The following is a 143270-nucleotide window of genomic DNA, read 5'->3' as shown; positions in this document are numbered from 1 at the left end:
GGGGGCATAGGTTTAAGGTGAGAGGGGCAAGGTTTAGAGTAGATGTACGAGGCAAGTTTTTTACGCAGAGGGTAGTGGGTGCCTGGAACTCACTACCGGAGGAGGTAGTGGAAGCAGGGACAATAGGGACATTTAAGGGGCATCTTGACAAATACATGAATAGGATGGGAATAGAGGGATACGGACCCAGGAAGTGTAGAAGATTGTAGTTTAGTCGGGCAGTATGGTCGGCACGGGCTTGGAGGGCCGAAGGGCCTGTTCCTGTGCTGTACATTTCTTTGTTCTTTGTACTGAGAGAAACTGTGAGAGAGAGAGAACCCAGTCAGTGTACTGAGAGAAACTGTGAGAGAGAGAGAACCCAGTCAGTGTACTGAGAGAAACTGTGAGAGAGAGAGAACCCAGTCAGTGTACTGCGAGAAACTGTGAGAGAGAGAGAACCCAGTCAGTGTACTGAGAGAAACTGTGAGAGAGAGAGAGCCCAGTCAGTGTACTGAGAGAAACTGTGAGAGAGAGAGAACCCAGCCAGTGTACTGAGAGAAACTGTGAGAGAGAGAGAACCCAGTCAGTGTACTGAGAGAAACTGTGAGAGAGAGAGACCCCAGTCAGTGTACTGAGAGAAACTGTGAGAGAGAGAGACCCCAGTCAGTGTACTGAGAGAAACTGTGAGAGAGAGAGACCCCAGTCAGTGTACTGAGAGAAACAGTGAGAGAGAGAGACCCCAGTCAGTGTACTGACAGAAACTGAGAGAGAACCCAGTCAGTGTACTGAAACTGGGTGAGAGAGAACCCAGTCAGTAACAAAAATAAGTAATGAAATTGAGTCCAGACATAGATCTGCATGAACTGACACCACTTTATTCACAGATTAACAGAGCAAACATTGTACTTGAATCAATGTTATTAATTGCTAGAATTTAATGAATAAAGGGTCAGATTAACTATATCACCTCCAGTATCAGATAGGTCTGTTTAATACAGAACAGGGTTAAACCCAGTGTACAATATCAGAGGTTTCCGTGGCTGTTGGACGCCTGGTTTCACTGTACAGCTGACAAGCCCACAGCTTCAATGAACTTGTCTACCCAGGGTCTGTTTCTAAACCCTCATCACAACATATTACCTGGTTCGCTATTTATATATGGTCATCATGGTCAGACAGCTCACACAAAGCTCAACCAGAAACTATGGTTCTTCTTTCTACTGATTCCAGCTCCTATTCCAGCACCATCACCCCCCGATTAGTTGGAGGCCCGTTTCCCAGTCAGTCCTCCAGAACCTAGCTGTCTCTCTGTTTGTGTGATGTCCATGGCAGATTCCCAACAGGGTATTCACAGCTAACTTCAGCCCTCAGCTCCGTTGCCTGGCTGACATTGACACGAGAATTGAGAGACAGAAAGGTGCTGGAGGCTCAAATGGGAAATTGAAACTTGTGGCTCTGAATCACCTGTTAGGATCTCTGTAAAGACCGGGATTTATTTTTGATCTACCTGTAGTGGAGGAAAAACACTATTTTCTATCCCAGTTAAAATCTCACAGTAACTTCAGTGCAGTGTTAATGTAAGCCCACTTGTGACAATAAAGATTTTTTTTTTTTTTAATGTTCCTCAACCCTTTTGTGGATCATTTTAGTGGAAATGTGCTCTCCCAGGCTCAAAGCGTATCAGCACACTGGAAGCAAAGTCATGAGACCAGCCAGTCCAGCAGAAAGAAAGCCTCCGACCCTCTCACTTCAACAAGTGTCAGAATGAACATGGTTCAGTCCTGGATGTGATTAACAACAGCAAAAACAGCAGAATCCAACCCCTGTTATCACTTGTGAACCTGCTGGTGTATCAGCAGGGATGTGGACCGAGTGAATCCCTTCCCACACACCGAGCAGGTAAAGGGCCTCTCCCCTGTGTGAACTCGCTGGTGTCTCTGCAGGCTGGATAACTGAGTGAATTCCTTCTCACACTCCGAGCAGGTGAATGGCCTCTCCCCAGTGTGAATTCGCTTGTGTGTCTGCAGATTGATTAACTGAGTAAATCTCTTCCCACACTGAGAGCAGATGAACGGCCTCTCCCCAGTGTAAACTCGCTGGTGTGTCTGCAGATTGATTAACTGAGTAAATCTCTTCCCACACTGAGAGCAGATGAACGGCCTCTCCCCAGTGTGAACTCGCTGGTGTGTCTGTAGGTGGGTTGACCGAAAGAATCCCATCCCACAGTCAGAGCAGGTGAATGGCCTCTCCCCAGTGTGAACCAGCTGGTGTCTCCGCAGTACAGATGACTTTCTAAACCTCTTTGTGCATTCAGAGCAGCTGAACGGTCTCTCCTCAGTGTGAACGCGCTGGTGAGTCATCAGGTCCTGAGAGCTTTTGAAGCCGCTCCCGCAGTCAGAGCATTTAAAGGGTCTCTCCTGGGTATGAGTGATATTGTGTCTCAGCAGGTTGCATAACCGAGTGAATCCCTTTCCACACTCCGAGCAGGTGAATGGCCTCTCCCCATTGTGAACTGTCTGATGTGTCAGCAGTTGGGATGAACGACTGAATCCCACCCCACAGTCAGAGCAAGTGAATGGCCTCTCCCCTGTGTGAACTCGCTGGTGTGCCAGCAGGTTGGATGAATCACTGAATCCCTTCCCACACACAGAGCAGGTGAACGGCCTCTCCCCAGTGTGACTCCGTTGATGAGTTTCCAGCTCAGATGGGGCTCTGAATCCCTGTCCACAGTCCCCACATTTCCACTGTTTCTCCATGATGTGGGTGTCCTTGTGTCTCTCCAGGTTGGACAATCAATGATTTGAGATTCCTGTCTGTAAATTCTCACCTTTTAACATCCTGTAAAAGGAGTTTACAAAAGACATCGCGGTCAGCACAGGATAGAAATTCAGAACAGACAATTGTAGTTTCTGGAGAACATTTTTTCCCCTCTCATTCCCCAAAAGCTGTAAATCTCCATCCCACACACTCTCCCTCCATTCTCACTCTACTGTGTCTAATATTCACCCTCCCAATTCTCCTGAAGGTGCCGATTCAGGCTGATTGACAGGTCCCTGCTCACTGCTTCCTGTCCTGGACACAGGGACCTGAAAATCTTCATGTAGGCTGCCAGAGAGACTATGTCACTGGACTAAAAATATGTATAATATAAAGACTGCATTCACTTCCTTCCCCTCCCAATTCTCATGGTGGTGCTGATTGATGCTGATCAACAAATCTAAACTCGAGAATTCCGGTGGCAGCCATGGGAGCGTAGGTCGCGAATACGGCAGCTCCTGCCGCAAACGGACTTACGGGCCCTTTTTAGGAGCTTTAGCGGCTCTCCCTCAGTGAAATTCGAAGGGGCAAGCAACGCTGGAAAGGTTCCCCACATCGGTGCATGGAGGGGACCAGAAGTAGGGCTGCCAAGCAAGCGAGTGCGGAGAAGCGGGTGGAACGGGCGCAGGAGCACAAAATGGCGGCCGGCTCAGGTCAGGCAGCGTGGGCCCAGTGGTCGCGGGAACAGCAGGACTTCCTCAGAAGCTGCTTTGCAGAATTAAAAATGGAGATTCTGGCCCCGATGAAGGCCTCAATGGAGAAGATGGTTCAGACCCAGAAGATGCAGGAAAAGGCAATTAAGGAGATCGAGAAAAAGGTCTCTGATAACGAGGAGGAGATACTTGTTCTGGCCGTCAGGGTGGAGGCGCATGATGCCTTGCATAAGAGATGGCAGGAGAGATTGGAAGACCTTGAAAACAGGTCCAGGAGACAAAACCTGCAAATTTTGGGTCTCCCCGAGGGTGCGGAGGGGTCGGACGCGAGTGCATTTGTGATCACGCTGCTGGGGACTCTGCTGGGGATGGGGGCATTCCCTCAGCCTCTGGAACTGGACGGGGCGCACAGAGTCCTCGCAAGGAAGCCCAAGACTAACGAACCGCCGAGGGCTATGGTGGTGCAATTTCACCGCTTCTCAGACAAGGAACGTGTCTTGCGATGGGCTGGTAAGGAGCGGAGCAGCAAGTGGGAGAACAGTGTAATTCGCATATACCAGGACCTGGGAGCAGAACTGGCCAAGAGGCGCGCTGGATTGAACCGTGCTAAGACGGCCGTCCACAACAAAAGGGTGAAGTTCGGGCTGCTGCATCCGGCGAGGCTTTGGGTCACGTATCAAGACCGGCATCACTACTTCAATACACCGGACGAGGCGTGGAGAAGTTCAACTCAAGCTAAAGGACAGCTACACTTTGATGAAACGCTCTTTTGGGGATGTGTAACATGATGTTGTCCTAACATAAGATTGTGAGTAATGTTAAATGTTTGAGGGGGCTGGGGAGGTGGCTGGAGGGAGATATGTTATGTTGTTTCCCTTTTTGTTGCCTGTTTCTCTGGCCATGCTCTCTGCGTTTGCGGAGCGCAGCCACAGAGGGGGGAGAGGGGCCCTATACTTAGGGCTGCTCTTCAGGCATCTGGAGCTGTTTCTTTTATGGGGCTGGGTTAACCTCTGGGGTTTGTTTCGTGTTGGGGGCTGTAAAGGCAGTTAAATTGAGGCTTTCTATGGGATGAGAGGGTCCCGAATAACGAGAAAACAGGATGATTGGAGACAGAAGCGGGAGCATCCGGGGTCAGCATGGGTCAGCTGACTCATGGAAGCGTAATGGGGGGAGAATTAGTGTTAAGCTGGTGCTTGACTTGAGGGATTGGGATCGTGGGGCTGCTGATTGGGGGGGGGGGGGGGGGGGGGGGGGGGGGGCGTAGACCCATGGAGATTTGCTCGGCCGAGGGCGAAGAAGTTCTCTTTTTTATCCCATGTTCACAAAGTTTATTCTCATAAAGATTTTTTTGTTGTGAGCAGGGCGTTGATCCCGAGGGTGGAGGGGACTGAGTACTCGGCCATTGCAGTCTCTGACCATGCTCCGCACTGGGTGGACTTGCGACTTGGTGAAGTGAGAGGGCAGCACCCACTCTGGAGACTAGATGTGGGACTGCTAGCGGACGAATTTGTGGGCGGATAAATAGGAACATCCAAAACTACTTGGAAACAAACGATATGAGAGAGGTAACAGCGACTATGGTTTGGGAGGCTCTGAAAGGCAGTTATCAGAGGGGAGTTAATCTCTATCAGATCCCATAGGGAGAAGAAAGAAAGAGCGGAGAAAGAGAGAGAGGCTAGTAGAGGAGATACTCAGAGTAGTCAGGAGTTACGCGGAGACCCCCCGAGACGGGGCTACTCAAGGAGCGCCGGAGACTGCAGGCGGAGTTTGATCTGCTGACCACAGGGAAAGCGGCAGCACAGCCGAGGAGGGTAAAAGGGGCAGTCTATGAGGATGGGGAGAAAGCGAGTAGAATGCTGGCGCACCAACTTCGTAGGAGAGAGGCGGCCAGGGAAATTGGGGGAGTTAGGGATAAGGAAGGTAACACGGTCTTGGACACAGAGGAGGTGAACAAAGTCTTTCAGGAGTTTTATGGTAAACTGTACGAGTCAGAACCCCCGGCGGGAGGGGAAGGGGTGAAGTAATTCATGGACCAATTGCGGTTTCCAAAGGTGGAAGAGGATCTGGTGGAGGGACTGGGGCCCCGATTTAGTTGGAGGAGATTGTTAAGAACCGAGAGAGTATGTAGTCGGGCAAGGCCCTGGGGCCAGGTGGCTATCCTGTAGAATTCTACAAGAAATCTTCGGAACTGTTGAGTCCACTCCTGCTAAGGACCTTTAACGAGGCTAAAGAGAGAGGAACCCTCCCCCCAACAATGTCACAGGCCTCGATCTCACTCATTCTCAAACGGGAGAAAGATCCGCTACAATGTGGGTCCAACAGACCGATATCGCTTTTGAACGCAGATGCCAAATTGCTGGCCAAGATTGATTAGAATAGAGGACTGTGTCCCAGGGGTGATAGGGGAGGATCAGACAAGCTTCGTGAAGGGCAGGCAACTGAACACCAATGTACGGAGGCTCCTAAACATTATTATGATGCCCTCAGAAGGAGGGGAGGCAGAAGTAGCGGCTGCGATGGATGCAGAGAAAGCCTTTGACCGGGTGGAATGGGAGTACCTGTGGGAAACACTAACAACGTTTGGATTCGGTGAGGGATTCATAGGATGGGTCAAATACTTTATCAGGCCCCCGATGCAAGTGTGTGCACGAACTGGATGAGGTCGGAGTATTTTAGGCTTCACCGAGGGACGAGGCAGGGGTGCCCCCTCTCCGTTATTATTTGCCCTTGCAATAGAGCCGTTGGCCATAGCGCTGAGAGCTCCAAAGAACTGGCAGGGGTTGGTTTGGGGGGGTGGGGGGAAGAGGAGCATCGGGTCTCGTTCTACGCGGATGATCTGCTCCTTTATATTTCGGACCCACTAGAGGGGATGGGGGAGGTCATGCAGATACTGAGGCACTTCGGAAACTTTTCAGGGTACAAATTAAACAAGGGGAAAAGTGAGATGTTCGTGATCCAAGCTAAAGGGCAAGAGAAGAGACTGGGAGAGCTTTCACGTAAGATGGTAGGGAAGACCTTTCGGTACCTAGGTATACAGGTGGCTCGAAACTGGGATGCCCTGCACAAGCTTAACTTATCCCGGCTGGTAGAGCCGGGATAAATGAAAAAATGAAATGAAAATCACTTATTGTCACAAGTAGGCTTCAATGAAGTTACTGTGAAAAGCCCCTAGTCACCACATTCCGGCTCCTGTTCGGGGAGGCTGGTACGGGAATTGAACCGTGCTGCTGGGCTGCTTGGTCTGCTTTAAAAGCCAGCGATTTAACCCAGTGTGCTAAACCATCCCCTGGATGGAGGGGACTTTAAAAGGTGGGACATGCTCCCGCTTTCTCTAGCGGGGAAGGTGCAGACCGTTAAGATGACGGTCCTCCCCAGATTTTTGTTTGTCTTCCAGTGCCTTCCCATCTTCATCCCGAAGACCTTCTTTAAGCGGGTGAACAAGATCATCTCGGGATTTGTCTGGGCAAATAGGACCCCGCAAGTAAAGAGACTGTTTTTAGCGCGAAGTATAGGAAATGGGTATTGGGGAAGGGTCGGCGTGGGAGCGGTTAGAGGCGGCGTCATGCAAAGGCACCAGCTTAGGGGCACTGGTAACGGCACCTCTGCCGTTCTCGCCGGCGCACTACTCCTCAGGTCCGGTGGTGGCGGCAGCACTGAGGATCTGGGGGTAAGTGAAGAAGGCACAGGAAGGTGGAAGGAGCCTCAGTTTGGACCCCGATATGCAACAATCACAGATTTGTTCCAGGCAAGATAAACGGAGGGGTCCAAAGCTGGCATAGGGCAGGTTTTAAAAGGATGGGGGACCTGTTCATAGATGGGACTTTTCCCAGCTTGAAGGTGCTGGAGGAGAAATTTAATCTGCCCCCTGGAAATGCCTTCAGATACCTTCAGGTCCGCTCCTTTCTAAAAAAAAAAAGGTGGTGGCATTTCCGTTGCTACCCCCACATAGGATACACAATAGGGTGGTCTCTGCCACCTGGGTAAGGGTGGTGTCTGGCACCTGGGTAGGGGAGGTGAAGGTGTCGGACATCTACCAAGAACAACAGGAGGCGGAGGAAGCCCCAGGGTGGAACTTAAGGGCAAGTGGGAGGAGGAGCTAGGTGGGGAGCTGGATGCGGGCCTGTGGGCTGATGCCCGAAGCAGGGTTAATTCCTCTTCATCATGTGCCAGGCTTGGCTTAATTCAGTTTAAGGTGGTCCATCGGGCACACATGACGGCAGCGAGAATGAGCAAGTTCTTTGGGGTTGAGAATAGGTGTGCAGGAAGCCCAGCGAACCATGTCCATATGTTCTGGGTATGTCCGGCTCTCAAAGGATTCTGGCAGGGATTCGCTAAGGCAATGTCCAAGATCCTAAACACGCGGGTGGTGCCGAGTCCAGGGATCGCGATCTTTGGTGTGTCAGACGATCCGGGAGTTCAGGAAGCGAAAGAGGTCGAGGTTTTGGCCTTTGCCTCCCTGGTAGGCCGGAGACGGATCCTTTTAATGTGGAGACTAGAAAGCCCCGATTGTGGAGACCTGGGTTAGTGACAGAGCTGGGTTTCTCAGTCTTGAGAAAATAAATTTGCCTTGAGAGGGTCCATGATGGGGTTCTCTCGGAGGTGGCAGCATTCCTCGACTTTCTAGGAGAGCGTTAAAATGTCAGCAGCAGCAATCTGGGAGGGGGAGGGGGGGGTTTGGTTAGGTGGGGAAATGTTTGCTTGCTGTATATTCTTTTTTTTTTGTATAATGTTAACGTGCACCTTCTTTTGTTAAATGTTGTTAATGGTTATGTAAAAATTTTGTTTCGATAAAAACCTTAATAAAAATAATTTTTTAAAAATAATTTCTAAATGAAATTGGATGGGTGCTGCAGGGTTACAAAACGGGACAGACTCGAGACTGACAGAAATGCTCAACAGAGAGTCAGCATCAACTCGAAATGTCCATTGGACTCCTGATGTTCTGTAATATATCCGACTGGAAATATATAACGTAGCGACAGTTCTACGTTACAAGACTGGAATAATCAATGTACTTTATTCCAAGGCCACCAATAATGTATCTAATCTGTGCAATGTAACAACACAAGATATATCGCTGTCCTCATAGAATCAGAGAGTTTCACAGCAGCGCAAGAGGCCCTTCGGCCCATCCTGTCTGTACTGGTTATCAGGCACCTATCTATTCTCATCCCATTTTCCAGCACTTGGTCTGTAGCCTTGTGTGCTTTGACCTGTCAAATACTCATCTAAATGCTTCTTCAATGTTGTGAGGTTTCCCACCTTTACCACAATTCAGGCAGTGAGTTCCATATCCCACCATCCTCTGGTGAAAATGTTTTTCTTCAAATACCCTCTAAATCTCCTGCCCCTCATCTTAAATTTATGCCCGCTGTTTATCGACATGTCTATTAAGGGGAAAGGTTTCTTCCAATCTACTCTTGCAATGTCTTTTATAAATTTGTCGACCTCAATCACTTACCCCTCAGCTTCCTCAGCTGTAAGGGGAACAACTCCTAACCAGCCTTTCTTCATAGCTGAAACGTCCAAGCAACATCCTGGTGAATCTCCTCTGCACCCTTTCTAGTCTAATCATATCCTTCCTCTAGAGTAGCAACCATAACTGCACAGTACTCCAGCTGTAGCCTAATGCGCATTTTATACAGCTCCATCATAACCACCCTGCTCCTATATTCAATACCTCAGCTGATAAAAGCAAGTATCCCATATCCCTTATTATCCACCTTATCTCCGTGTCTTTCTGACTTCAGGGATCTATGAACATGCACACCAAGGTCCCTCTGGTCCTCTATGCTTCCTAGGATCCTACCATTCATTGTATATTCCCTTGCCTGGTTAGTCCTCCCAACATGCATTACCTCACACTTTGCAGGGTTAAAATCATTTGCCACTGTTCTGACCATCTAACAAGACCATCTATAGCGTCCTGTAATACAAGGCTTTCCTCCTATTTACCACTCCACCAATGTTTTGTCATCTGCATACGCTCTTGCCACCTACATTCACGTCTACATCATTAATGTACACTACAAACAGCAAAGGACCCAGCAGCAATCCTATCGGAACACACTGGACACGGGGTTTCAGTCACAAAGACAACCTTCAACCATCACCATCTGCCTCCTGCCACAAAGCCAATTTTGGATCCAATTTGCCAAATTGCCCTGGATCAATTGGGCTCTTACCTTCTTGACCAGTCTCCCATGACAGACTGAAGCCACACTGAAGTCCATGTAGACCACATCTACAGCACGGTAGCACAGTGGTTAGCACAGTTGCTTCACAGCTCCAGGGTCCCAGGTTCGATTCCGGCTTTGCTCACAGTCTGTGCGCAGTTTGCACGTTCTCCCCGTGCCTGCATGAGTTTCCTCCAGGTGCTCCGGTTTCCTCCCACAGTTCAAAGATGTGCAGGTTAGGTGGATTGGCTTTGCAATGGCTATGCCCCTCATGTCCGAAAAGGGTTAGGTGGGGTTACTGGGATAGGGTGGAGATGTGGGCTTAGGTAGGGTGATCTTTCCAATAGCTGGCGCAGACTCGATGGGCTGAATGGCCTCCTTCTGCTCTGTAAATTCTACTGTGCGGAGTCTGCACATTCTCCCTGTGTGTGCGTGGGTTTCCTCCGGGTGCTCCGGTTTCCTCCCACAGTCCAAAGATGTGCGGGTTCGGTGGATTGGCCAAGATAAATTGCCCTTCGTGTCTAAAATTGCCCTTAGTGTTGGGTGGGGTTACTGGGTTATGGGGATAGGGTGGAGGTGTTGACCTTGGGTAGGGTATTCTTTCCAAGAGCCGGTGCAGACTCGATGGGCCGAATGGCCTCCTTCTGCACTGTAAATTCTATACTTCTATGAACACGATCTCCCCCTGACAAAACCATGCTGACTATCCTTCTTTAATCCTTACCTCCCCAAGTGGAGATGAATTCTGGCCCTCAGAATTGTTTCCAACAGTTTCTCCACCACTGAAGTTAAGCTCACTGGTCTGTAATTACATGTTTTTTCCCTACTTCCCTTTGTGAATAATGGCACCACATTATCTGTCTCCAGTCCTCTGGCACCGCTCCTGTGACCAGAGAAGATTTGAAAATTATTCTCAGAGCCTCTGCAATCTCCTCTCTTGCCTCCCACAGCAGCCTGGGAAACATCTCATCAGGATTTAAACAAGTCACCAATTGAAGGTCAGAATAAGAAATGGAAAGGGGGAGAAAAGAAAGTGTTTTACTCACAGATGTTGGAGACAGGAGGAGGTTTCAAAGACAAAGGAGCAGCAGCTTTGCTGAGCAGCCAGTGACGGGCCCGGAAGCCGTTCGCTGATCTTCCCCTCCCCCGGCCCGGAACTGCGCATGTCCAAACTGCACATTGGCCCCGCCCCCGACAATCCTGCTGAAAGGCTCTGCTTTTCCAGCCAATCAAGTGCGGGCTATGTGTGAATGCAAATAGAGCTTCACACAGACTGAAACCTCCTCCTGTCTCCAACATCTGGGAGTAAAACTCTTTTCTCCCCCTTTCCATTTATTTTCTCATTCTCACCTTCAATTGGTCACTTGCAGCAACTGAAGGGAAAGGAAGTGAATCCAGGGAGGGTGCAGACTCTGGAAAGCTTGGCCCAGGTCTCTCTCTCTCTTTTAAAGTACGAAGTCTTACAACACCAGGTTAAAGTCCAACAGGTTTGTTTCGATGTCACTAGCTTTCGGAGCGCTGCTCCTTCCTCAGGTGAATGAAGAGGTCTGTTCCAGAAACACATATATAGACAAATTCAAAGATGCCAAACAATGCTAGGAATGCGAGCATTAAAGACATTTAAAGACATGTGGAGATGCCGGCATTGGACTGGGATGAGCACAGTAAGAAGTCTTATAACACCAGGTTAAAGTACAACAGGTTTGTTTTAAACACTACCTTTCGGAGCACTGTTCCTTCCTCAGGTGAATTCCTTCCTCTTTTAAAGACATTGACATCCTTTGCTCCCTCAACTTGACATTTATTTGTCTGGCTAAATCGGTACCATATAACTCCAGACATATCTCTTTCCAAATGTTCACAATTAAAGGGCTGGTTTCCACAGAAGGGGCAGGAAATTAATATAGGACAGAGATATGTCTAGAGTTATCTGGTACCGATTAGATATGTTATTGATGGTTCAGTAATAAAGTATATTTATTATTATTTCTAGTTGTGTAATATTGTAAAACATAGAACATGGAACATATAGTGCAGAAGGAGGCCATTCAGCCCATCAATTCTGCACAGACCCACTTAAGTCCTCACTTCCACCCTATCCCCGTAACCCAATAACCCACCAAATCTTTTTGGTCACGAAAGGGCAATTTATCATGGCCAATCCACCTAACCTGCACATCTTAGATTGGATTGGATTTGTGTATTGTCACATGTACCGAGGTACAGTGAAAAGTATTTTTCTGCGAGCAACTCAACAGATCATGAAGTACATGGGAAGAAAAGGGAATAAAAGAAAATACACAATAGGGCAACACAAGGTAAGGTCTTTGGACTGTGGGAGGAAACCGGAACACCCAGAGGAAACCCACGCAGACACAGGGAGAACATGCAGACTCCGCACAGACAGTGACCCAGCGGGGAATCAAACCTAGGAACCTGGCGCTGTGAAGCCACAGTGCTATCCACCTGTGCTACCATGCTGCTACCGTACTGTAGCTACGTTATATAATCCAGTCATCTCTTCCCTCAGAGGGTTGTAAGTCTCTGGATTTCTCTTCCACAGGGATCAGTGGAGGCCGGGGTGGATGGTGGTGGGGGGGGGGGGGGGTTCACTGAATATATTCACAGAAGATTTAAAAAACATCTTTTTATTCGTTTTTTTTACCATATTTTAACAATAAACACATAGTGACAGATATAATTGGTGGAAAATGGGTAGAGAGCACAAGCGATATTGCCAGCGGAAATACAAGCAACACATCGCAGAATTAATTTGGAACAGGATATTTGAGGGACCAGAGCCTCGAGATGAAATGCTGGATCAATTCAACAACCAGTTAACATTGACTGGGGAGTAGAGGCAGCATCATGTAAGGGCACAGGTTTGGGGGCATTGGTAACGGCACCTCTGCCGTTCCCGCCGGCACAGTACTGCACCAGCCCCGTGGTGGTGGCGGCCCTGAGAGTCTGGGGGGCAATGGAGGAAACATGTGGGAGCAGAGGGAGCATCGGTCTGGACTCCAATCTGCAATAACCATCGGATTGTCCCGGGGAGGCTGGATGGAGGGTTTCGGAGTTTATCAAAGAGCAGGGATCGAGAGGGTGGGAGATCTGTTCACAACAGGAGCTTTCCCAACCTGAGGGAGGTAGAGAAGAAATTTGAATTGACGGGAGGGAATGAGTTTAGGTACCTGCAGACGCGAGACTTCCTACGCAGGCAGGTCTCAACCTTCCCGCTCCTACCACCAAGAGGGATACAGGACAGGGTAGTTTCCAGAATCTGGGTGGGAGAGGTGAAGGTTTGGGACATCTATAAAGACATCATGGAGTCAAAGGAAACGCAGACTGAGGAGTTGAAACACAAATGGGAAGAGGAGTTAGGAGGAGAGATAGAGGACGATCTCTGGGCGGATGCGTTAAGTAGAGTCAACTCGTCCACATCATGTGCCAGGCTCAGCCTGATACAATTTAAGGTCGTTCACCAGGCACACATGACATTGGCCCGGATGAGAAGTTCCTTTGAGATAGAAGACAGGTGTGCAAGGTATGCGGGAGGACCAACAAACCATGTCCATATGTTCTGGACATGCCCAAAGCATAGGGGATTCTGGCAGGAGTTTGCGGATGTAATGTCCAAGGTGTTAAAAACAAGGGTGGCACCAAGTCCAGAGGTGGCAATTTCCTTAGTGTCGGGAGATCCGGGAATCCAGGAGGAGAACGAGGCAGACGTTCTGACCTTTGCCTCCCTGGTAGCCCGGAGACGGATACTATTAACTTGGAGGGACTCGAAGCCCCCAAAGTCAGAGACCTGGCTCACTGACATGGCTAGCTTTCTCTGTCTGGAGAAAATCAAGTTCGCCGTGAGAGGGTCAATGTCAGGCATCGTCCGGAGGTGGCAGCCGTTCGTCGACTTCTTTAGAAAAAATTAACTGTCAGCAGATAGAGAGGGGGGGGGGGATAAATTTACATTTGTGTGCAAGGTGGGACCTGTGAGGGAGGAAGACGGTCTTTGCACTATGTTTATATTTGTATGTACACTGTTTCTTCTGTTATTGTTACAAAATCACAAATACCTCAATAAAATGTTTTTATAAAAAAAGAAGAAAGGGTAGTGCAGAAAGGGGAAAGAGGTATTAGATCGTCAGTTATATTTTTCTGACAGTTAAGTAAGAATACTGTACTTAATAAAAGGTTATCTGTGTTAAAGTTACAAACTTGGTGACTGCAGATTCAGCCAAGAACCTCCGGTATTTTAAAATGACATCTAATTTCACTTGTATTGCAACTCCGGGTAAAGTGGGGCTGGAATTGACCGCGCACCAGCACAGGGTGTTGTGACATAATTTTCCCACATGGAGATGTGGGAAAGGGAAGAAAAGAGAGAGAGAGAGGGAGAAGAGAATGAGAGGACAAAAGAGGGAGGGAGAAGAGAGAGAGAATCATGGTTGGAGTTAAAGGCAGAAGTAAGGAAATTAAAGGAGGAGGAATAACCCTTCCCAGTCCAAATCCTAGTGGGGATCTGTTTAAATTTATATAAGCCCTCCCAAGATTTGAGGGGAAAGATGTAGAAACATTCTTCATGGCATTTGAGAAAATAGCAACTCAAATAGAGTGGACGAAGGAAGAGAGAGCATGCAAACTAAACTGACGGGGCAAGTGCAGGAAGTTTATACTTTCCTGTCAGAGGGGTTGTCTAAGGGTTACGACAAGGTAAAAGACTATTCTGGATGTATATCAATTAGTTTTGGAGCCAATGAGGCAAACGTTTTGGAATTTAAGGAAACAACCAGGGCAGACTTATACTGAATTTGAAAGGACAATTTTAATCAGTGGTTATGAGCATGGGCGTTGAAACCAGCAATGGTGCTCTGAGAAAAATAATTTTCCCAGAAGAATTTAAGAATTCAATACCTTCTGTGATAAGAATCCACGTTGAAGACCAAAGGGGGATGACCGCTAGACAAGCAGCAATAATGGCTGACCATTATGAGCTGATCCGTAAATTTAAATCTTTGTTCCGTCACCCCCATTATTTTGTTAATGACAGGAAGTGGGAGAGTGAAAGGAAGAGAGGTAGCCAAGGTAAGGAATAGATAGCTGGGAATGCTCGGAGGTCGTCTCCTCAGACTAGGAAGGAAGGTACTGAGCATGGAGGTGAGACTCAAAGGTCTCAGTGTTACCATCCCAATAAAGTGGGAAGCATTCGTACAGCCTGTTGGAAGTTGCAAGGAAAGCCCATGGGACTTGTTGAGATTCATAAGGAGGATTCGGAAAAGGCATCAAAAGTGGAGAATACTGCAGAGCAGACAGTTGCCCTAAGTGGAATGAGGAGACCCGAGGTCAACTCTGCTGTGGAAGCAGGTGTGGTGAGTGAGGTAGGTGAGAGATATGCAGGGCTTTGATCTGAGAGGAAGATCATCCCATTTTCATCAAATGATGGAGCCAAACCCAAAATTATTTCAAGGGTCACAGATCCTACACAAACTCTCTTACTGGAGAGGGATTTGGTTTTTCCTCTGGAGAGTTCAATGAAAGCTAAGGGGCTGGATTCTCCGCTGTCGGGATTCTCCGTTTCACCGGCAGCCCGGGGAATTCCCGATGGCATGAGGCTGGCCACAATGGGAAACCCCATTGGCCGGCTGGCGAGACGAAGAATCCCGGGGGCCCGCCGCAGCAGATTTCTGGTGCGGTCGGAGGGAGAATCCCGCCCACGGTGTTGGTGAATGGGATAAGTGGAGATTATATCCCAGTTCCATTGTATAAAGTACAATTGGAATGTGATTTATTATCAGGTCCTGTAGTTGTCAGAGTGGTTAAGAAGTTACCTGTAGACAGAGTAGACTTACTTTTGGGGAATTATTTGGCAGTTGTGAAGGTTGTAGCTTCACCCATGATTACAGAGTGTCTGAGGGAAGATAAGGAGACAAAACAGTTACGGGAACAGTTTCCAGATATTTCTCCGTCGTGTGTGGTGACCTGGCCAATGGCTAAACAAAGTTCATCGCCAGAGATTAAAGTCACACGACAATCAGATGGTAGAGCAGCCAAAACTATCCTTGAGAATGAGGATAATTGTGAGGAAGTGTTTGCTAGGACTTCATTAACTGAGGCCCAGGAGGCAGAACCAGAGTTATAGAGATTAGCACATTTAGGTCTCATGGAAGTTGAGGCTGAAATGGTTCCAAACTGTTATTACATTAAGAACGGAGTTCTGAGGAGGAAGTGGAGACATCCTCATAGACCTGTGGATGAGGAGTGGATGTTTGTTCATCAGATATCCCAAACATTGTAGGGAAATACTACGGGTAGCACGAGATACCAATGGCAGGACTTGTGGAAATTTGGAAAACCCAGGCATCAGTCAACAGGCATTCTTCCTAGCCAGGACAGCAAAGAATGTAGTCGATTCTGTAGAATTGGTCATACCTGCCAGGAAATAGGTAAACCGCAACACAGGATTAAACCCGTGCCTTTAATACCCATACCAGTGTTTTAAGAACCGTTTATTCAGGCATTGGTGGATTGCAGAGGATCGTTGTGTAAAATGAAGGCAGGGCTGAGCGGCGTCTCCCCAGTGTGAACTCGCTGATGCTTCTGCAGGTTGGATAACTGAGTGAATCCCTTCCCACACTGAGAGCAGGTGAATGGCCTCTCCCCAGTGTGAACTCGCTGGTGTGTCTGCAGATTGGAAAACTGAGTGAATCCTTTCCCACACTGAGAGCAGGTGAAAGGCCTCTGGCCAGTATGTACTCGCTGGTGTCTCTGCAGGGTGGATGTTTGAGTGAATCCCTTCCCACATTGACAACAGGTGAACGGCCTCGCCCCAGTGTGAACCCGCTGATGTCTCTGCAGGGTGGATGAATGACTGAATCCCTTCCCACACTGAGGGCAGGTGAATGGTCTCTCCCCAGTGTGAACTCGCTGGTGTCTCTGCATGGTGGATGAATCACTGAATCTCTTCCCACAATGAGAGCAGGTAAGTGGCCTCTCCCTGGTGTGAACTCGCTGGTGTGTCTGCAGGGTGGAGGAATCACTGAATCCCTTCCCACACTGAGAGCAGGTGAATGGCCTCTCCCCAGTGTGAACTCGTTGATGTCTCTGCAGATTAGATGACTGAATAAATCGCTTCCCACACTGAGAGCAGGTGAACGGCTTCTCCCCAGTATGAACCCGCTGATGTGTCTGCAGGGTGGATGAATTACTGAATCCCTTCCCACATTGAACACAGGTGAACGGCTTCTCCCCAGTGTGAATTCGCTGGTGTGTCCGCAGGCTGGATAACCGTGTGAATCCCTTCCCACACTGAGAGCAGGTGAATGGCTTCTCCCCAGTGTGAACTCGCTGGTGTATCTGTAGGTTGGATGACTGAATAAATCCCTTCCCACACTGAGGGCAGGTGAACGGCTTCACCCCAGAGTGAACCCGCTGATGTCTCTGGAAGTTGGATGAATCACTGAATCCTTTCCCACACTGAGAGCAGGTGAATAGTGTTTCTCCTGTGTGAACTCGCTGGTGTGACTGCAGACAGATTAAATGAGTGAATCCCTTCCCACATACAGAGCAGGTGAACGGCCTCTCCCCGGTGTGAATGCGTCGATGAGTTTCCAGCGCAGATGGGACTCTGTATCCCTTCCCACAGTCCCCACATTTCCAAGGTTTCTCCATGTTTTGTTAATCCCTGTGTCTCTCCAGGTTTGCCGGTCAGTTGAAGCCTCGTCCACACACAGAACACATGCACGGTCTCTCCCCGCTGTGAATGGTGTGATATTTATTCAAGCTGTGTAACTGGTTAAAGCTCTTTCCACAGTCAGTGCTCTGGAACACTCTCACTCGGGTGTGTGTATCTTGGTGCATTTGCAGTCACACTGATGTTTAAAATCTTTTGAAGTCAACAGATCGGTAAACCATTCTCCCTCTAGATTCAAAGACCAATGACATTTAGGCCCTGATGAATTGAGTGAGTATGTGAGACCGAGACATGATGTTTGAGATATCTGTCTGTAATTCCTCCTCTTCTAATATCCTGTGAAAACAGTTTGGAAAAGACATTACAGTCAGCATAAGATCGAAATTCAGAACAGACAATTCTACTTACAATGGAACATTTTTTCCTCTCTCATTCACCAAAAGCTGTAAATCTCCGTCCCACACACTCTCCCTCCATTCTCACTCTGCTGTATCTAATATTCGCCCTCACAATTCTCCTGAAGGTGCTGATTCAGGCAGATTAACAGATCCATGCTCACTGCTTCCTGTCCTGGACACGGAAACCATAACAAATCGGAGTTGCAGTCGGCCATTCAGCCCATCGACCCTGCCCAACCATTCAATGAGATCATTGGCTGATCTACCTCAGCACCATTTTCCCACACTATCCCCCATATCCCTCAATATCTTCAATATCTAGTAACCTATCAATCTCTGTCTTGAAAATACTTGATGATTGAGGCTCCACAGTCCTCTGGGGCAGAGACTTCCAAAGCTTCACCACATCCTCGAGTGAAGAAATCCCTCCTCATCTCAGCCTTCTTTCCATTTTCCCACCTGTTCCCCATAACCTTCATTACTCAGAAATCTATCCAACTCATCCGTAAAACTATTCAATGACCCAGCCTCCACTGGTCCCTGTGGAAGAGAAATCCAGAGACTAACAACCATCTGATGGAAGAGATGATTGGAAATATATAACATAGTTACTATACTATATTACACAGCTAGAAATAATAATAAATGTGCTTTATTACAGAACCCTGAATAATATATCGAATGTATACCATAGAACAAAGAACAAAGAAATGTACAGCACAGGAACAGGCCCTTCGGCCCTCCAAGCCCGTGCCGACCATGCTGCCCAACTAAACTACAATCTTCTACACTTCCTGGGTCCGTATCCCTCTATTCCTATCCTATTCATGTATTTGGCAAGATGCCCCTTAAATGTCACTATCGTCCCTGCTTCCACCACCTCCTCCGGTAGCGAGTTCCAGGCACCCACTACCCTCTGCGTAAAAAACTTGCCTCGTACATCTACTCTAAACCTTGCCCCTCTCACCCTAAACCTATGCCCCCTAGTAATTGACCCCTTTACCCTGGGGAAAAGCCTCTGACTATCCACTCTGTCTATGCCCCTCATAATTTTGTAGACCTCTATCAGGTCTCCCCTCAACCTCCTTCGTTCCAGTGAGAACAAACCGAGTTTATTCAACCGCTCCTCATAGCTAATGCCCTCCATACCAGGCAACATTCTGGTAAATCTTTTCTGCACCCTCTCTAAAGCCTCCACATCCTTCTGATAGTGTGGCGACCAGAATTGAACACTATACTCCAAGTGTGGCCTAACTAAGGTTCTATACAGCTGCAACATGACTTGCCAATTCTTATACTCAATGCCCCGGCCAATGAAGGCAAGCATACCCTATGCCTTCTTGACTACCTTCTCCACCTGTGTTGCCCCTTTCAATGACCTGTGGACCTGTACTCCTAGATCTCTTTGACTTTCAATACTCTGGAGGGTTCTACCATTCACTGTATATTCCCTACCTGCATTAGACCTTCCAAAATGCATTACCTCACATTTGTCCGGATTAAACTCCATCTGCCATCTCTCTGCCCAAGTCTCCAAACAATCTAAATTCTGCTGTATCCTCTGACAGTCCTCATCGCTATCCGCAATTCCACCAACCTTTGTGTCGTCTGCAAACTTACTAATCAGACCAGTTACATTTTCCTCCAAATCATTTATATATACTACAAAGAGCAAAGGTCCCAGCACTGATCCCTGTGGAACACCACTGGTCACAGCCCTCCAATTAGAAAAGCATCCTTCCATTGCTACTCTCTGCCTTCTATGACCTAGCCAGTCCTGTATCCACCTTGCCAGCTCACCCCTGATCCCGTGTGACTTCACCTTTTGTACTAGTCTACCATGAGGGACCTTGTGAAAGGCCTTACTGAAGTCCATATAGACAACATCCACTGCCCTACCTGCATCAATCATCTTAGTGACCTCCTCGAAAAACTCTACCAAGTTAGTGAGACACGACCTCCCCTTCACAAAACCATGCTGCCTCTCACTAATACGTCCATTTGCTTCCAAATGGGAGTAGATCCTGTCTCGAAGAATTCTCTCCAGTAATTTCCCTACCACTGAAGTAAGGCTCACCGGCCTGCAGTTCCCTGGATTATCCTTGCTACCCTTCTTAAACAGAGGAACAACATTGGCTATTCTCCAGTCCTCCGGGACATCCCCTGAAGACAGTGAGGATCCAAAGATTTCTGTCAAGGCCTCAGCAATTTCCTCTCCAGCCTCCTTCAGTATTCTGGGGTAGATCCCATCAGGCCCTGGGGACTTATCTACCTTAATATTTTTTAAGACACCCAACACCTCGTCTTTTTGGATCTCAATGTGACCCAGGCTATCTACACACCCTTCTCCAGACTCAACATCTACCAATTTCTTTGCTTTGGTGAATACTGATGCAAAGTATTCATTTAGTACCTCGCCCATTTCCTCTGGCTCCACACATAGATTCCCTTGCCTATCCTTCAGTGGGCCAACCCTTTCCCTGGCTACCCTCTTGCTTTTTATGTACATGTAAAAAGTTTTGGGATTTTCCTTAACCCTATTTGCCAATGACTTTTCGTGACCCCTTCTAGCCCTCCTGACATACAACAACACCAGACATATCATGAAAAATTAAATGAAAATCGCTTATTGTGCTGCTGGCCTGCCTTGGTCTGCTTTAAAAGCCAGCGATTTAACCCAGTGTGCTAAACCGGGTGGCACAGTAGCATAGTGTTTAGCACTGTTGCTTCACAGCGCCAGGGTCACAGGTTCGATTTCCGGCTTGGGCCACTGACTGTGCGGAGTCTGCACTTTCTCCCCATGTCTGTGTGGGTTTCCTCCGGGTGCTCCGGTTTCCTCTCACAAATTCCGAAAGAGTTGCTTGTTAGGTGAATTGGACATTCTGAATTCTTCCTCTGTGTACCCGAACAGGCACCAGACTGTGACGACTAGGGGCTTTTCATAGTAACTTCATTGCAGTGATACTGTAAGCCTACTTGTGACAATAATAAAGATTATGATTATTATCTCTCTCCGATATTAATTTACTGTCACCTTAAATGACAGCCATGCTGGGGAAATCAGCACTTTAATTGTGAACATTAGGAAAGAGACCATCCTTTTAGCCAGACAAATAAATGTGTCAAGCTGAGGGAGCAAAGGTTGTCAATGTCTTTAAGAGAGAGACCTGGGCCAAGCTTTCCAGAGTCTGCACCCTCCCTGGATTCACTTCCTTTCCCTTCAGTTGCTGCAAGTGACCAATTGAAGGTGAGAATGAGAAAAGAAATGGAAAGGGGGAGAAAAGAAAGTGTTTTACTCACAGATGTTGGAGACAGGAGGAGGTGTGAAGCTCAATCTTCAATCACTCCCATTGGCTGCAGGACCAGAGTCCTTCCGGTCGTCCAACTCTTCCCATTGGTCAACACCAATGCTGAAAAGTCAGGAGGTGAGCTCTCCCCCGCACATGCTCAGTGCCCCCTCTCCCTTGGGCTTGCGCAGTCGCTGCCCCCCTGCCCCCCCCCCCCCCCCCCGGGGGTGTCACAGGTTCTGGTCGGAGACGTCAGCCGGTTGCCTGGAAACCTTGTCTCGAGGAGTGAGAACAATGAGTGGGCCCCGGCGGGGTTCCCGGGACCGTGCCTGCGCACTGGAATGCAGAGACGTCACCGCGGAGCAGAATGATTCCTATTGTCTCATTCACGCAGATCTCTCACACAATTAAAGGTTCTGGTTTCCCCAGGAGGTGGCTGATTTTTAAGGGGACAGTAAATTAATATCGGCCAGGAAGCACTGAGCAGGGACCTGTCAATCAGCCTGAATCAGCCCCTCAGGAGAATTGGGAGGGTGAATATTAGATACAGCAGAGTGAGAATGGAGGGAGAGTGTGTGGGACGGAGATTTACAGCTTTTGGGGAAACTACAATTGTCTGTTCTGAATTTCTATCCTGTACTGACAGTGATACATTTTTAAAACTCCTTTTACAGGATATCAGACGGAGAGGATTTGCAGACAGAAACCTCACACCAAACATCAGCTGCAGATCTGCTCTATTCATTAGCCTTCAATTGTTGGATAAACGTTTGTCGATTTTGTCTACTGCAGAAGATTTTATGAATCAATTTGACTGGAAAAGCACCGAGATACACACATATCCGAGTGATAGTGTTCCAGTGCACAGAATGTGGAAATAGCTTTAATCAGTTATATAGCTTGAAGAAAACATAAAGAATTGGTGCAGGTAAAGACCCAACACGTGTGTGGACAAGGCTTCAACAAATGAATTGAATGTTGAGACGCAGAAAGACACTTGCAAGGAGAAACAATGGAAATATGAGGAATGTGGGAAAGGATTCATATCCCCACTGAAGCTGGAAATTCACCAGTCCTGGTGGGTATTTTTCATCCTATATTAAATTATAAGTCGTTGTTTTATTTGTTCATGAATGTGGGCGTCGCTGGCTCGTCCAGCATTTATTGCCCATCCCTGAGGACATGTAAGAGTCAACCACATTGCTGTGGGGCTGGAATCACATGTAGGCCAGACCAGGTAAGAATGACAGATTTCCTTCCCTAAAGGACATTAGTGAACCAGATGGGTTTTTACAACAATTGACAATGGCTTCATGGTCATCACTGGACTTTAAACTCCAGATTTTTATTTAATTCCAATTCCACCATCTGCCCTGGTGGGATTCGAACCCAGGTCCCCGGAGCATCACCCTGGGTCTCTGGATTACTAGTACAGCAACAATACCACGACGTCACTATCTCCACATAATAGAGGTACGGACTTTGTTGATTTATTGTTTAAATATATGGTATTCATTTAAAATTTTAAATTTAAAGGGTTTACTCATGGCAGGAGAGCTCAAAGCCTTGGTTTGGTCCTCTTGCTCCATGTGGGAATCCAGGTGCATTTCCAGTTCCCGGGACCAGCATTGTGTGCAGGAAGTGTGCCCAGCTGCAGCTCCTGAAAGCTTGGGTTTCAGAGCTGGAACGGAGGCTGTGGGCATCCATGAGTCTGAGAGCATCGTGGATAGCATGTTTAGAGAGGTGGTCACATTGCAGCTGGAGGAACTTGAGGAAGGAAGGCAATGGGTGACCGCTATGCAATCCAAGAGAAAGAGGCAGGTAGTTCAGGAGTCTCCTGGGGCCCCGCTCGCAAATCAGTATTCCATTTTGGAGGTTGATGAGGCTGGTCCCTCCAGGGAGTATGAACAGAGGCAAGTTTCTGGCACCACAAGCAGCCTGTCTGTACAGGAGAGGGGAAAGAGAGGAAGAGCAATAACAATAGGGGAGCCTATTGTATCTGTAAAATCTCAGATATGTCAACCAGTATTTTAATCAAAGTTCTACCCAGGTGTCATTTACTAGTGAGGAGAACAAAGGACAAAATACAAGTTCAACAATCTTTATTGAACAAAGTTAATCCGTGAATTAACCCAAGTTTATATACAAGAATTACCCAGGATTCGGCTATACTACCCGCAAAGATCGCTGGATTGAACTGTAGATCCGATCCTCAAGCCTCTCTCGTCCATCATCACTAAATTTGTCTCACTGGCAATTCCTCCCTCCTTCCTTCTCTGGTCAGTCTGGGGTTAGTCAGGGTCATCTCCCACACCAGGTTTTCGCTGCTGGTGTGTCTTGGACATCTATTTTTATCCTCCTCCCTCCCTGCCTTTTCCAGAAACTTCTCTGGCTTCTGGCCATTGAGGTCTCGGGAGAGGGTCCCAATACCCAATGGGTTTCTTGATGTTTGCTTGACAGGAGACTGGGTCCCACCCCCAGGTATCCTTCTCTGTGGTATTTGCTTGCACAAAACCTGTTGTTCTGGGTGCCCAAGAGTCTGGCTCGATCTGGGATACTGACAATGGGCTTGTGCATATGAATAGAGTGCAATGATCTGTTGATGGCGAGTTGATAGGGCAGTTCCAGATATGCCCTAGCAGCCTGTCTGAGTCTATATATTCAAACTTGACCAAGTCCGAATTCCCAGCATGGAATAGAGCAGTTTCTCCAGCATGGGGGGATTGTGGGAGCGGCGGCCGCACATCTTTGGGTTGTGGTTATGAGACCCATGGAGACACGGGGAGAATGTGCATGTCTCAAACCAGGGGCTGGTTTAGCACACTGAGCTAAATCGCTGGCTTTTAAAGCAGACCAAGGCAGGCCAGCAGCACAGTTCAATTCCCGTACCAACCTCCCCGAACAGGTGCCAGAATGTGGCGACTAGGGGCTTTTCACAGTAACTTCATTTGAAGCCTACTTGTGACAAGCGATTTTCATTTTTCATTTCACTTTCAGACTCGTGACCCGGAGCCGGAATCGAACCTGGGTCCACAACGCCGTGAAGTTAGACAGATTTCCGATTGACAAGAGAGTTGAGTGTCATGGGGTACAGGTAGAAAAATCAAGTGAAAGTGAAGATGAGGAGTGAATTCTTCACTCGAGGATGCGGTGAAGCTTTGGAATTCTCTACTCCAGATGTCTGTCATCAAGTATTTTCCATTTTGAGATTAAGGTTTCGAGATGTTGAAGATATCAAGGGATATGGGAGATAGTGTGGGAAAATGGTGTTGAAGAGATCGGCAATTGAACTCAATAAAGGGTTCAGCAAGTTCAATGGGCCAAATGGCTGACTGCAGCTCCTATTTGTTATGATCTCTGTGTCCAGGACAGGAAGCAGTGAGCAGGGATCTGTCAATCAGCCTGAATCAGCACCTACAGGAGAATTGGGAGGGTGAATATTAGATACAGCAGAGTGAGAATGGAGGGAGAGTGTGTGGGATGGAGATTTACAGCTTTTGGGGAATAAGAGAAGGAAGAATGTTCCATAGGAAGCAGAATTGTCTGTTCTGACTTTCAGTCCTGTACTGACAGTGATGACTTTTGTAAATTGTTTTTCAGGATATTAGAAGAGGAGGAATTACAGACAGAAATCTCAAATGTTACGTCTCAATCTGACAGTCACTTGATTCCTTGGGACACACACAAGTGAGAGTGTTCCAGAGCACTGACTGTGGAAAGACCTTTTTCAAAAAATTTTTTTATTCTCCTCCTTTTTCACATTTTCTCCCACATTTACACCCATCAACAATAAACAATAATCAACAAGATATGTCAATCCCCATAATAACAACGATCCCATCTACCCACCAACCCCCAAACCTCAACCCGCATGTTTACATAAACAAATGACAAAAAGGAATCAGGGATTACCCATAGTCACCCTTAATCTACACAGCCACCCGCCCCCCCCCCCCCCCCCCCCCCGCAACGCTCACACACATCCTCTACTCCTTCAAAAAATCGGCTCATCCTCGCCCTCGTGAGGTGCGCTCTATATACCACCTTCAGCTGTATCAGCCCCAACCTCGCACATGAGGTGGAGGCATTTACTCTCCGGAGCACCTCACACCAGACCCCCTCCTCTATAACCTCTCCCAGCTCTTCCTCCCACTTTGCTTTGATCCCTTCCAGTGGAGCCTGATCCTCTTCCAGAATAGCTCCGTACACCGCTGACACTGCCCCCTTCTCCAGTCCTCTTGTCGTCAACAGCTCCTCCAGCAATGTGGAGGCCGGTTCCTCTGGGAAGCTCTGTATCTCCTTCCTGGCAAAATCCCGAACCTGCATGTACCTAAACCCTTCTCCCTGCTCTAGCCCATACTTCGCTTCCAGCTCCCTCAATCCTGCAAACCGACCCCGAAGAAACAAATCTTTTAGCGTCTTAATCCCCTGCTCTTCCCATTTCCGAAAACTTCCATCCCACCTCCCTGGCTCAAATCTGTGGTTCCCCCGAATTGGCATTTCCCTTGACCCTGAACCCAACCTTAAGTGTTAGCGAAACTGCCTCCAGATTTTCAATGAAGCCTGTGGAAAGACCTTTAACCAGTTACACAGCCTGAAAAATACATCACACCATTCACAGCGGGGAGGGACTGTACATCTGTTCTGCGTGTGGGTAAGGTTTCAATTGTCCAACTTGGAGAGTCACAAGGAGACGCAAAACATGAAGAAACCGTGGAAATGTGAAGATTGTGGGAAGGGATTCAAAGCCCCATCTGCACTGGAAGCTCATCGGCGCAGTCACACTGGGGAGAGGCCGTTCACCTGCTCTCAGTGTGAGAAGAGATACACTTGGTTATCCAGCCTGAACAAACACCAGCGAGTTCACACTGGGAGGTGGCAATTCAGCTGCTCTCAGTGTGGAAAGAGATTCAGTGATTCATCCACCCTGCAGACACATCAGCGAGTTCACACTGGGGAGAGGCCATTCACCTGCTCTCAGTGTGAAAAGAGATTCACTCAGTTAGCCCACCTGCAGACACACCAGCGAGTTCACACTGGGGAGAGGCCGTTCACCTGCTCTCACTGTGAGAAGAGATTCACTCAGTTATCCGCCCTGCAGACACACCAGCGAATTCATACTGGGAAGAATCCGTTCACCTGCTCTCAGTGTGGGAAGGGATTCACTGAATCAATCACACTGCGGAGACACCAGCGAGTTCACACTGGGGAGAGGCCATTCACCTGCTCTCAGTGTGGGAAAGGTTTCAGTTACTCATCCAACCTGCAGAGACACCAGCGAGTTCACTCTTGGAAGAGGCCATTCACCTGCTCTGTGTGTGGGAAGGAATTCTGTGTTTCCTCGCGCTTACTCAGACACAAACAACTTCACGAGTGATTCCAGGGATTGGATTCTGCTGTTACTGTTTCTGCTTCAGTTACATCCAGGACGGCATTTTGTTCATTATGACAGTTGGTGTTGGAGGGAATTAAAGTTGAGTCCTGGAGACTGTGTTGAACTTTCAGGAAAAGTCTTTGTTTCACATGCATGTGGGACATACAGAGGCTCGGGCCTGAATGCTGCAGGTCCCTATGAGTCTGTGTCTCTGCCCCATTGTACATTGCAATGACCAGTTATACTGTCCGATGTCGTATTGATATGTTAATTGTTTTTACAGACTACAGATCTTTGGATAAATGTAAAACTTAATATTAACATTGATTCGTTTCACTGAATACTGGATGGTTTGCATAATCACATTAAGGGACTTCCGGTTGCGCGATGCCCGGGTAGGTCGCATGGTCGGCAGCTCCCGCCAACAATGGACTTTGGGCCCTTGTACAGAGCTCCAGCGGCACTTGAACGATGATTCCCAGTGTGGGAAGGAAACAGTGAGGATCCCCCAGCGCTGTATGGAGTGGACCAGGAGTGGGGCGGTCAAAAAAGCGGCTTTGGAGAAGAGAGGAGAACGGGCGCGAAAAGGCAAGATGGCGGCCGGCGCGGATCAGGCAGCGTGGGCCCAGTGGTCACGGGAGCAGCAGGAGTTTCTTAGAAGCTGCCTCACTGAGTTAAAAGTGGAGATGCTGGTCTCTATGAAAGCTTCCATTGAAAGTTTGGTGGAGACCCAGAAGGCGCAGCGGGTGGCGATTAAGGAGCTGCAGAAAAAGGCCTCTGAAAACGAGGATGAGATTTAGGGCCTGGCGGTTAGAGTGGAGGCGCACGAGGTGCTGCACAAAAGAAGGCAGGAGAAGCTGGAAGACCTGGAGAATAGGTCAAGGAAGCAGAACCTGCAAATTCTGGGTCTCCCTGAAGGCGCGGAGGGGTCGGATGCAGGTGCATATGTGACCACGATGCTGGGAACACTGATGGGCACGGGGGCCTTCCCGCGGCCCCTGGAGCTCGACGGGGCGCAAGGAGTCCTGGCAAGGAAGCCTAAGGCGAACGAGCTGCCTAGAGCTATGGTGGTAAGGTTCCACTGCTTCACCGTCAAGGACTGTGTCCTGCGATGGGCAAAGAAGGAGCGAAGCAGTGAGTGGGAGAACAGCGAGATCCGCATCTACCAGGACTGGGGTGCAGAGCTGGCCAAGAGCCGTGCGGGATTCAACTGGGCCAAGGCGTTCTTTCACAGCAAAGGGGTGAAGTTTGGGTTGCTGCAACCGGTGAGGCTGTGGGTCACGTACGAAGACCGGCACCATATTTCGATACGCCGGATGAGGCGTGGACTTTTATTGAGAACGAGAAGCTGGACTTGAATTAATGGACTGCTGTATGTTGTTGGGGCACCCTGGTGGGGCGGGGGGGGCGGTGTTATGTTGGTTTTTTCCCGTGTTTTCTTTTTTAGCCCCTTTGTTCTGGGCCCTCGAGATTCTGGGTCTGTTTGCTGATTGTGTAGAGCTGCGTCACAGGCAGTGGGGACGGGCCGGACAGCGAGAGCAGTTTGCTGGGGGGATGGGGGGGGAGGAGTCGCTCAACGTTGGGGATAGCACCCAAAGTTTGTTTGTTTGTTTGAGCTTTTTTTCTCTTGACACACGGGAATAAGGGAGGGGATGCCCTCTCTCCCTCACTTGGTGGGTGTGGGGGGGGGTGGATGTTGGAGACCCGTAGAGGGAGCCAACAGTGGGATTGGAGGTAGAGGCGAGAGCGGCCAGGGTCAGCATGAGTCAGCTGACTTACGGAAGAGCAATGGGGGGGGAGAATTGGGGTTAAGCGGATGCTTGACTTGGGAGAGGGGGATCGGGGGGGGGGGGGCTGGGTTGCTGCTTTGCTGGCTGTAGGGGAAGCAACTTTCGGAGTCAAAGGGGGAGTCGGGACGGGGAGCCTCCGGCTGGGGGGCTGGAGTGTGCGGAAGGCGCAGACACGTGGCTGGCCTAAAAAAGGAGATGGCTAGTCAGCAGGGGGGGGGGGGGGTGTAATTAACCCTCCGACCAGGCTGATCACGTGGAACGTGAGGGGCCTGAATGGGCCGGTCAAGAGGGTCTGTGTGTTCTCGCATTTAAAGGGGTTAAAGGCAGACGTAGCCATGCGACAAGAAACGCATCTGAAGGTCACGGATCAAACCAGGCTGAGGAAGGGATGGGTGGGGCAGGTCTTTCACTCGGAGCTGGATGCGAAGACCGGGGGGGTCGCAATCTTAGTGAGCAAACGGGTGGCATTTGAGGCGGGGGGTATTGTGGCGGATAAACGGGGTAGATATATTATCGTGAGTGGCAGGCTGCAGAGGGCCCGGGTGGTGCTATGAACGCGAATGCCCCGAACTGGGATGATGCGAGTTTTATGAAGCGAATGTTGAGTAAAATTCTGGATCTGGAGTCATGCAGTCTGGTAATATGGGGGGGGGGGGGGGGGCCTTTAATACGGTCCTGGACCCGGCACTGGACCAGTCTAGGTCTAGATCGGGGAAGAGGCCAGCAGCAGCCAAGGTCCTGAGGGGGTTCATGGACCAGATGGGGGGAGTGGACCCGTGGAGATTTGCTCGGTCAAGGGCAAAGGAGGTTTCTTCTCCCATGTTCACAAAGTGTACTCGCGGATCAACTTTTTCATGGTGAGCAAGGCGCTAATCCGAGAGTGGAGGGGGTAGAGTACTCAGCCATTGCGCTCTCGGACCATGCTCCGCACTGGGTGGAGTTGAGGCTGGGGGCGGAGAGAGTCCAACGCCCTCTATGGAGACTGGGCATAGGACTATTGGCGGATGAGGAGGTCTGTGGGCGGATTAGGAGGAGCATCCAAAACTATGTGGCGACCAACGATACTGGGGAGGTTTCAGTGAGTGTGGTCTGGGAGGCGCTGAAGGCAGTTATCGGGGGGGAGCTAATTTCAATCAGGGCCCACAGAGAGAAGAAGGATAGGATGGAGAGGGAGAGGTTGGTGGGGGAGATGCTCAAGGTGGACAGGAGGTATGTGGAGTCCCCCGAGGAGGGGCTGCTAAAGGAGTGCCGGAGACAGCAGGCGGAGTTTGACTTGCTTACCACAGGGAAAGCAGAGGCTCAGTTGAGGAAGTTACAAGGAGCGGTGTACGAGCATGGGGAGAAGGCAAGTAGGATGCTGGCGCACCAACTATGGAAGAGAGAGGCGGCCAGGGAAATTCGGGTGTTAGGGACAGGGGGGGGGGGGGTAACACGGTCCTGAGTTCGGAAAGGATCAATGAGGTCTTCAAGGATTTTTATGGTAAATTGGATGAGTCAGAATCCCCGGAGGGGAGGGAAGGGATGAAGCAATTCTTGGACCAACTGAGGTTTCCGAAGGTGGAGGAGGATCTAGAAGAGGGATTAGGGGCCCCGATTGAGTTGGAGGAATTGGTTAAAGGTTTGGAGGGTATGCAGTCAGACAAGGCCCCGGGACCAGACGGATATCCTGTAGAATTCTATAGGAAATTCTCAGAGCTGTTGAGCCCGCTATTGCTGAGAACCTTCAGCGAAGCTAAGGAAAGGGGAACCCTTTCCCCGACGATGTCGCGGGCCTTGATCTCGCTCATCCTTCAGCGAGATAGGGACCCATTGCAATGTGGCTCCTACAGGCCGATATTGCTCCTTAATGTAGACGCCAAACTGTTGGACAAGATCCTGGCCACTAGAATTGAGGACTGTGTCCCAGGGGTGATTAATGAGGACCAGACGGGGTTTGTTAAGGGCAGGCAGCTGAACACTAATGTGCGGAGGCTCCTGAACGTGATCATGATGCCCTAGGAAGGAGGGGATGCAGAAGTCGTGGCTGCAATGGATGCGGAAAAAGCCTTTGATCGGGTGGAGTGGGAGTAACTGTGGGAAGTGTTAGGCAGATTTGGATTTGGCGAGGAATTCATAGGGTGGGTCTAATTACTGTATCAGGCCCCCGTAGCGAGTGTGTCCACGAACCGGCTGCGGTCGGAGTACTTTAGGCTGCATCGAGGAACCCCTGTCCCCCCTGCTGTTTGCCCTGGCAATCGAGCCGTTGGCCATGGCGCTGAGGAGGTCTAGAAACTGGAGGGGGCTGGTTCGGGGGGAGGAGGAGCATCGGGTTTCATTGTATGCGGATGACCTGCTCCTGTATATTTCAGATCCGGTGGAGGGGATGGGGGAAGTCATGTAGATCCTAAAAGATTTCGGGGATTTCTCGGGGTATAAGTTGAATGTCGGGAAAAGCAAGCTTTTTGTGTTCAATGCGAGGGGCCAGGAAAAGAGACTGGGAGAGCTTCCGCTCAAGATGGTGGAGAGGAGCTTTCGCTACTTGGGCATACGGGTGGCTAAGAGTTGGGATGCCCTGCACAAGCTCAACCTAACGGGGCTTGTGGATCAGATGGAGGAGGACTTTAAGAGGTGAGACATGTTACCGCTTTCCCTGGCGGGCAGGGTGCAGTCCGTGAAGATGACGGTCCTCCCCAGGTTCTTGTTCGTCTTCCAGTGCCTTCCCATCCTCATCCCCAAATCCCTCTTCAAGCGGGTGAACAGGATTATCACGGGATTTGTGTGGGCAAAAAAGACCCCGCGAGTTTAAAGGCTGTTCTTAGAGCGCAGTCGGGGTGGGGGGGTGGGGGTGGGGGGGGGATGCTGGCACTGCTAAACGTCTGCAGCTATTATTGGGCAGCGAACATATCCATGATTCGGAAGTGGGGGGGGGGGGTCGGCGTGGAAACGGCTGGAGGCGCAGTCTTGCAGGGATACGAGCTTGGGGGCACTGATAACGTCACGACTGCCACTCCCGCCGGCACAGTACACTACGAGCCCGGTGGTGAAGGTGGTACTGAGGATCTGGGGTCAGTGGAGAATACACAGGGGGGAGGTAGGGACCTCAGTCTGGACCCCGGTACGAAACAACCACAGGTTCGTCCCAGGTAGAATAGACGGAGGGTTTCTAAGCTGGCACAGAGCGGGTATCAAAAGGATGTGGGGGACTTGTTTATAGATGGGACTTTTGCTAGCCTGAGGGCACTGGGGGAGAAATTCAGGTTGCTCCCAGGGAATACCTTTAGATACCTGCAAGTCTGCGCTTTCTCGAAGAAGCAGGTGGTGGAATTTCTGCTGCTACCTGCCCGCAAGATACAGGACAGGGTGGTCTCGGGCATGTGGGTAGGAGACGGAAAGGTATCAGGCATATACCAGGAGCTGAAGGAGGCAGAGGAGGCCTCGGCGGAGGAGCTGAAAGGCAAGTGGGATGAGGAGCTGGATGAGGGCCTGTGGGCGGACGCCCTGGGCAGGGTCAATTCTTCCTCAACTTGTGCCAGGTTTAGCCTGATTCAGTTTAAGGTGGTACACCGGGCGCACATGACAGCGGCAAGAATGAACAAGTTCTTTGGGTGAAGGACAGGTGTGTGAGGTGTTCAGGGAGCCCAGCAAACCATGTCCATATGTTTTGAGCACGCCCGACACTTAAAGAATTCTGGAGAGGCTTTGCAAAGGCTATGTCCAAGATCTTGGACACTCGGGTAAAGCCGAGTTGGGGGATAGTGATATTTGGGGTGTCAGAAGATCCGGGAGTGCAGGAGCCGAAAGAGGCCGGAGTTCTGGCCTTTGCCTCCTTGGTAGCCCGGAGACGGCTCTTGTTAATGTGGAGGGACGCGAAACCCCCAAGTGTGGAGACTTGGGTCAGTGACATGGCTGGGTTTCTAGGTTTGGAGAGGATAAAGCTCGCCTTGAGACGGTCCTTGCTGGAGTTCTCCAGGTGGTGGAAACTGTTCCTTGACTTTCTCGCGGAACGTTGAGTGAGGAGGTCAGCAGCAGCAGCAAACTGGGATGGGGGCGGGGGGGGGGGGGGGGGGGGGGGGAGGTGGGGAACTGTATGAGTTGTGGATCGATTTCTCTTGTAAATGGTAGTTATCCCACCTTGTTTTGTTAAATTGTTAATTCTTTTTTTTTGTTGCCTTCTTTTAGTAGTGGTTTTGTAAAAATGTTGTAAAAATTTTGAATAAAAACAAGTTTAAAAAGAATGAGAATAGAAATGGAAAGGGGGAGAAAAATAATTGTTTTACTCACAGATGTTGGAGACAGGAAGACGTTTCAGTCTGTGTGAAGCTCAATTCTCATTTACATAAAGCCACGCTCTGATAAACTGGAGGACCAGAGTCCTTCCGTCCTCCAACTTTTCATATTGGTCAATATCGTAGCAGGAAGTTCAGGGATGGGCTCTATTTTGCACATGAGCAGCTTCCTCTCTCCCGTGGACAAGAGCAATTCCAGCCCTTGCCCGCACGTTGAATAGAACTGTTTCCCAGCGCTGGGGATTGTGGGCGATTCGGCCGCCATTAGTACTCCGGAGCCTTGTCTCCCAACTCCTGAGACAAGGATGAAAAATAGGGATGGGAGGGCAGTGACCCCACCCTGATACAAAGTACATTTGGGTAGTCACTAGATTTGATTGTGGGACCCCCCTCCCCTTAGCAAACAGTTTGTTAACTTCAGGTGTAAAGATTAAGACACATGATTAACATATTGGGGAGGGAAATAGTTGAGTGTGAAACTGAACCCGAGAGTCAGCACCTTCAGGGGAGGAGAATTGGAGATAAGCAGGACGAGAAATCCTGGTGGAGGATAGAAGACAGAATTGTCTGTTCTAAATTTCTATCCTGTACTGACAGTGATGATGTTTGTAAACTCATTTATCAGATGGGTGGATTTGAAGACAGAAATTGCAAGGCAAGCACCACTTTGCAATCTGACAGATTCACTTAATTTATCAGGATCTGAATATCATTAACCATTGAATCTAGCAACTGAGCATTGAACCTGAAGAGACAAGGACACACACCAACGGAGGAACAATCTTCAATTTTAATGTCGATTGGGAGAATCAGATTCACAAAAATAGCCTAAAAAATGGGCTCAGAGACTTTTTGGAACAATTTCTTAGAGCCGTACATTCTAGAGCCAACCAGGGAGCAGACTATCCTCGCCCTGGTAATGTGCAACAAGACAGGATTATTCAATAACCTCATAGTGATGGAGCCTCTAAGTCACAGTGATCATAATATAATAGAATTCCACGTTCAGTTTGGTGAGACGTGCTAGTCTAAGGGTGGCACAGTGGAGCAGTGGTTAGCACTGCTGCCTCATGGTCCTGAGGCCCTGGGTTCGATCCTGGCCCCGGGTCACTGTCCGTGTGGAGTTTACACATTCTCCCCATGTCTGTGTGTCTCACACCCACAACCCAAAGGTTTTCCAGTCTACGTAGATTGTCCATGCTAATTTGCCCTTTAATTGGAAAAAAAAGAATGGCGTACCCTAAAGACTGGCCTGAGACCAGTGTTTTAAAAACTAAATAAAGATAACTCTGAAGGGTAGGAAGGGAGAGATGGCTCAAGTGAACTTGGGAGACTAGGTTGAAAGTTGGGACATCAGTATGGAAGTGGATGACTTTGAATAACCCTCAGCAAAGATTTATCTCAGAGAGAAAGAAAGGCTCTTTGAGAAGAATGCATCATCCATGGTTAAATAAAGAAGTCCAGGATTGTATTAAATTGAAAGAAACACTGTCCAAATCTGCAAAGGTTAGTGTTTGTTTAAAGGTTGGCCAGATTTTAAGAATCAGCAAAGAATGACCAAAAATATAATAAAGAGGCAGAAATCTCAGACTATAAAAGTAGATAGTAAAGATTTCTGCAAGTATTTGAAGAGGGAAAGAATGACTAAATCCTTGGTCCTCTGGAGAGTGAGCCTGGGGAATTGACCATGGGAAACAAAGAAATGATAGAGGCTTTAAACAGATATTTTGTGTCTATCGTCATGGTTGCAGACTTGGAAAAATTCACAAAGATAATTGAAAATCGAGAGTAATAGAGACGGAGGAACACAGAACAATCACCAGAGAAAAGATGCCAGGGAAACTATTGGACCTAAAGGCTGACAGGTCCCCAGGACCGGGTGACCTGCAGCCTTGGGTAGTAAAAGAAGTGGTGGCAAAGAGAGTAGATGCATTGGTTATAATCCCACAAAATTCCTTAGATTCCGGAAAGGTCCCAGTGGATTGGAAAATAGAGAATGTAACACCTCTATTCCAGAAAGGAGTGAGGCAGAAAGCAGGAAATAATAGGCTAGTTAGCCTAATGTGTGACAGGGAAAGTGAGAGAATCCATTAATAAGGAGGGTACAGTAGGATACTTAGAAAATGTAAACATGATTACTGTTTATTTATAACAAGAACTATCAAAAAATATGCAGTAAATACAACTGTTTAATGACAAGTTAATACCTAATACCCACTTCAACCTTCCCCACCCGCTATACACACATCACACGCACACACACACAAGACAGACAAATACAGAGGGGTGGAAAGGGGTAAAAAATCAAAAGTGGAGGGAAGAAAGAGTCTTTATTCCAAATTATGGTTTTACCACACTTTTCTTCACAGCAAGCTTACAGATTAAAGTCTTTGGTTTATAGCCAGTAATGAGCTTCTTTGGAGATTCATTCATTCAGGTACTCTCTACTTTAAACATACAGTAGTCAAAACTTTCCTGGAGAGGCGCCTTAGTTCACATCAGACTTTGCTTTCAGTTTGTGGTTTGTCTTCAGGCCTCTGCGGTATCAGGAATACAGCACCCAGCTGGCCTTCTGGGGAGAGTTAGCTGGACCGTTTTGGAGCGAGTTAGCTGGATCAGCGTGCTGCCAGAATCAAAACTGAAACCAAACTGATATTTGGGGACTCGGAAAAGCATTCCAGTGGAATAATCTCCAATCTCCACCTGTTACTGGGCAGATCACAGCCTTTGGGGCGAATTCATTGGCAACCAGCCAAATCAATGAAACGGATGTTTCATTATGAGATATGTAAGTCATAAATCACAAACATCCAATCCATTCCCATTATACAAGTTCTCTTCCCAGTCTTTACATTGGTAACCAGTCAGCCCTGAAACCCACGACAAAGCATTTGCAGTCACATTATCCTTTCCAGGAATATGTGCAATTGTAACATTTAACTGTTGTAATAATAAACTCCAATGGAATAATCTTGTGTTCCAAGTTTTACATTTCTCTATAAATGCAAGTAGATTATGGCCTATGTAAACTATGCTTGGCTGATTGTCATGTTGGACATATACGACAAAGTGCTGAAGGGCTAGTAGCAAGGCTAAGGCTTCATCTTCAATGTTGGAATAATTTATTTGGCACAGACTGAATTTTTTTCTAAAAATACCTCCCAAGCCTGTTTATCTTTGCATTGTTGTCCTGTAGTAGCACTGCCCCTACTCCCAGGTCACTGGCATTTGTGGCCATTTTAAATGGTCTGAAAATGTCTGGGGTGGTCAGTATTGGTTCGCCCACCAACATGGTCATCAATCTGTCAAACTCTACTTGCCGTTCTGTGGATCACTGCATTTTTGGTTGTTTCCGCTACAGATCCAACATGTATTTTATTTCAGTTTCTAACTGAGGAGGATGTGGCTTTATTAGTTCAGAGTTTCTGATGTTTACTTCATGATTTGTTAACCGAGTGCCCCCCGGTGTTTCCCTATAACTCTATTCATACCCTTTCAACATCTTTATGACATATGCCCCTTTCTGTGTCTTGTGTAATGTAATGATGTGGAGATGCCGACATTGGACTGAAGTGGGCACAGTAAGAAGTCTTACAACACCAGGTTAGAGTCCAACAGGTTTCTTTTGAATCACTAGCTTTTGGAGCACAGTTCCTTCATCACCTGATGAAGGAGCTGTGCTCTGAAAGCTCGCGTTATGTAGTCAGTCTTTTCTGATTGTCCAATTAATGTTTATCCAAATTTCAAAGATTTCCCACAGTCAAACAACAAGCACTATTGTCAATGCTGAGGGAAATATTTAGTTCATTTTAAATCAATGTACACTCTTCAACCCCTCCAGCCTTACATCCCCTCTTTTCTTGCAAATGGTTACTTTCAGCAATAAGAACCATTCTTTGCTTTACAGCTTCTACCTCCTCTTTGGAGTTTTCATAATCACAACTCATCTCCATTTAGCAATACAGACTTTCAGAATCAGAGGATAACCCATTGTTGGACCCATGCACTTTCTGTTTTTTGTTAACAGATGTGGTTGCAGAATCACGACATAGGTCTCCATCCATCTTCCTCTTAGTTTTGAAAGGTACTGATGACTGATTATTTTGTCTCCTTTGCCATTTGCTCCCTTTAAGAAGCACTGTGGATCTCTGAAAACTTCTTGTAGAATTCCACCGGGTAGCCATCTGGCCCCAGGGCCTTGCCGACTGCATGCCATCCAGCCCCTCCATTATTTTCTCAATTTCAATTGGGGCTCCCAGCCCTTCCACCAGATCCTCATCCGCCCTCGGGAACCTCAACTGACCCAAAAACTGCCTCATCCCCTCCACTTTAGCCCGTGGTTCCGACTCATAATTTGCTGTAAAAGTCCTTAAACACCTCATTCACTCCCACTGGATCCAGGACCGCGACCCCATCTCTACTCTTTACCCTCCCTATCTCCCTGGCCACCTCCCTTTTTCTGAGCTGGTGTGCTAGCATTCTACTAGCCTTTTCCCCATACTCATAGATCGCCCCTCTTGCCTTCCTCAGCTGTTCCACAGCCCTTCCCTGTAGTCAACAGCCCGAACTCCGCCTGTAGCCTCCGCCGCTCCCTCAGTCCAGGGCCTCCGAGTATCTCCTGTCCACTTGGAATATCTCAACTAACCTATCCCTCTCAGCCCATTCCACCTTTTCTCTGTGGGCTCGTATCGAGATTAATTCCCCTCTGACCACTGCCTTCAAAGCTTCCCAGACCTTGCTGCAGAGACCTACCCCGTATCATTTGTTTCCAGGTATTTCTGGATAGACTTGTTCACCTGCCCACAGACCGTTTCGTCTGCTATCAACCCTATGTCCAGCCTCCATAGCGGGCATTGTCCTCTCTCCAAGCTAACCCGTAAATCCACCCAATGTGGGGCATGATCCGACACCGTGATTGCAGAGTACTCCGTATCCACCACCCCCAGTATTAGAGCCCTGCTCAGAACAAAAAAGTCGATCCAAGTGTACACCTTATGGACAGGTGAGAAAAAATAAAACTCCTTCGCCCTTGGTTGTGCAAACCTCCATGGGTCTACTCCCCTCATCTGTTCCATAAACTCCTTCAATTCCTTTGCCACGGCTGGCACCCTCCCTGGCCTGGATTTTGACCAGTCCAATTCCGGATCAATGACTTGTGTTAAAATCTCCCCACATGATCAAGTTATGTGACTCTAAGTCTGGGATCTTACCTAACACCCTCTTCATAAATTCCATATCGTCCCAATTCAGAGCATATACGTTCACGAGTACCACCTGCACCCCCTCCAGCATCCCACTCACCACAAGTCAAACTTTAATGGTGAGAAATAGTTTGGAAGGAGTTTTGCCAGAAAAGGTGGTAATATGTGGAATTCGTAGTGAGAATAGTAGTGTGTCACTATGTAAGGTAAGGGTAGAGAGTCTGGTGAAATGTGGTGAACTGGTAGTAGGAGCAAAAGAAAAATTACCTTTTTAGGGGTAAGATTTATCCTAGACAATATAGCTGGATCACAGGTGGGAATGCTGCCTATTACGGTTGAAAAGCCAGTGGAAAGTAAAACAACTGAGATGTTGCAAGAAATATATCCGGGATTGTTTCCTGATTGTGTGGTAACCAAATCACAAAGCCACGGGTTAAGACAGGAGGAAGAGAACTTGAGGAGTGCCAATAGGAAGGCTGAGGTTCAGTTGTCAGAAACCATGTTTGATCAGATGGGTTGGTAAAAACAAGAGCAAGTGGTGGATTAGCAGGTATTTTTTAGTTCAAGCAGGTTGAATTACAGCAGAAAGATTCAGAGATAATGCAGTTGTATCAGAAAGCATGATGTGGAGATGCCGGCGTTGGACTGGGGTGAGCACAGTAAGAAGTCTTACAACACCAGGTTAAAGTCCAACAGGTTTGTTTCGATGTCACTAGCTTTCGGAGCGCTGCTCCTTCCTCAGGTGAATGAAGAGGTATGTTCCAGAAACATTTATATATAGACAGATTCAAAGATGCCAGACAATGCTTGGAATACGAGCATTACCAGGTGATTAAATTTTTACAGATCAGAAAGTATACATGGAAACAGAATCTGAATGTATACCAGAGTGTTATTACATTAGAAATAATGCATTAATGAAAAAATTGAAACTGTTACATATGCAAGCAGATGAGAACTGGGCAGAAGTTCATCAAGTAGTATTACCAATGGGTTACAGAAAGGAGGCTTTGCAGATAGCATATGAGTTCCAGTAGGGGGCCATTTAGGAGCAAGGAAAACTCAAGTAAAAATACATAAATATTTTTATTGGCCTGGACTGCAGAAGGATGCAGTTGAATTTTGCCGTACATGTCATTTGATTTACCTCAGGAGGTAATCAAACTAGAATCTTTAATAACTATTCCAGAATTTGAGGACTATTTTACTATGTGCTAATTGGTTGTGTGGAACACTTGCCTAAAACCAAAAGTGTGAATCTGTACTTGTTGACTATCATGGATGTGCCTACTAGATTTCCAGAGGCAATTCCATTAGGAAACATTACATCTAAGAGGGTTGTAGAGGAGTTAACCATTTTTTACTCGATATGGACTACCAAAAGAAATGTAATCAGATCAGATATCCAAATTTATGTCTAAGTTATTCAAGGAAGTTCTGGATAGCTTAGGAATAAAGCAATTTAACACAACAGCGTAGCATATTGAATCACAAGGGGCATTAGAAACATAGCCGATTTAGCTCACTTGGCTAGATGGCTGGTTCATGCTGCAAAGCAAAGCCAGCAGCGTGAGTTCAATTCTCATACTGGCTGAGGTTATTCAAGAAGGCCTCACCTACTCAACCTTGCCCCTCGCCTGAAGTGTGGTCATCCTCAGGTTAAATCACCACCAATCAGCTCATCCCCTCAAAGGGGAAAGCAGCCTATTGTCATCTGGGACAACTGCAACTTTACCTTTACTTGGAAAGATGGCATCAAATTCTAAAGATGATATTTAGGCATGTAGTCAGGGTTATCCAGAGGATTGGGATAAAGGAATTCCATTTGTACTATCTTCAATTCAGGATGCACCAAATTAATCAACTAAATTCAGACCATTCGAATTGATTTTTGGTTAGGAGGTGAGAGGACCACTTAAATTGATCAAAGAGAAGTTGGTGAGTCAGCGTTTGGAGACTACATTGTTGGACTATGTGTCAAACATTAGGAAGCAATTAACTAGGACTGGTGAGTTGGCTCGGAAATATTTGGAAATTATCACAACATGTGATGAAAATAGAGGCAGATAAGAAATCAAAAATGTTAGTTTTGTTAGTGGCGAGAATTACTTGTATTGTTACCATTGGCAGGTGAACCATTAAAAGCAAGATTTAGTGGGCCTTATCAAATTGAAAGGTAATTGAGTGAGGTGAATTATTTGATAAGAATGCCAGACAGAAGGAACAGTGTCATATTAATATGCTCAAAAGGTATTTTGATAGAAAGGAAAAAAGGAGGAAGTGTGAGTTGTTGTAACGCAGACAAAAAGATAAATCCAGATGATTCTGAATTTGACATTCCTCAAATTAATATTGAATAATGTGGAAGTATTAAAAGATAGGAATAGATTATTGAGTTCCTTACAGAGGGAAATCAAAATGACCTAAAAGAGTGAAAACAGTCACGTGGAGCTGCATGTGGGAAGAAATCGGGAAGTACGAAAGTAATTATGCAAGATGTAGATATAGGAAATGCTATTCCCATTAAATATCATCCACTCAGGCTTAATCCACTGAAGTTAGCTGAGGTACAAAAGGAGATTGCTGCTTTATGTAAATACCAAACAGCACTCATTTTACAGAGTTAACGAAGAGCTGAAGGCTAGGGAGCAGCTAGCCTTGGAGCCTCATCAAGCAGAAGGTACCAGTAATGGCTACACAGAAGAGAAAACGAGCTTGGATAGGCAGATTTGGAAGAAAACTGAGATCGAGCTTCAAATCGAACAGGAACCCCAGCACACCAGCATGGTCTAGACGAGGAGTGACAACAACTTCAACAAGAGAGGGAATTAAAATTCATAACATGGTAATAATACTCTTCATTATTGTCACAAGTAGGCTTAGATTAACACTGCAGTGAAGGTACTGTGAAAAGCCTCTAGTTGCCATATCCCGGCACCTGTTCGGGTACACTGAGGGAGAATTCAAAATGTACAATTCACCTAACAAGCACATCTTTCGGAACTTTCGGGAGGAAATCGGAGCACCCGGAGGAAACCCACGTAGACACGGGGAGAATGTGCAGAATCCACACAGTGACCCAAACCGGGAATCAAACTCAGGTCCATAGCACTGTGATGCAACAGTGCTACTGTGCCGGCCTGGTAGTGACACAAGAGGTGATTATACTAGTATCTGGTCAGGAGGGACAGATGCAAGAATGGGGCTGTCTCACAGTTTACAGAGAGTATCGTCTGTGGTGGAATACTGGATCTGGAGGCTGAAGAGCTTGTACAAATGTAGCCAGAATATTCAGCAAACCTTTGCATACAATGACTGTTGTCTTACTGTCCAAATACACCAGCTGTTACCAATTATTTTTGGCTATCCTCAACAGACACAGAATACAAAGCAGCTGATAAATGTGAAGAACTGATGATGAACGCTGCAGCATCGATAGCAACCTATCTTGCCATCAAGAGAAGAATTCTGCCAGGCAACTACATATAACTGAATTGTTGATGAAGCTTTTCTTGTGTAATCTTGGAGGCCGCTTGGGTCTTTGGAAATCTCTCTCGCTCTAAGGAGTGGATACATTTATGCTCATGACTGTGACATGTGAGAAGACTAAAATGGAATGTAGTCGTGTATGTTTGCCTGTTGAAAAATGTAAAATTATATCAGAGTATAAGTTGCATGTAATCATAAGAAATGTTTAAAGTTAAAAAGTATAAAGTCACCTACGTATATTGCAGGTTCATTTCTTTTAAGGGGAGGTGTGACAATTGGGAGATTTTAGGAAAATTTGAATATAAATGTATTGGGCAATTTAAGGGTTAAAAGCGTGGGGTTAGAGTGTGATTCACTGCAGTGGTCCTGTATTTATTTTAAAGAAGGATCCTGTTTTGCAGGGCCTGGGTGTTTTTAGTAGCCAGAATGTGAAATTGACAAAGGAATGTGTTTTTCAGTCTGGGCTAATGGACTGTGGTTTAGCTGGGAAAGTACTTGTGGAATGAATGTACTTTGCAGCTGGCAGAGATCATTTGTTTTCCAGCTTGGGGAGATGAGGTCATTGATGGGTGGAACCGAGGAAGGCAGAAATGCATTTTAAAAATCTTTAGAGAGCAGTCTTTGGAGAAAGATTTTGGAGCTAAGAATTGAATTTTGGGCCCACAATTCTCCCACAGGAAGATGGATTGAGAGCTGTATCTTTCTTTCCCTGTTGTTTAATGGGAGATTGAGTAGTAATGTTTAAATGGGTAATTGTAAGCTGTTGTTTTTGGGTGTGAAGTTAAAAAGTTTAATATTGTAGCCATTATAAAGTTTTATTTTAAAAATAACCAAGCCCTATTTATTCATGCAATCACTCCTGGAGCGAATCATTCATTCTGCACAGTCACACAAATAAACTGAAATATTGGGGTTTTGGTCCAGTATCCTAGCCACTGTTGGGGTCTGGTCTGGGATCAGAATAGTGACCGATGTAACAATTGGTTGGAAGCCCATTTCCCAGTCAGCCCTCCAGCGCCTTCCTGTCTCCCTATTACTGCGACACCCATGACAGTTTCCCAACTGGGGACACAGACCCCATTATTCTCAGCTAAATTGAGCCTCAGCTCCATCGCCTGGCTGTCATTGACACGAGTTATGGACAGAAATGTGCCCGAGGAGCCAGTGGAAAGTCAAAACTTGTGACTCTAAATCAACACCTCAACATTCGTCAGTCAAATTCATGCTATTTATACTGGGTTTTTAATTATTAGATTTAGGCACTGGAGGTAAAGGATTGGATTGGATTTTGTTTATTATCACGTGTACCGAGGTACAGTGAAAAGCATTTTTCTGCGAGCAGCTCAACAGATCATTAAGTACATGAAAATAAAATAAAAGAAAATACATAATAGGGCAACAAGGTACACAATGTAACTACATAAACACCGGCATCAGGTGAAGCATACAGGGGTGCAGTGTTAATCAGATCAGTCCACAAGTGGGTAGTTTAGGAGTCTGGTAACAGCGGGGAAGCAGCTGTTTTTGAATCTGTTCTTGTGTGCTCTCAGACTTTTGTATCCCCTGCCCGATGGAAGAAGTTGGAAGAGTGAGTAAGGGTGGAGGGTTTTAAAGTATAACTTTTTCTTTCTAACTTGTGTCTGCCTTGGCTCAGTGGGCAGCACTATCACCTCTGAATCAGAAGGTCAAGACCCAGTTAGGGTCCTGTGGACAAAAGCCAGTTCCAACATTCATCGTCCCAGCACTGAGGGAGTGGTGCACTGCCTTTCAAACAAGATGTTAAACTGAGGCCCTGTCTGCACCTCTCAGGTGGGTGCAAAAGTTCTCACAGCCACTATTTTGAAGAAGAGCAGGGGAGTTATCCCCGGTGTCCTGGACAATATTTATCCCTCAATCAACATCACTAAAAACAGATCATCTGCTCATTATCACATTGCTGTGTGTGGGATCTTGCTGTGTGTAAATTGGCTGCTGTGTTTCCTACATTACAACAGTGACTACACTTCAAAAGTGCTTCTTTGGCTGTAAAGTACTTTGGGATCACCAGTGGAAAAGGCGCAATAGAAATGCAAATAGAAGATTTCTGTTATCTGATCTTGTTATGTGGAATTTAATTGATTTCAGCCATCCCCAACTTACCATTTAATAAATTCATTTTGGTTCAGACAAGTCTTTAACCAATTAAGGCAAATTCACAATCCTCTGGAGGGTAAATTTTAAAAGTTTAAGTGAAAAATATTTACTGAACAACTTTAAGACATTGACTTTTACAACTTCATGTGGGTGATCATTCTGTAGAAGCGTAACCCTCTCTGGCTCCTTCTTTGACAGTAATTCTTCTGGAATTCAGCCTCGGGAGTCTGGCTCCTTCTTTGACAGTAATTTCCTTGGAACTCGGCCTCAGGAGTCTTCAGTATTTGGCCAGCAAGGAAGACCTTCAGAACCTCTACTTTTATCCCCAAAGTGACCATTAACTCACGTCAGAATTGGGACTGTTGTAACATGATCATTTGTCAATTTGGTTACTAGATTAACTTAATTGGATCCCCAATTATTGACACCACCTTCTCTCCTTATCTTAGACAGGAATATAATAGAACTGTTTCACACTATCCCTTTGCCGGATTCTATACAATCCCTTATTCATACAGTTTCAAATGTTGAGGCTAATCTGAGTTAAAAGGCCTCTCTCACCAGAACATTTATCTTCATTTCACATTCTTTACATACACAGCTATTAAGCTTTTACATTATTACAGCAAATAAAACTTAGTCTTTCACTATAACTACTGATTCATGATGGATTCATTAGTTGCAATTCGATTAAGGCTCCCGAGATATTACTGCTACTGGCTGATAGCTAACTAATACAGTAATCTAATTCATACATTTGATTAATACAAGTTACACTGGTTTAAAAAGACAGTTTGTGGAAGACAGTCGCTTTCTTTTTTACTAATCTTGATCAGTTTGAATAATAAGCTTATTCTTGAGCCAGACTTGGGCAGAATATGATAGCCCGCTATTTATCAAAATATGATAAAACAATTTCTGCTAGCTCTGCAGTTTAGAAACATTTAGGTTTGTACAATCTTAATTTATAAAAGAACAAATCAGCCATTACAATACTATCTATTACATTGTTTCACAAATTATAACTTAATCAAAGTTCATTGTTGAATAATCAACTTTTTGGTGACTGGCTTCTAATATGAAATCAATATGTGATTAACAAAGAAATGTTACATAATCTGTGTAAGAAGCTCGATGTTATAGTTTAAAATGGCTTCCTTGACCTTGTTACTTATAACCATGAATATGGTGCAAAAGCGATGGAATTCTAAAATTAAATGGATTTCCCAGTCCTACCTACAGTTTTGTACATTATAACAATGACTACACTTAGCACTACACTCATTATGCTTCACCCGATGTCCATGTATTTACATTGTGTACTTATTGTATGTCCTATGCTTTTCTTGTATGGAACAAACTGCCTGACTGTACGCAGAACAATATTTTTCACTGTACCTCAGTACACCTAACAATATATCTAAATCTAAAATCTAAATCTTTTGGAGGGGCTGTGATACTATACAAAAGGATTTTAAAAATATTTTCATCAAACTTGGTGCCCTCATCAAAATGATTGATGAAGATTTAAATTTTGTTTTCCGATTAAGGGGCAATTTAGCATGGCCGACTCCACACATCTTTGGGTAGACATGGGTAGAATGTGCAAACTCCACATGGACAGTGACCCAGGGCTGGGATTCGAACCCGGGTCCTCAGCGGCGTAGTCCCAGTGCTAACCACTGCCCCACCGTGCTGCCCCGATTGAGCTTTAATTTTGAGTAAAATTTTGATTCTCTTCGAAATTCTCAATAAAAATCCAAACACACAATATCCTGATCACAGGCAAGTTGTTGTGATCAGGAGTGCTCAGAAAAGGGCGCAAGAAACAGATTCAACTATTTCTTTCAAAAGGGAATTGGACAGGTCCTTGAAAAGAAAAGAACATTTCTGGACAATGGGATTAATTGGTTGGCTCTTTCACAGATCTGGCATTAGCACAATCGGCCGAATGGTCTCCCTCTGTGCAACCTGAGCTTCATGTGCTGTTAACATGGGTGGGAATAGTGGTAAAGGGACCTGGGTGTGAATGGACCCGGGCGTCCTGTCAATAAGTCAGCGAAGGATAACCTGCAGGTGCAGCAAGTTATTAGGAAGGCTAATGGGATGTTGGCCTTTATCACAAGAGGATTTGAGTACAGGAGTAGTGAAGACTTGCTTCAATAGTGTAGAACCTAGGTTAGACCACAGCTGGAGCACTGTGTGCGGCTGTACTCCCCTTACCTTAGGAAAGGTATCATTGCCACAGAGGGACTGTAACGAAGATTCACCAGACTTGTTCTGAGCAAGATCGGACTGTCCTATGAAGAGATACTGAGGAACCTGGGCACCCTTTCTCCAGAATTTTGAAGAATGAGAGGGGATTTCATTGAAACTTACAAAATACATATAGGAATAGACAGGCTGGGTGCAGGTGAGATGTTTCCCCTGATTGGGGAGTCTGGAACCAGGGGACACAATTTCGAAATAAGGGGGCAGTCACTTAGGACGGGTCTCGGAGGAGACATTTCTTTACTCAGAGGGTTGTGAATCTTTGGAATTCTCGACCCCAGAGGGCTGTGGGAGCTCAGTCACTGAGTGTGTTTAAAGCAGAGACTGACAGATTTCTAAATCCCAATAACACAATGGGGATATGGGGATAGTGTGGGGGAAAAGCATTGAAGTGGATGATCAGCCATGATCGTATTGAATGGTGGAGCAGGCTCGATGGGCTGAATGGCCAACTCCAATGATACAAAGATAGGTGGGAAAGTAAATTGTGAAGAGGACAGAAGGAGACTACAAAGGGATATAGATAGGTTAAGTGAGTGGGAAAAGATCTGGCTAAATGGAGAATAATATGAAAAATGTAAAATTGTCCATTTTGGCAGGTAGAATAAAAAAGCTTATTATCTAAATGGTGAGAGATTGCAGAGCTCTGAGATTCAGAGGGATCTGGGTGTCCGAGAGTATGAATCACAAAAGGTGAGTATACAGGTGCAGCAAGTAATTAGGAAAGCTAATAGAATGTTATTGTTTATTGTGAGGGGAATTGAATACAAAAGTAGGGAGGTTGTGCTTCAGTTATACAGGACATTGGTGAGACCACATCTGGAGCACTGTGTACAGTATTGCTCTCATTTAAGGAATGATGTAAATGTTTTGGAAGCAGTTCAGAGAAGGTTTACTGGACTCATACCTGGAACTGGAGGCTGGTCTTATGAGGAATGATTGGACAGGCTGGGCTTGTGTCCGATGGGGTTTAGGTGACTTGATTGAACCGTATAAGATCCTGAGGGGCCTTGACAGGGTGGATGTGGAAAGGATGTTTCCTCTTGTGGGAGAATCTAGAAATTGGAGTCACTTTAAAAGTAATAACTTGTCCATTAAAGGCAGAGGAGAACTTTTTTCTCTCAGAGGGTTGGGAGTCTTTGGAACTCTCTTCCTGAAAGGGCAGTAAAAACAGAGTCTTTGAATATTTTGAAGGCAGAGCTGGATAGATTCTCGATAAGCAAGGGGGTGAAAGGTTATCGGGAGTCAGCAGGAATGTGGACTTGAGGTTACAGTCAGATCAGCTGTGAATGTATTGAATGGTGGAGCAGGCTCGAGGGGCCGAGTGGCCTACTCTTGCTCCTAATTCAGATGTTGTCACATCCTTTATAAAAGACTGTAGCATGGGACTTCCGGTGACGACAGGTGGGAAGCAGCCGCACACTGAAGGGCTCCCGCTCGGGAATAGGAATTTCGGAGTTTTAACGCTCGGTCCCGGGGACAACGGAGGTAGAAAAGGCTGTAAGAAGGCACAGGGAGGAGAAATGTCCAAGTGTGTGAGAAAAATGGCCGTGAAAAAGGGGGTTAACGGACGTCCGCCAGTGAGTGAAAAAGTCAGCGCAGGAACTGTAAGGAAAGCGGAGGCTGGAACACCAGAGGAGGCCGCATCACTCACAGCAGAAGAAATGACCACGGCGATGGCTGTGGAACTTGAAAAACAGTTCACAAAGCACATGGAAGCGATGAAGAAGGAGATGGGGGCGGTATTGAAAGTGCTGGTGGAGGAGGAAACTGCCCCGGTGAGGGCGATGGTATCAAGCGCAGTGGCGGAGGTGCGGGAGCAAGTTGAGACACTGAAGGAAGTGGAAGAGGCATTATCGCAGCACAGTGATCAGCTCACCTCGATGGGGAAGGAGTTGCGGAAGGTGATAGAGACCAACAAGGGTTTGCAAGCCAAAATGGAAGACCTGGAAAACAGATCCAGGCGACAGAATCTGAGGATCGTGGGTCTGCCCGAAGGGGTGGAAGGCCCGAGGCCGACAGAGTATTTTGCCACGATGTTGGCAAAGCTGTTGGGGGAAGGGGATGATCCCTCCCGATATGAACTGGATCGGGCTCATCGGTCGTGGAGGCCTATACCAAAGACAAGTGAGCCGCCAAGAGTAGTAATTATGTGTTTCTGTAGGTACAGTGTGAAGGAGAATTTCATGTGCTGGGCAAAGCAGAAGCGGGAGATGCAGTGGGCTGGAGCTGGTATACATGTATATCAGGACTTTACGGTGGAGCTGGCAAGGAGGCGGGCTGCTTTCAACCGGGTGAGAAAGGCACTGTACAACAGCACGGTGCAGTGCAGCATAGTATATCCAGCTAAGTTGAGGGTGACCTACAATTCAAGGACTTTTATTTTGGGACGGCAGAAGCAGCAGAGGAGTTTACGAAGGCAGAAGGACTGCGGCAGAATTGAGAATTGGTTGTGTACCGATGTAGCCTCATGTAACTTTAGTTTTTCACTGCGTGTTGGTGTATGTACTAATTGAGTCGACGCTGTATATATTAGGACAAGGGAAGAGATGGGACTTTAATCTGCAATGATGGTTCTTTGGGGCTTGGGTGTGTATACGGGGATGTGTGCTAAAGGGGATTTCTTGGTTTTCCTGGGACCGGGGAAGGGGGAAGGAAACCCGGGCGGGATCCTCCATGCTGGCCGGTTTAAGCCAGTGAACGGGAGTGAGGTGGAGGGAGGGGCTGTGGCCATCGGAGCCTGGTAGAACAGGTTCCGGTGAGTCTAGCTGGGGTGAAAAGGTGGGGGAAGGAGCCGAGGTTGGGGAGAGGAGTTTACAAGAGGAAGTGGAGGGGAGGAGTCTGGGAGGGGGGGGGGGGGGGGGGGCAGTGCCTACAATTCATGGGTGTCATTTACGGTACTCTTTCGGGGACTGGATGACATTGAATATTGGGGGGGGGGGGGAGGAGGTTGGGGGGTGGACTCTATATGTCAATGGTGACAATAGGCGATTCCTGATTCCTTTTTCTTTTTTCCTTTTCTTTATTTTCCCACCTTGGGAGGGTTTGTTGTATTTTATGCTTATATTGTCTGGTGGGCCATTGTTTGGGTGGTGGGAGAAGGGGATCGTTGTTGTTGATAAGGGGATGGACATTGTATTTGTTACCGTTTACTGTTTGTTGGTGGGGTGTAAATTCTGAAGAAAATGTGAAAATGGAGAATAAAAATATATTTTTTAAAAATAATAGATTGTAGCATTTTCCCTCCTACTGATGTCAGGCTAATGGGTCTGTGGTTCCCCGTTTTTTCTCTCCCTCCTTAAATATTGGGGTTACATTTACCCCCTTCCAATCTGCAGGAACCATTCCAGAATCTATAGAATTTTGAAAGATGATCACCAATGTATCCACTATCTCTACAGCCGCCTCTTTCAACACTCTGGGATGTAGAGCATCAGCTTTTGGGGATTTATTAACTTTCAACCACGTTAATTTCTCCAGTGCTACTTTTTCACTGATACTAATCTCTTTCAGTTTCCCGTGATCACTAGTCCCTTGGTTCTCTAATGTTTTGGGGATAGTTTCTGTATCGTCCTCTGTGAAGACAGACACACGTTGTTTAGTTTCTCTGCCATTTCCTTATTGCCCATTATAAACTCTCCTGTCTCTGCCTGGACTGGACCCACATTGGTCTTTGCTAATCTTTCCGTTTTCACATTCCTATCGGAACTTTTCCAGTTCTCCCCAGTTTGCTCTCATTCTATTTTCTCTTGATCAGTTTCTTGGTCCTCCTTTGCTGAATTCGAAAACAAGTTCCCAATCCTCAGGCTCAACTATTTGGGCCACTTTATGAGTCTCCTCCATTGATCTAATGGAATCTTTAACTTTTCTTGTTAGCCACGATAGCTTCACTTTTGCTTCGAAAAGGAATCTATACTTTATGTAAATAAAATGCGAGTGGTTGCCTGTCTATTGTCTATCGTCATACAAAGAACAACAAAGGACAGTACAGCACAGAAACAGGCCCTTCGGCCCACCAAGCCTGCTCGGATCATGATGTCTGTCTAAAGCAAAACCTTCTGTGCTTCCAGGGTCTGTATCCGTCTATTCCTATCCTATTCATGTATTCGTCAAGTTGCCTCTTAAACTTCGCTGTCGTACCTGCTTCCACGACCTCCTCCGGCAGCGAGTTCCAGGCACTCACCACCCTCTGTGTAAAAAATTCCCTCGCACATCTCCTCTAAACTTTTCCCCTCGCACCTTAAACCTATGTCACCTGGTAATTGACATTTCCAACCTGGAAAAAAGCTTCTGACTATCCACCCTGGCCATGCCACTCAGAATTTTGTAAACTTTTATCAGGTCGTCCTTTTATCACGTGTGGCCTAACTACGGTTCTGTACAGCTGCAGCATGACTTGCCAATTTTGTATACTCAATGCCCCGACCAATGAAGACAAGCATGCCGCCTGCCTTCTTAGCTCCTTATCCACCTGCGTTGCCACTTTCAGTGATATGTTTATTGTAATTTCCCAATCTACCACAGACAACTTGCCCCTCATACCATGACAGTTTCCTTCTGCGAGAAACACCCAGATAAATTAGGCAAAAGAACCCTGTAACCACCATAGCTCATCTTCATGGCAACATGGCTGCTTTGGGAACTAAATATCTTCCAACGTGCAAACACCTTTTCATTCTGAGCTCCTCGTCAAACTTGGAACCAGGTAATCGCAACGAGGCTCAAAAATGGTCAGCCCACCGGAGGCAGAGGTGTTAGACCGGCCAGTCCAGCAGAAAGAAACCCTCCAATCATCACCATTCACCAGATGTCAGAATGAACAAAATGCAGTCCTGGATGTCAGTGAGAGCAGAAACAATAACAACGGAGCCAACATCTCTAATTTATTGTGAACTTGTTGGAGTCACAACAGGTGTGATGAATCACAAAACCCCTCCCCACATTGAGAGCAGATGAATGGTCTCTCCCCAGAATTAACTCACTAGTGTCTCCGTAGTTGGGACGGATCATTGAATGTCTCCTCTGCTCAGAGCAGGTGAATGGCTTCTTCCAGGTGTGAACTCGCTCGTGTTCCTGCAGGGTGTATGGATATCTGAATCCCTTCTCTCACTAAGAGCAGGTTAACGCCTTCTCTCCTGTGTGAACTCGCTGGTGCCTCTGCAGGTGGGATGATTGAGTGAATCCCTTCTCACACTGAGAGCAGGTGAACGGCCTCTCCCCAGTGTGAACTCGCTGATGTATCCGCAGGTTGGATAACTGAGCGAATCCCTTCTCACACTGAGAGCAGGTGAACAGCCTCTCCCCAGTGTGAATTCGCTGGTGTTTCTGCAGGTCGGATGATTGAGTGAATCACTTATCACACACAGTGCAGGTGAACGGCTTCTCCCCAGTGTGCACTCGCTGGTGAATCCGCAGGCTCCTTAAAATAATGAATCCCTTCTCACACTGAGAGCAAGTGAACGGCCTCTCCCCAGTGTGAACTCGCTGGTGTGTCAGCAGGCTCGATGAAGTAGTGAAACTCTTCTCACACTGAGAGCAGGTGAACGGCCTCTCCCCAGTGTGAACTCGCTGGTGTTTCAGCAGGCTCGATGAAGTGCTGAATCCCTTCCCACACTGAGAGCAGGTGAACGGCCTCTCCCCCGTGTGAGTTCGCTGATGTATCCGCAGGTTGTCTAACTGAGTGAATCCCTTCTCACACTGTGAGCAGATGAATGGCCTCTCCCCAGTGTGAACTCGCTGGTGTTTCCGCAGGTCGGATGATTGAATGAATCCCTTCCCACACACAGAGCAGGTGAACGGCCTCTCCCCGGTGTGAACTCGCTGGTGTGTCTGCAGGGCGGATAACTGAATGAATCCCTTCCCACACACAGAGCAGGAGAACGGCCTCTCCCCAGTGTGAGTTTGCTGGTGTGACTGCAGGTTGGATAACCGAGTGAATCCCTTCCCACACACAGAGCAGGTGAAAGGCCTCTCCCCAGTGTGAACTCGCTGGTGTGTCTGCAGGGCGGATAACTGAATGAATCTCTTCTCACACTGCGGACAGGTGAATGGCCTCTCCCCAGTGTGACTGCGTCGATGAGCTTCCAACGCTGATGGAGTCCTGAATCCCTTACTACAGTCCCCACATTTCCACGGTTTCTCCAGGGTGGGGGTGTCCTCGTGTCTCTCCAGGTTGGACAATCTGTTGAAGCCTCGTTCACACAGAACACGTGTACGGTCTCTCCCCGCTGTGAATGGTGTGATGTGTTTTCAGGCTGTGTAACTGGTTAAAGCTCTTTCCACAGTCAGTGATCTGGAACACTCTCACTCGGGTATGTGTGTCTTGGTGCTTTTCCAGTCACACTGATGTTTAAATTTCTTTGAAGCTGACAGAAAAGACAAACATTTCTCCTTCTAGATTCAAAGTCCGGTGATATTCAGTTACAAGGAATTGAGAGACTCACTCACATCGAGACGTGATGTTTGAGATTTCTGTCTGTAATTCCTCCTCTTCTAATATCCTGTAAAAACAATTTACAAAAGTTACTTTACTTCTCCTCATTTTGGAGACGGTATCCTGAGGGTAACGACAGTCTGGCCGTGGGGTTAATCCTCCGGGTCCTCAGTCTTATTGAGGAATGTCCCCTTGGGTCTATTGTGGTGGTGATTCTTTTGTATTTTTGTTATTATGGGAGGGTTTATGTGTTGTTGACTTTATCCTACTCTGGTACAGACGGGCCTTTTGTCCGTGAAAGGAGCAGTTTGGGGAAACTTTGGTGCCTCTGGTGTAAAGAGAGTTGGAGGAGGGGGTAATGGCGCACGCCCGATTGTGGTGTGAAAATCTGTTCCTGTTCTCTGTCGCATAACTAATGGCAGCAGTTAATCTGCAAATTTTCTCAGGGAATGTACGGGGCATCCATCACCCTATCAGAAGGAAAAAGATCCTCTCCTTTCTAAAGGAGAAAGTCGACATCGCTTTATTACAGGAAACCCATCTGGATTATGAGGAACACTTTAAATTGAGGCGGGATTGGATGGGGCAGTTTTTTTCACCTCTTTTCCATTGAGTCGCAGGGTTGTGGCAAACCTTATTATACACTATCCAAGCAGTCAGGGTAACTCTCCCGATTACAATGTGCATGTCAATTTCCTTTGTGCCGATCCCTCCATCTCCCGTCCCTCCCCTCCCCTCCGCCCCTTTTACTCGTCGTTTCTGGGTTCTTTCCTGGGCCCTTCACTGTACAATGGGAGTTATCTGTTATTTACAAGTGGACGGTGTCCTCCCCCCCCCCCCCCCATTGATGGGCCTCCCCCTTCCATCCCGCGCACTCCCCGTCCTGTTTTAAACCTTCCCTTGGGGGTTCCTCTTCTTGTGTTTTTGTTCTCGGCTCTCTGGTCTCTGTGTCAGTTGGTTTCTGGCCTCTCCCTCCTTTTCACAATAGCCCCTCCCCACATCCCTTTCCTGCCTGCTCCCTGTGATCCCGTTGGCTCCCGTACGCCCATCTCCCTCCCCAGTGTTCCATTGGCCGCTGGCTTTAAACAGGTCCTGGAACAAATTGGTGAATGGCCTCTACACTTTGTGGGAACCATCCTCTGACCCTCGGACGGTGAACTTGATCTTCTCCAGGTGGAGAAATTCCGATAGGTCTGCCAGCCAGTCTGCAGCTGTGGGTGGTGCTGCTAATCGCCAGCCGAGCAGGATTCTCCAGCGGCCGATTAGAGAAGCAAAGGCAAGGGCGTCCACCCTCTTCCCCATGAGTAGTTCTGTCTGGTCCGATACCCCGAAGACTGCCATTTGTGGGCACGGCTCCACCCTCATAACCATGGACATTGCATCTAAATAGGCTGTCCAGAATTCGACAAGTCTGGGACATACCCAGAACATGTGGGCATGGTTTGCCGGGCCCCGCTGGCACCATTCACATTTGTCCTCCATCTCCGAGAAGAACCTGCTCATTTGGGTTCTTGTCAGGTGCGCTCTGTGCACAACATTCAGCTGCATGAAGCTTAGCCTTGCGTAGGAGAAGGTGGAGTTGGTCCCGTTCAGTGCTTCGCTCCAGAGTCCCCACCCTATTTCCGTCCCTCGCTCTTCCTCCCATTTTTCCTGGGTTTCATCAAGTAAGGAGCGCATCCTTATTAAGAGTTGTCCGGTCAGGTCCCCACAGTTTCCCTTCCCCAGACTGTCTGCGTCCAGTAACTCCTCTTGCATTGTGCTTCTCAGGGTTTCTGTGTATGCCGGTGCCTCCTTGCAGAGAAAGTTTTTGACCTGGAGCTCATCCCTGTTTGGTAGGTCCAGTCTCTCCGTCAGCTCCTCTAAGGTCGCTAGTCTATTTCCCGTGTAAAAGTCCCTAACCATCAGTGTTCCCCCGTCCTGTCTCTACCTCTTGAAGGTGGTGTCGAGAATGGCTGGTGCAAACCTATGGTTGCCGCAGATGGGGGCCATGATGGACACATCGGTCTCGGAGGTGTACAGTCCCCGGTAGAAGGCCTCGAATGCTTGGTTGACCTTTTTTGGTTGGGATACGGGACGACTATGATTGGGCGGCACGGTAGCACAGTGGTCAGCATTTTTGCATCGCCAGGGTCCCAGGTTCGATTCCCGGCTTGAGTCACTGTTTGTGTGGAGTCTACACGTTCTCCCCATGTCTGCGCGGGTTCCCTCCGGGAGCTCCGGTTTCCTCCCACAAGTCCCGAAAGGCATACTGTTAGGTAATTTGGACATTCTGAATTTTCCCTTAGTGTAACCGAACAGGCGCCGGAGTGTGGCGACTGGGGGATTTTCACAATAACTTCATTGCAGTGTTAATGTAAGCCTACATGTGCCAATAATAAAGATAATTATTATACCAGTCTGCCTCTGTTACCCTTTACCTGGGCTATTTCCCTCGTGGCTGCCTTCTTTCTCAGCTGGTGAGCCAGCAGGCGGCTAGCCCTCTCCGTGCTCATAAAAGGTCCCCCGTGCCTGGCGGAGTTGGTGCACTGCCTTCCTGGTGGACAGCAGGTCAAAGTTCTTTTGCAGCTTCTTCCTCTCCAGCAGAAGCTCTATAGTCAGGGCCTCGGAGTATCGTCTGTCAACCTCCAGAATGGAGTTGATCAGTTGGTGCATAACCACTCTCTCTTCCCTACGAGCCTTTTGGCAATTATTTATCCCCTAATCACAGCCTTCAGTGCCTCCCAGAACGTGGAAGGTGAGACTTCCCCGTTCTGGTTGTTAGTGATGTACTTGCCGATGGTTTCTGGCAGAAGGCCTTGTTGGCCAAGAGGGTCGTGTCCAATCTCCATGTGGGGCATTGGGCTTGGCCCGTCTCCAACCTCACATCCATGTAATGTGGAGCGTGGTCTGAGATTACAATCATGGATTATTCCGCTCTGACTATTTCTGGAAGCACCGATTTCCCCACAACAAAGAAGCTGTGTGAGTGTAGACCTTGTGTACTGGTGAGAAGAACGAGAATTCCTTCTCATCCGGGTGTAAGAATCACCAAAGATCCACTGCCCCGTCTGCTCCATGAACTGCCAGGGATCCACTGCCCCGTCTGCTCCATGAACCACCAGGGATCCACTGCCCCCATCTGCCCCATGAACCGCCAGGGATCCACTGCCCCTCATCTGCTCCATGAACGTTCCCAGTTCCCTCGCCATGCCTGTCATTTTCCCTGTTCTGGGATTGATCTGTCAGTCAATGGATCCTGTAAACAGTTGTGAAGTTCCCCCTCCCATGATGAGACCGTATCCCCCCCCCCTTCCATCTGCCCCCCACCCGACCGTATCCCCCTCTTCTATCGCCCCCCCACCCCACCATATCCCCCCCTTCTATCTGCCCCCCCCCCTCCCAGACGCTCTCTTCCCAGTGGGAGATGTGCCACGGTCCCGCTCTCTCCCGTACTTCCTGGCACTAGCTATCCCGCTGGTGTGTGGCCCCCTGACCCAGGATCGATCTGACCCCGTCCTACACCTGCTCTGCTCGTGTCCCTGCTGTCTCCTCCTCACCGTCTCCTGCGCTCTGCTGCCCTTGCCCCCTCCCTCCTATGAGCTGGCTCCCCTGTTCATTGCGAGGTGACTCAGTCGGAGCGACCTGTGAGCCCTGTCGATCTCTGGCGGTTTGGGAAGCTGTCCCTCCCAACCAGATTGCCCAGCATTTGGGCCACGTAGTCGATTGGGTCCCTGCCCTCGATCCCCTCTGGCAGGTCCACTATCCGACTGTTCTGCCTCCTTGACCGATTCTACTGGTCCACAACCTTTTCCAGCTCTCGAACTGTGCTCCCCGGGCTTCCAGTTTCCTCCACATGCCATTGAGCATCTTCTGCATGGCGGCTAGCACCTCCGCCAGCTTGACCGTCACGCTTAACTCAGCCTTAATGTCATCCTTCATTGCGTTTAGTTCCTTGGTTCGGAACATCCTCCATCCATCGCCTGGTCGGGGGGAGTCGGGGGAGGGGCTTGTTTACTGGGTCGCCGGTCTCCCTCTCTCGGGAAGACTGGAGACCCCTCGCCTCGTGGGGCCGCCGACCCGCTTGCTCGCCGCTCCTGTCCCTTGCCGCAGTGTCTGTGACCCTGCAGCCTTTCGAGCTGTTGCTTTCTGGCATTTTGTTGTCCGCACTATTGTTGAGGGTGAGGGGATGTTTAACTCTGATTTTGCGGCTACATTCGGCCGACACTGCCTATTTTTCTGTTGTATGGAGGAGAGCCACCTGATGTGCGACTGCTCAGCACATCCCCGTCACAAGTTCCCTCTCTTTTGAATGTTGACTTGAAACTGCGATCTTATGTTTTGGCGATAAGGCTGGAGGACATCCTTCCAACAATCGTGCGGGAGGACCAGACTGGGTTTATACGGGGAAGATTTTCCAGTAACAATGTTGGAAGGTTGCTGAATGTGATTCAGGCTTTTCAGAAATATGCTTTGGATGGGCTGGTGATCTCCTTCGATGCAGAGAAAGCTTTTGCTCGAGTTGAGTGGAATTATCTGGTGTATCCGCTGCGAGGCTTCGGGTTGGGTGAGGATTATATTGAGTGGATTCAATTGTTACATCACAGACCGGCAGCGGCGGTGCTCACCAATGGTTTGCGGGCATCGAATTTTCAGCTTCAGAGAGGGACTAGACAGGGCTGCCCTCTGACCCCCTTGTTGTTGGCCACTGAGCCATTGCCAGAGGCTATTAGAGCGGATCCTCTGATATCGGGACTGGGGGGTGGGGTGAGGCAGCACAAGATCACTCTGTGCGCAGAGGACGGGCTGCTGTTGGTGTTGAACCCAGTGTTTCAGTCCTGGACATTATTGGAGAAGTGGATAGATTTTTTGAAGTATTTTCATTCAGATTTTAACAATTACAACACATAACATTACAAAGTAAAACCAACAAAAAAACCCTAAACCCACCCCAACTCCCTAACCAACCTCTCCACCTCCTTCCCTCCCACCTAGCAGTTGATGGTAACCAGCGCCGTGAAATTATAGGATCCCAACAATGCAGAAGGAGGCCATTCAGCCCATCAAGTCTGCACCGGCTCTTTGAAAGAGCACCCTACATAACCCGTGTCTCCACCCTATCCCTGTAACCCATTAACCCCACCTACCCTTTAATGGAAGCATACAAAGCCTCCGTCTCCCTGCTCCAACCCCACGCCTACTCTGCATTCGCCGCCCAAGAATAGTATAACAGGTTCAGCAGGGCCAAGCCGCCTGACTGTCGCCCTCTCTGAATCACCGTCTTCCGAATCCTTGCCACCTTATCTGCCCACACAAACGATTAAACCAACCTATCCACCTCCATAAAGACCAATTTTGGCAAAAAGACCATTAGGCACTGAGATAAAAATAAAATCCACAGCAAAATGTTCATCTTAACCAGCTGTACCCGATTGTGGATAGATTTAGTGCCTTCTCTGGTTATAAGAGGACTTTTACTGAGTCAGAGGCCATGCTGGTGAGAGGAGGGGGGGGCGGGTGTTGAAGGGTAAGCCTCTCCTCTTGCTAAGTTCCCAATCAGATGCTCCCCCCTTGGGATTTAAATATCTGGGAATGTCAATGACCCCCTCTTTCAGGCAACTTTTTGGGGCCAACTTTCCACAGCTGATGGTGACTATTAGGTGGGACCTTGTCCGGTGGTCGGCTCTTCCGATTTCATGGTGAGGGAGGATCGTCTTCATTAAAATGAATGTGTTGCCCAGACTGTTGTACCCTCTGCAGATGCTGCCTATACTGCTGTCAACCAGAGTCGTTAAGGAAATTAATGTAATGATTAGTACAGTTATCTGGACCAAACTTTGCCTCAAGTTTGTTCAGCTCCAATCACCAGGATCTAAGGGAGGGTTGGGTCGCTGAAATATCGGGCTATATCAATTGGCCTCTCATCTAAGGTTCATAAGGGATTGGGTGAGGATGGACCCAACATCCCTCTGGCTCGATATAGAAGCAGGCCAGTCACTTCTCCCTCTATCCAAAACTGGCATAGGCCGATTACAGAATGCACCCCCATGGAATTTTTAATGTCTGTAGTTCATTCAAAGTCTGATACATTTGGTAAATTATACGGCCCTATATATCTCAGATATATAGGTTCCGATTTGACTGACTTGCTCCTCCAGAGATTTCCATCAGTGAATTAAATTCAACTTAGCTCGGGAGTAGGGCACAGTGAGGCACAATGGTTAGCACTGCTGCCACACAGAGCCAGGGACCCAGGTTTGATTCCTTGAGTGGCTATCTGTGTGGAGTTTGCACGTTCTCCGTGTCTGCTCCGGTTTCCTGCCACAGTCCAAAGATGTGCAGGTTCAGTGGATTCATCATGCTAAATTGCCCCTTCGTGTCCAAAGGTGTCAGGTTAGGTGGGTTGACCATGATCAATACACGAGGTTACGGGGATAGGGTGGGAAGTGTGCCTCAGTGGAGTGCTTTTTCGGAGGGTCAGTGCAGATTGAAGGAGAGAATGGCCTCCTTCTGCACTGCAGAGCTTCGATGTCATTATGTTATGTTATTCATTTGAATTCAACTATGCTGTTAGTCCACTTGTAATGTTTTGAGGGGTGCGTCCTGCATTATTATCCTTCCATTTTTATATAATCTTACCCTCTTTCTCCACTCACTATGTTAACCTGTTAACTGGTTGTTCAATGGATCAGGCATTTCATCTCGAGGCTCTGGTCACTCAAATATTCTGCTATGAATTAATTCTGCAATGTGTTGCTTGTATTTATGTTGGCCGTATCAGTTGTTCTGCTCTGTACCCGTTTTCCACATTTTTTTCTGTTATTCTGTTGCATTCGTTATTTAAAAATTGGTTAAAAAACATAACAAAATATTAAAAATATTAACTCATCCATGAACACATTCAGTGAATCCCAGACTCCACTGGTCCCGGTGGAAGAGAAATGCAGAAACTAACAACACTCTTGAAGGAAGAGATGACTGTAAGTATATACCGTAGCTACAGCACAATATTACACTACTGAAATAATAATAAATATACTTCATTATAGAACCATGAACAATATATCTAATATGTACCAAATAACAACACTGGACATATCTCTGTCCGATATTAATTTACTGACCCCTTAAATGTCAGCCATCTCCTGGGAAAGCAGCCCTTTAATTGTGAACTTCAAGAAATAGACCATTCTTTTAACCAAATAAATAAATGTGTCAAGCTGAGGAAGCAAAGGATGTCAATGTCTTTAAGAGAGAGAGAGACCTGGGCCAAGCTTTGCAGAGTCTGCACCCTCCCTGGATTCACTTCCTTTCCCTTCAGTTGCTGCAAGTCACCAATTGAAGGTCAGAATGCGAAAAGAAATGGAAAGGGGGAGAAAAGAAAGTGTTTTACTCACAGATGTTGGAGACAGGAGGACGTTTCAGTCTGTGTGAAGCCCAATCTCCTTTCACATAAAGCCCGCGCTGATTGGAGGACCAGCGTCCTTCCGGTCCTAACTCTATCCATTAGCCAACACCTCACAGGAAGGTCAGGGGCTGGGCTTTCCTCCACACGTGCGCAGCTTCCCCTCACCCTTGGACATGCGCAGTACCTTATCACCCGCCCGTGCGGCCGGGTTCCCCAGCGCGGGGGATTGTGGGAGCTACGGCCGACACTGTCCAAACTCCTGGGGTGAAAAGTGGAGGAGGCTTGGGCGGTTGTGTGCGAGCTTGGTGTCCGCCCCCGGGCCGATTCGAAAGGCAGGCCGCCTCTGGGAGCTTCCTGGATGGGGTGAAACAGCAACTCGGCGCCCATTGCTCCTGGTCCCCGAGGGAAGGGGAGAAGACCGCTTTCGGAGTACTGCAACCAGTCGTGTTTCAAGTCAGTGGTTGAGCTGCGGAGACGCTGCTTTGGACTGCGAGGTTTGCTGTCGGCGGTTTTGAGTTCGCCCAATGGAGGACGAAGGAATGGAGGAAGGATGGCAGCTGGATAGGCTGCTGGAAGCGGCGGGTCGGAACCGGGAGTGGATACCCGATGGGCGGCCCGCGGCCTGCAGCCCGGGATGGGTTGCTGCCGTTCCTGGGGTCTCCGGGGGTTCGGCCCCCCTGGACGCCCTGTGGGCGGTTGGGACTGACTCTGGGACTTTCTTCCCCGTTGTCGACTGTTGCCAACATTGGAGCGACTCTGGCCGCTGCCATTGGAGGACTTTGAGGACATGTTGTTCCTTGTGAAATTTCGGCACGAGCGCCGGGGTCATGAAGTGGGACGTGCAAAATTAATGGACTCTTTTTATAGACTTTTCTATGTGTGCTGAGGGATTTGTTTTCTTGTTTTCTTTGCTTTAGTTTTATTTAGCAGCCTATGACATTCAACTCATTTCGGTTTCTCCGAAATGGTATTTAGTAATTGTGGTGGAACGCTAGTTGGTGCGAAACTGCTCTCCCGCCGAATGGTCCCGTGCCCTTTGGCGGGGTCCAGGAGGGGGGAACCCTCTCTCCTCCGCCGCGCCCGGGTCTGGCTCTCCGGAGGTCTGTGCTCTTAGCGAGGAGGGGCCTTTCCCCCGGGGTGTCGGCTGCAGGGCGGGGTGAACGGGGGTGGGTGAGCAGGGATTAGTGTTCGGTGATTGATTCTATCCTGTTAAATCTTTTCTGGGGTGAATTGAGGCCTGGTGCCTGGTGATTGGGTTTGATATGATACTGTTTAAATGAATCGAGGCCCTGTGGGTCATATTTGTACCGAAGCGGCCGTATTGTATCGGGGCCTTGCGCCTCGCGACTGCTTGCCTTATGTGTTTAGAGGTCGTCACCTTGAAATGTGCCTGTGTCCTGTGTTGTATTTTTGGATTTTGTTCCTTTTCTTTCTTTCTTTGTTTTCTGTTGGAGTGGTCGTATGGTTTTGAGGCCTTGTGCCTCGCGACTGCTTGTGTATGTGTTCAGGGGTCGTTGCCTCGATGTACTTGTGTTTTGTGGTTTTCTGTTCCTTCTTGCTTTTGGAATGGTCGTTGGGTTTCGAGGCCTTGTGCCTCACGACTGTTCGTGTTTTGTGACTGTTCGATTGTTACTTGAACTATACGTAGGGCCTGTGCCTTGTGGCTGGTTGTGATAAGTGACTGGTTAATAGGTATTTGGAAACGTATTTCGGCCCTGTGCCTTGCAGCTGTTTGTGTTGAATGACTGTTACAATGTTACTGTGAAATGTAATTGGGCCTTGTGCCCTGCAGCTGTTTTGTGTTCAGTGACTGTTTAATCGTCAATTTGAAGTGTGTTTAATCGTCAATTTGAAGTGTAATGAGGCCTGGAGCCTTGTAAATTGGTTTCTGTAATAATTGTGACGACAATAAAAGAGTTACTCACAGATGTTGGAGACAGGAGGAAGTTTTACCTTCACTTCCGCTGTGACATCACAATGGAGCACTCCCTGAATCAGCCAATTAGAATTACTCTATTCCGAGGTGTTGTCACTGGGTTCCAGTGCGCGGTCGCGGGAGCCCCGCCCCCACCCGTTCAACTTCCTCCCTCCACACCTCGAGACCAGGTTTCCAGGCAACCGGCTGACGGCTGCGACCAGAGCTGGAGGCGGCTCGGTGATCTCTCCCCTGCCTGAGACTACGCATGTCTGAAGGAGAGTGGAAGCTGCGCGTGTGCAGGGGGTGCTCAAAGCCTGAGAGGCATTGACCAATGGGAAGAGTTGCACGACCGGAAGGAGTCTGGTCCTCCAGCCAATCAGAGCGCGGGGTTTGTGTGACTGAGCTTCACTCCGACGGAAACTTCCTCCTGGGCCTTCATCAAACAAACCTCCAGACGCCGCTGGTTCTCCAGCATTCTGCACCTTTCATCAGCAGTGACGCAAATGATCACCCCCCCGCATGAGCTTTACACGTCTGGAGGGGGAAATACCAGGGGCCGAGTAAACGGAAGAACTAAAACTCTTCCTGAAAATGTGCAGTGAATGAAGTACCTCTGAGGACAAGAAAATAAGGGCCAACAAGGGAATGGGGATCGAATTTCCTTCCCCCATTTTAGACCCACCCGTGAAGACCTACATCCACCACCACCCACCCTTCAGCAATGGCGCCACTCGGTTCTGCCATGATTAACGCTCGGATAATAGAAGGAAGCACACGGCACATCTACTCTAACAGATAAGATAATACAATTCTCTGCAACACTCGAGGAGAAAAAGACATTCAAGCGGGACTTACAGAATAACAACTCCCTTCAACAGGATAAAAGATAACAAATTCAAACAACACCACGACAGGGAAAGAGTCCGGATTAGAGCCTGAGTTAGTCCGAGCTGCAAACCATCCCTCCAAATCTTTGCCCTCATGGATTTAACGAAGACCAAGGCAGTAGTCGGATTATCGAAAGTCTTGACGGAGTTGTCAAATATAATTTTCAGGGTCACAGGATAAAGCAACATAGTTCCCTTCAAACTTCATCAAAGTCTCGATGCTTCGTTTGTGTTGCTGTTGAAAAATCCTGGAATAAGGAAATCCTCACTCCCTCATGGAGGCAGGTCCCACCTCGCCTTACCCGTCTTCAGGACCTTCTGGTGATCTTTCAAGTTGTGGAAGTGAATGATTACAGGCACAAAGAACAAAGAAATGTACTGCACAGGAACAGGCCCTTCGGCTCTCCAAGCCCGTGCCGACCATGCTGCCCGACTAAACTACAACCTTCTACACTTCCTGGGTCCGTATCTCTCTATTCCCATCCTATTCATGTAGGATGAAAACTATTCCTCGGCCTCAAATACAGGATCCGATGCCCTTTCTAATTTGAAACACCCAGGCTTCACATCCAGCTTGAGAAAACGTGGCAGCCGGTCCTCGAAGAACCTAACGGGAGCCTCACCCTCCACACCTTCTGGCAGGCCGACGACTCGGATGTTCTTTCTCTGACCTTCAGTTTTCCAAATACTCCAGGACCTCCCTCACGTCACTCGGCCGGTTTTCCCAGGATTTAATTCTTGCCTTCACCGAGGAGGCAACTTGCTCAACATTCAGGATTCTCTCCTCGGGATCGTTGATCTTTTCCTTGATGTTTTGCAGCTCGGCCTCATGAGCTCACAGATATTGAGTCAGCACACTCAGCCTCTGGTCAGTAACACGGCGAATGTCGCTGACATAGATCGGCCAATGATTCCATAGAATAGATGAGTAGGCTCGATGAGGATTCTGAGGTGGGTGAAGTCGACGTGAGGCTATAGCTGGGAGGGGAATCTGATCCGGATCTACCAGGACATTGCGGCCGACCTGGCCAAATGGCAGGTGGGTTGGGTTTTAACAGGGCCCAGGCTGCGCTCTTTCGGCCAAGGTCTGGTTCGGGGTGTTGTATCCGGACAAACTCTGGGTGACTTTCACAAGGGCAAAGGACATTATTTTACGATTTCAGAAGAAGCGGATGACTATGTCAAGGAGCATGGGTTGGGGGAGGAGTAATGGTGGGATCTGTTCTGTCTCGATGTGTATATATAAGTTTTGTAAATGTTATGTTCTTTCATAGAATTTACAGTGCAGAAGGAGGCCATTCGGCCCGTCGAGTCTGCGCCGGCTCTTGTAAAGAGCACCCCACCCAAGGTCAACACCTCCACCCTATCCCCACATCCCAGTAACCCCACCCAACACTAAGGGCAATTTTGGACACTAAGGGCAATCTATCGTGGCCAATCCACCTAACCTGCACATCTTTGGGCTGTGGGAGGAAACCGGAGCACCCGGAGGAAACCCACGCACACACGGGGAGGATGTGCAGACTCCGCACAGACAGTGACCCAAGCCGGAATCGAACCTGGGACCCTGGAGCTGTGAAGCAATTGTGCTATCCACAATGCAACCGTGCTGCCCAAGTTTTTTGCATGTTATGACTCGGGCTCGTATGGGTGGGTTCTTCCCGGAGGTTGAGGACAGATGTGAGAGGTACAGGAGGGGGCCTGTCAATCATGTTCACATCTTTTGGGTGTGCCCGCAGTTCGGGGATTCTGGCCATTGATTTCCGAGACCCTGCCGGAATTGTGGGGGTGACGATGGCGCCGTGATCTTTAGTGGGGCTTTCATGTGTTTCGCATCTGCCAGAGCTGCTGGAGGGGAAGGGGGTCTTCACCACTCTGATTGCCCGGCGGCGAATCTCACTGGGTTGGAGGTCGGTCGCCCCACCGAAGGTATCGGCATGGTTGGGGGATTTGACGGAATTTCTGCAGTTGGAGAAGACTTAAGTACGTTCTCCGAGGGTGACGAGGGTTCTACTTAAGACGGAGGGTCTTTCTGTCTCTATTTAAGGATCTGTTTGTCGCCGTGCGTGGGGGGGGTGTCAGTTGGGAAAGGGATGTTGGGATGTTGGGGTAGTTTAGGGGGGAAAATGATAAATTTTGAAAGCCAATGGTATTTGATTGTTGTTTATTTGTATAATTGATTATGTTTCGAATAAAATACATATATTTAAAACGCAAACTAAAAGCCTAATGATCTTGTCCATTGTTGGTAGAAAAAAAACATCTGGTTTACTAATTCCCTTTCGGGAAGGAAATCTGCCTCCTTACCTGGTCTGGATGACATGTGACTCCAGATCCACAGCAATGTGGTTGACTCTGAAATGGCCCAGCTCAAAGCTGTAAGAATCCTCAAGGATGTTTATTCCATAGAATGGAATTCTACAGTCCCAGAAGGGGACCATTCGGCCCATCGAGTCTGCACCAACCGTACCAAGAGCAGCTACCTCAGTCTGTTCCCCCGCCATATACCCATAAACCCACTTGACCTGTATATCTTTGGACAGTGGGAGGACTCCAGAGCGATGGAGGAAACCCACGCAAACACGGGGAGAATGTGCAAACTCCACACAGATAGTAACCCAAGGCTGGAATTGAATCCGGGTCCCTGGCACTGCGAGGCAGGAGTGATACTATGAATGAAACCGGTCTATTTGTGTGCCAAACATCAAACACAGCTAGCAATAGTCAGAGTTAAATGATGCAACAACCAATGGATCAGATCTGAGCTCTGCAGTCCTGCAAGTAACTTTGAGCCACACAAATGCCAGGCAATGACCACCTCCCTTATGAGAGAATCTATCCACCACCTCCTGACATTCAATGCCATTACCATTGTTGAATTCCCCACTATCAACATCTTAGGGGTTACCATTGACCAGAAACTGAACTGGACTAGCCATATAAATACTGTGGCTACAAGAGTGGGTCAGAGGCTGGGAATCCTGCTGTGAATCATTCACCTCCTAACTCCTGAAAGCCTGTCCATTATCTAGAGGTCCGGAGTGTGATGGATCACTCTCCACTTGCCTGGATGAGTGCATCTCCAAAATTAAAGAAGCTCGGCATCTTGCAGGACAATGCAGCTTGGTTCATTTGCACCCCGCCCACAATCATTCACTCCCTCCACCACCAAGGCACAGCAGCAGCAGTGTGTGTACCATCTACAAGATGCACAGCAGGAATTCACCGATGCTCCTCAGGCACTACCTTCCAAACCCCTGAACTACTATATAGAAGGACAAGGACAGCAGACAGACAGGAACACCACCACCTGGATGTTCCTCTCCAAGCCACACACCATCCTGATTTGTAAATATATCACTGTTCCTTCAGTCGCTAATAGCAGTGGATGTATCAACACCACATGGACTGCAGTGGTTCAAGAAGGCAGCTCACCACTACCTTCTCTAAGGCGACTAGGGATGGTCAATAAATGCTGGGTTTAGCCAGCAAAGCCCACATCCTGTAACTATATGTATTTTTTTATTTAAAAATTCGATTGGGCCAATAATGGACTTGGGAGAAATAATACTGAGTAAGAACTGTCCACAAGTTGGACAGGGGTAAAGAGGGAGCTGGAGGATATTTTACATCCACGTTTGATCTGTTGCTTAAAGCATCTGTCCTTATGTACCAGTAACTTAGAACTCACGGCATTCCTTCAGGAGAAAAGATCGAGTAGATGTTACCGCAGGCGGGGCCAGAACAGAACTGGAAGACAACGGAGTGAAATTGAGTGAGGGGTTGGAGAGAGAGTTCTCCTCCCCCTCAAGGTGTGGACTGTAAGAATCCTGGGGGACTCCGTGCTTCGGGTTTTCTTGTTAATTAGTGATCATTAAATTAAATTCTATGACTGGCTGTGGATTTATTTTGAATTTGATTGTTACACTTCTGTTTTTATTCCTGTTGTGATTACGCTCTGGGCAAGGATGGTCGACAGGTGACAGGATGGGAAATTGTGGTTTGGGTCTTCACTGACAAAATGTTTTATTGATCCGAAAGGTGTAAAAGGGACCAAACTCCAGCAGAAATCGAGCAGAGCTGAGAACAGACGACTTGCTGTGTGGGAACAGGGAGATAAACAGCTCCCAGAGGACAGAGAAAACAAGAGTGCCTGGAATCCTAGACAACACCTGGGTGTCAAGGCCACCATGTTTTCACTGCTTGGCATGGGAATGCTGACTCCCCGTACCGGGGACGGAGCGTGGGGAAGACAATTGTTTGACAGTTTGACGTGGTTTGGGCGGGTACAGATGGTTCAATGACAGGTTTTGTAATTGGTCCGTTCAAATGTTAGCTCAGAAATGATTGGGTTAAATCAGTCTCCATAGACTTTGTGATGTAATAAAGTATAAGAAGAGATTCCCCGAGCACAGAGATTTGTTGAGGTTTTACATATTCCACTGACTGGGACCATAGCATCTGGGGCAGAGCAGGGAGCATTTACCTGGAGATGGTGCTTCTACCCAGAGTGTAATGGTAATACTGCTGCACTTTGATATTACTGCTCAGACACAGGAACAGGAGCAGGACATTCGGCCCCTCGAGCCCACTCCGCCATTCAATAAGATCAGGGCTGATCTGATTGTGGTCTTAACTCCACTTTCCTTCCTCCACCCGTTCACTCCCTCGTCAATCAAGAATATATCAAATTCAATCTGAAAACATTCACTGACCCTGCTTCCAGCACCCTCTGGGGATGGAGATTCACAGACCCACAGCCCTCAGGAGAAAAACAATATTCTCATCCGCGTCTTAAATGGAAGACCCCTAATTTTTAAGCAGTGTCCCCTAATTCTAGTCTCTGCCACAAGGGGGAAACATTCTCTCAGCAATCTCTCTGTCAATTCCACTCATGATCTTATTGAAACACATGAGATCCTCTCTCATTCTTCTAAACTGCAATGGATACAGTCCCAACCTGTCAAACCTTTCCTCAGAGGATAACCCCCTCATTCCAGGAATCCGGGGAGTCAACCTCCTCTAAACTGCTTCTGATGCAATTATCTCATTTCTGAAATAAGGAGACCCAAACTGTACACAGTGCTCCAAATATGGTCCCACCAAGGCCCTGTACAACTGCAGCAAAACATCCCAACTTTTATATTCCAGTCTCTTTGCCATACACAACATTCCATTGTGCTTCCCAAGTGATTTCAACTCACTCGATAAAGCCTGATTAAACTGTTCAAGGACTCGATCGAGCCACTTGCTGTACCTGCAAACTAACTTATTGTGATTCCTGTACACGGACGCCCAGATCCCTCTGTACCTCATCATTCTGCAATATCTCACCATTTAAATAATATTGTTTTATTTAATCCTTCCTGACAAAGTGGACAATTCACATTTTCCCACATTATCCTCCATCTGTCGAGTTTTGTCCATTCACTTAATGTCCTTTGCAGTCTCCTTATGTCCACTTCACAAATTACTTTCTGAACTATCTTTGTGTCATCAGAAAATTTAGTCGCCATCCATTCAATCCCATCACCCAACTCATTAATACAGTTGTAAATAGTTGAGGGCCCAGCACTGATCCTTCTGACACTCCACTTGTCACATCTTACCAACCCAGAAATTACCCATTTAAACCTACTCTCTGCTTCCTGTGAGCTAACCAATCCTCTATCCCTGCTGATATGTTAACCCCCTACACCATGAGCTCCTATTATGTGTAATAACCTTTGATGTGGCCCCTTGGAAAATACCTTCTGGAAATCTAGATAAACCACATCTCCAGGTTTCCCTTTATTGACATTCCTTGTTCCCTCCTCAAAGAGCCTAGATAAATTAGCTCATCCCTGAATCTCATTTTTAAACATTGTGTGTCAAAAGAAAAGGTCTCCTCCACCCCTCTGTCTCCTTTGCTAATTACCTTCAAGGGGCTCACTCTCTGTTAAAGAGCCTGCCAACCCCTCTCACCCACTTTCCCCAAAGTGAATGAATTTAATCAGAAAAAGACAAAAAATATATATATATTTTTAATGAAACAAGTTTATTATTGAAACAGAACATGGGTTAAAAAAAAAATCAGAAAATGACTTGAGGATCAAAGACAACCAGAGTAAAAGAATAACCAGAATAAAAACATGTTCACAATGTTTCAGACCCAAATGTTTCTCTTCAGCTCCCCTGTACCCTGCCCCTGTGACTCCCCACATTGGACACAGGGGCACTGAAACGAAAGAGAAAGTGCTGGAAAATCTCAGCAGGTCTGGCAGCATCTGTAGGGAGAGAAAAGAGCTAACGTTTCGAGTCCGATGACTCATTGTTAAAGCTAACAGACTAACAGAGAAAGTGGGAAATATTTATACTGTGGAGTGAGAATGAAAGATGAGTCATAGCCACAGAAACCCAGGGAAACCGGGTGCTGATGGTCACAGATACCAAGGGGAAAGAGTGTGAATGGCAGTCCCCAGAGAGAACAAAAGATGTGAAAGGTCAAACAGCAGAGAAACTAACATCAGAGGATGAACTGTAGATGTGGGGGGAGGGAAAGGGTGTGACGTGAACCCACCACCCACCATTTTAATTGTCATATTAGTGAAGTAATCAGTGGGGGTGTTGCCCTCTATCCTCTCCGGCAGACCCACAATACGGACATATTGCCTAAGTGACCAGTTTGCTAAATTGCTCATCTTAGTCATTTTTGTTAACCTCGATTACTGATGTCAGGCTGGTTTCTATCAGTATGATCCGATCAGTGTGGTCGGAGAGGCTGTTACGATCTGATCAGTATGGTCAGAGAGGCTGTTACAATCCGATCAGTATGGTCGGAGAGGCTGTTACGATCCGATCGGTATGGTCGGAGAGGCTGTTACGATCCGATCGGTATGGTTGGAGAGGCTGTTACGATCCGATCGGTATGGTCGGAGAGGCTGTTACGATCCGATCAGTATGGTCGGAGAGGCTGTTACGATCCGATCGGTATGGTCGGAGAGGCTGTTACGATCTGATCGGTATGGTCGGAGAAGCTGTTACGATCCGATCAGTGTGGTCGGAGAGACTATTATGATCCGATCAGTGTGGTCGGAGAAGCTGTTACGATCCAATCAGTATGGTCGGAGAAGCTGTTACGATCTGATCAGTGTGGTCGGAGAGGCTGTTCCCAGCTTTTCTCGGTGGCACCACGTGTTTCCAGGATTTTACTCAGATTTTCCCATTTTGCAGAGCTATGAGCCGGGGCCTCCTCGACCGATTTCTTTAATTCCACCGCCAAGCTTTGGTGATGTTTCTCTAACTCGGCTGCCACATTGCGGCTGATATCGTCGCCATCGGTAACATAGTCGGCAGGGGAAAGGAGAGCCCACCCTTGCCACCTTGTTATTTGCCGAGCCCTGTGACACTTCAAAATCTCCCCCCCCCCCCCCCCCACCCCCCCGTCTCCCCCCGTCTCCCTCCCCCCGGGTTGCGCAGTTCTTTGGTTCCTCAGCTATCTTGTTTTTTAAAATTCTTAACTTACTCCTTGTTTCGGGCCTCAAACAGGTTTTGGAACACACCGTGGGGCAGCACGGTAGCACAGTGGTTAGCACAATTGCTTCACAGCTCCAGGATCCCAGGTTCGATTCCCGTCTTGGGTCACTGTCTGTGCGGAGTCTGCACGTTCTCCCCGTGTGTCCCACAGTCCAAAGATGTGCAGGTTAGGTGGATTGGCCATGGTAAATTGCTGTTAGTGTCCAAAATTGCCCTTAGTGTTGGATGGGGTTACTGGGTTATGGGGATTAGGTGGAGGTGTGGACCTTGGGTAGGGTGCTCTTTCAAATAGCCGGTGCAGTCTCAATGGGCCGAATGGCCTCCTTCTGCACTGTAAATTCTATGAACTACCCCCAAGTATCCAGGAAGCCTTCCTCTGACCCTCGGATGTCGTACTTAATCTTCTCCAGGTGGAGAAATTCCAAGAGGTCAGCGAGCCAGTCTGCAGCTGTGGGTGGTGCTGCCGATCGCCAGCCGAGCAGGATTCTCCGGCGTGCGATTAGGGAAGCGAAAGTGAGGGCGTTGGCCCCCTTCCCCATGTGTAACTCTGGCTGCTCCGATACCCCAAAAATTGCCACTATTGGGCATGGCTTCACCCTCACCCCCACAACCTTGGACATTGCCTCGGAGAAGGCTGTCCAGAACCCAGCAAGCTTGGGGCAAGCCCAAAACATGTGGGTGTGGTTGGCCGGGCCCCTCTGGCACCGCTCACATTTGTCCTCCACCTCTGGGAAGAACCTGCTCATTCAGGTTCTGGTCAGGTGCGCTCTGTGCACCACTTTGAGCTGCATTAGGCTTAGCCTTGCACGGGAAGAGGTGGAGTTTGCCCTACTCAGTACTTCTTTCCAGAGTCCCCACCCTACCTCTGTCCCCAGTTCGTCCTCCCATTTTTGTCTGGTCTCGTCCAGTGGTGTTCGAGCTCTGTCCAGTGGCTGTCAATTTATTTTCCCACATAGCCCCCCCTTCTCGCTGTTTGTGCCAATCAGATCCTCTAGTAGTGTGCTTTCTGGGGACCTGGGGTACCCGACTGTCCCTTTGCGGAGGAAGTGTTTTATTTGGAGGTGTCTCAATTCCTGTCCTTTTGAGAGTTTCCACTTCCTCGTCAGTTCGTCCAGTGTCGCCAGTCTGCGTCCTACGTAGAAGTCCCAGACCGTCAGTGTGTTACTGTCCCGCCTCCATCTTTTGAAGGTGGTATCTAGCATAGCTGGGGGGAGGGGGGAATCTGTGATTGCCGTAGATGGGGCCATGGGGGCCATTTTAGTTATCCCAAAGTGCTGTGTCGACTGGGTCCACGTTCTCAGCATGGCTGCTACCACTGGGCTTGTTGTGCATCTTGCTGAGGGGGACGGGAGTGCTGCTGTGGCCAGGCCTCGGAGGGTTGTTCCTTTACAGGATGCCTCCTCCATTTGTACCCAATCTGTGTTGGGTTCTTGTACCCATCCCCTCACTCTTTCTACAGTTCCTGCCCGGTGGTAGTATTGTAGATTTGGTAAAGCCAGGCTCCCTTTGATTTTTCTTCTTTGCAGTGTCGGTTTGGGAATTCTCGGGTTCTTACCGCCGACAAATGCCATGATTAGACTATCTACGTTTTGGAAAAAGGCCTTGAGGATGAAGATTGGAATGGATCTCAACAGGAAGAGGAACCTTGGCAGTACGTTCATCTTAATCGTCTGCACTCTCCCCGCCAGGGAGAGTGGGAGTGAGCCCCACCGTTGAAGGTCTTTTCTAACTTCCTCCACCAGGCTGGTCAGGTTCCACTTGTGGATCTGTGTCCAGTTTCTGGCTATCTGGATCCCCAGGTAACGGAATCTGTTCTGAGCCGTTTACTAGTGGACTCGCTGGTGTCTCAGCAGGTGGGATGACCGAGAGAATCTCTGCCCACACACGGTGCAGGTGAACGGCTTCTCGCCAGTGTGAACTCGCTGGTGTCTCCGCAATGTGGATGATGTTTGAAACCTCTTTGTGCAGTGAGAGCAGCTGAACGGTCTCTCCTCAGTGTGAGTGCGCTGGTGTTCCATCAGTACCTGAGAGCTTTTAAACCCATTCCCACAGTCAGAGCATTTAAAGGGTCTCTCATTGGAGTGAGTGACATTGTGGCTCAGCAGATTGGATGAATGAGTGAATCCCTTCCCACACACTGAGCAGGTGAACGGTTTCTCCCCAGTGTGAACTCGCTGGTGTGTCCGCAATGTGGATGATGTTTTAAAGCTCTTTGTGCAGTGAGAGCAGCTGAACGGTCTCTCCTCAGTATGAATGCGCTGGTGGGACATTAGTTCCTGAGAGCTTTTGAACCTATTCCCACAGTCAGAGCATTTAAAGGGTCTCTCAATGGAGTAAGTGACATTGTGGCTCAGCAGGCTGGATGACTGAGTGAATCCCTTCCCACACACAGAGCAGACGAATGGCCTCTCCCCAGTGTGAACTCGCTGGTGTGTCTGCAGGTTGGATAATTGAGTAAATCTCTTCCCACACTGAGAGCAGATGAACGGCCTCTCCCCAGAGTGAACTCTCTGGTGTCTCCGCAATGTGGATGATGTTTTAAAGCTCTCTGTGCAGTGAGAGCAGCTGAACGGTCTCTCCTCAGTGTGAATGCGCTGGTGGAACATTAGTTCCTGAGACCTTTTGAACCTATTCCCACAGTCAGAGCATTTAAAAGGTCTCTCATTGGAGTGAGTGACATTGTGTCTCTGCAGGCTGGATGACTGAGTGAATCCCTTTCCATACACAGAGCAGGTGAACGGCTTCTCCCCAGTGTGAAGTCGCTGGTGTGTCTGCAGGTTGGATATTTGAGTGAATCCCTTCCCACATTGAGAGCAGCTGAATGGTCTCTTCCCTGTGTGACTGTGTTGATGAGTTTCCAACTGAGATGGATATTTAAATCCCTTCCCACAGTCTCCACATTTCCACACTTTCTCCATGTTTATCATCTCATTGTATTTCTCCAGTTCGGATATTCAGTTAGAGCCTTGATCACACACAGAACACGTTTACGGTCTCTCCTCACTGTGAATGGTGTGATGTTTTTTCAGGGTGTGAAACTGGTTATAGCTCTTTCCACAGTCAGTGCTCTGGAACACTCTCACTCGTGTGTGTGTGTCTTGGTGTTTTTCCAGTCACACTGATGTTGAAAATCTATTGAAGTCGACACAACAAACATTTCTCCTTCTAGATTCAAAGGCTGATGAGATTCAGGTCCCGATGAATCGACTGATTGTCAGACTTGACATGATGTTCGTTTTGAGATTTTTTTTTCCTGTAAATCCTCACTTTCTAATATCCTGTAAAAGGGGGTTACAAAAATCATCACAGTCAGTACAGGATAGAAATTCAGAACAGACAATTCTAACAATTCTAGTTCTCTATGGAACATTCTTTCCTCTCTCATTCCCAAAGAGCTGTAAATCTCCATCCTGCACACTCTCCCTCCATTCTCACTCTGCTGTATCAATTCTGCTGTATGCAGAACTGGTTTAGCTCAGTGGGCTAGACAGCTGGTTTGTAATGCAGAACAAGGCCAGCAGCGCAGGTTCAATTCCCATTCCGGCTGAGAATTCTGAATTCTCCCTACCTGAACGGGTGCCAGAATATGGCGACTAGGGGCTTTTCACAGTAACTTCATACATGTGACAATAAAAGATTATTATTAATATTCACCCTCCCAATGCTCGTGAAGGTGCTGATTCAGGCTGAGTAACAGATCCACGCTCACTGCTTCCTGTCCTGGATGCAGAGATCTGAAAATCTTCATGCAGGCTGCCAGATATATGTGTACATTACTGGCTTAAAAATGTGTTTAATGTATAGGTTTGTTCCAGTTGGTTGAGAAACATGCATTTGTGACTGATCATGATCTTGATACTTGCTGCCTATAAGGGTAGACAAGCAGAGATGATCAATATTCCAAATGAAATTGGATGGTCGCTGCAGGTTACAGAATGGGACCCACTCGAGACTGACAGAATTGCTCAACAGAGTCGGCATCAACTCGAAATGTCCATTAGACTCCTGATCTTCTGTAATAAATCTAATCGGAAATATATAACGTAGCTACAGTACTATAATAATATTTTATTGTCACAAGTATGAAGTTACTGTGAAAAGCCCCTGGTTGCCACATTCCGGCGCCTGTTCGGGTAAGCTTGTACGGGAATTGAACCCGCACTGCTGGCCTTGTTCTGCACCACAAACTAGCTGTCTAGCCCACTGAGCTAAACTAGCTCCAGTACTATGCTACAAGACTGGAATAATCAATGTACTTTATTCCAAGGCCACCAATAATGTATCAAATCTGTGCAATGTAACAACACAGATATATCGCTGTCCTCATTGAATCAGAGTTTCACAGCACAGCAAGAGGCCCTTCAGCCCATCCTGTCTGTACTGGTTATCAGGCACCTATCTATTCTCATCCCATTTTCCAGCACTTGGTCCGTAGCCTTGTGTGCTTTGACCTGTCAAATACTCATCTAAATGCTTCTTCAATGTTGTGAGGTTTCCCGCCTTGACCACAATTCAGGCAGTGAGTTCCATATTCCACCATCCTCTGGTGAAAATGTTTTTCCTCAAATACCCTCTAAACCTCCTGCCACTCATCTTAAATTTATGCCCGCTGTTTATCGACATGTCTACTAAGGGGAAAGGTTTCTTCCAATCTACTCTTGCGATGTCTTTCATAAATTTGTAGATCTCAATCACTTACCCCTCAGCTCTAAGGGGAACAACTCCTAACCAGCCTTTCTTCATAGCTGAAACGTCCAGGCAACATCCTGGTGAATCTTCTCGGCACCCTTTCTAGTCTAATCACATCCTCCCTCTAGTGTAGCGACCAGAACTGCACACAGTACTCCAGCTGTAGCCTAATGAGCATTTTATACGGCTCCATCATAACCACCCTGCTCCTATATTCTATACCTCAGCTGATAAAAAGCAAGTATCCCATACCTCTTATTATCCACCTTATCTCCGTGTCTTTCTGACTTCAGGGATCTATGGACATGCACACCAAGGTCCCTCTGGTCTTCTATGCTTCCTAGGATCCTACCATTCATAGTATATTCCCTTGCCTGGTTAGTCCTCCCAACATGCATTACCTTACACTTTGCAGGATTAAAATCATTTGCCACTGTTCTGACCATCTAACGAGATCATCTATAGCGTCCTGTAATATAAGGCTTTCCTCCTATTTACCACTCCACAATGTTTTGTCATCTGAATACATTCTTGCCTCCTACATTCACGTCTACATCATTAATGTACACGACAAACAGCAAAGGACCCAGCAGCAATCCTATCGGAACACCACTGGACACGGGGTCCCAGTCACAAAGACAACCTTCAACCATCACCCTCTGCCTCCTGCCACAAAGCCAATTTGGGATCCAATTTGCCAAAATGCCCTGGATCCTTTGGGCTCCTACCTTCCTGGCAAGTCTCCCATGACAGACTGAAGCCTCACTGAAGTCCATGTAGACCACATCAACTGCACAACCGTCAGCACCTATTCACCGCCTCGAAAACTACAAATCAAATTTGAAAGACACGACCTCCCCCTGACAAAACCTTGCTGACCATCCTTGATTAATCCTTACCTTCCCAAGTGGAGATGAATTCTGGCCCTCAGAATTGTTTTCAATAGTTTCCCCACCACTGAAGTTAGACTCACTGGTCTGTAATTTCATGTTTTTTCCCTACTTCCCTTTGTGAATAATGGCACCACATTATCTGTCCCCCAGTCCTCTGGCACTGCTCCTGTGACCAAAGAAGATTTGAAAATTATTGTCAGAACCTCTGCAATCTACTCTTTTGCCTCCCACAGCAGCCTGGGAAACATCTCATCTGGGCCTGAGGATTTAAACAAGTCACCAATTGAAGGTCAGAATAAGAAATGGAAAGGGGGAGAAAAGAAAATGTTTTACTCACAGATATTGGTGGAACTTGGGTGAATTTATACCGGGGTTGGTAAAACCCAGTGAACACCCCTGAGAAATGGTACCCTGCCTTCTTCCATTGTTCTAGATGTATGGCGTACATATCTATCCCCGAGATACCTTCCGGCGATTTCCCCCGCGTCTCGTTCTGCTTAATTATTCACGCTGCCACCTCAGTTATATTAAAGGGCACTTTTGCATGAATTAGCACATGGGCACAAACCCAACAGCTAGAGACATCTTTGCCTTTCGCATATGCATATGACATGTACAAGTAGGGATTTACATGCAAGCCCTGTACATTCCGTGCTGGGAATCTACTCCCGGTTACTACCATCAAATATATTATCATTATTACAGCAAACACCATGGGTCTTCTGCAGTTCTTCGGAATTTTGGTTGTGTGGAGTTACCTGGTTTGAACATAAATATATATTTTTACTCTCGGTATACTTTTAATTGTGTCCAATGTTTCTATCGTCCCATACCCTTTATGTCCACACATACACAGGTTTCCCCACTGATCAGGACTTGGTCCATCTGGGGGCGACCCCAGGCTTTCCAGGTAGCACCTTTATCATCACCTTCATCCCTGCTATCGGGTCATCAGGGAATGCGGTCCAGAAAAAGTTCCAGATTTTTCTCCTTTGTCTCCTGCCCAGTCCACACTGGCTGCCGCATTTCCTTTAACGGATTACTGAGCTCTAATATGTATTTACGCTTCCTCTCCCTTATCGGACATATTTCTTCTCCCCCTGTTATTATCCCTGGTGCAGTTGCATAGCTCGTCCCGTCATCACCTCATAGGGTGATAATCCAGTTGTTCGATTTGGGCTCGCTCTTAACTGCATTTGGACAGTAGGCAGCACATCTACCCCTTGCTGCTGTTTCTACTCTTGAGCCTTTGTCAGGGCAGTTTTTAGAGTCCTATTCATCCGCTCTACCATTCTTGAGCTTTGGGGATGGTAAGGGATGTGGAATTTGTGTTTGATCCCCATCCACTCACATATTTTCTTCATTACTGTTCCAGTAAAGTGTGTTCCTTGGTCCGAATCTAGTTGCAAGGGTACCCCCCAGCGAGGAATCACGTCCTTGACTAATATTCGTGCCACGGTTGTGGCCGTGCAGTCTCGGGTTGGGAATGCCTCCACCCATCTGGTAAATTAGTCAATTATTACTGGCAGTATTGTTCTTCTGGCTCGGGGGCTGTGATCCAGTAAAGTCAATTTGGAGATTCTCCCAGGGTCCCCTTGGTCTCGGCTGATGTGCCACCCGGATCTTTATGGAGCGCCCCGGGTTGTACTGCGCACATGGGATGCATCTCTGACAGTGATTAACTAGATCTCTCCCCATTCCTGGCCACCACCATTCCTTAATAATAATATAATAATCACTTATTGTCACAAGTATGCTTCAATGAAGTTACTGTGAAAAGCCCCTAGTCGCCACATTCCGGCGCCTGTTCGGATGACTGGTACGGGAATTGAACCCACGTTGCTGGCATTGTTCTGCATTACAAGCCAGTTTAGCCCACTGTGCTAAACCAGCCCCTTTCCGATTAAGTGTATCATGGTCTCTCTTCCTGAGTGGTCCATTCCATGGTGTAATTCAAGGAGGGTCTGCCTGATGCAGGCAGGGGCAATTACCCTTCCATCCTTCCTCCAGATCTTTTTCTTCCCTTGATATGTCTTTGTGTAATTGTTCATCACTGATGTCTTCTACCTGGGCATTCATGACGGCAATGTCGTGTTCCAGGGCAATTTGGGCCGCCTTGTCTGCTGCTTTGTTACCTTTTTTTTTGGGTGTCTCTACCTTCTAGTGGGCCTTAACGTTTATCACTGCTACCTGTCTCGATAACCTTGTGGCTTCCAATAAGGCTTCTACATGCTGTTGTTGTTTTATCCTATCTCCTCCAGAAGTGACAAAGCCCCTCCTGTCCTATGCCATTATATAGTTGTGCACGACCCCGAAGGCATACCTATTATCAGTGGATATGTTCACCATCTTCCCCTTGGCCATGATCAGGGCCTGAGTGAAAGCCACCAATTCAGCCACCTGTGCTGACAGTGCTTCTTCCAGCCTTCCCGAGAGGACTGTTACTAATTTGTCATCTCCTACTGCCCATCCGGTTCGTGGGGACCGTTGACATATTTTCTAGATCCATCTACATCCAGGTGAGTTCTGGGGTTTCTCGAGGGTCTTCCACTATCGCTCCACTTACCCCAGGTTCGATTCTGGCTTGGGTCACTGTCTGTGCGGAGTCTGCACATCCTCCCCGTGTGTGCGTGGGTTTCCTCCGGGTGCTCCCGTTTCCTCCCACAGTCCAAAGATGTGCAGGTTAGGTGGATTGGCCATGCTAAATTGCCCTTAGTGTCCAAAATTGCCCTTAGTGTTGGGTGGGGTTACTGGGTTATGGGGATAGGGCGGCGGTGTTGGCCTTGGGTCGGGTGCTCTTTCCAAGAGCCGGTGCAGACTCGACGGGCGAATGTCCTCCTTCTGCACTGTAAATTCTATGATTCAATGATTCCTCACCTGTCTCAGAGTATACATGGGACTCTCCTGTGTATGTGATTCCTTCTGCAGGTTTTTCCCCCGTGTCCTTTATGATGACACTGATCTATCATTAGGAATTAAGATTCCCATTGGGCCTGTCGTAGGTTTGAGACTGATCTGAGTTTACTGTTGTTCAACATTTCTACAATGGTATGCCTGGTGTGTACGATGATATCTCCGGTCATTACTGTAGGTTCGCTGACCCTGACCGCCCATGCTGCACAGTCCAGAGCTGCCACGCAGCGAGCCAAGCCCGCCAGTGCGGGCGGCTGTCTTATTGAGTAATATGCCACTGGTCTTCGCCTGTCCCCGTGGACTTCGGTCACTACTGCGGCATGGAACTCACCATCGTTCCTGCAATGTATGTGGATCGGCTTTCTCAGGTCTGGTGGACCGAGGCCGGGGGCTGAAGTCAATGCTTGTTTTAACTTCCCGTGTGCTTCTTCCTGTTCCAGTCCCCAGCCTATAGACTGGGTGCCAGGATTTCCCCCTTTTACCAGTCTTTGGATAGGCTCCGCTATGGCGGCAAAGTCAGGTATAAAATTCTGACTATAATTAAACAGCCCTAAAACCTTACGAACTCCGCGGACAGAGATATCTTCTGGATTGCCACTCGGCTTCCTGGGGCATGGTTCGGGTTCCCTGGGATATCTGTTGCCCCAGATAAATGATGGTCTTGCGTCCTATCTGAGCCTTTTTGGGGTTTACTTTAAATCCTCCTGTTTCTAATGCCTGTAGGACCTCCGTCAACGCTGCAGCGTATCCTGGTTCATCCTCTGAGGCGGTCAACAGATCATCCACACACTGCAGAATTGTGCTGCGATACAGGCTTAAATCCACCCTTTCCAGCAGGGAGTTCATAACACGGTGGAATATGGCTGGGCTGTTGTGGAATCCCTGCGGCAGCCTCGTCCATGTGCATTGTTTATCCCCCACGTGAAGGCAAATTTATTCTGGGACTCTGGATCCAATGGTACGGACCTGAATCCATTAGCTATATCCGAAACTGTGAGTATCTTGTGTTCTAGGTTCAAATCGGTCAAAATGGTAGCTGGGCTCGAGACTCTGGGGTGTAATTTAGGAGTTACCTTGTTCAATTCTGTGTAATCGATGGTCAGACGGAATGTTTTATCAGGTTTAATTACTGGCCATACTGGTTCGTAGTACTCTCGGTCAGCCTAATTATTCCCTTCTCTTCTAAATCCCGAACAACTTCTTGTACTGCCTGTTATGTCTCGGGGTTCATGGGAAATTGCTTTTGTGGTTTATGTCCAGGTCCTTGGAGGACGATGGGTTCCATAGGGATCTCCCCCATCTCCTGTTTCATTTTGGCCCATACCCCATCCATCAATCTGCACACAGTGCCGAAAGGCCCCGGCTCCTCGTCCCAATCTCCTTTTAGGATGCTTGCACTCCTCACTTTGGCCATGTGGTGGCAATGTTGGTTGAATCGGACCTTGGATCGTCATTTCGTGGCCAGTGAACCTTGGGGTTCGCTGCGTCTATCAGTATATTCAGTTGTTTTAGTCGGTCCATTCCCAGGACTCATCCCTCATTATTAGGGCATACAAAAATCTGGACTGGTCACAGTCGGTCGGCTATGTCTAATATAACTGTTTTGCTCTTATAGACTCGGGTCCTTGAACCCCCCAATCCAATTATATATATATATATTCTTTTGTAAGTGGCAAGGGTTCCGAAACCCTTCAAAACAGCCAGCTTCTCAGCGGAGTGAGGCTTTGGGCGGGATTCTGCGGGAATCGGCGGGGCGGGCAACTCCAGCGCTGAGGAGTGGCGTGAATCACTCCTCCCGCCCAAAGGTGCTGATCAGGGGCTAGGCCCGCGCCGGAGTGGTTTGCGCCGCGCTGGCAAGGGGCTTGGTGCCACGTCAACCGGTGCCGCAGGGCCTCCGCCGGCCGGCGCGTGTTGGCGCATGCGCGGGAGCGCCAGCGTGTGCTGGCGTCATCCCAGCGCATGTGCAGGGGGCGTTCATCTCCCGTCGGCCATCGCGGAGGTCCACAGCGGCCGACGCCATGGCACAGGCCCGCCCGCAGATCGGTCAGCCCCGATCGCGGGCCAGGCCACCGTGGGTGCACCTCCAGGGGCCAGATTCTCCAACCCGGCGGGGGGCGGGCAGAGAATCCCGCCCCTTGTATCTCTGGTTTGTGGCAGTAGCATCCCGCTGAAAGGGTGCACACTTGACTCCTGTTACTTCTTCCCCGTCCCGTTTTGGTGGGGCGGAGCCATTGGGTGGCGGCTTTATCAGTTTTACCAGTTGATGGACCAAGATGATCCCGGCCTTTTCGGTCGTGTCCCGTTTTTGTCCATCCCACCACTTTCTCTGCGCTGTGAGGGACACTGTGGGATCCCATCCTTCTTCACACATTTTCTTCACTAACTCTTTGCCTACATTTCAGGGACCCCGGGGGGCCCCAGTTCGGTGGTCCTCGACCACTCGCTTCCATGACTTGTTAACTAATATCACCACGAATCCGGTCCCGCTCAGGCGACTCGTTCTCGGAGGTCTTCCCACTCGTCCACCTCGAGAGGTGGGGGTCCTGACTTGTAACTATGTCGTTATGATGATTACACCGGACGGGTAACACATGGCACTCTGTGCGTCTTAGATTCCCAACTAACTCTGGCCGTCACGCGGGGCTCAATCGCACCCTTCATTCAGGCTCAGTCTGGGCCCTCGAGCAGCTTCCCATCACAAAGCCTTTAATAGCAAGACGGACACATTTTAAATTGTGTCTCTTACTCACTCGGTCTGACTGCCTGATCCGCTGAATATCACTTCGCCGTCCGGCCGCCTCGCCAAATGACTCTAATTTCTGGCTGTCAGAACTTTGACGACTTGCCCAGTTCACTGGCTCGGGCGGCATTCCAGCTTGTTACAGAGCTCTGGGAGAAGAGTCCCAGACCCTGCAGTCTGTGGAAACATCTTCTCGTTCGAGCCAGGGCTTACACTGGTTTAACATACAGTTTCAAAAAGCGGAATTAGTTTGTGTACTCATTTACATGGAGCCGATTAACACATTTAGATCACATTTCTCCAATCAATTCCTTACACATTAGGTTACATTGTTCCAATCAGCTCTTCACATTCGTGATTATATGTTAGTCATGGTGTCTGTTAGTGACGCACAAAGAGGGCCTCTTCCTCTTTTGGTTGCTATTTTGAGTTTGGTCACCCGCTCCTGTGGTTGTGGAGCAATGGGTCAGTTACATACACAGGATGCACCTGGTCAGGGGACACTTATTTTCCCCAAAGTTTGTGTTCAGCAGAATTCGGTGTTCGTACAATAGTATCCCGGCGTGCACAGCCAAGTCCAAAAATTCATTCCAATAGTACTATTGTTAGTTAGGGCGAGGGGTATTTTGTTCCGGTTTTAGCGGGCTATTTTGAGTAAGAGAGCCTATTTTGGGGTTTGTAGGAGGAGATGCACCTGATGTGCGACTGCTCAGCACAGCTCCGTCTCCGGAAGTCTACGAAGGCTTTTGTGGATATTGCAGAGTTAGCTTCAACTAACTCTTTGTGGTTGCCGACTTCAACTACGGGTTGCACAGCGGTTAGCACTGCTGCCACACATCTGCAGGGTCCTGGGTTCAATTCCAGCCTCGGATGACTTTGTGGAGTCTGCATGTTCTCCCCGTGTCTGCCTGGGTTTCCTCCCACAGTCCAAAGATGTGCAGTTTCAGTGGTTTGGCCATGCTAAATTGCCCCTTAGTGTCCAAAAGGTTATGTAGGGTCCCCGGTTAGGGTGGAGGTGCGGCCTTAAGTAGGGTGCTCTTTTCAAGGGCCGGTGCAGACTCGATGGGCCGAATGTCTTCCTTCTGCATTGGAGGGATTCTATTCTACAAACTTGAATCCTCTGGTACATAAGCTCCCAGTTACCAGGAACCATCCCTCCCCCCTGGGCTTGTGAGGAGGTGGTTATGTGGATGTTTGAAGAAATTTGCAACCGGCGCAGGGATTTTCCCTTCTTTCCAGCCCCACAGCAATGTCATCCCAGAACCTCCTGGGCTTTCCATGAGGAAATTCAATTCAACTTATTCATTTTAATTCTGTTGTGTTATTAGTCTGTTTTGCCCCTACCTCCCTCCCTCCACCCCCCCCCCCCCCCCCTCCCCCCCATTTTGTATCTGCTGACACTTAATTTTCCCTGAAGAGGCCAATAAACGGCTGCCACCTCCGGGCAAACCCTAACATTGATCCTCTCAGGACGAACTTGATTTTCTCAAGCCTGAGGAACCTGGCCATGTCACTAACCCATACCACACCAATAAGATCCATCTCTGGGCTACCGGGGAGGCAGAGGCCAAAACATTAGCCTCTCTCAACCGCTGGGCTCCCGGGTCTTCCGACACACCAAAAACCGCCACCTCTGGACTCGAAACCACCCATACCTTCAATGTCGTGGATATGACTTCGGCAAATCCTTGCCAGAATCCCTAAGCTTCTGACATGCCCAAAACATGTGGACATGATTTGCGGGCCCTCCCACACACCGCCCACACCTATTCTCCATCCCTTCAAAGAACCTGCTCATACAGGCCACATATCATTGAAGACAAATGGACAATTCCAGTGATGCTGAATGCCACATTAATCAACTGCAAACTCGTCACGGGAACGAGTGCCAATCTCCTCAGCCTCTCCGATTTGAACCACCTAAGAGTTCAACCAACAGTTTTTGTTTGACTGGAACAACTGATTGGCTATGCGCAGAATGCGATTGAAATGCGAGGGGTATGTGACCTAGAAGCATGGGTGCATAATCAAAGTCACATTGTGCAATTCGCCATTGTGGACACAAAGTGAGAGTCCATATTGGGAGTGAAAGTGTGCAAAGCCCTGAACCTCGTTGAGCGACTGTACGTTCCAGACAGCGTGAAGACAAAGGATTATTGTAACTGGCTACGAGATATGATGCCGCAGTCATCTGATGAGGACAGTGATGAAACAGATGATGAGCCAGAAGAGGAAGACTATGAAGGCCTATCAACTTTATTTGCAACTGGTTGATCAACCATTTGGACATGCAGCATTTGTGCAGTAGATTGGAGCAATTGTGCAAATATTTGGCCACCACAGTGTATGGTGAAGGTGAAGGAAGGGATTTAACTGAGCATATGGGAGCATCTCTTTTCCATAGTAACTGTGTTAAAGACCAAAATAAGCCAGAACTTTATTGCAAAATGGATTATATGAATGAGGAAATTGATGCAGATAAACTGTTTTACTGGAAACACAATTTTTGAAAGATTTTTCACCAATGTCTTTGGAATCCCAAAAGCTTTGTTTATTTCCTACTTTGGGCAGCTCGCCATTGAATGACCCAGAACCTGAAGATGACCTAATTGGCATTTGAGCTGCTTCCTTCCAACAATGAGTCTGAAAGTCCCACTGATTGTGAAAGATTCTCTACGGACGTGGGACAGTTAATAAACTTCTCGTGGTCTGAATGTTGCAATAAGATATGGTTGATATAATAATTGATATGGTTAATCTCTACAGATATGAGGAAACAATAATTGTAGTTGGGTTGACAAAAAGGGACTTATTGATGTCACTCAGAACATTGTGTACAACAGGTTTCTGCTGGATGCGTAGCCAGAGTGGCTCCTTCAACAATGAACCTGTTGATTCAATCTGTTCTCTGATGGATGTCCATTGGACGCCATCTTGGAAATATTGGGGCCAAAGAATCACATTAAAAATAAAATGTTTATCTTAATTAAAAAAACAAAAAACTTTATTTGCAACTAGTGACAAAGTGATCACGGGTGGCATACAATGTGTGCAGGATAACGGCGAGACTGACAGTTCTAAGCTGGACTGTACAGAGGCTGACAATGAGAGTGCAACACTGAACAAATAAGTCGAGAGCACACCTATTGTGAACAGCCAACAAAAAAATGCAGACATCTTGGAGAAGTTGACTCCAGATGAGAAGCACAAAGAGGTCAAAGATACGTCAGATAATCTAAAGGGAACTGATCGTAAAAAGATTAAAGATTGTGGGAGAATCTAGAAATTGGAGTCACTTTAAAAGTAAGAACTTGAACATTTAAGGCAGAGGAGAAATTTTTCTCTCAGAGGGTCGTGAATCTTTGGAACTCTCTTCCTCAAAGGGCAGCGGAAGCAGAGTCTGTGAATATTTTGAAGATGGAGTTGAATAGATTCTTGATAAGCAAGGGGGTGAAAGGTTATCGGGGGGAATGTGGAGTTGAGGTTACAATCAGATCAGCCGGGAACCTATTGAATGGTGGAGCAGGCTCGAGGGGCCGAATGGCCGACTCCTGCTCCTAATTTGTATGTTATTACATCCTTTATAATAGATTGTAGCATTTTCCCTCCTACTGATGTCAGGCTAATGGGTCTGTGGTTCCCCGTTTTCTCTCACCCTCCTTAAATATTGGGGTTACATTTACCACCTTCCAACCTGCAGGAACCATTCCAGAATCTATAGAATTTTGAAAGATGACCACCAATGTATCCACTATCTCGACAGCCACCTCTTTCAGCACTCTGGGATGTAGAGCAGCAGCTTTTGGAGATTTATTAACTGTCAACCACATAAATTTCTCCAGTACTACTTTTTCACAAATACTAATCTCTTTCAGTTCCTCGTGCTCACTAGTCCGTTGGTTCTCTCGTGTTCTGGGGACAAATTCTGTATCTTCCTCCATGAAGACAGACACACATTGTTTAGTTTCTCTGCCATTTCCTTATTCCCCATTATAAACTCTCCTGTCTCTGTCTGGAATGGACCCACATTGGTCTTTGCTAATCTTTTCCTTTTCACATACGTATCGGAGCTTTTCCAGTTGGTTTTTATGTTTATCGTCAGTTTGCTCTAATATTCTATTTTCTCTTTATCAGTTTCTTGTTCCTTTGCTGAATTCTAAAACAAGTTCTCAATCCTCAGGCGTACAGCTATTTTGGCCACTTTATGAGTCTCTTCTTTGATCAAATGGAATCTTTAACATTTCTTGTTAGACACGGTTGCATCACTTTTCCTGTTGGATTTTTGCTCCTTAAAGGAATCTATGTTTGTTGTTTTTGTGTGAAATAAGAGTCGTCAAGTCCCAGGGGACCAGAGGCTGCTTTCCCCTTTGAGAAAGTGAGCTGACTGGTGGTGATAGAATCTGAGGGTCACCACACCTCAGGCGAGGGGCAATGTTGAAAAGGTGGGGCCTTCATGGATAACCTCAGCCGGTACGGGAGCTGAACCCATGATGTTGAAGTCGCTGTACACCACACACCAGCCATCCAGCCAACTGAGTTAACTCTCCCCGGTGTGAACTTGCTGGTGTCTCCGCAGGCTGGATAATGTAGTGAATCCCTTCCCACATCGAGAGCAGGTGAACGGCCTCTCCCCAGTGTGAACTCGTTGGTGTGTCTGCAGGCTAGATAACTCAGTGAATTTGTTTCCACACTGAGAGCAGGTGAACGGCCTCTCCCCAGTGTGAACTCGCTGGTGTCTCTGCAGGCTGGATAATTGACTGAATCCCTTCCCACATTGAGAGCAGGTGAACGGCTTCTCCCCAGTGTGAACTCGCTGGTGTGTCTGCAGGCTGGATAATTGACTGAATCCCTTCCCACATTGAGAGCAGGTGAACGGCTTCTCCCCAGTGTGAACCCGCTGGTGTGTCTGTAGGTGGGATAACTGAGTGAATTCCTTCTCACATTGAGAGCAGGTGAATGGTCTCACCCCAGAGTGAACTAGCTTGTGTGCATTCAGATAGGATGAATGAGTGAATCCCTTCCCACACTGAGAGCAGCTAAACGGCCTCTCCCTTGTGTGAACCCGGTGGTGTGTCCGCAGGGTGGATGAATCACTGAATCTCTTCTCACACTGAGAGCAGCTGAATGGCCTCTCCCCAGTGTGAATGCGCTGGTGTGACCGCAGGCCGGATGGATCACTGAAATCCTTCCCACACTGAGAGCAGGTGAATGGCTTCTCCCCAGTGTGAACACGCTGGTGTGTATTTAGGTGGGATAACTGAGTGAATCCCTTCTCACATACAGAGCAGGTGAATGGCCTCTCCCCAGTGTGAATACGTCGATGAATCTCCAGTTGAGATGGGGCACTGAATCCCTTCCCACAATCCCCACATATCCACGGTTTCTCCATGTTTTGTGTCTCCTCGAATCTCTGCAGGTCAGAAAATCAGTTGCAGCCTCGTCCACACACAGAACACGTGTGCGGTCTTTCCCCGCTGTGAATGGTGCAATGTTTTTTCAGGCTGTGTAACTGGTTAATGCTCTTTCCACAGTCAGTACTCTGGAACCCTCTCACTCGGATGTGTGTGTCTCGGTGCTTTTCCAGTCACAATTATGTTTAAAATCTTTTGATGCTGACAGGTTGGGCAAACATTTTTCCTTCCCCTTCTCGATTCAAAGGCCGATGATATTCAGGTCCCAAGGAATCTGGTGACTGTCAGATCGAGAGGTTATGTTTGAGATTTCTGTCTGTAATTCCTCCTCTTTTCATATCCTGTAAAAGGAGTTTACAGAAGACATCACTGTCAGTACAGGGTAGAAATTCAGAACAGAGATTTCTAGTTTCTAGAGAACATTTTTTTCTCTCACGTTTCCCAATACCTAGTCTCTAATACCTATTTTGCCATACCTAGGGAGTGGACTCAGAGGGTGGAGTGCCGGAGCAGTAAGTACAAAACACTTACCTCGGGAATTCAAGGCCTAGTCTCCAGGGAGAGGATGTGAAGAGCCGGAGCATCAGAGTAGTAAATATAAAGACCTTTCCTAGTTTCCAGGGTGAGAACTGAGAGGTCTGGATTTTTGGAGCTGAGTAAAAAACCTTTCCCTGGGGATTCGTGGTCTGCTCGTGGAGCGGACTTAGAACATACAACATACAGTGCAGAAGGACACCATTCGGCCCATCGGGTCTGCACCAACCCTCTTAAGCCCTCACTTCCACCCTATCCCTGTAACCCAATAACTCCTCCTAACCTTTTTGGTCACTAAGGGCAATTTATCATGGCCAATCCACCTAACCTGCACGTTTTTGGACTGTGGAAGGAAACCGGAGCACCCGGAGGAAACCCACGCACACACGAGGAGAACATGCAGACTCTGCACAGACAGTGACCCAGCAGGGAATCGAACCTGGGACCCTGGCTCTGTGAAACAACAGTGCTATCCATGGGATGGCCGGCAATCTCGAAAGTCCGTTGCAGCTCGCATTTTACAAGCCGGTCTCAACCGTTGGGCGTTCCTCTCGCAATCGGAAATGCCGCGAACGAGTGCCGCGATCCTCCCAAAACCTGCCCACTACCCACCCGCGGGTTGCGACACTGAGTTTGTAAACCCCTTGAGTGTTGGAGGCGTGAGTACAAAGACCTTACCTCAGAGATTCGCAGCCTAACTCTCCAGGAGTGCACCCGGAGGGACGGAGTATCGGAGCTGTGAATATAAAAACCTTACCTCGGGAATTCACGGCCTAGTCTCCAGGGGGCGGACTCGGAGGGACTGAGTACTAGAGCTGTGAGTGTAAAAACCTTACCTCAGGGATTTGCGGCCCAGTCTCCAGGGAGTGGACTCGGAGAGGCAGAGTATCGGAACTGTGAGTATAATAACATTACCTTGGGGATTCGCAGCCTGGTCTCCTGGTAGTGTACCTGGACATGTGAAGTTTCGGAGCTGTGAGCATGAATTTGCACTGGTTGGAGATTTTAAATCTGGGGCATAGTCTAAAAATTAGGGCTAAACTGTTCAGGAGCGATATTTGGAACAACATTTTCACACAAAGGATGGTAGAGGTTCGGATTTCTTTTCCACAAACAGCATTTGATGTTGGATCAGTTGTTAATTTTAAATGAGATCTATAGATTTTTGTTGAACAAAGATTTGATGGGATATGGACCAACGGCAGGTATATGGAGTTAGGCACATTCTCCCCAAGTCTGCATGGGTCGAACACCCACAACCCAAAGATGTGCAGGATAGGTGAATTGGCCACGCTAAATTGTCCCTTATTGCAAAAAAAATTATTGGATACTCTGAATTTATAGAAAACAAGGAAAGAAAAAGGTATAATGGAGTTAGGTCACAGATCAGCCATGATCTCCTTGAATGGTGGGGCATGTGCAAGGGACTGAATGGCCTACTCCTGTTCCTATAAGACCATAAGAGAACCATAAATAATATATCTAATCTGTAGCATATAACACTAGGCATATCTCTGTCCTACATTAGTTAGATGTCCACTTAAATGTCAGCCATCGCCTGGGGAAACCAGCCCTTTAATTGTGAACATTGGGAAGGAGACCATCCTTTTAGCCAGACAAATAAATGTGTCAAGCTGAGGGAGCAAAGGATGCCAATGTCTTTAAGAGAGAGAGAGACCTGGGCCAACCTTTCCAGAGTCTGCACCCTCCCTGGATTCACTTCCTTTCCCTTCAGTTGCTGCAAGTGACCAATTGAAGGTGAGAATGAGAAAAGAAATGGAAAGGGGAGAAAATAAAGTGTTTTACTCACAGATGATGGAGACAGGAGGAGGTTTTAGTTTGTGTGAATATTCAGTCACACAAAGCCCGCGCTCTGATTGGCTGGAGCAACAGAGTCCTTCCGGTCCTGCACCTCTTCCCATTAGTCACCAAATCAGCAGGAAGGTCAGGGGGTGGGCTCTCCTCCGCACATGCGCATCTTCCCCTCTCTCTTGGACATGCGCAGTCCCGGGTCTGGGGGAGATCACCGAGTGGCTTCCCGCTCTGGCCGGAGCCGTCAGCCGGTTGCCTGGAAACCTTGTCTGGAGGAGGTTCTGTTGTCGGGTTTTTCTCCCTCAACCGACAGTAAATTAATATCAGAGAAATGTCCAGTGTTGTTAAATGGTGCAGATTAGATATATTATTGATGGTTATGTAATGAAGTACATTTATTATAATTTATAGCTGTGTAATATTGTGCTGTAGCTACGTTATATATTTCCAGTCATCTCCTCCCTCAGAGGGTTGTTCGTCTCTGGAATTCTCTTCCACAGGGACCAGTGGAGTCTGGGGGTCACTGAATATATTCACCACTGAGTTGGACAGATTTCTGATTGACCAGGGAGTCGAGGGTTATGGGGAACAGGCAGGAAAATGGAGAGAAAGCTGAGATGAGGAGGGATTTCCTCACTCGAGGATGAAACTTTGGAATTCTCTCCCCTAGAGACCGTGGAGCCTCAGTCATCAAGTGTTTTCAAAATGAGGAGGTGCCGGCGTTGGACTGGGGTGAGCACAGTAAGAGGGCAGCACGGTAGCATTGTGGATAGCACAATTGCTTCACAGCTCCAGGGTCCCAAGTTCGATTCCAGCTTGGGTCACTGTCTGTGCGGAGTCTGCACATCCTTCCCGTGTATGCGTGGGTTTCCTCCGGGTGCTCCGGTTTCCTCCCACAGTCCAAAGATGTGCGGGTTAGGTGGACTGGCCATGCTAAATTGCCCTTCGTGTCCAAAATTGCCCTTAGTGTTGGGTGGGGTTACTGGGTTATGGGGATACGGTGTAGGTGTTGACCATGGGTAGGGTGCTCTTTCCAAGAGCCGGTGCAGACTCGATGGGCCGAATGGCCTCCTTCTGCACTGTAAATTCTATGATAAGTCTTACAACACCAGGTTAAAGTCCAACAGGTTTGTTTCGAATCACTAGCTTTCGGAGCAGTGCTCCTTCCTCAGGTGAATCATCTGCGGAAGGAGCTGTGCTCTGAAAGCTAGTGTTTGAAACAAACCTGTTGGACCTTAACCTGGTGTTGTAAGTATTTTCAAGACAGAGATTGATAGGTTTCTTGATATTGAAGATATCAAGGCATATGGGGGAATAGTGTGGGAAAATAGTGCTGAGGTAGATCGGTCAATTAGCTCATTAAATGGTTCAGCAGATTTGATGGGCTGAATGGCTGACTGCAGCCCCGATTTGTTATGATCTCTGTGCCCAGGACAGGAAGCAGTGAGCATGGATCTGTTAATCAACCTGAATCAGCACCTTCAGGAAAATTGGGAAGGTGAATATTAGATACAGCAGTGTGAGAACAGAGTGAGAATAGAGGGGGAATGTGCGGGATGGAGATTTACAGCTTTGGGAAATAAGAGACAGAAGAATTTTCCATAAAAAACTCAAATTGTCTGTTCTGAATGTCTATCCTGTACTGACAGTGATGTCTTTTGTAAATTGTTTTTGCAGGATATTTGGCAAGGAGGAATTAGACACAGAAAACTCAAATATCAAGTCTTGATCTGACAGAGTCACTCGATTTAGCAGGCCCTGAATATCATTGGCTTTGAATCTCAAAGGAGAAATGTTTGCCTGAACTGCCAGCTGAAAAGATTTTAAATATCAGTGTGACTGAAATAGCACCAAGGAACACGCAGCCGAGTGAGCGTGTTCCAGAGTACTGACTGTGGAAAGAGCTTTGAACAGTTACACAGCCTGAAAAAACATCGCACCATTTACACCGGAGAGAGACCATACATTTGTTCCGTGTGTGGATGAGCTTTCAACTGATCGTTAAACCCAGAGAGACACGAGACCCAAAACATGGAGAAACCGTGGACCTGTGGGGACTGTCGGAAGGGATTCAGAACCCCATCAGAGCTGGAAGCACATCGACGCAGTCACACTGGGGAGAGGCCATTCACCTGCTCTCAGTGTGGGAAGGAATTCACTCGGTTATCCAGCCTGCGGACACACCAGCGGGTTCACACTGGGGAGAGGCCATTCACCTGCTATCAGTGTGAGAAGGAATTCACTCGGTTATCCAGCCTACGGACACACCAGCGGGTTCACACTGGGGAAAATCCATTCACCTGCGCTCAGTGTGAGAAGGGATTTACTCAGTTATCCCATCTGCAGACACACCAGCGAGTTCACACTGGGGAGAGGCCGTTTACCTGCTCTGTCTGTGGGAAGGGATTCACTCAGTTACCCCATCTGCAGACACACCAGCGAGTTCACACAGGGGAGAGGCCATTCACCTGCTCTGTGTGTGGAAAGGGATTCACTCAGTCATCCCACCTGCTGACCCACAAAGTAACTCACACCAATGAGAGACCCTTTAAATGCTCTGACTGCGGGAGAGATTTCCAAAGCTCTCATGTACTGATGATCCACCAGCGCATTCACACTGAGGAGAGACCGTTCAGCTGCTCTCACTGCACAAAGATGTTTCAAACATCATCCGCACTGTGGCAACATCAGCAAATTCACATTGGAGAAAGGCCATTCAACTGCTCTGACTGTGGGAAGGGATTCACTCGGTTATCCACCCTGCTGACACACCAGCGGGTTCACACTGTGAAGAGACCGTTCCCTGATCCATGTGTGGGAAGAGATTCACTTGGACATCCAGTCTGATGAAATATAATGTCACTCACACCAATGAGAGACCCTTTAAATGCTCTGACTGTCGGAGAGGGTTCAGGAGTGCTGGAGTTCTGATGATCCACCAAAGCATTCACACTGAGGAGAGACCATTCCGCTGCTCTCACTGCACAGAGGTTTAAAACATCGGCCAATCTGCATTTACACCAGCGACTTCACAAGTGATGACAAGAGTTGGATGCTGCTGTTATTGCTGCTGTTAATCACATCCAGGACTGAACCATGTTCATTCTGACACTTGGTGAAATGGGAGGGTCGGAGGTTTCTTTCTACTGGACTGGTCGGTCTCACGACTTTGCTTTCAGTGGGCTGATGCTCTTTGAGCCTGGGAGAGCACATTTCCACTGAAATGATCCACAGAAGCTGATGAAGGACATATATTTTATCCCGGACAGTAAATAGTATTTACCCCCCACTACAGTTAAATAAATACAGAATTAACCGGAAAAACACAGCAGACCTGGCAGCATCTGTGGAGAGAGAACAGAGTTAACATTCCACGTCCAATGTAACTCTACTTCAGAACTAAAGAGGGGGAGAAATGTGATGGGTCTGATACTGTTGAGAAAGGGGAAGGGTCAGGTAGAACAAAAGAGAAAGTCAGGGATTGGTTAGAGGGCGGGTGAGATTAAAAGACTAAAATGTCCTGGAACAAAAGGCAAAGGTAGAGGCAATGGATTGGATTGGATTTGTTTATTGTCACATGTACCAAGGTGCAGTGAAAAGTATTGTTCTGCAGACAGCTCAGACAGATCATTCAGTACATGGTTGTAGTAAAGAAAAAAAACATTGGTCCAGAGTAAGTGTTAATGGCAGAATAAAGGACAGCTCTGTCTGGAAGCAAAAAAAACCCCATGAAAACAAGATGTAGACTGACACTCAGCAAAAAAAAAAAAAATCAAAATTGAGGAGAGAGTTCAGGGTGTGAAGTTGTTGAACTCAATGTTGAGTCCAGAAGGCTGTAAAGTGCCTCATGGGAAGATGAGGGGCTGTTCGTCCAGCTTGTGTTGGGCTTCTCCGGAACATTGCAGCAGGCCGAGGACAGAAATGTGAGCCTGAGAGCAAGGTGGTGAATTCTAATGGCACCAAGCGGAAGGTCAGGGTCATGCTTGTGGACTGAGCGGAGGTGTTCCACAAAGAGGGCAGGGAACAGGCTACAGATGAATTAAAGAGTTTGGGTCCAGAACATTGTGAACATCCTTTTACTCTGGTTGTCTTTGATCCTCAAGTCATTTTCTGTATTTTTAACCATGTTCTGTTTCATTAATAAACTTTTGTCAGAAATGTTAATAATTGGGGAAAACTAAGATTTGGAAAATGAAATGGGGATAAAATAAAACGGGGAGTTGATAATGGCAACTATCTGAAGAGGTTTTGAGATGCAAATTTGCACATCAGTGAGAAAAGCAAGTGTTTACCCATGTGACTAGAGGATAACAATGGGGTTTAGAAGAGGTAACTTCAAAGTGGAGAGATAAGGAAAGTGATATGTATATGCTAAAAGCTGACTCCACAGGGTGGATAACATCAAAGGGAAAGAATGATATATCAATAACATAATGCTTGTGACAAGGACAGAGGCAAACAAACCATCACAGCCACACCCAGCTGCAGAAAATGTCTCCCGAAGAGAAGTAGCAGATTTTGCCTTTGCTGAAACTGAGTACGGTTTCCCCAAACTTGGCAAATAACCAGCACATGGTAACTATCTGCTGGATTTGGCTCAGAGTTATATAATGGATGTTGGTTGGGAACAAGGAGGCATCTCAGAGTTCAGGAGACATAGGTAGTTGGGAACCAAGTGGTAACTGCCTGTAACACAGTGTGTGTATAGCCATCAGTGTACTTAACTGTTGTAGTGTATTATTGTCTTCCTGTTTTTTATTTTAAATAAATGTTCTTTATTAATGGTTCACACAACGACTGGAATATTCCACCCTGGTTCACATTTTTCTCACAATATACCAAATTAAAAATATACGCTGTGAAGAACCAGTGTTCCAAGTTACTCTTCTGGATTTTGGGATACCCTCATATTAACATCAGGTGGATTCTTAACAAATTGGGGGCTTGCCTGGGATTTTGGAAAGCATAATCCCTTGGGTGTAAAGGAATTTGTGAGTTGTAAATATAACAAGAGTGGGGAAAGTTTGGAACAAAGTAAGCAATACATGGTTTAAACTAAGGTGACTGCAGCATGATTCTTCCTGTGGCTAAGGCTTTCCTTAAGGCGGAGATGTAACTCTGCATGATCACTTCTGGTGACAGCCATGAGCTGACCGGTCGCACGCAAGGTGACTCTGGTGTGAAATCCTTGAATATGACCTTTTGACCCCATCAATTGGGCACCAAAATTATTCACGACCCCACTCCCACCCCTCACACACACCGCCTAACCCCCGTAAACCGCATCAACGAGAAATAGAAAAGACAGCCAACCACCCAGCGGAAAAGCCAGCAAGGACAAGGGGAGGATACCGCAGCTTCAGAGCAAAGGGGGGGGGGGGGGGGTACCGCAGCTTCAGAGCCGGCAGCCACACGAGGTGGCACGGAACCGAGAAGGACCAACTCCACAGAGTTCTCAGCGCAGTCCCAAGCTGATGGACAAACTTATCGGCTTCATCACCTCCAAGCCCCATAGCCACAGGGAGGAGCTGCAGACCTCTTGGCAGCCGTCGAGATAGCAGTGGAGGCGGCAACGGCCCCCATGAGGGAGGCTATGTCCAAAATGGAGCGGCGGCTTGAGGCCCAAAGATCGATGGCGAGAGCCCTCGAGAAGGCTGCCATGAAGCAAGGGAATGGGATCGTGGTAAGATTAATCAGGGCCCAGAAGGGCTTAGAAAAAATAGATGACCGGGAGAACAGGTCTCAATGCCAAAACCTAAGAATTGTGGGGTACCAGAAGGTATGGAGGGGCGGAACCCCACGGATTATATATCGGCAAAGCTCGGGAAACCGGTTGGTGAGGAGGGCTTCGCCAAACACCCGAAGGTGGACCACACCCACAGGTCGCTTCAGCAGTGGCCCAGAGTCAGGAGACCTCCGCAGCCGATAATTGTAAAGTTCCACAAGTATCAGGACAAAGAATGGATCCTGAGGTGGGCGAAATGTGCGAGAGGGTGAAGTGGGAAGGACATTTCATCTGCTTGTATCAAGACATTGGGGCAGACCCGGCCAAGTTCCAGGCCGAATTTAACAGCCCTAAAACCACCCTATACAAAAGCAAGGTGCGGTTTGGCATGTTTTACCCTGCCAAGTTATGGGTCACATGCCAGGGGAAAGAGTACTATTTCGACACGCTGGAGGAGGCCAACAAATACATCCAGAAGAATGGTCTGGACAGGCAGTGCGAGTGCACATGGGCTAGAATGCGAGAGCTGAGAGGCAGGAACGAATGTGGACAGAGATGACAGGTGCAAGGGAGCGGGGAAGAGGCAGACGGGGTTAAATAGGGAACCTGTCCAAGAGAGGAGCCGCTACACCAGCGAATAAGCTGGTGCTTGGAAGTACAATGAAGCAGGAGGCTGCGGCGCATCTCCTGGGAGGGAAGGCACGCCTGGCAGGCGGGAGAGGCAAGACAAATTCAGGGAAAACAAAGGGGCAAAGAAATCAGTGCCGGGGTTGTGGGGGAGGGAGGGAATGGTAGGGGGAAGCACAAGGGTAAGAGGAGACGGGGGAGGGGGTAGAGAGCTGGCTGCAACAGACAACACGTGGAGATGGCGAAAAAGAGGAAGCAGTTTGCGGCCAGTTTGAACGGCCTGAGAGCGAGGGCAGGCCCGATCGGACAGGGCCGGGCCCACATGGTGAGTACAGTTAACCCCGCAGGAGGGGGCAGCACACCAGCACCTCCAACCCGGTTGTTAAATAGACCGTGAGGGTATCAACGGGCTGTTGAATAGATCCGGATGCCTCGCCCATCTCAAGAGTCTGAGGATGGGCGTAGCCTTCCAACAGGAAACAAACCTGGGAGAGAGGGACCGACAGCGGGTAAGGAAGGGCTGGACAGCACAAACGTTACACTCATGTTTCGACACTCGGACAAGGGGGCATGGCCATAGTCTCATTTACAGCAACAAGCACAGTGATGGACCCAGGAGGTGGTACATAATGGTCAGCGGGACCCTGGAAGGGGCCCCTGTTGTTCCGGTAAACAAATGCCCTGAACTGGAACGACACAGAGTTCATCAAGAAAACAATGGCCGAAATCCCGGACTTGGACACACACCAACTAATGATGGGGGCCACTTTAACAGGACCTGACATTGGACAGATGAAACCCCAGGACAGGTAACATGTCAGGCATGACATGAAAATTGAACACCTTTATGGAGCAGATGGAGAGGGAGAGGATGGGTTGGGGGTAGACCCGTGGAGGTTCCACCAGCCGAGAAAAAAATAATTCTCCTCCCACATGCATAAGGCCTACTCACGGATAGACCTTTTTGTGGTAGGGAAGCGAGTACTTCCAGGAGTAACAAAGGCGGAATACTCCGTGATTGTAATCTCCGATCACTCGATGCATTACATCGACATGTGATTGGAGAAGGAATGGGTCCAACACCCTGCCATGGAGGCTGGACACAGCCCTCCCCACCAATGAGAAATTCAGTACTAAAATATCCCAAACCCTCAACCATTATGTTTCCTGCAACCAGAACAGGGAGATCTCACCCTCCAAATTCTGGGAGGCACTGAAGGTGGTGATCAGGGGGAAACCATAGCTTATAGGACCCTTAGGGACAGGAAGGAAAGGGAAGTCGAGCAGCGGCTGATCGACTCCATGCTGGAGGTGGATCGACAGAACTCCACAGCCCCAACCGTGGAACTGTTGGCAGAAAGGAATAAGCTGCAGATGGAATTTGACCAGCTCTCCACACGGAAGGCAGCCCACCAGCTCTACCAGGCACGGTGGGCCCAGCTCTCCACACGGAAGGCAGCCCACCAGCTCTACCAGGCACGGTGGGCCCAGCTCTCCACACGGAAGGCAGCCCACCAGCTCTGCCAGGCACGGTGGGCCCAGCTCTCCACACGGAAAGCAGCCCACCAGCTCCACCAGGCACGGTGGGCCCAGCTCTCCACACGGAAGGCAGCCCACTAGCTCCACCAGGCACGGTGGGCCTTTTATGAACATGGAGACAAAGCCAGCCGCAAGCTGATGTACCAGTTGAGAAAATAGGCGGCCAGGAAAGAGATAGCTCAACTTAGGGACAGTAACGGTCGGACGGTAGCGAACGCAAACAAGGTTAATAAATAAATCCTTTAAAACCTTTTACCGAGGGCTATACACCTCCAAGACCCCAGAAGGGGTCTCCGGGATGGAACAATTCCTTGACAGACTGGATATGCTGGTGGTGGGGGAGGACGGGAAATGGGTGCTGGAAGCACTGCTAGTGCTGTGCAAAATCGTGGAATGTATCAACACCATGCAATCAGGGAAAGCAGCAGGACCGGATGGGTTCCCGGCAGACTTTAAAAAACATCCTCAGCAGCACTGGCCCCACACTTGCGGGAGATGTTCAATAACTCATTGTCAAAGGGGGCCCTGCCACCCATGCTAGCCCAGCCTCGATCTCTTTAATCCCCAAGAAGGACAAAGACCTAATAGAGTGTGGACCATACAGACCCATCTCTCTCTTAAATACTGATGTGAAAATCTTTGCGAAAGCACTGGCGAGGCGACTGGAGAGCTGCCTGCGGAAGATCAGACAGGGGTTGTTCAGGGCAGACAACTTGCAACAAACATCAGACACCTGTTGAACGTTATAATGACCCCATCAGTGGAGAGGACACCAGAGGTGATCGTCTCCCTAGATGCTGAGAAAGCTTTTGATCGAGTCGACTGGAGGTATCTCCTGGAGGTGCTTGAACAGTTTGGGTTTGGGGCAGGGTTCACCCTGTGAGTGAAGCTGCTGTGCAGCACTCCTATGGCGAGTGTTTAGACGAATGCAACCAGCTCTGAGTACTTCCGGCTGCACAGGGGAACGAGGTGGGAGTGCCCGCTATCCCCACTCCTGTTTATGCTGCCAATTGAGCCGCTGACTCTCGCCCTTAGGTCGGCACCTCCGGCCCAATGGTCCACAGCTCAGCTGGTGGACTTTTTAACAGCTCATTTCCAAAAACAGAGGTTTGAAATCTCTGAAGATCTAGTAAGGGCCATTGACCCAATTAAGGCGGAAGTGGAGAGAGTTGAGCAGTGACTAGAGGCTCAGGGTGCATCTCTACAGAAAATGGAGGAGTCTGTCGCCGACCACGAGGACTGGCTGGGTGGAAGCAGAGCTCTCCTTGGTGGCTGATAGCTTCAGAAAAGTACGTGACAAGGTTGACAAGTTGGAGAATCGAGAGCTTCGGCAAAATATCCGAATAGAGGGTCTGCCAGAGGGGTTAGAGGGCTAGTTATCTTTGGAGTATGTCGCACAGATGCTGCAGAAGCTGGTAGGTGAGAACGTTTTCAGTCACCCCTGATTGGGGCACGGAACTGGCCAAATGGCGAGTCAGATCGAACAGGGTCAAGGCGGTCCTGCATAAGGAATGTGTGAGATTTGGAATGTTGTATCCGGCTCTTTTATGGATCACCTTTCGGAATCAGAAACACTTTTGAGACACTCCAGAGGAGTGATGCTGGTGAAGTAAAAAAAGACAGAGCTATCATACTTAAATGTGGTCAGGTACACGGGAGTCTGGTCCCCACACTTATAGGAGAAAACAGAGCAGTAGAGTTATTCCAGGATTTTATACTGAATTGTGGGACACAAGCTCATCACATGATTTGGTCTTAGCATTATGTGAGAGGTCAAAGGGTGAACAATTACTATTCATCCCGGCTCTGGGTCAATGTCCGTGTGGAGTTTGCACATTCTCCCCGTGTCTGCGTGGGTCTCACCCCCACAACCCAAAGATGTGTAGGGTAGGTGGATTGGCCACACTAAATTACTTCTTAACTGGAAAACAAGAATTTGGTACTCTAAATTTTAAAAATGGATTAGTGAATGAAAATCGCTTATTGTGGCAAGTAGGCTTCAAATGAAGTTACTGTGAAAAGCCCCTCGTCGCCACATTCCGGCGCCTGTTCGGGGAGGCTGGTACGGGAATTGAACCCGCGCTGCTGGCCTGCTTTAAAAGCCAGTTCTTTAGCCCTGTGCTAAACCAGCCTCAGTTAGTGTCGTCTAATGTGTTTTTTCCCCCAATTACAGGACAATTTAGTGTGGTCAGTCCACTTACCCTGCACATCTTTGGGTTGGGGGGGGGGGGGGGGGTGAGACCCATGCAGACACGGGGAGAATTTGCATAACTTGTGATGTTTAAAAGGAGTCACTTTATTTCCCATAATGCGAGAGATATTCCCACAAATAATTGACACCTTAGAGGGCCGGTCAAGTGGCTAGGCGCAATACAAGGGACTCTGGGAAATAATATTAATAGATGACCATCATCCTGTTTTAAACCCCAGATACCAGCCAGGTCCAGCCAAATTGAGCTGGTTGACGTACATAAGGGGGAAGAAACTGTTAATAATGTCATTGGAGGGACTTCCAGTGGTGGCCATGAGCTGAGCGCTCACACAAAATCTTTGACTACGAACCTTTAGTCCCAGCAACGGGCACCAAAAGTAACTGTAATCCCACAGCCTGACCCCCGTCAACCGCACTGACAAGAGGAATGGGAAAAAGTCAGCCGCCCAGTCGAAAAGCCAACAAGGACAAGGGGAGGGTAACCTCAGCCTGGGAGCCGGCAGCCACATGAGGTGGGGCTGATCCCACAGAGCTCCCAGTGCAGACCCAGGCACTGATGGACCAGCTTATGGGATTCATCATCATCTTGGAGCTCCAGGGACATAGGGAGGAGTTGAGAAGAGACCTCCAGCTGTCGAAACAGCAGCAGAAGCTGCTGTGGCCCCCATGAGGGAAGCAATGGCCAAGACGGAGCTTGAGGTCCGGAAGACAATGCAAGAGACCTTAAGAAAGGTGCCATGGATCAAGGGACCGGGTCGTGGCACTTGAGGCCAAGGTGGCGAGCCTGATCAGGGCCCAGGAGGAGCTAAAAGGAAATGTCGATGGCCAGAACAGATCGCGTCAACAGAACTTGAGAATTCTGGGGCCGCCGGAAGGAACGGAGGGGAGGAACCCAATGCAGTGCGTAGCGGTGATGCTCGGGAAGCTGGTCAGCGAGGAGGGCGTCACCAAGCCCCGGAAGTAGACCACGCCTACAGGCCACCTCCCCAAAGTTGGGGAGCCACCGCAGGTGATAACCGTGAGGCTGCACAAGTCCCAGGACAAGGAGCGGAGGTGGGCAAAAGGCGTGAGAGGGTGCAAGTGGGAAGGACATTCCATCTGCTTGTACCAAAACATTGTGCCGACCTGGCCAAGAGTCGGGCCGAATTTAACACCGCCATATCCGCCCTGTACAAAAATGAGGTGCAGTTTGGCATGCTCTACCCTGCCAAGCTATGGGTTACATATCATGGGAAGGAACATTATTTTGATGCCCCGGAGAAAGCCAACACAATAGTACAGAAGAACGGACTGGGCAAACAGCGATAGAATGCAATGGCCAGAACACGGGCTGCAAAAGATGAGAGGGGCAGGGGCGAACACAAGCAAAGGTGCGGAGAAAGTGGGATAAGCAGACGGGGGTTAAATAGGGGAACCTGGCTAAGGGGGTTGCCACTACACTAGCGAGTAAGCTGGTGTATGGGAGCATAGTGAAGGAAGAGGCTGCCGCATGCCACCCAGGAGGGAGGGAGCGTCTGGCAGGAGGAAGGGAAAACAGAGAAATTCAGGGAAATAAGGGCAAAAAGAGCAGTGTTCCAGGGTTGCATTGAAGAGGGAGAGCCAAGGGGGAGGGGGACCAGGAGGGGGGAGCACAAGAGCGGGGGAACAGGGAGAAACAGAAGGGGGAATGGAGGCGGGTAAAGGGCTGGTTACAACAGACAACACGTGGAGATGGTGAAAAAGGGGACGTAGTCAACGGCCATCTTGAATGGCCTGTGAGCAAGGGCAGGCTCAAACGGACAAGGCCGGGACCACAAGGTGCGTGTGGTTGACCCCATAGCAGCGTGCTGGGGGGGGGGGGGGGGGGGGGGGAGGGGGGGCAGACAGCACAGAGTCTCACTTGATGTTGATGACCTGCTCCTCTACATGTCGAACCCCCTAGCCAGCATTCAAAAGCTAACTGGACTCCTCAGGGAGTTCGGCGTCTTCTCAGGTTACAAACTCAACCTGGGAAAGAGCAAAACCTTCCTGGTAAACCCTCAAGGGGGAGGAACAGAGCTGGAGGAATTGCTACTTAATAAAGTGGCCCAAACCAAGTTCAGGTACCTGGGGATCCAAGTGACCCACAACTGAAAGAGGCTCCTCAAATGGAACCTCTCCAGCATGGAGGAGGTGAAGAGGGACCTGTAAAGATGGGGCTCACTCCCTCTTTCCCTGGTGGGAAGGGTACAGACAATCAAAATGAATGTACTGCCTAGGTTCCACTTTGTGTTCAGGTCACTCCCAATCTTCATCCCAAATGCTTCTTCACCAGGTCGATAAGTTAATCATGATCTTAATTTGGGGAAGGGGGAGGGGGGGGGGGGGGAAAGAGATCCTAGGGTGCGTCAGAGTATTTTACACCTGGGGCGGCATGTGGGAGGCCTGGCCCTACCAATCTCCTATTTTACCACTGGGCGGCAAACGAGGAGAGGTGAGGGGGCTAAGTGAACTGGAGGCTGGGTCCGAATGGAGGAGGCCTACTGCATGGGGACATCTCTCCAAGCGCTGGCCACCGTACCACTCTCCTTCATCCCACCCCCCACCCCCGCCACACCCACCTCAGGTGCCCAGTGGTAGTGGCCACCCTCAGGACATGGAACCTGTTCAGGCGCCTCTTCGAACTGGGCGAGGTGTCCATAGAGACCCCCAGCTGCAACAACCACAGGTTCACACTGGCGAAGGTAGACGCCACATTTGGGTCATGGAAGGCAGACAGAGGGACACTGACAGGAGAGGACATGGACAACAGACTGGTAACCATGGGGAACTCACAGAGAGGCTCCAACTCCCTTAAGGGAATGAGCTCAGGTACCTGCAGCTGCCTGACTTTCTCTGTAAGGAGGCAAAAACATTCCCACAAAGACCCAGACATACATTTCTGGACACAATGGTAGGGCTGGACGGGTTAGGGGGTGACAAGTGTGGCGACATCTGCTGATGACTTATGGAAAAGGTCAGGACCCCACTGGATGAGACCATGTGGAAATGGATGGAGGAAATCAGCATGGAGATAGGGGGAGGACTCTGGATCGAGGCGTTGTACAGGGTCAACTCCACCTCCTGCATGTGAGTTGGCGAGGTGGACAGGGAATGTTGACTGGATGGATGGGAGCTTGTGAATAGCAGAGAAGGAACAGGGAGGGGGCCACCCACAGGAGGGAATACAAACCCCTCCCACACAGGCTAAACCAGGAAAACGGAGGGAGTCGCCCTCAATAACTAAATAATGTAATGTGACACTGGGACCTCAATCACGGATATGGTGACAGCACGGGGCTCGTGTTTTGTTGTTTTTATTATTAACTATTATTACCGTTGTTCTTGTATTGTTCTTTGTCTGTGGAGCTCTGTCTTTGTATTACATTCAGGGGCATCAAGGGGCTGGTTTAGCACATAGGGGCTGGTTTAGCACATAGGGGCTGGTTTAGCACAATGGGCTAAATCGCTGGCTTTGAAAGCAGACCAAGGCAGGCCAGCAGCACAGTTTAATTCCCGTACCAGCCTCCCCGAACAGGCGCCAGAATGTGGTGACTAGGGGCTTTTCACAGTAACTTCATTTGAAGGATACTTGTGACAATAAGTGATTTTCATTTCATTCAAATGCCAATAGAAATATTGCAATGATGTCATGGAGAAATTAAACAGAATTTGGATAAATGAAACTAACATTAAGCTTTAACCCGAGGATTTGCAATGGATCAAAAAACAACAAGTTATAGCTCATCAAACATTTGTCAAAGTCATTCAGAAAGCTGAGGGAACCGGGGAACAGACCAAAATGATTCAAGTGACCAACTGGTGGGATGATATTTGGAACTGGGTTACAAATGTACAGATACACCCATGGATAAGAATTGCTTCACACCGCATGATTAATGGTTATAACTCTGATTTTGTTGTATCAGGTGTTTACTTTAGTCATGTTTAAACATTGGGAAGTTGAGATGGAAGGGAAGATAGAAATGGAGTTATATGTGTGAAAACATGAATGAATGAGAGATAAAACTAAAGTGTAACATGGCCTGGACTTGAATGTCTGCTTCCGCGAGGTGGGGTATGATCAGGAAACGTTTTGTGATCCAATTTACTGAGGCTTCATGGATCACAGGGGGACTGTAGCCGGACGGCGAACTGCTAAACTTCTACCAAGCATGATGGGAAAAGTAGCTAATCTTACACAAGCATAGGGACTGTGAAAACAGCTGCAGTTGTTTTAAAAACCTGTGGAACTGATGTTCCACCAGCACATTCACACTGAGGAGGAGAGGCCGTTCAGCTACTTTCACTGTGCAAACAAGTTTAAAACGTCATCTACCCTGCTGATACACCAGTGAGTTCACACCTGGGAGAGGCTGTTCACTGTGTGGGAAGGGATTCACTCAGTTATCCAAATTGCAGACACACCAGCAAGTTCACACTGGGGAGAGGCCATTTACCTGCTCTGACTGTGGGAAGACATTCACTCTATTACACAACCTGCGGAAACACCAGCGACTTCATAAGTCTTCACAGAGATTGGATTCTGCTGTTATTGCTGCCATTAATGACATCCACACTGAACCATGTTAATTCTGACAGTAGGTGAATTGGGAGGGATGGATGGTTTCTTTCTGCTGAACTGCCCAGTCTCACCTTGCTCCCAGCCTCAAAGAGCATCCGTCTCCTTTAGGCATTTGAAGAATATCATTCAAATGCTTTTTGTGTTCAAGTGACAAAGTTTGATTTTCCTGTTTGGAGCAACTGGGATCTTGGGCATCAGAAATAGAAGGATTGAGAACAAGAGCAGGGACGTTATGCTGAAGCTTTCTATAGCTTTGGTTAGGCCACAACTGGAGTATTGAATCCAGTTCTGGGTCTTCAGGAAGGATGTGAGGCTCCTTGAGAGAGGGGAGAGGAGATTTACCAGAATGGTTTCAGGGATAAGGGATTTTAACCACAAGTTTCGTTGAAGAAGTTGGGGGTTGTTCTCCTCAAACTGCCGTTGCTTAAACCGGTGTATTTCAAACTGTTTTTCCCGCAGCCCACTTTTACCAAATTACTGATCTTTAGGACACACGCCGGCTGACCTTCACGATCATTATTGCTTGCCTTTAATGTGACAGGTGAGCCTGTTTGGTCCTCATGATCTGACTTGCTTTGCTATTTAATGTTACATTTTGATAAGGACGATAGCTGACGATTTAAGTTCTCGCTGCATCTTTTGAAAAAAATCAAGAGGTTTGTCCTCGAACTCGCCATGCATTTGAAGATTTGACGGTTTAATCTTTCATTTGCCAGTACTTCCCTGCATAGGGAAACCAGGGGCTGGTTTAGCACAGGGCTAAATCGCTGGCTTTGCAAGCAGACCAAGGCAGGCCAGCAGCACGGTTCAATTCCCGTAACAGCCTCCCCGAACAGGCGCCGGAATGTGGCGACTAGGGGCTTTTCACAGTAACTTCATTTGAAACCTACTTGTGATAATAAGCGATTTTATTGTATTTATTTTTTATATAACGCACAAGGGCTTTGCATCCTGAAGTGCATTGACACAATTAAAGCCATATCTCAAGAAATCATCTTTATACAGCTTTGTTCCCAATTTCAGTTTCTTCTTAATGAGGCCCTGAGGCTCTGTATTTATCTCACACCAGCACTGCTTTGTCCTGCCGTGGACTCTCCTGCGAAGCTCTCTCCAGTAGATTCAGTTGAGAGATCCTGGTCTGTTTGTGTTCTGCCCTCTCTTCCTTATTATAAAATAATCCATCTTTAGTTCTTCACACAGTCCTATTGCTTGCTTGCTGGCAGCTACAAAATGGAGGAATCTCTGCTCCACGATTTCACACCCAAAGCATGGACGTACAGGGCACATGGCGTCAGTGTACGTACCAGACGCGTGACCTTCTCACCGCCCTCTGGCGGAAAGACTCCATCGTTCATATTTAAAGGCCAGTCACGGTCGACATTCTTTTATTTTTTTAAACTTTATTTCCAATACCTGATTTTTCCAAGTATATGACTTTATAATTACTGAAAATTAAAACATTTTCAGTTGAACATGTGCATCCTTACATTTACACACAAACTTTGTTTTAAATATATTCCCATTTATTCAGATATTTAAACAAGTACAGAAAAAAGTACAATCTTGTTTTTACTTTACAAATTATGACTTTAGACAAGATGAAGTAACTTGTCAAACACACACAATGTCACAATATTTCTCACTGTTTCCACTGCATTGCACTATCCAAACATCCAAGTCATCTCCTCCTCCATTCTCACCAAAAGCACTTACTCCCTGGTTTCCAGAGAGTGGTGACACAAAGCAATGACTGTGTAAGTTTCTGTGTAAGTGATGACTGTTAATATGTGTCGGCTGTATTGACTGGCCTCGTTTGATCGGTATTCCTCGCCAACAAATCTGGCCTGGCTTCGCTCTCACTGTCCAGTAGCTGCATCCGCCCCAGTCACAGACTGCTGACCACTGCCCGATCAGGACTTCACAGTGTGGGAGTGCAAGCAGACATTGTGCCAGCTGTTGAACAGCTTGACCACAGAGCCGCAGGTCGTGTACTATCGATCGGTGGAGGGTGACGAACTGAGCAGCGCACAGAAGACAAGCACCAGAGCGGAGCTCCAAGCTGGGGCCACCACTGTTACCATTGTGCACCCATGTGGATGTCTGTCAGCCCCTGTCCCCATCCCCTGCGTGCGGTGACCAGCACATAGCCCAGCCTCGAACCCCATGCCCCCAACACTGCAACCAATTGGAGACTGCCCGCAGCAGCATTCCTATAAGCTGGTCACGGCTGTTGGGGTCATCTTCCTATGATCGGGAATGCCACAACCGATCACTCCACGACCCTCCCGACACCTTCCCATGACCCACCCATGGGTCGCGTTGGTCGCTGAAGGAAACCAACTGGTTCTGATAGGTAAAAAGGTTAATTAATGATCCTTTGATTGTAGATTTTTAAAAACTCAGTTCAAAAGTCATTTTAAAATGGATTCCATCATGACACTGCAAAACTGTACAAATTTAACATCAGTTTACAAAGCACACAGCTTGCAGAAATAAGTAAAGCGAAGGCACAGCATTTGAAACAGTTTGCAAACGAGCTAAGCAAATGCCACATTTCTACTGAAGGTCAGGTTGACATTAGAGTTCATATGAGCCTTCCATTGTTGGAAAGAAGGAATTACAGGATAAAGCGCATACCAGTCCATGATAAGAACAGATTTTGCATACCAATGCCCACTAAAGAATTCACAGATGCAACATGGCTGTTAATTCTAAGTTAATGTTGCATATTGAAGGTTGACAACCCAATTATCGAACCAAATGTATTGAAGACTCATCCAAACCAATCAGCATGTTACAGGGGCAGGAATAGATTGACTTAGGCTGATAACAAATTCCTTAAAGGTAATAGTTTTAGGCTATTATTTCATTCTAGAATCATCTTATACTTTTGCCAAGCTATTTACTATCTTTATTTCGTATTTTCATATTTTCATTCTACTTCTAATCTGCACAGCTGTTTGCTTCGAGCAAAGAAACCATTACTGTATTTTGAATTCCAAGTCGTTTGTAAATTACTAAGTATAATCATCACAAGTAAAGCTTTCAGCAGGGGCCTGAATTGAGAACATTTTGATTTTGTAACCACAAGAAGATTACTCTCTTTATAATCAATAGATATCAATAAAATTTCATTTTGCATCCGAGAAGTCTAGTGCAAATTTCTGCCTCGTTAATTGTATAGGAGAATACAGTAACACAAAGGCACTCTTCATCAGTCGGGACCCTGAGTTTGAAAAACCCTGCCATAACTTAATGGTACAAGAAATAAGGGGACACAGATTTCAGGTTTTGCAGAAGAGTTATATCTCTATCACAGCATTGTCTTGATGGGCTGAATAGCCTCCTTCACAGCCCCATGATTGTGATGTAAAGAGAAAAATTTCAGCTGTACCACTCTCTCTAACCCCCCCAAATCACTCTTCTCTGGTGCCATTCTCATAAATCTCCTCTGCATTCTCTCTGAGAACTTTATTTTTCTTAAAGTGTGGGGCCCACAAATAGGGTTCCATTCTAGAGGGATAGAATTGAAAAGCAGGGAGATTATGTTCAACTTGTTTAGAACCAGGGTTAGACTACACTGGGAGGACTGTCAACATTTGTGATCTCCATTTCGAAAAAGGAACGAGAGGCACTGGAGAAAGTTCAACAAAAATTCATAAGAATAATACCACAACTGAGAGCATTTCACCCTCAGGAAAGATTGAGGCTGCTTTTCTCTAGAAAAGAGAAGACTAAAGGGTGACGTGATGGAAATCTTTCAGATGATGAAGGAGGTCAATAATCCAATAGGGATTTGATGAGAAACCTCTTTACCCAGTGAGTGGTGAGAATGTGGAACTCACTACCACAGCGAGTGGTTGAGGTGAGCAGCATGAATACATTGAAGGGGAAGCTCGATACATACATGGGGAGAAAGGAATAGAAGGATATGCTGATGGGGGAGATGAAGAGGGGTGGGTGGAGGCTCTTGTGGAACATAAATACTGACAGAGACCAATTGTGCTGAAGCGCTCCAAGGCTCAAAGAACATCAGACTAATGAAGATTTTGACCAATGGGTGAGCGAGTTATTGACACAAAAAGAAGCCATTTTGAACTTGCTGTCTCCAAAAGATAATCCAAAATGTTGGAGTCTGGGAAATGAACTGAAAAATGAAGCTCCGCCTAGAACTGAGCCAGAAGAATAGAGTTTAAATGTGGGATTGACCGGGACATTCCCTTTGGATTGAAACAATGGGGAAACTACACACATAGAAGAAAATAAAGTTCAAAACTTGAACTCTGAACAGACTATTCGAAACTGAACTTGAAAACGCACATCTGAGCAGCAATGAGGACTCTCCTCTCGCAGAAGGAACTTTGGACGATAATTATTGTAAGAAGAAAACTTTCAGAAAATATAGCGAGCAATAATGTTTTCCACCTTAAGTGAACTGTGATTCCTGGACATGGAATTCAGCAGTGTGCTGTTAGCAAGATGGACTTGTGAATGTGAAGGGGACAATGGAGGGATTATTATGTCTTTAACAGATTATCAGATATTTAAACACAGGAAAACATAGGAACAGGAGTAGGCCATTCAGCCCCTCGAGCCTGCTCCACCATTCAATAAGATCATGGCTGTTGTTAAAATATACAGAAGGGTGTAAGTTGTAATATTCTAAATGGGGTATTACGAGGGTGATACATTTTCATTTCTTCCTGGGGAAGATGTTGTGAAGATCTAGTTTCATGATTCATGTTTAAGAAATATAACTTTTAGTTTGGGAATTGGATTTTTTAAAATTTAAGATAAATGGAAAACCTGGGTTGAGAATCTTACAGAAACACCCTCAGGGAATTCGCAATCACCCATGTTGACTTAAGAAGTCAAAGCTGGAAGGGTAAGATCTGTAAAAGGGCAGCTGAGCTCTTTTTGCTGGCGACCTGGAGACATCGGGTCTGACAATTACTGCCCTGTCTTTGTCACAGAGGTGAATTCGTCATGCAGACCTCCGGGTCGAAAGGTATGGTTTTTGAAGCTGAACGCTTTAAACATCTGTTGGACATCCCCAAGAGTCTGTGTTGCCATGGGGATAAGTGATTCAGGGTGGAGCCTTGGTTTGAATTCTGGGTGTTTCTCATGGAAAGCTGGCAATCTGCAGTTCGCTTGGAAGTAGTCAGCTGTGGGACCAGGAGCTGTGAGACCAGAAGTCAAGAGGGCCGTGAGGAACCAGGGGTGTTGCTAATGTTTAAGTCTTTTAGTAAGAAGATAGTGAAGCCCACGTTGGACTGAGAGGTCCACAATTTTGAGGTATTAAAGGAAAGTTGGAGGGTTGTTCATCCGAAAGCTAATGGAAGGACCTCCATAAAATCTTGGCTAGCAGGGGCACGATGGGAATTCCAGATATTATTGACATCACTGTCTATATTGCAGCCACATATTTATTTATCTGCGATCACATAATCTCACCTCACAGAAAGAGGCAGTTCGGTCCATCGTGCCTCTGTTGGCTCTTTGAAAGAACTACTTAATTAGTCCAATGATCCTGTCCTTTCCCCATGAACCCTGCAAACTAATCCCCTTCCAGTATTTATCCAACTCCCTTTGCTGAATCTGCTTCCACCAGCCTTTCAGACAGTGTATTCCGGATCACAACACCTCATTGTGTAAAGATTTATCTTTCTCATTTCCCCTCTGGCTTTTATGTCAATCACCTTAAATCTGTGTCCTCTGGTTAACAATCCCTTTGTCAGTGGAAACAGTTTCCCTTTATTTATTTGAGGTAAACCAGTCATGATCTTGTCCAAATTCATTTAAAAGAAAGGTCCTGAACAGTCCCATTGTTCTGCCCATGGAACAATTTACATAAAAGCTTACATTCAATAAAATTAACCCAGTGACAGCAATGAGCAATTGTCTGCTTAAAACAAGTCTGATTCCAGATTGGGTAATGCTCATTCACGTGTTTAAAGTGGGTTTCCAGAACGGTCTTGAGCTAAGTTGGATTCTAGTCCTGGAGATACTGAATGTCCCTGGGGCAATTTTGCAAAATGACTGTTGGCTCAGGAATCGGAGGAAGATTCACAGATCCACATTGAATGGTCGCAAATTCAGGAGATGAAAATCACTTGTGTCTTTCATCAGCATACTATCTTTAAAAAATAAATACGGATAAATATTTACTATTTCAGAGTCCTGTCTTGCCTTTCTTTCAAATTGAAGCATTTTAGAGGGTCAATTTGGAACTGAGTAATTGGCACCTGTAACCAAATTAAACTGAGCCTAAATATTAATTATATACCCCTTAAAATCTGACAGAGAAAGATTCACGAGGATGATACCAGAACTGAGTTACAGGATAGATTGAACAGGCTGGGGATATTTTCTCTGGGAAAGAGAAGGTTGAAGACTGACCTGATAGTGATTTTAATGGGTGTGATGGGGTTGACATCATCAAGTCATGACTGATCACAGGATATAAATTCCAAACTGACAGTTCCAGTTGTCACAGAAAATGCTGTCGGCCACACACTCCTTTCTCCCTATTGATTTTAAGACTAATTAATCCCACTATTCGCCCCCAGTTCTCATCCCCTGAAGGTGCTGATTATCGGGTTCAGTTTCACTCCCACCTATTATCCTCCCCAATATGTTAGCCACATTGGGTTCCGTATGAATAATGGCGGGTATAACTCCCACAATTCCTCACGCTCGGGAAACTGCTCTATCCGCCGCGCAGGCGTCTCGGGATGCGCATGTCCAAGGGAGATGGAAACTGCGCATGTGTGGAAGTTTCACCCCCCCCCCAATTCGGCTGAGATGTTGACCAATGGGAAACTTGGAGGACCGGAAGGACTCTGGTCCTCCAGCCAGAGTGCGGCCTTTCTTGAGGATGAAGATTGAGTAAAAGACTAAAACGTCCTCCTGTCTCCAACATCTGTCAGTAAAACACTTTCATTTCTCCCCCCTTTCCATTTCTTTTCTCATTCTCACCTTCAATTGGTGACTTGCAGCAACTGAAGGGAAAGGAAGTGAATCCAGGGAGGGTGCAGACTCTGGAAAGCTTGGCCCAGGTCTCTCTCTCTCTCTCAAAGACATTGACATCCTTTGCTCCCTCAGCTTGACACATTTATTTGTCTGGCTAAAAGGATGGTCTCTTTCCTGATGTTCACAATTAAAAGGCTGCTTTCCGAGGAGGTGGCTGACAGTAAATTAATATCAGACAGAGAAATATCCAGTATTGTTATATTATGCAGATTAGATATATTATTTATGGTTCTGTACTAAAGTACATTTATTATTTCTAGTTGTGTAACATTGTATTGTCGCTACATTTTATATTTCCAGACACAGAGTCATTGAGTCACAGAAGCAATCCATTCTGTAACTGACAGGAGAAATGTTTGTGATTTTGTGAAACCTGTTTTTGATGTATCAGCTATTTAAAGTCGAATTTATCATGTCTATTCAAATATTGGTCATGCCAGTGATGCCGCTATCTTAAGAAGGATAAATAAATTCAGAGTGTTGTGGATGTTCAGTCACTGAGTTTGTTCAAGACAGAGAATAGAGGAATTTTGGATATTTTAGGAATGAACGGACTTGGGGTGAGCGCAGGGATGTGAAGATCAGCCGTTATCTGATGAAGTGACAGAATAGTCTTGAGGGGCTGAATGGCCTCCTGCTGTTCCAGTTTCTCATGTTCTAATGTTATAAGAATTATCAGGAGTAAACAATGGCGACAGAAGGAGCGGGGGAAGTGAGGGTGCATGGGGAGGATTACAGTCAAGATGGGGGAACAACTGAATCAAATATAAAATGGTCTGTTCTGAATTTCTGTCCTGTACTGACAGTGATGACTTTTGAAAACACCTTTTACAGGATGTTCGAAGAGGACGATTTACAGACAGAAATCTCAAACCAATTGTCAAGATATGGCATTCACTCAATTCATCAGGATCTGAATCTCAAGGGTGATTTTTTGTCTCTTTTGTCGGCTTCAAGATATTTAAAATTTCAGTGTGACTGGAAAAGCACTGAGACGCACACACCTGAGTGGGAGTGTTCCAGTGCACTGACTGTGGAAAGAGCTTTAACCAGTTATCCAGTCTGAAAAAATCACAACGTTCCCAGCAGGGAGAGATTGCACCTTTGTTCGCTGTAAAGTCGAGGCTTCAATTGATCGTTCAACGTGGAGATAAACAAGGGCACCCACGCCATGGGGAAACCGTGGACATGTGGGGACTGTGGGAAGGGATTTTGTACCCCATCTGCACTGGAAACTCATCGACGTGGTCACACCGGAGAGAGGCCGTTCACTTGCTCTGTTTGTGGGAAGGGATTCACTCAGTTATCTCACCTGCAGACTCATCAGCGAGTTCACACTGGAGAGAAGCCGTTCACCTGCTCAGAGTGTGGAAAGGGATTCACTAATTCATCCAACCTGTTGGTGCACCAGCGGGTTCACACCAGGGAAAGGTCATTCATCTGCTCTGAATGTGGGAAGGGATTCAGTGATTCATCCACCCTGCTAACACACCAGCGAGTTCACACTGGGGAGAGACCGTTCACCTGTCCAGAGTGTAGGAAGAGATTCACTCAGTTATCCAATCTGCGGAAGCACCAACAGGTTCACACTGGGGAGAGGCCATTCACCTGCTCCGAGTGTGGAAAGGGATTCATTCAGTTATCCAACCTGCTAACACACAAGAGAATTCACACTGGAGAGAGGCCATTCTGTTGCTCTGGGTGTGAGAAGTGATTCACTGATCTATCCAACCTGCTGGCACATCAGCGAGTTCACACCGGGGAGAGGCCGTTCATCTGTTCTGAGTGTGGGAAGGGATTCACTCACTTGTCAAGTCTGCTAAGACACCAGCGAGTTCACAAGCGATGACAGGTTGGATTCTGCTGTTATTGCTGGTGTTAATCACATCCAGGACTGAACCATGTTCATTCTGACACTTGGTGAAGTGGGAGGGTCGCAGGGTTTCTTTCTGCTGGACTGGCCGGTCTCACAACTTTGCTTCCAGTGGGCTGATGCTCTTTGAGCCGAGGAGAGCACATTTCCCTGAAATGATCCACAAAAGCTGATGAAGGACATTTATTTTATCCTGGATAATAAATAGTGTTTTTCCTAACACTACAGGTAGATCTAAAATAAATATGTTCATAATAAATGGGACTTTGAATTAATGATTCTTTTGAGCGTATGTCTAGAAGTTTTACAGAATCAAGAGGAGGAGGGGGGGTTTAAACTAAAATAGTCAGGGGGTGGGAACCTATGTCAGGATTAAGAGCAGGGGGAATCAGAAACACAAGAAAAATACAGCAAAGAGAATAAAAAAGCAGAGAAACCAAGGGCCTGTATCAGATAACGACATTGTAATAAATAGTAGGGACCGGTCAAGGAATGTTAAAAGGACTATCCTTTTTTTCCCCATAAATTTAGGATACCCAATTATTTTTTTCAATTAAAGGGGAATTTAGCGTGGTTAATCCACCTAACCTGCACATCTTTGGGTTGTGGGGGTGAAACCCACGCAGACAAAGGAGAATGTGCAAACTCCACACGAACGCTGACCCAGGGCTGGGAGCGAACCCGGGTCCTCAGCGCCGTGAGGCAGCAGGGCTAACCACTGTGCCACCCAAGGTTTTGTACTTGAATGCTCAGAGCATTTGAAATAAAATGGATGCATTCGCTGTGCAGACGGATGTCAAGGGGTCTCACACAGCAGATTGCTAAATCAAAGGGCATAGGATTACGGGTAGTGTCTTGAGATGGATAGAAAGCTGGTTCGCTGGCAGGAAGCAAAAAGTTGGAATGAATGTTTTTTTCCGATTGGCAGGCAGTGACTAGTGAAGTGCCACAGGTACTGTGCTGGAACCCCAACTGTTCACATTATATATTAATGATTTGGACAAGGAAAATAAGTTTGCAGATGATGCAAAGTTGGGAGAAGATGATCTGTGAGGAGGATGCAGAGATTATTCAGCAGGATTTAGACAGGCTGAGTGAGTGGGCATATGAATGGTAGTTTCAGGAGAACCTGGATAAATGTTAGGTTAGCCACTTTGGTAGAAAAATAGGAAGGCAGATTATTATTTCAATGGGTGTTAATTGAAAGAGGTGGAGACTCAGTGAGACTTTGGTGTCCTCATGCATCAGTCGCTGAGAGTAAACGTGCAGGTATAGGGCGGGGGGGAAAGAGGCAGCACCCAAAACACAGGGGAAATATATAATACAACAGGGTGCAGGGCCCACGAGCAGCACCCCCAAAAGAAGGTCAAGTTCTCCTGGTGAGGCCTCACCACCCTCACAGCGCTGGGACTATCCACTCCCCCACAGGTGACAACGGTGGGGGGGGGGTTCTCAAGCCATGAAGTTACCATGCTGGGCACGCACGGTGACACAGTGGTTAGCACTGCTGCCTCACAGCTCCAGGGACCCGGGTCCAATTCCAGCCTCGGGTGACTGGTCTGTGTGGAGTTTTCACTTTCGCCCCGTGTCTGCATGGGTTTCCTTTGGGTGCTCCGGTTTCCTCCACAGTCCAAAGATGTGCAGGTTAGGTGAATTAGCCATACTAAATTGCCCCTTAGTGTCCAAAGGGTTAGGTGGGTTTACTGGGTTATGGGGATAGGGTGGAGGTGTGGGCTTAAGTAGGGTGCTCTTTCCAAGGGCCGGTGCAGACTTGATGGACCAAATGGCCTCCTTCTGCACTGTAAATTCTGTGGTCTAATGATGCACTAACATAGACCACACCGGCAAAATGTAGAGCACAAATGTACAGCCTAACCGCACTGTGTCTAGAACGAGTTAAAGATGCAAAATGTTTGTTTCTGTTACCATGGCGAATCCTGTGTTATGTTTTTGTTATTATTATTACTCCTGTGTGGTTTTTTTCTCTCTGGGCAGATACAATTGCGCAGTCGGAGTGTGTGGATGATAAGTCTGTCTGTCATAAAATGAAAATCTTTCAATAAAAATAGTTTTGTTTTAAAGTGAGTGCCCAAAAGCTTGGCAGATGGAAGATGATGTAGCAAAATGTAAAGTTATGCATTTTGGTAGGAGAACTAAAGGGGCTGAGCATTATTTAAATGGAGAAAGATGGCAGAACACTGCAGCACAGAGGGATTTGGGGGTCCTCCTGCATAAATCACAAGGTTGGCATGCAAGTTCAGCAGGTAATTGCCAAGATACATTGAATGTTGGCATTTATTTCAAAGGGAATGGAATATAAAAATAGGGATGTTCTACTAAAACTATACAAGGCAGTAGTTAGACCACACCATAAATACTGCGAGCAGTTTTGGTCCCTTCATCTAAGGAAAGATATACTATCATTGGAGGCAGTCCAGAGAATGCTCACAAGGTCGATCCAGGGTTTGAAGGGATTTTCTGATGAGGAGAGGTTGGGCCTGTACTAATTGGAGTTTAGAAGGATGAGAGGTGACCGTATTGAGACAGGATTCTCAGGGGGCTCGACACGATAGATACTGAGAGGATGTTTCCTCTTGTGGGAGAACCTAGGACCAGAGAGCATCATCTCAGAGTAAGAGATTGTTGTGTTCTTTGTTTTTGTCCTTCAGGATGGTGAAGGTTGTAGTGTTAACAAAGAACAGCAAGCAGCGTTTAACAAACAAAGCTAATTTATTACACTACACTGAATTAGATTCGAACATATTACTAAGGAATTAGACAAGTCAAGATGACACTACACTTCTACAACACTAAATTATTCTATCAGTTAAACTATCTCACACCTACTCTGTCTGGTTCCCTTCCACTCTCTCCCAGAAGTCAAGGAGGCCAGTGATATTTATATGGTTGCTCTATGGCACCATCTAGTGAGTAGAGTAGTAACATTACATTAACCCTTTATGTGCTTTATAAAATCCACATATTGTGATAGCCCCCTTTCTTTGAAAAATTTGATTCTTGCATTCAAAGTTACATACAGGCAGTGTAATGGCAATGTACAGTAATGAACACCAGTAAAAGTTATACGAGTTAAATCAGTGTTTTATAGTTCATAAATTGAGACGATCAGGTTTCTTCCTTCATCTTGTTGATGTTCTCAATCCAACTGTCATTGAGTCAGAATTTTTCTTCTTTTGATTCATATTTGCATCAGTAAGTTGAGCATCAGATGATGAAGTACTGAGTTTTAACCAATGTCCAGGAAACCTACTGTTGGAAAACAATTGTTGAGGTTGAATTGGAGTTGGAGGTTGCTTCACCTTCAACAATGCACGACGATTTCTCCTGAATATCGAACCTTCAGATGTTTTTGCAAGATAGGAATGTGGAGCTGCCTGACTTAAAACACGATCCACCTGTTGGATCTTGTACACGTCCACAATCTCCTGGAACTAGCGGAATCAGCTGTTTGGCTGACTTGTTGTAATACAAGCTTTGAGTTTGCTGCTGCTGTCTCATCTTGTTTACAATTGATTTATCATCAAGATTTGGTACAGTTAGGTTGGCAATGTTGTATGCAGCAGTCTGTTCATAAGAGGTTGCACTGACGAAAGACCTGTCGATAAAGGAGCAGCTCTATAACTTAATAAAGCTAGCACAAAATCTAGTCTCGCCTCGTATGCTTTCTTCAACAATTTCTTCACGATACCTACACCTTTCTCAGCATTCCCATTGGACCGGGTCCATTCCCAACTGTCGAAACAAGGTCCATTGTCCCTTTCGACGATCAATGTTATCCCGTGTCTAGAAAAAACATCTTTTAGTTGACTTGATGACTGATTTTGAACTTGAGTTTGTAAGTTTAATCACTTCTGGATAATTTGAGTAATAGTCAATAATGACGAGGTAACCTTTGCCTTGAAAGTAGAAAACATCTATTCCCACTTTAGAACATTGAATTGTACAATATTCATCATTGGGAATTTATCTTTTTGTTAAGCAGACTAGTTTCTTTGACAAATGTCACAATCAGAAACATAATTTTAAATGTCTGAATTTATACCAGGGCAATATACGGATTGCCTCGCGCGTCATTTACATTCCTGAATACCCTGGTGTCCTTCATGGACCTGGGTAAGAATCTGTCTTCTCAACTTTGTAGGAATGACTATTCTATCCAGTTTGAGGAAAACTCAATTTACCACAGAAAGGCCATTTTTAACATTTCTGAAGCAAGAACGGCTTGCATTTGGCCATCCATCAGTCATGTGCTGAATCATTCACTGCAAAACTTCATCCTTTGCAGTTTCTTCTTTAATTAATCTTAATTTGCAATCAGAAACATGTAGTGTGTCAGCTAGCATGTCAGCTTGAGCTTCTATCACCTGCACAAGATCTGGAATCTTATCTTCATTTCAGTAGCACGTGATAATGTATCTGCAAGGATCAGAACTTTTCCTGGAGTATATACTGGACAAAAATCATATCTTCTTGGTCTCATTAGGATTCTCTGTAATCTGGGCGAATATCATTCAGACTCTTGTGAATTAGTTAATTTACACACGTGGCCTATGATCAGTCATGTAGGTAGACCATAAACACAGGAAAATATTTCAACACCCTTCACCAGACCCAAGACATTCTTCCTCAATCTGTGCGCAGCATTGTTCAGTGGGCATCATGGCTCAAGAAGCATATGCTACCGGTCTCCACAGATCATTTTGAAGTCTTCTGTAGAAGAACAGCTCCCATCCTGACTTGACTCGCGTCCGTCGAGATCTTTGCCTACTTTGTCGGATCGTAAAATGTGAGAAGTGGGGCTGAGGTCAGTGCGGGTTTGAGGTCAGACTTTTCCGTTTCATGCTGTGAAGTCCAAGAAAAAGAAAAATATTTCTTGATCACTTGTCGACGCGCTGTTGTCGCCACATTCCGGCGCCTGTTCGGGGAGGCTGGTACGGGAATTGAACCCGCGCTGCTGGGTCTTATTCTGGATTACAAGCCAGCTGTTCAGCCCACTGTGCTAAACCAGCCCCTAGCATCAACACCTTGTAGAGATGATTTATTGGCATCAACTATTTCAAATCGCACTGGCAGGTGGATATCATTGTTACTTACTGTTAGACAACACAACCCTCTTGTGCTGATGATGTTGCCACTGTAGTCCCTCAATTGGCATTTAGTAGCTTCAATTGGAGGAAAGAGGTGTGATACAGTGATCAAATTTGCATGAGCTCCAGTATCCAACTTGAAAAATATTTTGGACCCATTTACTTTCAATGATGTGTTCCAATCTTTCTTAATATGAACAGATGATATCTGCTTTGTCATTTTTCAGCATTATCAATCTTGTTGACTGCATCAACAAAGAATGTGTCTTCTAAATCGTATTGTTGTGCTTCAACATCGAAATGAGAACATTTTGCTTTGTTTTGCATACTTTGAATTTTCATGGCCTTGTTAAAAAAGTTTTTTGTATTAATTGGAGGCTTTTTTGTACTTGAACGGCACTGTGAAGCATAATGATAAGTTTGCCAATGGCTGGGCATTTTATTCCTTGGTGGGCGTGGCCACAGCGTGCACACATCACCAAGCTGCATATGTCATTTGTAAAATGGCTGCCAGCTGCAGCGCGTCATTTTTAAAACTGCACCACAGCTGTAATGGCGTCAGCAACGTTGTCTTCTTTCGCGCCTTTTTCCCGGGTCTGTATATCTGCAGACTGACTCGCGGCAAGCTCACTCACTCGGCACAAACATATTGCATCTTCTAACGATACATTGTGCTGCTAAGCAAATGCTCACAACGTTTTTCAATTTTAATACCAAACACGATTTGGTTACTGAGGAGGGAATCAGTCTGCGCTCTTAAACGGAGACTCCATAGGATCCATCACCACCTCCAAAATATCCATCAGACCCTCCTCAATATCCATCGCCACCTCCACAATATCCCTCAATGAACATCACTAAAAACATTTGCTCATTATCACATTGCTGTGTGTGGGATCTTGCTGTGTTTCCTACATTACAGCAGTGACTGCACTTCAAAAGTACTTCATTGGCTGTAAAGCACTTTGGGACGTTCTGTGGGTGTGGAAGGCGCTAGAGTAATGCATGTTTTTAAATTGAAGATTTGTTATCTGATCTCATTATCTGGAAATTAATTGATTTCAGCCACCCCCAACTTACCATTTAATAAATTCACTTTGGTTCAGACAAGACTTTAACCAATTAAGACAAAGGCAGAATTCTCTGGATAGTAAATTTTAAAATAAGTTTATTAAATGAAAAAGGTTTTCTGAACAACTTTAAGACATTCACTTTTATAACTTCATGTGGGTGATCAGTCTGTAGAAGCGTAACCCTCTCTGGCTCCTTCTTTGATAGTAATTCTTGTGGAATTCAGCCTCGGGAGTCTGGCTCCTTATTTGACAGTAATTTCCTTGGAACTCGGCCTCGGGAGTCTTCAGTACTTGGCCAGCAAGAAAAACGTTCGGAACCTCTACTTTTATCCCCAAAGTGACCATTATCTCACGTCAGAGTTGGGCCTGTTGTAACAGGATAATTTGGTCACATTTGGGACACATACAGCAACCGACCTACGCCACAAACCTTGGCCCGAACGCAAACCTCCTCAGGATTTCAAACAAATACCTACACCCTACCCAGTCAAAGGCCTTCTCTTAGTCCATTGGCACAGTCACCTCTGGCACTCACCCCCTCCACTTCCTCGCCACAACAGGGTCATAATTATGTTTAACAACCTCCTACTATTGCAGGAGGGAGCTGCCTCCCCTTCACAAACCCCGTCTGATCCTCGGAGACCACCTCCGGCACACACCCCTCCAACCTTCTCACCAATACCTTTGCCAGGACTTTCACATCAGTATGCAGCAGCGAGATGGGTCTATAGGACCCGCTGTCCAATGTATTCTTCCCCCTTTTCAAGATTAGTGAAAACGACGCCTGCGCCATAGCCCGAAATCCCCCCCTCTTCTCCGTCGGGAACGACTTATAAAATTCCACCGGAAAGCCATCCAGCCCCGCCGCCTTACCTGACTGCATCGTGCCAATGCATTCCATCACCTCCTTTAGTCCTAACGGCTCATCCAGTGCCTGCCTCTTCCCCTCCTCCAACTCCGGGAAGTCCAGCCCATCTAAAACTGACTGGAACACCTCATTTATACTCTCCGGATCCAACACCATGTTCCCCCCCACTCCAGCTTCACCTGAAGAATTTCCCTGACCGCTGTCAGTCATCACAGTTGGTGGGCCAGCGTGCGACTCACCTTTTCCCCCCCCCCCCTACTCTGCACCCCCACTCCCTCTGCAGCTGACCCACCACCCTTCCCATTGTCAACCGATCAAACTGCCCTTGTAACCTCCTCCTTTCCGCCAACAACCCCATCGTGGGGGCCACAGAATACCTCCTATCCACCTCGACTATCTGGTCCAACAGTCGCCGATGCTCCTCCCTCCCATCTTATCCTTATGGGCCTTGGACAAAATAATTTCCTCCCGGACCACCGCCTTCAAGGCCTCCCAAAGCATGGCTGCCAATACCTCCCCATTCTGATTAAGCGCAACATAATTCTTAATCACCATTGCTACCTTCCCACGGAACTCCCTTGTTGGTCAAAAGCTCTGAATCCCGCCTCCACCCCAACCTCTGCGCCTATCCCGAACGAACTCTCACATCTCAATAGTCGGGGCGTGGTCCGAAATCACTATTCCTGCATATTCCTCACCTCCCACCCCCATCAGCACCGCCTGCACACTGGGAGCACTGTCAACATTTGTGATCTCCATTTAGAAAAAGGAAATAGAGGCACTGGAGAAGGTGCAACAAAGATTGACAAGAATAATACCAGAACTGAGGGCATTTCACCCTCAGAAAAGGCTGGAGCTGCTTTTCTCTAGAAAAGAGAAGATTGAAGGGTGACCTGATGGAAGTCTTTAAGATGATGAAGGGGTTCAATAATCCAATAGGCATTTGATGAGAAACCTCTTTACCCAGTGAGAGTGAGAATGTGGAACTCACTCCCACAGCGAGTGGTTGAGGTGAACAGAATTTTTAAAAATTCAGTCATGGGATGTGGGTGTCGCTGGCTGGGCCAACATTTATTGCCCTGGAACTGAGGCCATTTCACAAGGCCCAAGTAGACAAGGACGGCAGATTTCCAGCCCTAAAGGGGAACCACACTGGTTCATGTGACAATCAACAATGGTCTAACCTTTAGACTTTTAATTCCAGATTTTTATTTAATTGAAATTTCACCATCTGTCTTGTGGGATTTGAACCGGGCTCCTGGAACATTACACAGGGCCTCTGGAATACTAGGGACGATGCCACTACGCCACTGCCTCTCCTGAATACATTGAAGGGGAAGCGAGATATATACATGAGGGAGAAAGGAATAGAAGGATATGCTGATGGGGGAGATGAAGAGAGCTGGATGTAGGCTCATGTGGGGCATAAATACAGAGAGACAATTGAGCCGACTGGCCTGGCCCTGTGTTGTAGACTCAATGGAACAGAGACAAATGTGTTTCTTTTCGTTCTACCCGAGGCGGTAGGACTATTTACTCTGCAGGATAAAAGTCCTGTCAGCCCACTGGAAGCAAAGTTGTGAGACCGGCCAGTCCAGCAGAAAGAAACCCTTCGACCCTCCCACTTCACCAAGTGTCAGAATGAACATGATTCAGTCCTGGATGTGATTAACAACAGCAAAAACAGCAGAATCCAACCCCTGTCATCACTCGTGTCTGGGTGTCACAGCAGGTGCAATATTTTTACAGACTGTGTAACTGGTTAAAGCTCTTTCCACAGTCACTGCTCTAGAACACTCTCACTCGGGTATGTCTCTCTCTCTCGGTGCTTTTCCAGTCACACGGATGGTTAAAATCTTCTGAAGCCAACGTGATCTTTGAGATTTCTGTCTGTAATTCCTCCTCTTCTAATATCCTGTAAAAACAATTTACAAAAGACATCACTGTCAGCACAGGATAGAAACTCAGAACAGATAATTCTAGTTTCTATAGTACACTTTTCCTCTCTCATTCCCCAAAAGCTGTAAATCTCCATCCCACACACTCTCCCTCCATTCTCACTCTGCTGTATCTACTATTCACCCTCCCAATTCTCCTGAAGGTGCTGATTCAGGCTGATTGACAGATCCCTGCTCACTGCTTCCTGTCCTGGATGTAGACATTATAACAAATAGGGAAGGGATTCACTCACTTATCCAACCTGCAGTTGGCCATTGGGCCCATCGAGCCTGCTCAACCATTCAATGAGACCATTTACCGATCTACCTCAGTACCATTCCCCCACACTACCCCCATCTCACTTGATATCTTCAATATTGAGAAACCGATCATTCACTGACTTGAAAATACTTGATGACTGAGGCCCCACAATCCTCTAGGGTAGAGAATTCTAAAGCTTCACCACATCGGGGCAGCACGGTAGCATTGTGGATAGCACAATTGCTTCACAGCTCCAGGGCCCCAGGTTCGATTCCGGCTTGGGTCACTGTCTGTGCGGAGTCTGCACATCCTCCCCGTGTGTGCGTGGGTTTCCTCCGGGTGCTCTGGTTTCCTCCCACAGTCCAAAGATGTGCAGGTTAGGTGGATTGGCCATGATAAATTGCCCTTAGTGTCCAAAATTGCCCTTAGTGTTGAGTGGGGTTGCTGGGTTATAGGGATAGGGTAGAGGTGTTGACCTTGGGTAGGGTGCTCTTTCCAAGAGCCGGTGCGGACTCGATGGGCCGAATGGCCTCCTTCTGCACTGTAAATTCTATGATAATCTATGATCCTCGAGTGAAGAAATCCCTCCTCATCTCCGCTTTCTTTCCATTTTCCTGCAGGTTTCCCATAACCCTCGACTCCCTCGTCAATCGGAAATCTGTCCTGTGGAGTGCGACATAGTGGTGCAGTGGTTAGCACTGCTGCCTCACGGTGCCGAGGACCCGGTATCGATCCCGGTCCTGGGTCACTGACTGTGTGGAGTTTTCACATTCTCTCCGTGTCTGCGTGGGTCTCACCCCCACAACACAAAGATGTGAGGCTACGTGAATTGGCCACGCTAAATTGCCCTTTAATGGGCAAATGAAATAATTTACTTTACAATTAAAAAAATAAATCTGTCCCGGGTTTGGGGGGTGGAAACCACGTGCTGCGGGCGCCGGAGTAGCTGTTTTTCTGCAGGTTATGGTGCCACTCGCCCATAATGCATCATTTATCTTGAATGCCCGGCACTCATCTACCGAATCCTTGAATTAATATTTGTTATCACGTCCCTGGAAGACTTCGGGATTGAGTTTGCTAAGATTATGCTGAAGAACATCAAGGAATTAGTCGATAAAAGAGCACAGGCAGATTCAGCGGGGCTGGAGTCGCCTTTTCAACATGGCGGCCTGACCCTCAGGAGGTCTCCCGACCCCGCGCTCTCCGGGGCTCTTTCGGAGGCTGTGAAAATGACTGCCGACATTCTCCGTGTTATTGACCAGAGACCGAGTGTGCTGACATTCTAGTGATGTGTCGGTGGGCGTGGAGCATTTATTCTCTTCCCTGAAGCTTCCGGAGGCCTCAGAAAGCCAGTGTGACGCTCTCAATGCTCCCCTTTCCAGGGAAGAGGTGTCAAAGGCCATGAAGGAGCTGCAGCTGGGTAAAGCCCCGGGACCAGATGGCTGTGGGTGAGGTTTATCGGGGGTTTGAGGATTTGTTGTTGGATGACCCGTTGGTAGATATGTATTGTCACTCTTTTGACTCTGTGATGCAGCACCGACTTTTCGTGAGGCTAATATCTCTTTGATTCTGAAGGTGGGCAAGGACCCAGAGAAGTGGGTCTCTCATCACCCAATCTCTCTTTTGAACATTGACTTGAAACCGCTATCTAAAGTTTTGGCGATAAGGCTGCAGGACATCCTTCCGACAATTGTGCGGGAGGACCAGACTGGGTTTATCAGGGGAAGATTTTCCAGTAACGGTTCGAATGTTGCTGAAGCTTGATGAAGTAAAATGGGAGGAGCCCTGTGTACAGTATAAATGACAGGGACTGAATGGCCTGGTTCTGTGCTGTACATTCTGCGTGAAGAACTTGCATCACACAAGATTCCCCATAAAATACTTTTTCTGAAGATTTGGCATTTGTGTTTTTAAACTTAGGTCGAGACAAAATGTTGTGGCATATAAACCATGCAAACGTTCAGCGTGGCAATCTTGATGTTGAAACAGCACACACTTGGCGGCATGGTGGCGCAGTGGTTAGCAGTCCTGCCTCATGGTGTTGAGGTCCCGGGTTCGATCCTGGCTCCAGGTCACTGTCCGTGTGGAGTTTGCACATTCTCCCCGTGTCTGTGTGGGTCTCATCAAAAAGATGTGCAGGGTAACTGGGTTGGCCACAATAAATTGCCCGTTAATTGGGGAAAAAATAATTGGGTACTCTAAGTTTTTGTGAAAAATCACAGACCATCCGCAGCGGTGCTCCAGAATGGTTTACGGTCGTTGAATTTTGAGCTTCAGAGAGGGACTAGACAGGGCTGCCCTCTGTCCCCCTGGTGGTTTACATTGGTCATTGAACCCTTGCCGGGAGCTATTAGATCGGAGTCTCTGATATCAGGACTGGAGGATGGATCACTCTGTGTGCAGATGACGGGCTGCTGTTTGTGTCGATCCCCAGTGTTTCAGTCCCGGCCATTATTGGAGTAGTGGATAGATTTAGTGACTTCTCTGGTTATATGATCAATTTTACATGGGCAGCGCTGTGGTTAGCACTGCTGCCTCATGGTGCCGAGGACCTGGGTTCGATCCCGGCTCAGGTTCACTGTCCGGAATGGAGTTTGCACATTCTCCCTGTGTCTGTGTGGGTCTCACCCGCATAACCCAAAGATTGCAGGGTCGGTGAATTGGCCACGCTAAATTGCCCCTTAATTAGTGGGGCGGGGTAAGCCCCCTCCTCTTGCTAACTTCCCCTTCAGATGGCACCCCCCTTGGGATTTAAATATCTGGGAATGTCAATGACCCCCCCCCCCTCTTTCAGACAGCTATATGCAGCCAACGTTCCACAGCTGATGGTGGCTATTAGGTGGGACCTTGCCCAGTGGTCGGCTCTTCCAATTTCATGTAAAATGAAATGTGTTGCCCAGACTGTTGTACCCTCTGCAGATGCTGCCTAAACATCTGTCAACCAGTCATTAAGGAAATTGATGGAATGATTAGTACATTTATCTGAAATTTTAAAAAGCCTTGCCTCAAGTTTGTGCAGCTCCAATTACCAGGAGCTAAAGGAGGTTTGGGTCTCCTGAATATCAGGTTATATCAATTGGCCTCTCATCTAAGTTCGTAAGGGGTTGGGTTAGGATAGACACAAGATCCATCTGGCTCGATATAGAAGCAGACCAGTCAGTTTTCCTTTTACAGGTCTTGTTGCTTTCTGGTGACATTAAGACAGGTTCTGCTAAGTGTGATAATCCTGTTATTATTAATACTCTCAGGAGCGTGGAGGTTGGTCCGCCAATTCGAAGGGAAATCTAAGTTGACTTCCACTGTCTCTCCTGTCCAAGGCAGTCCAGACTTCTCACCCGGTCCCATTGACCATGGATTTGATACCTGGATAGAGGCATTTTGAGGCTGGAAGACATGTTCAGAGATGCTTCCTAGTCATCCTTTGGGCATACTTTTGTCAACAGTTTGACATCCCTAGACTGTCCTTTTTAAGTACTTACAGCTTAGAGACGTTATCTGTAACAAGACATCTTTGCCTCTTGATTCCTCAATTTCCCCAGTGAAAAGAACCGTGAATTCTGTGGAGCCTAAACAATTGATGAGCCAGTTCTATGATGCTCAAAATTCCATAACCTGAATTTCAATGCTGAGATCTTCGTAGTCATGGGACTTAGCAGTCAATATTGATGTGGAGATCCAGGGCAACATATAGGACTATGGCTGATGAAATTTTGAACAGCAATAATAGGAAGGAGACCCAGTTGAAGATACTACACAGCCTTCATCTGACACCCAGTCTTAGACACAAGTTTGATCCTAATACGTCCCCTTTCCCTTTCTCTACTGAGTAGTACTGCACTTCTGTATGCTTCACCCAATGCCTTTGTCTATGTATTTACATTGTGTATTCATCTATGCCCTATGTTTTATTTCCATGTATGGAATGATCTGTCTGGATTGTACGCAGCATAATACTTTTCACTGTACCTCGGTACACATGACAATAAATAAATCCAATCCCTGTGAGCCTAAAGTGCCTGGTAGTTGAGGGTGACTATATACATCGTCTATGGAGCTGCATCAAGATTCAATCCTATTGGTCAAATGTAGTCAGGGAATTGGAGAGAATTTTTGATCGAGCCTGATCCTGTATTCCTGATCCTGGGTCTCCCAGATGGGGAAATCACTGATTCGAATGAAAAAAGGTGATATAATACCCTGATCTTTGCTCCTGGATTAGCCACAACTTTCCCTCCATCCAAAACTGGCATGGGCTGGTTATGGAATGCACCCCGATGGAATTTTCAAAGTCTGTACTCCATTCTAAGTCTTATGTTTTCTGGAAGGTATGGGACCCCTATCTGAAATGCATCGGCTCCAATTCGCCTGACTTGCTTCTCCTGGGCTTTCCATGAGCGAATTCAATTTAACTTATTCATTTGAATACGATCATATTGTTAGTATGTTTTGCAATGCTCTGATTGTGCAACTGGCAGTTATCCTCCTGTTTAAACATGATCTTACCCTCTTTCCTCAGTCACTAGTTGTGATCCAATGGCCATGCTGCGCTGGCAGAACATCTCACCGTGGCGCAGCATGGCTGATGAAACCCGGGAGACCCCGCTCCCAGGATCTACCTGGCACGCCATGCCTCGCGAGATTCAACGCGTTCTCGCAAGACATTGTGATGTAAAATCCCAGCCATTGTTAGCAAGATCACTTTTTGGCAAATCTGCATATTAGAGCAAGGAATTAGCCCCACTCTAATGTGCATGTTGCCGAGGTACCGGAGGCTCTGGGATTCATTCCCTTCACCTCAGAGACCTTGGGCGAGCACCGTTCAGCACTAAAACGGGGACCAGATGGAGCAGCACTTATGGGGGTCGCCCAGGGGATCCAAGGCCCCCAAATGCATGCCTTTTGGACAGGTGGTACCCTGGCACTGCTGGTGCCACCTGGGTACCAGCCTGACACTGCCAAGGTGCCTGTATGGCACTGCCAGTGGGAATGGGCACTGCCAAGGTGCCAAACTGGCATTTTCTGCATGTGCATGATCAGGCATGAGGTGCCCGGTGTGGGTCTTGAAAGAGTTACGAGGGGAGGGGATTGTTTCGGAGATCGAGGCACTCTTTAAAAATGATGTCGCGATCTCTCACTGCAAGGGGGAGATCCAGCCAGCCGAGCTCCCCAGTTTACAAAATGTGGCTATGTGTGGCCTTGGTCGCGTGTTCCCATTCAGGTCCCTTTTACAACGCGAGTTGCGTTGAATAGCCATGTGTTTCTCGGAACTGAGTGGCAGGAAACGCACAGCTAAACACGCTTGCTAGGGGACTTTGTTCCCTCTTCGGAGAATCGAGCCCATGATATTAACAAGTTATCTGGTTGTTCAATTGATCCGGCATTTCATCTGGAGGTTTTGGTCCCTCAAATATCCTGTTCAGAATTAATTCTGCAACATGTTGTTGTATTTGTGCTGGCAATCTTTCTTGTTCTGCTCTGTACCCATTTTCTACCAATTTTTCTGTTACTCTGTTGTGTTTATCGTTAAAAAATAGTTTTAAAAAACTATAATAAACAGATTTTTAAAAATCTGTCCAATTTATCTGTGAAAATATTCAATGACCTTCCCGGCCTTCACTGGTCCCGATGGATGTGAATTCCAGAGACGAACAACCCTCTCAGGGAAGTGACGAATGGAAATATATAACGTAGCTACACTACAGTATTACAAGACTAGAAATGAAAACAAATGTACTTCATTACAGAACCAGAAATAATATATCTAATCTGTACCATATAAACAGACATTTCTCCGTCCAATATTAATTTACTGTCCCCTTAAATGTCAGCCATCTCCTGGGGAAACCACCCTTTAATTGTGAACAGTAGGAAAGGGACCATCCTTTTCGCCAGACAAATAAATGTGTCAAGCTGAGAGAGCAAAAGATGTCAATGTGTTTAAGAGAGAGAGAGAGAGACCTGGGCACAGCTTTGCAGAGTCTGCACCCTCCCTGGATTCACTTCCTTTCCCTTCAGTTGCTGCAAGTGACCAATTGAAGGTCAGAATGAGAAAATAATTGGAAAGGGGGGGGAAAAGAAAGTGTTTTACTCACAGGTTTTGGAGACGAGACGACGTTTTAGTTAGTGTGAAGCTCAATCCTCATTCACACAAAGCCCGCTCTGATTGGCTGGAGGAGCAGAGTCTTTCCGGCCCCAACTCTTCCTATTGGTCAACACCTCAGCAGGAAGGTCAGAGAGGGTTAATTCTGGCTGGCACATGGACACCTTCCCCTCTCCCTTGGACACGCGCAATCCCGGGTAAAAAGGGGGACTCACCGAGCGGCTTCTCGCTCTGGCGGAGCCGTCAGCCGGTTTCCTGGAAACCTTGTTTCGGGGAGGTCCAGGGGGAGGGGAATAACGGGTGAGGCGGGGCTCCTGTGTCGGCACCGAGTCTGCGCACTGGAACCATGAGACGTCACAATGACTCAGAGGGACGTTCCCAGTCCACAATATCCCATTGGGGGCAATATCACTGGTTGCAGAAAATAAATACTGCGGATTGGTCAACAGCTCAGCACGTCTGGAGGTCAAATGCCCTCCCACCCCACGTGAGTCGAGGTCCACCCCTTTATTGTCGCCATGAGGGGGATTGACCAATGGAAACACACGGAAGACCGGAAGGGCTCTGGTCATCCAGCCAATCAGAATCTGGGATTTGTCAATGGCTATACAGCTTCTTCCTGCCCAGGAAAGCTGTTACTCTTCTGCCTCTGAATGAAGATTGACTCCCAACAGGCTGAAACGTCCTCTTGTCTCCAATATTTGTGAGTAAAACACATTCTTTTCTCCCCATTGCATTTATGCTCTTTTTCTGGCTTTCAGTCGTTCACTTGTTTAAATCCCCAGGCCCATATGAGATGTATCCAAGGCTGCTGTGGTAGTCAAGGGAGGAGATTGCAGAGGTTCTGACAATTTTCACATTTTCTCTGGCCCAGGAAGAAACCTTTCCCCTTGGTAGACCCGTCAGTAACAAGGTGAAGGGCAGGGGATTTGAGGAAAATCATTTTCACCCAGAGGGTGGTGGGAATCTGGAATTCAGTGACTGAAAATGTGGCAGAGGCGGGAAACCTCACAACATTGAAGTAGCATTGAGGTGTGCACTGGATAAGCCAAAGCATGCAAGGTTACGGACCAAGTGCTGGAAAATGGGATGATCGTAAATAGGTGCTTGATGGCTAGTATAGAAATGAAGGGCCGAAGGGCCTCGTGCTGTACTGTAAAACTCTGATTCCATGAGGACGGGGATATGTTGTTATGGTGATATGGTGTTATCCAGATTGAAATTAAAATGAAAATCGCTTATTGTCACAAGTAGGCTTCAAATGAAGTTACTGTGAAAAGCCCCTAGTCGCCACATTCCGGCGCCTGTTCAGGGAGGCTGTAGATTAGATATATTATTGATGGTTCTGTCATAAAGTACATTAATTATTTTACTCTTGTAACATAGTACAGTAGCTATGTTATATATTTCCAGTCAGATTTATAACGGAAGGGAAGAAGTCCATTGGACTTTTCAAATCGGCAAGCAATTCTGTCAGTCTCAAGTGGGTCCCATTCTGTAAGCCAGCAGAGCCCATCCAGTTTCATGTAGAAATTATTGATCATTTCTGCTGATTACTCTCATCGGCAGCAAATTCAAGGTAATGATCAATCACAACCCCCTGTATCTTAACCAACTGAAACAATCCTATACATTAAACGCATCTTCAGCCCACTAATATAGATATATATCTGACTAGCAGCCTGCATGAAGATTTTCAGTCTCTGCGTCCAGGACAGGAAGCAGTGAGCTTGGATCTGTCAATCAGCTTGAATCAGGAGAATTAAGAGGGTGAATATTAGATACAGCAGAGTGAGAATGGAGGGAGAGTGTGTGAGATGGAGAATTACAACTTTTGGGGAATGAGAGAGGAAAGAATGTTCGATAGAAACTAGAATTGTCTATTCTGAATTTCTATCCTGTACTGACAGTGATGTCTTCTGTAAACTTCTTTTCCAGAATATTACAAAGTGAGGATTTAGAGAAAGAAATCTCTAACCAAATGTCATGTCAAGATCTGACAGAATCACTCGATTCATCAGGACCTGAATATCATCAACCTTTCAATCTAGGAGGAGACGTGTTCTGTTGGCTTCAACAAATGTGAAACATCAGTGTGACTGGAAAAGCCCCGAGACACACACGCCCGAGTGACAGTGTTCCAGAGCACTGACTGTGGAAAGAGCTTTAACCAGTTACACAGCCTGAAAAAACATCACACTATTCGCAGTGGGGAGAAACTGTACACGTGTTCTGTGTGTGGACAAGGCTTCAACTGATTGTCCAACCTGGAAAGACCCGAGGAGACCCAAAACATGGAGAAACCTTGGAAATGTGGGGACTGTGGGAAGGGATTTAACTGCCCATCCAAGCTGGAATATCATCGACACAGTCACACTGGGGAGAGGCCCTTCACTTGCTCTTTGTGTGGGAAGGGATTCACTCAGTTATCCAACCTGCTGAGACACAATCTCACTCATACCAACGAGAGACCTTTTAAATGTTCTTACTGTGGGAACAGCTTCAAAAGCTCTCAGGAACTGATGTTCCACCAGCGAGTTCACAGCGGGGAGAGGCCATTCACCTGCATTCAGTGTAGAAAGAGATTCACTCAATTATCCAGTCTGCAGAAACACCAGCGAATTCACACTGGGGAGAGGCCATTCACCTGCTCTCAGTGTGGGAAGAGATTCACTCAGTTATCCCACCTGCAGACACACCAGCAAATGCACACTGGGGAGAAGCCATTCATCTGCTCTGACTGTGGGAAGGGATTTAATCGGTTTTCCAGTCTGGAGACACACCAGCGAGTTCACACTGGGGAGAAGCCGTACACCTGCTCTCAGTGTGGGAAGGAATTCACTCAGTTATCCAGCCTGCAGACACACCAGCAAATACATACTGGGGAGAGGCCGTTCACCTGCTCTCAGTGTGGGAAGGGATTCCCTCGGTTATCCCACCTGCAGACACACCAGCGAATTCACACTGGGGAGAGACCGTTCACTTGCTCTCAGTGTGGGAAAGGATTCACTCAGTTATCCCACCTGCAGACGCACCAGCGAGTTCACACGGGGGAGAGGGCATTCACCTGCTCTCAGTGTGGAAAGAGATTCATTCACTCATCCAAACTGCAGTCACACCAAAGAGTTCACACGTTGGAGAAGCTGTTCACCTGCGCTCAGTGTGGGAAGGGATTCTCTGAGTTAACCAGCCTGCAGACACATCAGCGAATTCATACTGAGGAGAGGTCATTCACTTGCTCAGTGTGTGAGAAGGGATTCACTCGGTCAACACACCTGCTGAGACACCAGCGAGTCCACAAATGATGGTACGGGTTGGATTCTGCTGTTATTGCTGCTGTTAATCAGGTGCAGTGGTTAGCACTGCTGCCTCACGGCGCTAAGGTCCCAAGTTCGATTCCAGCTCTGGGTTACTGTTCATGTGCAGTTTGCACATTCTCCCATGTCTGCATGGGTTTTGCCCCCACAACCCAAAGATGTGCAGGGCAGGGTAGGGGCTAAATTGCCCCTTAATTGGAAAAAACGAATTGGGTAGTCTAAAATTTAAAAAACAAATTGCTGATGTTAATCACTTCCAGGATGGACCACGTTCATTCTGACAAGTTGGCGAAATGGGAGGGTCAGAATCTCTGCGGGACGGCCGGTCTCAAGATGCTCTTTGAGCCTGAGAGACCAGATTGCCACTGAAATGATCCGCAAAAGCTGATGAAGGATATTTATTTTATCCTGGAGAGTAAATAGTGTTTTTCCTACACATACAGGAAGATCAAAACTAAATACAGAATACAGCAGGGTGACAATCTGCTAAACACCCACAAAGCATGATGGGAAAAGTAGCCAATCTTGCACAGGGACTGTGAACACAGATGCAGTTTAATGAACCAGCCTGTTGAGTTGGCAGGGTGTGATAAGATAAGATATACTCAACATGAAACTGCTGCAGCTGTAGAGACTGCTCAGCAAGGACAGATAAGAAGAACATGGACAGCACTTGTGCCCTGTTGTTTTCAGCTGGTAATGTACAAACTGATGTACTAAGAACATTCACGATACTGGGAGAAACGGGATAAAAGCGGGGATGCTCAGAGCCACCACAGCAAAGATCTACAGGAATAACCATCACGCAGGGAAACCCTGGGTCCTGGGCTCAGAAAGGAAGACAATCTATCAAAGGGAGACTGACCACCTCACCTTGCAATGAGTAGTATTTGGGCCCAAGCCACGAGTTTTACGATTCATTGTAACAAGTAATCAGTACTTTAACAAGTGAGATAAAGAACAGTTCATGTTGATCTTTTGTTTTCAACATTAATTAAAAAAAAACTTAGAGTACCCAATTCATTTTTTCCAATTAAGGGGCAATTTAGCATGGCCAATCCACCTAACCTGCACATCCTTTGGGGCAAAACCCACGCAGACACGGGGAGAATGTGCAAACTCCACACCAACAGTGACCCAGAGCCGGGATCGAACCTGGGACGTCTGCGCCATGAGGCATCGGGGCTAACTCTGCACCACCGTGTTGCCCCCTGTTTTAAACATTAATAAAGAATGAGTTGTACTTAATATCTTGTGTCAGTGTTTCTTTGTCGCCACGTAAGTTGATATCGTCGTCTGAGGGTCAACATTTGGCGTCTCTGGGTGGGCATGGTTAAGTGATCACCTTAATGTCACACTGTGTCCAAATTAAAATTGTGGCTGGTAATAATCCAGATTGGGAAAGAGTACTCCAAGATTACCGAAAGAATAAATGGCCTAAATGAGTCAAAGATGCCAATAAGGCATTCAAAGGTCCGGGACCCTTTGGACACTGCAAAAGGGTGAGAAAGGGGCAAGCGAAACGTGCCTCCAAGCTGAGGAAAGCTACAGCGAAAGCTAGTTGTATGAGGAGGTAGAAAATGCAAGGTTACAATAGCAATTGAGTGCTGCAAAACAGGAAACCGACACATAGCGCATTAGAGCCTTAGAAACAACCGAGGAATGAAATGCAGGTGTTACAGATGAGTCAATTTCAGACGGTGTGAGGAGGAAACTAGAGAGAGAGAAAGCTTAGAGAGAGATATGCACCTAAGAAGAGGTTTGTGGGTATAGGGCAAAAGTAGCGATTTACAGGCTGCTGTGAAGTCAAACACAGACCAGAGACAGAAATCAACCAACCACACAAAGTGTCAGAAAGAGAGAGAGACGCAGATAAAGAGGATAAAGGCATGTGTTCAGACCATCTGTATTATACTGTCCCTTTATACAGACATTTGATCTTTTACCTTGTTACCTCAAGTACGATGTAAAAGCTACTAAGCCGAATTCCCCATTGCCATTTCTTCCTCGTCTGGAGAATAAGATACATTAGGTATATAATCAATATCATTTGCGTTATGACTGGGGCATGGAGATGGTGCAAATCCATAAGTGTATTTGGACATTTGAGCACCAATTCCACAAACTCTCCCACAATGTGGAGGAGTCTATTTGTTCAATATCATTTGTAAAAGCCTTGGTTCATTGTTGGAGTGGATAGTATGACGGGTACACTTGTTGGATTTGCATCTGAATTCCGATCAGGTGCTGTGGTAGTGTGGGATTGTATAAGAGAAGTGATTCAAGTATTGTGTTTATTGATTCAAATATTGTGTTGTGATTCAAGTGTTTTATCTTTTATGTTTTCCATAATTTAAATACCAACTGTTTCTCTGTTATATATTTCAACCAGTTCCACTTTGGTATCTGGGGGTATAAACAAACAGAGCGATTGAACAGGGGGTATACCCGGTTGTTGCCACTGGGGTTCTCATTGTCCTATGGTTGTACAATAAGTCCCATCAAATGTATGCAATATGATACACAGTAGCACAAATGGCTAGCACTGTGGCTTCACAGCGCCAGGGTCCCAGGATCGATTCCCCGCTAGGTCATTGTCTGTGCAGAGTCTGCGCGTTCTCCCCGTGTCTGGGTGGGTTTCCTCCGGATACTCCAGTTTCCTCCCACAGTCCAAAGACGTGTAGGCTAGGTGGACTGGCCATGATAAATTGCCCTTAGTGACCAAAAGGGTTAGGAGGGGTTATTGGGTTATGGGGATAGGGTGAAAGTGAGGGCTTAAATGGGTCCGTTCAGACTCGATGGGCCGAATGTTCTACTTCGGCGTTGTATGTTCTATGTTCTTTGCAGCCCACAGCATTTCCATTGTTAAATTATTGTAGCACTAAATCTACATCTTGCTTCTTCACGGTCATATGTTAGATGTGCAAATACTCCAGAAGTGGCTTCTATCTGTACCCCATTATATTGTATTAACCATAATATCCTCTATTAAAAGAGGAGCATACGATGGAGTGTTATGATATCTGATATAACGACTTCCTCTAAGTACCCAATATTCCCCACTCTGTATAATTAGTGTTGACATTGTTACGACACCCTGGGTGAGAACACGGTCAATTCCAGCCCCACAGACCCCGGAGTCCCAACATAAGTGAATTAACCAATAGTTTGTGTATTTTCCTGAGATCTTTGACCATTGACTGCTCCAATCAATGTGACTTACAGGCACAAGATTGTAAGTAAAATATGAAAATGTGTTTATTCATAAGAAGAGATAAACATGTAATTGTAACAATGGAACAACAGTCTGCGAATCTAATTATTCCCCTCACTGTCCCATCCTCCACCCACACACACACACACATGGCAGGCACACAGTGGGGGTAAGGAAGGGTTAAAAACAAAAAGGTAATTAAACTGGGAATGTGAGATGAGTATCTTTGCTGAGGTTGTGATCTTTGTAGGTAGTGCTCTTCTCAGAACATGAAGTGTTGAAAACCACCAATTGGTTTTGGATCTTTTAGTTCCTGCCTTCAATGAGACCTCGCGGGCTGCAGAAATTCCTCTGGAGAGTCGCCTTTGCCAGATTGACTCTCAGTATCACTGAGATAACATTAGAATTCTCTACCTGAGAGTTTACAGCAGTTCTCCATCCACTCTGCCTTCCAACTGCTTGTCAGGTCTTTGTGCAGGGTTTCTAGCTGTGGTATGAAGAGAGAGAGGTGGGTCTGGTCTTCAGGACCTTTTGGGGTTCTCAGGAGAGAAATATCAGACTAGGCTTTTCCCAGCCTTTCAACAGAGGATTAAGCTTTCACAGGCTTGGCTGGAGAGACCGCTTGCAGCATTGCAATCCGAAGTCACTTTCACAGGCCTGTGTTATGGGCCAGGGTTTAGTGAACCCCAAAGTGTATCATGGAGTTCACCTTACCCACAGGTTTTAATAGATTGTGGTATGGGGAGCACACGGCCACTCTACAGGTGTGATACAGCAGAAATTGAAACGTTTTTTTTTTAAGCAAAACAATGTTTATTCTATTAACTCAAGTTAACCTTCTTTTTAAAACATACAGTGAACATCTTAGCAACCATCAATTCAAATACAACCCCCAAAGAATGCAACACTAAGTAATCCTTTAAGCTATCCTTTTAACATGCAAAAGACTTTAAAAAAACGTTTAAAACACAAAGATCAGGTTGAAATTCACTATTGAGAGCAATTATCAGTTTTAAATCACCAAAGGATCGATTTACAGTCTTTAGATTACAGAGAGCGAGACTAATACACCTTCTGGCTGTGACAGCGGCTATCTAGCTCTGAAAATGAAACTAAAACATACCCTGCAGCAAACAGCCTAAAACGAAAGTAAAAAGCTGACAGACAGCCCAGCTCCACCCACACTCTGACATCACTGATAAACACCCATTTCTTAAAGGTACATTTCTTAAACACCCATTTTTTAAATGTACTCTCACATGACGCCTGGCTAAGAATGTTTTAATCACCAGCCTTAGCTGATAGTGAGAGTCCAGAGCTGCTCACTCCAGGGTTTTAACAGAACTAAATTAAAATGGATTCTGTGCTGCTTCTTCGCAGAAATCTCGGAAGCACTCTCCCAATCAAACTTGTAAACTGAATGTGCCCTGGAATTTCAGGAGCATTGGTTAGCTGCTAGCCAAGTCCATCAAAATGATATCACTGGACTATGCCACATAGCACACTGCACTGAGGGCAGTTCTCTTGGGCCAGTTCAAGTAGCACCAGAGGGGTTTCAGTTTAAAACCAAAGCCTGCAATTTCATAGCAGCCAACAAGACAGAAATTAAAAAGGAAAACAAGGGGCAGGTAAGGATTCATAAGAGGTTCCTTACAACATGGCTATAATGGGTATCGCTAAAACAGTACCCATTAACAAATTGTTATTCATAATACATTCAACATCAATACTATATACATGTGTTAATCCCCTGAGCTGGCATCCAGGCAACCTATGGTTGTGACGGGCTAATTAGATGTTCATTTGTAACCCACAGTGGGACCATTCCCTCGCTAATCTGCCTCAGATTTTCTCACACCTGATCAAGCACCCATGATCCATTGGTGCTACAAACATCGTTCTTATTTTCATCATCCAAAATATTTTTCCCAATTAATTGATTACTTTTTTAAAAAGAAAGAAATTTAGAGTACCCAATTCATTTTTTCCAATTAAGGGGCAATTTAGCATGGCCAATCCACCTACCCTGCACATCTTTGGGTTGTGGGGGTGAAATCCACGCAAACACAGGGAGAATGTGCAAGCTCCACACGGACAGTGACCCAGAGCCGGGATTGAACCTGGGACCTCGGCGCCGTGATGCAGCAGTGCTACTCACTGCGCCACCGTGCTGCCCCCCCCCCAATTAATATATTAATGGAGATTGCATGATTTCCCAATAGAGCGGCCAAGTTTTAAATTACCCAGGTCTGTACCCAGTTGAGTTCACTGAATCCCTTTCCCCTTCCCCAGAATCCTTTTTGCTGTAAGCTGAACGTTCGGACCTTCAGGTTAACAGTTGCTAGATCAATAGAATTAATCATTGTAGTTCTGGTATTAAATGCCGTAGTGGTATTCGTCAAGCTGCATTTTAACCTGTTTTGTTCCTCGGTGCAGCTATTGGCCATGTCTCGCCGTTATAATGGGCAGCTTCGGTCATTGAGGTAGGGCTATGTCTGTAATGTTTAGGACTACGGGCACCAGCTCATGGTGACATTATCATAGAAAATCTTATTCTCATTAATTAATACAACCCCATCTCTGGTCCTGGACTCGTGGTTGGATGAAGTGGGCCAGTTGGCACGGGTGGTGACGAGGTCTTGACTGCTTCTTCTGTGGTGATGTCGAGCGAGCGGGTACACCTCCCATTCCTGTGGTCATCAGTCCCACGAGAATAGATACGGCTGTTAACATTCTATAAACTTAAACAAATGCCCACCCCAGTCGTCACCGGTTGGCTACTGCTAATGTTCTAAAAAACAAGATCAATTAGTGAGGTGCTTTGGTTGTGACCAGTGTTTCTAGCGCCCACCTCCTTGGATGTCCAGCATGTATCCCTGGTCATAGTTACTTTGCACGGTCCCACTCACTTGGGTGGAATCCGGGTTTGTCAGCTGATAATATTTTCTTTTAAAGTAGTTTTCGCATTCCCGAATTGTCACTAATTCAAACAGCAGTGTGGTTGGCTTTTAGATTTCCATTACATGTATTTCATCTCCTCTTCAAAAGAAGCCTTGTCCTTGTATCCATAGAAACCATCTCAATTCCCTTTTACTTTCATCCCGCCTTGTCCAACTATCACCCATCTTGTTCTTGCTCTCCATTCACTCCGCCGTAATCCGGCGACAAACAGGGCCACATCAACCTCCTCGAACGGATCTTTACCCTATTCACTTCCTCAGCTTCCATCTGCAAATACAGACATGACCCTTTTCCTGAATGTCCAGAGATCCCACTCAATGATACTGGGATGTTTCCCTCATCCTTAACTACTGTAATTCACCCATTGAAGGAATAGACTCTTCCCTCTAGCGTCTGACACTGTTTTCAAAAACAACAATCATTTTCACAGCTGTAAATTTCAAACAGTTCATTCTCTTGTCGCTCGAGGACCTCAAAGACAGAACACTGCAAACTCCCAATCCCTCACTGCAAATTTAGACACACACAGTTATCACTTTTCATAATTCCCTAGAAATATGGGACACATATTAAACAGGCAAGGAGTAAAACTGAGACGACACATGAGCAGACTATAGGGAGCTAACAAGTCATTAGATCGCTCACACAAACAGCACTTACACACACACAAGGAATCATACACACACAAGGAATCATTCACACAGGAAAGGATTTGTGTTCATTTTCTCTCTATTCTTTGTTGTCCTTTCTTAATTATCTTAACCTCACTAGTGACTGGGTGGGATTTAGATTGTGGGAAACAGATTGTTACATTTTGTCAAAAATAAAGAAATTACCACCTGCAAAAATGCTTGTTCCTTATTTGGGGAGATGTGATAAACATGATATATTTCTCACTCTGATTCCAAATTGCCCTGAATTACGCTTAAAATTTCCACTTTTAACTGGTCTTGTTGAATTCCTACAAATCCACAATTAAACTTTATTTAAATTAAAATAGACATCTACAGAATCACAGACACACAATTTTCTAGGCGATTTAAAACAAATCTGCTGTCTCCTGAAATGGTTAATTTCCCTACAGAACCTAAAGGGACAGGAAGACTTGGCACGCAATGTGTGTCCCCTTTCGCAATTTAGAACATCTTTTGGCCTATTTGCTTCAATTTCATTTCTGTTGTCTATCCTTTTCCCCTTCAATTTCCAATATTTGCTACTTAACCAAAGTTGCAAGCGATATTTTGTGAAATGAGCTGTTAACTGACTCTCAACATTTTTATCACCCAAATGTACTGGGGAGTTAAAATTGGATTGCTGCCAAACTCGTCTTATCTTTGTTTTGGAACAGACTTACTGAAACATGGGTTACTTACTTTCAAACCTATCTCATAAATCCAAGCGGTTGGAATTTTATTTAAATCAGAGTTTCACATTAGATGAAGTTTAGTTTCCTATCCAAACTAATTGTAAACATTTTTTTAGAACCTCTTACTAGCATCTCAAAGGGAACAGTAAATTCATTTGTTACATTTTTAACTATAACTGTTGTTAACTCGCCAGGACGAGGGGAGAATATATGACTGAATGTTTAGGGCAGCCTCTCCCTTGGTAATCGCAGGAGGAGCTGTACTTGTCCTTGTCAACTTTGGTTTAAAGTTTGCAAAAATGCTTTTTCACAGACGGAGTTTTCCTTTGAGACACAAGCCTGTATTTCATTTCCAGCAGTCCAGCTGAATGGTTTCATTTTATCGTTCAGTTTCCTGTGTCTTCAGGCAGGTAAAGTGACACCATTGCCTTTCCTCAGCAAATTTGTGTTCCTTCAGGATTAGTCTTACCCTGTGGGTTTACTAATTGTCTCTCCTTTTCCTTCAATTCTCAATATCTATTGGTTCTGGCCACAGGGAGATGAGGCTCAGTATCCTCGGCCCAAGGGCGATTGGTGATTGTGTTTTATCCACTGGGGCGGCCCCACCCTATCTGCCCAACTGTGTTGCTGCAAACTGCAGCCACCGGCTGGACTGGATTGTCTCATTCCTTTGTCTAATTATTCACTAAATATAGGCTGCTCAGAATTATTACCCCTTTTGTTCTCTATCCTTCTTCTGACCCATCCGCCAGCTTTCCTGTCCCCCAGCCGTAAGGTGTGGGTCCCAACCATCTTTCTGCATTAACTGAGATTGATGTTCCGCTATGAACCCTGTGATGGAGCTCACGGCTCCTCAATCAGAACCCGGGACATTCTCTTTCTTTTTGTATTCGGCATTATTTATTTATTTATTTTCTGATGCGATGGAGAAAGAAATATAACAAATAGACAAAAGTAAAGAAAATGCAGTGAACTATGCGGCTTCAACTACACTCGAGTGAGCATTGGCCCACTTGCATGGCTTCAACAACCCGAAGCATGGTACATTGGCGAGACCATGCAGACGCTGCGACAACGAATGAACGGACATCGCGCAACAATCACCAGGCAGGAATGTTCCCTTCCAGTCGGGGAACACTTCAGCAGTCAAGGGCATTCAGCCTCTGATCTCCGGGTAAGCGTTCTCCAAGGCGGCCTTCAGGACCCGCGACAATGCAGAATCGCCAAGCAGAAACTTATAGCCAAGTTCCGCACACATGAGTGCGGCCTCAACCGGGACCTGGGATTCATGTCACATTACATTCATCCCCCACCATCTGGCCTGCGAAATCCTACCAACTGTCCTGGCTTGAGACAATTCACACCTCTTTAACCTGGGGTTACCCCATCTCTGGATCTGTAAAGATTTAATCACCTGCTAATGCTCGCATTCCTAGCATTGTTTGGCATCTTTGAATTTGTCTATATACGTGTTTCTGGAACAGACCTCTTCATTCACCTGAGGAAGGAGCAGCGCTCCGAAAGCTAGTGACATCGAAATAAACCTACTTTAACCTGGTGTTGTAAGACTTCGTACTGTGCTCACCCCAGTCCAACGCTGGCATCTCCACATCATTTCAACAACCTGTGCAGCTTCAACCAGACGCTCGAGTGAGCGTTGGCCCATCTCCGCAGCTTCGAATCCGTCAGTCACGTTAGCGTGGCTTCAACCAAAATGGTCCGCCTGCGTTCATTCCCTGGTGCGCGGTTTCAGATAGACACTTGAATGAACGTCAGTCACGCCTGTACAGCTTTGTCAATGTTGGTCACAGCTAGACACAGTGTTCGAGCTGGGAGGGCCAGGCACGTCGAGGATCACTGGGCGCGGGGATGGGGGGGCACCACGCCACCAGGAGTGGGATAATGTACAGCACAATAAATACCTCTTTGCACAAACATTATATTATGATGCCTCTGTCACTTTCTTCTGCAATGTGGGCTGATCCCCGGTCCCTTTGCCCATCTCTCCAGGCATCCCCCCCCCCACCTGACGTGGCACCCACCCACCCTCTGGCCGTGGACGTCCCTGAGGCTCTGTCCCATCCCCTGGGTGTGCAGATGCTGCGTGTATGCTCTTGTCTCCTGCAGTGTTCAGGCGCAGTGTCCAGGCATCAAGGTTTGATTGCAATGCTAGGCAATGACTCCCACATGCTACAAGGCCTGCCCACCCACGGGAATCCACTTGGCATCTGTGAAGGGCTCACTTTAAGGGCGCACAATTGCCAATTCCCGATCAGCAATAGCCTTCAGCCACACAGCCAGAGGCCTCAGCAGTTGATGGGGTTATCGGTGGTCGTTGGGGCAGATGGGCAGGGACAAGGGTTGGCTCTGGAATGGGAACACATGATCCAGGGGTTGGCATGGTGGTGCCCATGTAGTTGCCACCCCCAGAGCCTCCCCTCACCCCTTGGTGACCCACCCCTGCAGAAGGTCCCCCACCCCCCGAGTACTGGGGCAGCATGCCCAGTGCCCCCGGGCTCTTTGCCTGTGAGCAAAGATGGCTACTCACCTCAGCTCACCACAGGAGTCCTTCTGCCTGGTGTTATGGGAGAAGCGTTTTCAGAACCCCAAAATGTATCATGGAGTTCAACCAACCTCCCCCTTTAATGGATTGCTGCTTTTGAAACACGTGGCTTGTTCCCCAGGTGTGATATTACAATTATGGACATGTGGTTTTTAACACAAAACAATGTTTATTCTATGAACTCAACTTAACCTTTTAAATAAACATTGGATCCCTTAACACCCCTTACTTCAAAGACAACCCCGAAAATAATACAACACTAAATAATCCCTCAAAATGTTCCTTCAAACATCCAAAAGACTTCAAACCTTCAAAACAGTAACACACCAGGTCACAGAATATATATATTTTCTGTTGGGTGGGAGAGAGAAGCAGCTTGGTTGACTTGAGCTCCAGCACCTTGCTTTTCTTCCTGCAGCTCACTGGAAACACACAGACACATCCAAGCTGCTTTCTCAAACTGAAACCAAAAGCAGAAGTGAGCTCAGCTCCTCCTTGTGACATCACTTCAGTAATATGATCAGCTTAATCTGTTCAAGGTTCATTTCTTAAAGGTACTCTAACATGACACTGGTTTCAGCTTTTCAAAAGAAATACTATTCGGCGCCAGTGTGAGCACTTGCTGAAGAGGCCGCTGAATGACGGGAGGCCATTGGATCTGGGGTAGCTCTTGTTAATTGTATAGAAATGGGGCTGAAGTGGTGATAATTGGTTTCTCACCTCGCTACGGCGAGATCCTGATTTCACCAAGGGGAATGGGCCGGTTGCATCGCAAACTGTTTGGCGCCTGGCGCGGATCTCGTTTTGGGCATTTCCCGCTGTTCAGCGGCCTCGTTCCTCTTAATCGAGAGCGCAACGAGGCCGGAGAATCGCGCCCATAGTCTATAGTGTCAGTCGTGGCTCAGTGGGCAGCTCTCTCACCTCTGAGTCAGAAGTGTGTGGGATCAAATCCCAGTCCAGAGACCTGAGGACAAAACTCCAATCCAACATTCCTGGTCCCAGCACTGAGGGAGTGCTGCACTGTCAGAACAGCGTTCTTTCAAATAAGATGTTAAACTGAGGCCCTGTCTGCCCCTCTCAGGTGGGTGTAAAAGTTCCCACAGCCACTATTTTGAAGAAGAGCAGGGGAGTTATCCCCGGTGTCCTGGTCAATATTTATCCCTCAATCAACATCACTAAAACACATCATCGGCTCATTATCATTTGCTGTTTGTGGAAACTTTGGATACTAAGGGGCAATTTAGCGTGGCCAGTCCACCTAAACTTTGCGCATCTTTGGACTATGAGAGGAAGCCAGAGCACCCGGAGGAAACTCAAGCAGACACAGGGAGAACATACAAACTCCACACATCTCTCATTACTTAGACATGAATACAACAGAACTGTTTCTTACTATCCCTTTATCTGATTCTATACAATCCCTTATTTATGGTTTCAAATGTTGAGGCTAATCAGAGCTTGAAGGTCTCTCTTGCCAGTACATTTATCCTCATTGCACATTCTTTACATACTCAAAGTGAGCATTACATTTTTACAGCAATTTAAACTGTCTTTTAACGTAACAATTGATTTATTAACTAACTCAATTAAAGCTCACTACTTATTCAATCATCTGTTTCTGACAGGTAGCTAATTAATACAGTAATCTTCAATTAATACATTTGGTTAATACAGGATACAGTAGTTCAAAAAGACAGTTTTGTAGAATACAATAGCTTACTTTCTTACTAATTTTGATCAGATGGAACAATGAATCTTATTCTTGAGCCAGATTTTGGCAGTATATGATGACCAGTAGCTTTTCAAAATTTTGGAATGAGTAGTTTAAACAACTTCCACTACTTCAGCAGTTTCTGGAAACATTTTGATTTATACAGTATTCATTTTTTAATTAGAAGTCCACTCATGTGCTAGAATTTAACACAGCTTCCTTGACCTTGTTACTTATGGATGAAGGTTATTTTTAAATTAAATTTTGTCACGAAGCATACCCATCGTTCCCCACATGACAGCAGTGACTACACTTCAAAAGCACTTCACTGGATGTAAAATGTGTTAGGAGATCCTGTGGTCATGAAAGGTGCTATAGAAATGTAATTTCATTTTAGAAATAGTCCCCAGACTTGGACATATCATCCTCGGCCCACTCACAATGATCATTAATAAAGATTGAGTCGTAGTTTTGTGTAACAACCATGCCTTTCACTCCATTTCAAATACCTTGTGAAAAACCAAACATAGGATATTGTGAAATTATTTAAT

The 143270-nt window shown here is 47.0% G+C and overlaps 4 protein-coding genes and 4 long non-coding RNA genes across 15 annotated transcripts; 3 read left to right on the top strand and 5 right to left on the bottom strand.

The window, feature by feature from the left end:
* Positions 1-834: 834 nt before the first annotated feature.
* LOC140420151 (uncharacterized) lies at positions 835-21080 on the bottom strand. 4 transcript variants are annotated; one of them, XR_011946207.1, is made up of 3 exons: positions 21011-21080; positions 15472-17648; positions 835-2817 (listed from the first exon to the last, which is right to left on the bottom strand). XR_011946207.1 is itself a non-coding variant. In XM_072504172.1 (2 exons), the coding sequence occupies exon 2, from the start codon at positions 2733-2735 to the stop codon at positions 1809-1811; it is 927 nt and encodes a 308-aa protein (XP_072360273.1). In that variant the 5' UTR covers positions 2736-2817; positions 10672-11337; the 3' UTR covers positions 835-1808. The 4 variants fall into 4 exon arrangements, 3 of the variants coding, with proteins under 3 accessions (XP_072360273.1, XP_072360274.1, XP_072360271.1); XM_072504172.1 differs by lacking the exons at positions 15472-17648; positions 21011-21080 and adding an exon at positions 10672-11337; XM_072504173.1 differs by lacking the exons at positions 15472-17648; positions 21011-21080 and adding an exon at positions 9635-10664.
* Positions 21081-21244: 164 nt separating this feature from the next.
* On the top strand, positions 21245-24937 carry LOC140420150 (uncharacterized). The gene is made up of 3 exons (XR_011946206.1): positions 21245-21410; positions 21672-22075; positions 24598-24937. It is a non-coding gene; the product is annotated as an uncharacterized lncRNA (long non-coding RNA).
* Positions 24938-50383: 25446 nt separating this feature from the next.
* LOC140420149 (uncharacterized) lies at positions 50384-61519 on the bottom strand. Its single transcript, XR_011946205.1, has 2 exons — positions 61263-61519; positions 50384-52020 (listed from the first exon to the last, which is right to left on the bottom strand). It is a non-coding gene; the product is annotated as an uncharacterized lncRNA (long non-coding RNA).
* Positions 61520-69576: 8057 nt separating this feature from the next.
* LOC140420148 (uncharacterized) lies at positions 69577-81413 on the bottom strand. 3 transcript variants are annotated; one of them, XM_072504169.1, is made up of 3 exons: positions 81209-81413; positions 75246-75405; positions 69577-72935 (listed from the first exon to the last, which is right to left on the bottom strand). In XM_072504169.1, exon 3 carries the CDS (start codon positions 72582-72584, stop codon positions 71484-71486), a length of 1101 nt encoding a protein of 366 aa, XP_072360270.1. In that variant the 5' UTR covers positions 72585-72935; positions 75246-75405; positions 81209-81413; the 3' UTR covers positions 69577-71483. The 3 variants fall into 3 exon arrangements, with proteins under 3 accessions (XP_072360270.1, XP_072360268.1, XP_072360269.1); XM_072504167.1 differs by lacking the exon at positions 81209-81413 and adding an exon at positions 80903-81192; XM_072504168.1 differs by lacking the exons at positions 75246-75405; positions 81209-81413 and adding an exon at positions 80903-81192.
* A 1714-nt stretch (positions 81414-83127) lies between these two features.
* On the bottom strand, positions 83128-88716 carry LOC140420132 (uncharacterized). 2 transcript variants are annotated; one of them, XM_072504156.1, is made up of 2 exons: positions 88648-88716; positions 83128-86644 (listed from the first exon to the last, which is right to left on the bottom strand). In XM_072504156.1, exon 2 carries the CDS (start codon positions 86279-86281, stop codon positions 85430-85432), a length of 852 nt encoding a protein of 283 aa, XP_072360257.1. In that variant the 5' UTR covers positions 86282-86644; positions 88648-88716; the 3' UTR covers positions 83128-85429. The 2 variants fall into 2 exon arrangements, with proteins under 2 accessions (XP_072360257.1, XP_072360259.1); XM_072504158.1 differs by lacking the exon at positions 88648-88716 and adding an exon at positions 87753-88495.
* Positions 88717-88895: 179 nt separating this feature from the next.
* Positions 88896-93431, top strand: LOC140420142 (uncharacterized). The gene is made up of 2 exons (XR_011946199.1): positions 88896-89000; positions 90327-93431. It is a non-coding gene; the product is annotated as an uncharacterized lncRNA (long non-coding RNA).
* A 16747-nt stretch (positions 93432-110178) lies between these two features.
* Positions 110179-132119, top strand: LOC140420124 (uncharacterized). Of its 2 annotated transcripts, none has more exons than XM_072504144.1 (2): positions 110179-110258; positions 129526-132119. In XM_072504144.1, the coding sequence occupies exon 2, from the start codon at positions 129882-129884 to the stop codon at positions 130890-130892; it is 1011 nt and encodes a 336-aa protein (XP_072360245.1). In that variant the 5' UTR covers positions 110179-110258; positions 129526-129881; the 3' UTR covers positions 130893-132119. The 2 variants fall into 2 exon arrangements, with proteins under 2 accessions (XP_072360245.1, XP_072360244.1); XM_072504143.1 differs by lacking the exon at positions 110179-110258 and adding an exon at positions 128001-128290.
* Positions 120481-127678, bottom strand: LOC140420145 (uncharacterized). Its single transcript, XR_011946202.1, has 2 exons — positions 127580-127678; positions 120481-121203 (listed from the first exon to the last, which is right to left on the bottom strand). It is a non-coding gene; the product is annotated as an uncharacterized lncRNA (long non-coding RNA).
* Positions 132120-143270: the final 11151 nt, after the last annotated feature.

The sequence above is a fragment of the Scyliorhinus torazame genome, chromosome 5, assembly GCF_047496885.1.
Source record: "Scyliorhinus torazame isolate Kashiwa2021f chromosome 5, sScyTor2.1, whole genome shotgun sequence".
NCBI lineage: Eukaryota > Metazoa > Chordata > Chondrichthyes > Carcharhiniformes > Scyliorhinidae > Scyliorhinus > Scyliorhinus torazame.
Note: the sequence above shows the minus strand (reverse complement) of the source record. Positions and strands in the feature narration are given on the sequence as shown.

Coding starts and splice junctions, on each gene's coding strand:
- LOC140420151 (XM_072504170.1), bottom strand. CDS start 17,290: ATGGAGAAACCTTGGAAATGTGGGGACTGTGGGAAGGGATACAGAGTC.
- LOC140420148 (XM_072504169.1), bottom strand. CDS start 72,584: ATGATAAACATGGAGAAAGTGTGGAAATGTGGAGACTGTGGGAAGGGA.
- LOC140420132 (XM_072504156.1), bottom strand. CDS start 86,281: ATGGAGAAACCGTGGATATGTGGGGATTGTGGGAAGGGATTCAGTGCC.
- LOC140420124 (XM_072504144.1), top strand. CDS start 129,882: ATGGAGAAACCTTGGAAATGTGGGGACTGTGGGAAGGGATTTAACTGC.